Source organism: Wolffia australiana, chromosome 14 (genome assembly GCF_029677425.1).
Source record: "Wolffia australiana isolate 7733 chromosome 14, ASM2967742v1".
Classification (NCBI taxonomy): Eukaryota; Viridiplantae; Streptophyta; class Magnoliopsida; order Alismatales; family Araceae; genus Wolffia; species Wolffia australiana.
Window position 1 is genome coordinate 8007119 of NC_135848.1, and position 144179 is coordinate 8151297.

General features: G+C 40.6%; 7 protein-coding genes across 13 annotated transcripts; 4 read left to right on the forward strand and 3 right to left on the reverse strand.

Moving 5' to 3' along the window:
• Nucleotides 1-12161: 12161 nt before the first annotated feature.
• On the forward strand, nt 12162-17415 carry LOC144711852 (plastidal glycolate/glycerate translocator 1, chloroplastic). Its single transcript, XM_078585948.1, has 8 exons — nt 12162-12550; nt 12632-12947; nt 13710-13971; nt 14077-14192; nt 15177-15286; nt 15855-16032; nt 16188-16317; nt 17096-17415. The coding sequence occupies exons 1-8, from the start codon at nt 12269-12271 to the stop codon at nt 17244-17246; spliced, it is 1545 nt and encodes a 514-aa protein (XP_078442074.1). The 5' UTR covers nt 12162-12268; the 3' UTR covers nt 17247-17415.
• A 7661-nt stretch (nt 17416-25076) lies between these two features.
• On the forward strand, nt 25077-30429 carry LOC144711762 (uncharacterized). Its single transcript, XM_078585788.1, has 8 exons — nt 25077-25523; nt 25605-25700; nt 25786-25896; nt 25973-26282; nt 26909-26999; nt 27636-27972; nt 29477-29625; nt 29748-30429. The coding sequence occupies exons 1-8, from the start codon at nt 25197-25199 to the stop codon at nt 30256-30258; spliced, it is 1932 nt and encodes a 643-aa protein (XP_078441914.1). The 5' UTR covers nt 25077-25196; the 3' UTR covers nt 30259-30429.
• LOC144711763 (DDE family endonuclease) lies at nt 29703-50321 on the reverse strand. Of its 2 annotated transcripts, XM_078585789.1 has the most exons (16): nt 50084-50321; nt 49373-49508; nt 47964-48189; nt 47230-47301; nt 46168-46265; nt 40680-40815; nt 33837-33947; nt 33589-33684; nt 33328-33417; nt 32141-32251; nt 31925-31988; nt 31303-31412; nt 31148-31222; nt 31002-31054; nt 30793-30901; nt 29703-30232 (listed from the first exon to the last, which is right to left on the reverse strand). In XM_078585789.1, the coding sequence occupies exons 2-15, from the start codon at nt 49475-49477 to the stop codon at nt 30794-30796; spliced, it is 1455 nt and encodes a 484-aa protein (XP_078441915.1). In that variant the 5' UTR covers nt 49478-49508; nt 50084-50321; the 3' UTR covers nt 29703-30232; nt 30793. The 2 variants fall into 2 exon arrangements, with proteins under 2 accessions (XP_078441915.1, XP_078441917.1); XM_078585791.1 differs by lacking the exons at nt 33328-33417; nt 33589-33684; nt 33837-33947 and having other exon boundaries at nt 50084-50317.
• Nucleotides 50322-67032: 16711 nt separating this feature from the next.
• On the reverse strand, nt 67033-70107 carry LOC144711952 (transmembrane 9 superfamily member 2-like). The gene is made up of 7 exons (XM_078586113.1): nt 69855-70107; nt 69667-69707; nt 68597-69173; nt 68331-68468; nt 68090-68246; nt 67519-68003; nt 67033-67435 (listed from the first exon to the last, which is right to left on the reverse strand). The coding sequence occupies exons 1-7, from the start codon at nt 69989-69991 to the stop codon at nt 67216-67218; spliced, it is 1755 nt and encodes a 584-aa protein (XP_078442239.1). The 5' UTR covers nt 69992-70107; the 3' UTR covers nt 67033-67215.
• A 5401-nt stretch (nt 70108-75508) lies between these two features.
• On the forward strand, nt 75509-79420 carry LOC144712117 (uncharacterized). The gene is made up of 7 exons (XM_078586304.1): nt 75509-75701; nt 76645-76735; nt 77259-77374; nt 77555-77614; nt 77697-77762; nt 79004-79214; nt 79300-79420. Exons 1-6 carry the CDS (start codon nt 75645-75647, stop codon nt 79190-79192), a joined length of 579 nt encoding a protein of 192 aa, XP_078442430.1. The 5' UTR covers nt 75509-75644; the 3' UTR covers nt 79193-79214; nt 79300-79420.
• An 18164-nt stretch (nt 79421-97584) lies between these two features.
• On the forward strand, nt 97585-102544 carry LOC144712436 (protein TOPLESS-RELATED PROTEIN 2-like). Of its 6 annotated transcripts, none has more exons than XM_078586704.1 (20): nt 97585-97783; nt 97868-97992; nt 98074-98253; nt 98337-98450; nt 98530-98688; nt 98815-98992; nt 99087-99129; nt 99194-99276; nt 99386-99497; nt 99586-99695; nt 99787-99856; nt 99948-100021; nt 100142-100237; nt 100309-100404; nt 100488-100615; nt 100937-101171; nt 101240-101379; nt 101936-102091; nt 102174-102278; nt 102362-102544. In XM_078586704.1, the coding sequence occupies exons 2-17, from the start codon at nt 97901-97903 to the stop codon at nt 101366-101368; spliced, it is 1899 nt and encodes a 632-aa protein (XP_078442830.1). In that variant the 5' UTR covers nt 97585-97783; nt 97868-97900; the 3' UTR covers nt 101369-101379; nt 101936-102091; nt 102174-102278; nt 102362-102544. The 6 variants fall into 6 exon arrangements, with proteins under 6 accessions (XP_078442830.1, XP_078442831.1, XP_078442829.1 ...); XM_078586705.1 differs by having other exon boundaries at nt 97587-97783; nt 101240-101407; nt 102174-102290; XM_078586703.1 differs by having other exon boundaries at nt 97587-97783; nt 101240-101407.
• A 36215-nt stretch (nt 102545-138759) lies between these two features.
• On the reverse strand, nt 138760-142023 carry LOC144712186 (AT-hook motif nuclear-localized protein 10-like). Its single transcript, XM_078586386.1, has 6 exons — nt 141873-142023; nt 141400-141676; nt 141014-141066; nt 140797-140928; nt 139783-139947; nt 138760-139014 (listed from the first exon to the last, which is right to left on the reverse strand). Exons 2-6 carry the CDS (start codon nt 141662-141664, stop codon nt 138835-138837), a joined length of 795 nt encoding a protein of 264 aa, XP_078442512.1. The 5' UTR covers nt 141665-141676; nt 141873-142023; the 3' UTR covers nt 138760-138834.
• Nucleotides 142024-144179: the final 2156 nt, after the last annotated feature.

The window sequence follows — 144179 nt, forward strand, 5'->3', positions numbered from 1 at the left end:
CCCTCTTGTCTCATCGTCTCCCTCCTCCTAACCTAGGTTAGGACTTTACATGGTATCAGAGCAACTCTCTTGATCCTTCTTGCATCCCTGGCCTTGCTGCTACTGTCTGTTCTGCAGACTCACCAGCCAGCCAGCAGACCGCCACTTCTACCTTATCTTCTTCCTTCTTCTTGCACTTCTTGATCTTTCTTGCACCCTCAAACCATCTCGCCGGCCGCCGCCCGCGTTCGCAGGCCACCGCCCGCCACCCACAGGCACCGGCCGCAGCCCGCAGCGCCGCCGCCTGCAGGCCGCGCCGCGCCGCAGGCCGTCGCTGCGCCCGCAGGCCGCCGCCGCGCCGCAGGTCATCGCCGCCTCGCAGGCCGCCGCCGCGCGCTTAGGGCGCCGCCGCGCTGCGCAGGGCGCCGCCATCTCGCAGACAGTCACCTGCGCCTGCAGGCTGCCGCCGCTCCCAGCCGCGCTTGCGCTGCCTGCGCGCCGCGCAGGTGCCACCCGCACAAGCAGGCCACCGCTCGCGCCGCAGGCGCCGCCGCGCCTGTAGGTCACCGCCGCACCCGCAGGCCACCGCCCGCATCTGAGGCCACCGCCGTGCTCGCAGGCCGCCGCCGCAGCCCGCACTCACAGGCCGCCGCCCATGCTCGCAGGCCGCTGCCCGCCGCCCGGAGTGTCGCCCAGGACCGCGGTGACGTCCGAGCCCGCAGGTGCCGCTTGCAGCCCGTAGGTCGCCACCCGTGTTCGCAGGCCGTCGCCCGCGCCCGTAGGCCGCCGCCCGCAGCCCACAGGCGCAGCTCGTAGGCGCCGCCCACACCCGCAGGCCGCTGCCTGCAGCACGCAGGCACTGCCGCGCTCGCAAGAAGCCGTCCGCCATCTGTCGGTGTCGTCCGTCATGTCTACGGTCGACTCGGGGGCCTCTTCACATGGGACTCCCCCGGTGCAGCCTCCTGTCTTCACTGCGGCTGACTTCGGGTGAGATTTTCCCTCTCCGAAGATCGGTCTTCCTCTCCCGCCTGCTCCTGACTGCTGTCGGTTGAGCGCTCAGCAACTGATGGCTTGGATCAAGTTTGTGGAATCCACGTTGAAGGGTTGTCTTCTCCACAAGCACTTGATCTGCCCACCCCTGCCTGTGACTGATCCGCATTATGGTGCCTTCGATGCCGAGCAGCACTTCGTCCACTCCTGGCTGCTGAACCATACGCTCTCTCCCTCGGTCTATGACAAGTTTCTTCACTTGACTACTCCGAAGGAGATTTGGGATCATGCCCACAAGTACTGTGGTCACGATGCCGATCACTGGCGGATCTTCTCACTAGTGGAGCGCGTAGGTGCTCTACACCAAGGGACGCTGTCCATCATGGACTATAGCTTGGCCCACACTGCACTCTGGCGGGAGGTCGACTACTACATGCCTGTTGGTGATCCGAACGGCGTTGATCGTCGCCATACCCTTCGCCTGCGGTTCCTGTCCTTCCTTGATCGCCTCAACCCGGAGTATGCCGAAGTTCGTCGCAGGACTCTGCACACCAAGGGCGCTCTCCCGGAGTTTGATGCGGTGGTCAAGGAGTTGATCGAGATGGAGAGCAATCTTCGTCGCGATCGCCCTGAGGTGGTGCCCCTGGCCGACTCCACTACCTTGCTCTCCCGCTCAGGGGCTTCCTCTGGGTTGTTACTGCGCCCACCGGAGCCACCTAAGTCGCTTGCCTCGGACCCAGCCTCAGACCCGCGGGACAAGCTCGTATGTACCTACTGCGGCAAGCGCTGTCACACGGCGAAGAGGTGCAGGAAGAAGCAGTTCGATCTTCAGGCTGCCAAGGACGCCAAAGCCCATGTCGCGGCCGTTCCCGCCGCCGCCGTCACTCCTCTACCCGGCAGCTCGCCTGTCTCCATGGAGCAGTTACAGGCTGACCTCGCCCATTTATCTGCGGAGTTGACCGCCCTACAGACCCAGCCTATGGCCTCCTTCGGGACGTTCGGTGCGTCCTCTGCCTCTTCTTCTGATCAGTGGTACTGTGGACATACGGCTCTCACCGTTCCCCTCGTGTCAGATACCACTTGGGTGCTTGATACGGGGGCCACAGAACACATGACCCCGTTCAACCACCGCTTCGTATCCTACGAGCGGCATAGTGGGACTCGGGCTGTCCTCACTGCCGGTGGTAGACGTCTTCGAGTGGCTGGCATCGGGACTATCCATGTGGATGGTCTTGGTCTCATCCACAACGTCCTCCATGCTCCATCGCTCCGTGCCTTGCTTATGTCACCGCAACGTCTTGTTGATGCGGTTCAGTGCTCCTTCCACATCCAACCTGACGGGATCTTCTTGTCTAACAAGGTGCGGAAGACTACACCGATTAGGCGGGACCGGGGGTTGCTGTTGCTCGAGGATGGGAGCTGATCGTGCTTTATGGTGTAGCGCAGTCTACACACCGCTGCTGAGTCTCGCCGCGACCGTCTCCAACTTGCTCACCAGCGCCTCAGGCACCCACCGTTCTCTACTTTACAGCGTCTGTTTCCATCTTTATGTGTGGGCTTGGACCTTAAGACTATTGTTTGTGAGGCATGTCAGTTAGCCAAACATCGACGCTCGTCTTTTGCTCCATCAGCTTCCCATACGACGGTACCGTTGTATCGGATCCACAGTGATGTCTGGGGGTCGGCTCCGCACTCCAGCTTGAAGGGACACCGCTGGTTTCTAATCTTCGTCAACGAAGCAACACGCTACACGTGGACGTACTTGCTTCCAGCCAAATCAGCTGTAGCGGCCACTGTTCAGCAGTTTTGTGCGATGGTTCAGACCCAGTTTGGTTGTCCTACCCAGCGGTTCCACTCAGACAATGCTCGTGACTACATCAACCACGAGTTGACATCCTACTTTGCTACACGGGGTATTCTCCATGAGACGTCGTGCGTTGCCACTCCGGAGCAAAATGGCATGGCAGAACGTCGTATTGGCTATGTGACGTCCACTGCCCGCACCTTGCTGCTGAATTACTCGGTTCTGTGGGCATATTGGGGAGAAGCCGTCTTGACGGCTACCCATCTCGTCAACTGTCTGCTGTCCCAGACTCTTCAGTTCAGTAGTCCGATCGACCGGATGTCTGCTGCCTTCCCGGCCGTGACGCTACGTACTGGTCTTCTTCCCTGTGTCTTCGGGTGCACTGCGTACGTCCACGACACGGCACCCACCTTGACGAAGCTTGATGCCCGGGCCCTCAAGTGCATCTTCGTCGGCTACTCCTCTCTCCAAAAAGGGTACAAATGCTATCACCCCTCTACTCACCGATTCTTCGTTTCCGCTAACGTCACTTTTGCTGAATTTCAACCTTTCTTTGTCTCCCCCCCTCTTCTGGCCCTCCGCTAGGAGAGGCCTCGTCGTCTCCCTTTTTGGACTCCTTCCCTATTGTCGTGCCCACAGCACCCTCTTCCCTTCCTATGGACGTCACCCGAGTTTCTCCTCCACCTCCGCATGACTCCTCTCCTGTGGTGGCCTCCGACTCATCTCCGTCCACAGAGTCCCCACCTGTGGTGTCCTCTCCTTCGCCACATGTCGATTCCTCTCCTTTGCTTTCACCTTCGTCCGAGTCATCTGCCCCTGTTGTGACATCCTCTCCTACTTCCATCGCTTCTGCTCCCCCCTCTCCGTCAGCTCCCCCCGGCACTGACGATGACTCCATCGACTGGCCAATTGCCCTTCGTAAAGGGGTTCGCCAGTGTACTCGCAATCCTTTGTATCCCCTCTCTCACTACCTTTCTTATGATCGCCTGAGTCCTCTATATCGTCTATTTTTGACCCGCATTACTTCGGTCTCTGTTCCACGTCGCCTTTCTGATGCTCTTGCCTGTCCTCATTAGAAAGGGGCCATGGACGAAGAAATGCGTGCCTTGGTCAAGAATCACACTTGGGATGTGGTTCCTCTACCGCCGGGAAAGAAGGTCGTGGGGTGCAAGTGGGTTCATACCCCGAAGCACCGTGCGGATGGGTCTCTTGAACGTCGCAAGTCTCGGCTTGTTGCTCGAGGTTTTACGCAGTCCTATGGGATCGACTACTTTGAGACCTTCTCTCCCGTCGTGAAGATGGAATCTGTCCGTCTTCTCTTGGCTCTCGCTGCTCATCATGGTTGGCTGATTCGGCAGTTTGATGTCAAGAATGTTTTTCTCCATGGCGATCTTGAGGAAGAGGTTTACATGAGCCACCCTCCCAGGTACCCACTTGGCCCTCCGGGGACCGTCTGTTGATTGCGGAAGTCCTTGTATGGACTGAAGCAGTCGCCGCGGATGTGGTTTGGTCGCTTCTCCTCCGTCATGTGTGCTGAAGGCTATACCCAGAGCAACGGTGATGCTACCATCTTTTTTCGGCATGGCTCGTCTGGGATAGCTATCCTGGTGGTCTACGTCGACGATATTCTGATTACTGGATCAGATACGGCTGAAGCCTCCCGCCTCGGCTGTGCTCTTGCTCGGAAATTTGAGATGAAGGCACTCGGCCCCCTTCATTACTTTTTGGGCCTTGAGGTCGCCTACTCGTCTCGCGGCATCTTCGTCTCCCAGCAGAAGTACACTGTTGACCTGCTGACATTGACTGGTATGACCGACTGCTCTCCACTCCGGACGCCCATTGACCCCAACGTGAAGTTGGGTGAAGGGAGTGATTCTCCGCCGGTCAACCCCTATCAGTATCAGCAGCTGGTGGGGAAGCTTCTGTATTTGACTCACACTCGCCCCAACATCAGCTTCGCTGTCAACCTACTCAACCAGTTCATGCATGCTCCGCATGAAATTCATCGCTAGGCCGCCAATCGGGTTCTTGCATACCTAAAAGGCTGCCCCGGGAAGGGCCTCCTCTTCCCACGGAGCACGGACACCACTGTGAAGGTTTATACAGATGCTGATTTTGCCGGGTCCGTCGTCGACTATCGTTCCACCACCGGGTACTGTGCTTTTGTGTTCGGTGGTCTTGTCAGTTGGAAGAGCAGTAAGCAGGATAAGGTGTCCCGCTCCAGTGCCGAGGCGGAATTCCGGGCCCTTGCCGATGGGGCGTTGGAAGGCCAGTGGATCTACGGGATCCTGCGCGAATTTCGCGTCAAGTATTCCGGTCCGATTCACTTCTATTGCGACAACAAGTCAGCCATTGCCCTGGCCAGAAATCCTGGCCAGACCGGTCGGATCAAGCACATGGAGCGTGACCGCTACTTCTTCAAGGAGCGGATGGACGAGGGCATCTTCGATCTCAACTTTGTCTCTTCCTCCAACCAGGCAGCTGAAGTCCTCACCAAGGGCCTCTCTAACCCTCTTCTGGTACGTGCAGTCTCCAAGCTCGGCATGGACGATATCCATACCTCGCTTGCGGGGGGCTGTTAGTAAGTGAGATAGGCTAATGGGCCCTGTTCTATTAGCCCATTAGCCTTACTTGTATTCTCTCTCCTAGGGTACAAAGACCTATCTCGTGTAACATCTCTATATGAGATTTCTGTTCTTCTTCTCCCTCTGGTCTCATCGTCTCCCTCCTCCTAATCTAGGTTAGGACTTTATAGATACCGTTCCATTCCTCACCGCAAATCATTTACTTTCTTTGCAGTATTGGTCAATTTATTTTACCGTGCCTTGAGAGCTAGGATTCCTCTCTTATTGCCCCGTCTTAATACACCTAGCAAGTTGATAGGGATAATTTTCTTGTGGTACAACATTAATCGACTACGCGGAAGTTGGACGCCGACGGGTAGTGTGACTACTCCTCGTCTTACGCATCAGATTTGGTTCAAAGGGACGTTGGGAAGTCGATCGTGGCCAATCGAGCTTCGCCAACTTAGCTGATCGCCGTTCTTTGTTAGTTTACTCGTTGTACTTGTTCTCAAATTGCATCTTGTCAAATAGATAATTCGTCAATTCATCATCGTCATCTGTGGTGTAATACGCATTGATCAATCCCGGCTGATATCGTATTACATCAATCCACGTCTCATTTGAATGCATTTTATAAAAAAGAGACGCATCCAATTTCCCTCTCTTACAATTTTGTTCTAGTGCATTTAAGTTTTGGGCTAGTTGATAACACACATTTTAGTAGGTTAATAAGAATACATTTACAGATTTATTTGCAGTAAAGTGATTATATATGAGTGTTATTGAGCCTAAAATGATTAAATTTCTTTTTTTTCATTTTAATGGATTTTTATGACTTTATATTCTGAAATAAAATACTATTTTTCATTTTCTTTCATTTTGAGAGTATGGTTTTCTTGATTTTTTGACACCAGGTTCATGAAGATATGATTTTTCTAAGTTGAAATATACACTTATTTGTATTTTTTGGACTTGCCTTTCATTTGCTTTGAATTAATTAATGTTTTTCAGGGTTTATTGTTGGAAATGTCGCAGTTCATTAACTGAATCATCGAAAGATGATGAATCATCATTTTCTAGAACAATTTGGCCGCTAATCATCTCCAAATTTTACCATTACTGCATCGTCAATCATTAAGCGATAACAACCAATAACTGAATAACTATTTTTATTTTTTTAATCATTTCCAAATTCCTTGTGTTTTTTTCCAATAGGGACTCGTGGCAGAAGCGAAGTCATTGATAGAGAATGATGTGAGAGAATCAATGTCTATCATAGCATTTAATATTGAGCTAAAGGAAAAACCTTTGAGTGATGTGGTAGTGGTGGCTAGGACGAGTAGAGAAATATTTGGTTTAAATCAATATCTAGGAATCATCCAACTTCACAGCTTGATAATTGATCATCCAAAAGATCAATCAAGCTGAAATGTTGAGGGAAGAATTTTCTTTCTCCCTTGTATCCATCCAAATGTTTTTGAACCACCAATGTTTGTAAATATATCTTTGGAATCACTTCCTACTACAGAGGATGATTGAAATGGAGTGAGGTTATAGAAGATTCATCAAGGTTTCTTTGTGTCCTGAATGATTGGAGGAGGTCAACAAAAGTGGAGAGGCTTATCTGCATTAGGAAATCACCTTGATCCTAGTGGAACATAGGGATCTAAGGTCAGTCCATTATCTTTCATTGTGATGCAACACGCCTACAACCGGGATCGGTCGGCGCGTGTTGCAACACAGAGGCACGTCAAGTTAATTTAATGAACTGGTAATGATGAGAATGATGCACTTAATGAAAGTAAATATGAGAAACACTAGACCGCCGTTAACATGGGAGTTGGCTCTTCTGGTTCTTTGGGCATGCTAGTAAGGGCCAAGCTCCCCGAACTCCGGTGAGTGACTCGAGGCCTTCGGACGGGATTTCCCCCCATCAATGTTGAAGCCTTCAGGTTTCTATGTTCCTATCGGAGCAATTTTGTCCCCAAGGTGGCCTCTAACAATTACCCGTCCCGGCTAGCTAATACGGAATTGGGGAGGGGGAAGGCATGGGAAACGAAAGAAGCGATTCACACACAGTCGGCACAGGATAAAGATAAATAACACCAAAATAGGGGAATAAGTCACGGACTGACCTGGGGACTAGGTCCGTGAAGTCGCGGTGTGAGGCAAGTCCACGCCGATGGAGCAAGGTGGCGGCCGGCATTGACCAAACCGATCTGGGCAGTCACCGTCATCCCACAGCGTCAGCCGGCATGCCTTCCTAGAGAATCAGCGGCGAATGGCGCAGACCAGGCTGGTCAGACATTCACCAGCGTCCCATAGTGGGGATTGGTGTGTCATTCCGGCGAGCAGGGCGGCGAATGAGGTTGACAAGGCAGGTCCAGTCGATCAATGTTGTTCCCTGGCGAGGGTAGATGGGGGGGGGGAGAAGAGGGTAGATGGGTCGGTGCTGGTTTCTTGGCAGGCTGTTCAGCGGCAAGCGAGGCCCAGGTGCTGTTGCGCGGCCTAGTGCTGGTTCGCTTGGATGGTCCTCCATCACATTGGTTGTTCTCCATCACTTTCATTCCAATCTATGGCATCCATCCATCATCATCATCATCACCACACATCATGTACATCACCCTTATCACATCCCTTGCTCTATTCACTATAAAAATCATAGAATCCTAAATCATGTATTTCCTCTCCTTTCCCTCTTACTCATCCTAAACATCTATCATTTTCCCCTTGCATCTTCATTTATCTTACATCTGATGGAATTATATAATCATGGATAGCCAATGACGCATTCTGCATCAAACTCATTATTCATTAATATAATCCATTCATTATTGTGCATGTGTGATGATTATAATGAAATCCATGAATAAATAATCTGGCTTATTCAATTACGATGGGATCATAATATAAACATCATTAGTTTTTAAGAATGTCTTCTAAATATTCCAATTTTGATATCAAGAAGGACATCAAAGAATCTGGATTGAACAAAACTATTTAGTCTCACTCTATGATAAACATGGTCTGCCTTGTAGCCATTCATGTGGAGACACTAAGAACATATAGTGGGTACTCTTTAACATAAAGATTTCATTGAATTGATCCAAAAAAATTCTTGAATTGTTCCAAACTATTGATCAGGTTGTGATGTGGCCCGAGCCCGTTTCTTGAGACCCATTAGCAACATGTGGCCCAAGAAGAAAATCCTTCAAGAAACTGACAAAATATGCAGAAGAAAAGTACCTAGAGACCCTCTTACATTTTTTCTCAAACAGAATCCTCTAGCATATTTTTCTTCTGCCAAAACCAACCTAATATCTTTTTTACCTTTTTTCAGAGGCGCATATCTTTTGTTTTGTCGTATTTGGATCTTCTGACAGATTTTAGGGGCCCCAATATATTTAGAATAGCAGTGCTTAGGCCTTTCATGCTCATAATCTTCGGGTTTATCTTGTTATCAATGTTCTGAGTTTTCTATTTATTGGACGTGTTAGTATGGATGCCCTTGGACATTTTGCATATATGAGGCCCCTTGTACTCTTGAATGATCATTATTGTACTATGTTCATTTGTTTAAACTCATGTTTTTCCCTCTTAATGTTCTCTTTGTTAGAGAGTGTTTTATTGCTCTTGGACTCAAGCACAGCTCCTTTGTAGATCAAGACTAGAGAAGCTAGTTTTGTGGATTGAGGACTTAGCTGCTTCAAGTAGAGTAATGCTTGTGGATTCAACTCATGTTGTTCATATACTGAGGCTGCATCAGGTTGACTCACATTATATTTTTGTAGGTGGTCCTTAGACCTAAGGCACTAGACATCTTGTACCCACACGACTGTACTTTCACTATGACCTATGAGTTTCCTAATCATAAAATTTAAGTAGTCTTAGTTCAGAATCAAAAACAAGTTTACAAAGATGATTGAGTGGTCAAGATGGTTGTGTCTCTGCTCTCAGTATAAGAGGAGACAATTCAAGGAAGATGATGCAATGAAGTTCTTGGCCAACATAGTGGAATATCATTGAATAGTTCTCTGATGATTTCCAAACACATAAGTAATAACTCGAATGACTTATTAGGTTTCAACATGTTACCATACCCTATGTCCTCCTAGAGGTGTCAAGGGGATGAGGAACTCTATGTATATGGTAACTGATGACAAATAGGTTCCATGAGTGAATAAGACACACTTCTTTGTATCTTCTAGAGCACGAGGTGTAGCTTAGCACCATAAGGGCTAGAGACTAAACCTATCAATTCAACATTATTTAATTTGGAAGACCAAAAAAGGTTATTAGGTACTGGATTTGTTGACTAGACTAATGCATAGGCCCAGAGGGCTTCACACAAATCGTCTTTTGGACGTCAAAAGATACTCTTAATGTTTGGGGATTTTATGAAAATAAAAACTTAGTTAGGTGAAGGCCATGAACAAAATTTATCCAAATGAAAATTATTTAGGGATATTTACCTTATTCTGATGTAGCCCAAAATCCCATTTTGCGAGGCTAGTAATAATGGGTGGCCCGAGAAGGATCCTCTATTAAGATCTAAAGAAAAGTACTGAGAGCTCCACAAAAGCCTCTAACAAGATCCTCTGGCAGATTTTTCTCTAAGTTCCACTAACAGATTCTCTTTGGCACGGTCCACTGATAGATTCATCTCGAACAAAATCCACTCAGAGATTCATCTTCAGCCAAAATCTACAAAATATCTCTGCTCTAACTTGACAAAGCTGTAGATCTTCTATTTTGTCCCATCATAATCTTATTGAGCCACACAAAATATCTCCTGACAGCTTCTACATGCCCAAAAAATTGTACAATATCACTACTCAGGCCTGTCAAGCTACTTATCCTCTGTTTTAGCTTGTTAGAGTCATTTTTCTAAATGTTTCGAGTTGTTCTTTCATCAGTACTTTCATTATGGACGATCATGCACTTTTTGTGGCCCATATAAGGATTATATTGAAGTGCATTATTCTGTTGAAACTCTTATTTCTCCCCTCTAAGTATTCTCTTTGCTAGAGAGTGCTTTAGTGATTGTGGATTCAAGCACAACCCCTTGTGGAATCAAGGGTTGGAGAACCTAGTTCTATGGATTCAGGACTTAGTTGCTTCAAGTACAACAAGGCTTGTGGATTCAAGTCGTGTTCCTACATTGTTTGTGTACTAAGGATGAATCATATTCTCCCTTATCTCCTTTGCTCTTCTCAATTCTTGATGTGATTGGGATGGTGTAACGACGTTGACAGAATGTGAACAAAGTTCATCAAGGTGAAGGAGGAGATTCAATGTACTAGGGACCACGTGAATGCATCAGAGGCTTCACATTTTAGCAACTCAACACCTCTCACACGAGGACCCAAGAAGTCACAGATGTGATTCATGCCCAAGGGATTTGATCAATTGTTATTGATACTGATTTGATTATCTCAAAAGTCTTATGCAGCAAGAATTGATTTTTCTCATCAAGATCAAGGCCCTAGAACCCACCTACATGATCTCTCCCCAGGATGCTTGCCTAGCACCACCTCACCCTCACCCATGCAAATGAACAAGTCTGTGCTCACGCCAATATGTGATAAAATGCCTAAGAGTAAATATGAATTTCATACATAGAATACATTAAATGAACCCCAAAATTCCATAAAATTATAATAGTTTCTTTTGAAATTTGACCATTATGCACAATTTCACCCGTCGTTCACAATACTTTATATTATAACAAATGCAAAAATATTAAAGTCAAATAAAATTAGATAAATGCTCCACTTCAAGATAAATTCATCATTTATTATAAATTCTTAATAGCCGTTGGTTAGGACTAATAAAACATATCTTATATATTTAATCAATATTAAATAATTAAAATATACAAAACTTGTGATGCACAAATCATATGCCATATGTGACCAACCAGAATCTTTTATCAAGAAGCATGTTAATAAGAACAAATCTAGGAAGAAAGAAATCTGCTAGGGCTAAAGTTAGAGAAGGTGTCTACATAAATCTCTTGCCTCCATACAGACATTTAAAATTTAAACAAAGCAAAATAAGCTTAAGATATAAGCTAGACAATAATATAATACCAGCCAATATATTTCAAGTAATGGCTCTGTAGACTCAAAAAACATACTTCAGTCTACAGGTCTTATTATAAAATGTAGGTTAGACTCATAAAAGTTTGCTGACCATGTCTGAGAATATGACTATCGAGTAGTACTTGAGTGGTCTAACCTACATTCATAGAAAATTTTCTGACCATGTCTAAGAATTTGACTATTGAGTAGTCTAATCTACATTTATAAAAAAATTGCTGACCATGTCTAAGAATTTTGAAAATTGAGTAGTACTTGAGTGGTCTAACCTACATTCATTAAGCAATTTCTGACCATGTCTGAGAATTTGACAATTGAGTAGTACTTGAGTGGTCTAACCTACATTCATAAAAAAATTTGCTGACCATGTCTGAGAATTTGACTATTGAGTAATACTTAAGTTGCCTAACCGACCTACATTTATAAAAAATTTGCTGGCCATGTCTGAGAATTTGACTATTGAGTAATACTTAAGTTGCCTAACCGACCTACATTTATAAAAAATTTGCTGACCATGTCTGAGAATTTGACTATTGAATAATACTTAAGTTGTCTATCCTACATTTATCCAAACTTTGACTCATCTACATGACTGAAGTCCATTGGCTAAGATCCAAAAAACCCCCCCCCAAAAAAAACCAAGTTATTTCAGCGTACAGCTTTTTTTAAGGAAGATCATACCTCCACTCTACACCATACCTTCTGCCATCGCTCATCCTCCCTGACGTTGTTTTCCGCCACATGATCCGCCAGTACGCGAGTGGGGTCGTCCCAGGGGAAGAGCTCTTCTCCTCCTTCGCTCTCCCTAGCTCACTCCTCAGTCCATCGCCATGGCGTCTGCTTCGGCGGTGCTCACACTCCCTCCCCGCTCTCTCTTCCAAGAGGGTCGTCGCAGCCTCAGCCCGAAGAAACGCCGGGTAGCATCTCCATCGACGAGAACAGCCTTCCCCGTCGCGCTCTTCGCCGTTCCTCGGAGGAACGTAGAATTGATTTCTGGAGCTGGGTTTCTGCGTCCGGGTTCTGAGAATAAGAGGGTCGGTCGAGGAATTCAACCGGCGTATGCGGAGGCGAAGGGCAGTAGCGACGGACCCATCTCCGGCGCGCTCCAAAATGTGGGTAAATTTTTGAAATTTCGAAGTTTGGAGAGCATTTTGTGAGTGGGTTTGGATTGTTTTTTTGTCAATTGAGCGCAGGTGGTTGGTGTTCTTCATCTGGCGGTGTCCCTAGGACTGATTCTGGCGGCTGATAAATTCCTTAAGAAAGCTTTTGTGGCGGCTGCGATCAAATTTCCCAGCGCTCTTTTTGGGATGTTCTGCGTTTTCACTGTGTTGATTGCTTTGGACGTGGTGGTTCCGTCTGCTGCTAAGGCTTTGGAGGGCTTCTTCGAGCCCGCTACGCTGTTCATCCAGCGATGGCTTCCGTTGTTCTACGTGCCGTCGCTGGTTGTGCTACCTCTGGCAGTGAGGGACATACCCACCTCCGCAGGGCTCAAGATTTGCTCCATTTTTAGTAAGTGCCGCGTCTCCCATTAGACGAGAGAGAATTGTGGTCGTTTAACTTCATCTGTCTGCAATTTGATTTTGGATTTTACTTCTTTCTGAATGCTTTGAGAGAAGAACGAATTCTTTAATTTGTAAATGATCAGCATTGCGTTCTTCATCTTCATCTGAATTGACTTCATAACATGAATTTTCTGAAGCATATGCCCATGAACGAATTTGTGTGTTTGATAGGCATCTTGGTTTCAGGCAGAATGTAGTGAGCTGATCAATCAGTATATCGCGGGGTGCAAATTCTTCAGTCAAAATTTCCTCAATTTTGGTTTTCTTCTCATTGTTACTTAGTGACTGTCTACTTGAAAGAAATATCCCCGGTTAATTTATGATTACAACAGCTTTATTCAGGAAAATCCACAGAAATTATGCAGACGGTTCTGTGGCGATATGATCTCTCTCAGAATCAGTGTAAATTTTATTTAATCTGATTTCACCATTTCAAAATTTCAAATTTCATCGAAAAATTTCACCATTTAATGGCCATTCTTTCAAAGATTTCCTGAAAAATAGTTTATTTCATATAAATATTGACTAAATTTTCTGCCTGCCACATTTTATGCTGATTAATGGTCGAAATTTCGTGTAAACATGATGAATTTAATGAAAAACCTGTGAAAACATGATATACGCTGAAACTTAATTCTTGAACATTAATATTTGATGTCAAGAGATTTGCTGAGCCCTTTTTAAATATTCGTCCATTACTATTCTGCAGTCGGTGGCTGGCTGGCTTCCCTCTGCGTTGCAGCATACACAGCTTTGACAGTGAGAAATATTGTTAAGACAGAGATGACGGCAGCCGAGCCAATGGCCAAGCCCTCGCCATTTTCTACGAAGGAGTTATTGTTCTGGACAGCTGTCTTTGTCTCTTCATTTGGTCTTGCTTTGGTTTCTCCAGTAGCATTGGGAACCACCGCCTTGACAAACCTTCCTTTCCTTCTTGCTGCCACAGTATTGGGATATATTATCGGCACAGGGTGATTCTCTTTTTTACTTTTAATCCCAAAAAAAATAGTTTTAAACGTACACCATCCAAATAAGTATAACTGATTTTTTTTTCTTAAACCGGGATCTTCTTGCAGGTTGCCATCTGATGCCAAGAAGGTTTTCCATCCTATTATTTGCTGTGCACTTTCTGCGGATTTGGCAGCTGTTGCTTTTGGGTATTTCTCCCGGTCTGGATTGGATGCAGTTCTAGGTTTAAGGCCTTCTGTTCCAACCCCCTTTCTATCTTATTTTTTTAAAAATTAAATTAATAAAATCCCTATCAGGTGCAGTTTCTCCTCTTTTTCCCCTTGAAATTGAATGCACCGTGTTGAAGTTCGCCCTTGTCAAGCCGCTCTTCCTCCAGCCTCTCCTGTGTCTCCCTGTGTCTCCTTCTCGTGAAGCTAGGGTTTTCAAATGGATAAAAAGACTTATCGGCTTTCTCATAGTGGCTGGTTTAAATATCAGCTGGTGCAGTTAAATGGGATGGGCCCATCAACCTTAGGTTACTTACTCTCTCACGTGAGAGAATAACTTGGACCTCTTTGTCTTTCACATGGTTCCACTTATATCATGTCACCCACATACAAATTGAAAGGGCAGAAATGAAAATAAAAATAGAAACGTGGAGTAAATCAAATAGAATGGCTGGCTAAATGCTGTTTTTTCCCATCTCTCGCCTTGACTACTCCAGCTGCCATCTCCGCTGCACCCATTTGAGTCAGAAACATATTAGGGTAAAACTTCGTTTCTCAAGAATGAGTGGGAAACCTCAATTTTAAGAAGTACAGCGGGCCCTATCATATTAGGAGGACTTTGAGTCTCTTGAATTCATTACAATGAGGTCTTATAAACGCTCGTATTTGCTGGTTACCCAAAAGACAGAGAAGTGGGACGGGCTTTCACTTCAAAGTGTTCATATACTTCGGACAAAAGATCATTTTGCAGTGTTTTAAGTTGTTTTATTCTTTGTCATTACCCTAACCCCTTACTAAACATCGTGTTTAATTTTCAAGAAAACAGAACTCAAAAGTAATGTCTTGATGTTATGTTTTCTGATTAAAGAATATACTCACAACCAAGTTCTTTTTCAATATTTTATTTCTGGTTCCAACTCCATCTCGCTTATCATCTCTTGATATTTTGAATTTTCACTATTTTTATTTTCGTTTCTGACTGACTGAAGCGTTTTGTGCAGGTGATTATCTGACAAAGAATGCATCAAATCCCGGAGCTGGTGACATCCTCATGGGGTTCCTAGGCTCTGTCATCATCTCATTTGCCTTCTCCATGTTCAAGCAGCGAAAGGTTCTCACTTTTTTATATTAAAAAATAGAATGAACCCATATCATACTTCATTTTCATCTAGTATCGATATTTATGTATCACTTTACAAGCACATTATTATTCATCAATTCGTTCAATATTATCTAGTACAAAAATACTTAATCAGCGATTAAGCACTTTACTTCCCAAACTAATTTCTGAGGAACAATTTGGTTTCGTAAAAGGAAGATCTATTCATGAAAGTGTTAGCTTAGTTCAAGAGCTTACCCAATCCATCGGCTACAATAAACCACTGCAGTGGAGGAAGATGAACCACTGCAGGACAGATAAAAAGACAGCGAGGAAATAAGCGTCTAATTGATTTAGCTGAAAGTGTTAAGTTCTGCAGTGTTGCCTTTAAATCCCACAGAACACATGCAGTAGAAATATTGTTTCAGGAAGCATTCATTTTTGCATCTGTGGTTCCTGGACCCTATAAGGCTGCTACTCAAACATAGGAGATTAAGGGTAAAACTGGAAAAAAATGGAAATAGGAGAGAAAAAATGATATATACACAATAACAAATGCTATTGTTCTTTTCCTTTTCAGCTTGTCAAGAGGCACGCGGCCGAGATATTCTCATCGGTGGTTATCTCAACCATCTTCTCCCTCTACTCCACAGCCTTTGTGGGTCGCCTTATTGGGCTGGACCCCAACTTGACCATATCCATCCTTCCGAGGTGCATCACGGTTGCTCTGGCCCTCAGCATTGTCTCATTGTTTGAAGGTACTTGATTGTTCGAATTTTTTGACAAGAAAAAATAAACCCCCTAGTGCGAAAAGTCAAGAACTTCTCAACTTGATGAATATTTTGCATTAAAAATCGTTTTTCTGCTTTCTTGGGCTGCTGACTGAGTTGGTTTTTTTTCTTATGGGTTCAAGGAGCCAACGCTTCTATCACAGCGGCCGTGGTTGTGCTGACTGGTCTAGTGGGAGCAAACTTTGTGCAAGCAGTTCTTGATAAGCTTGGCTTCAAGGACCCAATAGCCAGAGGGATTGCAACTGCCTCGAGGTGAGCTCCTTACAAAATTTATTTACGATTTCGTCATCATAACCCGTGAAATTATTTTTTTAAAATATTCTTATGGCCCTTTGTAATTGAGCACATGTTGACATCGAAATTTCCTTTTTATAACCTTTTTGGGATGGATGTTTGCATTTTATCTAGTCAGCATTGAGTCGGGAAATTTCTAAATGTTTTTTCTTATGATGACTATTTAGTCAATTTAGTCCGCCTTGACTTCGGAAATTGCAATTTTTATAATTTTTTGTGATGGCTATTTGGAATTCTGTTGGCGTCAACCAGGCAATTTTTTTTTCATATATTTTTGTGATGGCTATCTGTAATTCCGTCGGCGTTGACTGCCTTGACTGCGTTGACTTGGAAACTTCCCGTTTTATATTTTTTGAGATGGCTGTTTTCAATTCCTTAGAGTTGGCAATTTCCGTTGTACACATATTTTGTGATCGCTATCTGCAACTCAGTGGCGTTTACTTGTACTTTTCCTTTTTAAAAAAAAGCTTTTTATGATGGCTCTTTGTAATTCAGTCAGCTTTGACTTGGGAATCGACTTTTGATATATCTTATTGAGATGGCTCTTTGAAATTCAGTTGGAGTTGACTTGCCAATTTCATTTTTAAAAATGAATTTTTTGATGGCTCTTAGTAATTCAGTCAGAGTTGACTTGGCAATTTCCTTTTTATACATTAATTTTTTATGGCTCTATGGATTTCACTTGGCGTTGACTTGGGAATTTCCGCTCTACTCTTGTTGTAATGGCGGTGTTCAGTGCTCACGGATTGGGTACAGCAGCGCTGTCCGCTAAGGAACCGGAGGCGCTTCCATTCTGTGCTATAGCCTACGCGCTGACTGGGATTTTCGGGTCGATCTTCTGTTCCATCCCAGTTGTGAGACAGAGTTTGATCGCCATTGCTGGTTAGAGAGAGAAATCTCCATCTCTCATCTGTTCTGTTTGGATTTCAGGACCTTCCTTGTACCCTTGGGCTGTTTAGAGAGAGAGAGAGAAGACATAGTGGGCTTCCTGTTGTGTCACAGAATATTCTCTCTGTTTGAGTTTATTAGGAATGAAATTCGAAAGTTTTTTTATCATGGATGATATTCAGATGCTGGATTTTCCCCAGTGCACCGGACAAACTAGTGTCATTTACTGAGATCATCAGCGGAAGTAGTTTGTAATGTCATTTACCGTTGGGGCTCATCAAACTGATTGATGTCAAAAACTGTTCCAATTAATTTTACTCCTTCAATAATTTTATCAATTCCCATTTTTAATGTGTTCAGGAATTTCCTCACATTTTGGAAAAAAATGAAGGTAAATCTGGGACCGAGATACTTTTGTGGTTTTCTCTTCATTCTGAATTTTACGTAGGTTACATTCATAAGTTCTGATAACCTTACCTTTGGGCATAGAATTTCAAGCATATCAATTTATAGAAAATTATCAAGGGTTTCAGTCTATAGGCTCTTTTTCCAAGATGGTCGGTGATAATAATCCGTCTCTATGCTTTAAGGTATGTCCTAAGCTATGGAACTAGTGGCAGGTGGTCTAAACTCACAATTTTTCTCATCATAATATAGATTTGTCATTCAAAAATGAGTTTTCTCTTCCTAGAAAATGAAAGAATCATTGAATCTCTGTGAAGAAAGACGCCGAGAGAATTGCTGAGTTTGAAGTGGCCCACTTCTTGCAGTGTCAAACTTGTATAGATGAGTCAGAACGGTGACAATACAACCTCAGTTGTATAACAGATAGTTTGAGTCTTCCACAAGTATTTCATCATGGTTACTGTCATCCATGTATGATAATAAATGGGTTAAATCTCCAAAAAAGAGATTTTACCCATCCGCTCAAAACTGTTTATTCATAAACAATCTTATTCATCTTTTGTGCTTGAGTTATTAAATGGCAAAATATATTATGCCTTTTCATAAATTTATGTCTACAAATAAATAATTACTATTTTGTGCAATGTTATTAAATTTGGTGAAGAGACCCGATAACTCCTCAAATCTGGTGTAAAAAATATCCCATAACCAAACTACATTGTTCAAGAATTAATGTAGATCAGTGCAATATTCAGTTCTAATTCATGTAAAATATTTTTTTTAAGTTAATAATCTAAAGAAGAGTTTCATAAAAACATCCGCTGAATAAATTTTGTGATTGTAGATGATCATTTCAAATGTATCCATGAATGGATCATGAGACAATCTCCTAATATTATGATACAAAAAGATCTGACTCTCAAAAGCAGAATGATGGTGTAAAATCACAATTAGAATCAATTACCAACCAGGACATTGGATTTTATATATTTTTTAGATATTGAAAGTCAGTAGGTTATACAGGGATTTTTTTATAGCTGGTCCTGTCGAATGGAAATTCTATCATGGGATTAATAGCATTCCATCTTATGAATTTCTCCATAAAATTAACTGGTCTAACTCAATATTTTCTTTATGCATAAATTAAATGTAAGAACAAAAAGACATACAAATTTGTACTTCTAAATTTCAAATGGAGTTATGGTTGACAAAAGTATGAGATTTTTATTAGATGAGAATCCATTACTTGATAACTTTTCTAAATCTATACTTCACTCCTAGTCTTAGGCTCTCATTTGTCTTTATAAAGACATGCCTTCCAGCATCTTAAAAAAAAAGTGATAACTCCCTTTTTTCTCAACCACAAGTCTTTTTTTGGAGGATCTATCATTTTATGGTAGAATAATTGTATAAAGAATCAATGAAGTATACATTCCTCGCCAATTCATCAAAACGTTATAAATCCTGATTGTATAACATATACAGAATGATTATATCGAGCTAGTTACCAACTACAGCCATGAACCCTTTCAACGAATATATACTGAGACGTTAAATGGATAAGGTATCAGACAACATGATTAATATTTAATAGAAATATTATAAATATTTTTTACCATTATAATATTTGAAAGGAAGTGCTCCACTTTTAAAGCTGACAAATAAATATTACAAAGAGTTATAAAGCCTCATCTAATCTACTTTCAAGACTCATTTTAATTATAAAAGATTGACGTGATAATAAAATTGTTTGTCATTTTAATTATAAACTGGGATGTTTTATTTATAGAAGTCTCCAATAGTTCCCCAATACAATTCCTTTCCAATTTCCTCATATATATTCATGTATGATAATAATTCATTCAATATCAGCCATGCATCCTCAAACTTTCATGGTGAGATTGGGAAGCGAATGCAACTCTGATCTCTCCAAAATATGTTCTTCTCCCTAATCATTTTTTCAATAAAATATAATTCAAATATTTCATCTAAAAATATTTTTATTATTAATTATGATGTAGGACTTACATGTGAATATCCTAGGGTAACATATATGTTACTTGATGCAGGGCAACTAATGCAGGATGACTATGGCGACGGTAAAGGGGACGACGGGTGGGGAGGAGTGTAGACGACTGATGCGATTGGGAAAAGAATGATGAGGTGCTATATGTGAGGGTTGGTTTTGGGAGGAGGTGGATAAAACAGACCGCAAATTCACACGGTCGATCTCGAAAGATTTAAATCCGATGAAATAATGGTGGTGCAGCCCCTTTCTTTGTCAAGGGTGGGAGTACTGTCTTCAACCACCACGATGATGCCAAGCACCAGAATCAATTCTATCGAATGCACGCTCACGGGAAAACTCAAGAAATACCTAATCCACTGGTCGTTGAAAATTCCAGAAAACCTAAAACAAATCTGACGGCGGTGGAAGAACTTCTTGCGGAACACTGGACGAAGAACACGGACACCAAAGAGTTTGAGGGGTACCTCTGCTCCAGGAGTGCGTGACGAGGCTGCGGGAAATTCTTGACGCATCATTGGTGGGACGATTGACATGCGCTTCGACAGGGTGTCGCGGATCCAACTACGCGATCAGTTGGTGGGGGGTCAAGGGGGGAGTCGCCCCCTTGCGGGGGCAGCACCCCAACACCAAAACGGTATGCACGATGACCTGTGGCGATGAGGGCGGTCGGCGTGGCAGCCTGCACGGTGTCGCTTGCGCAGGCGGCCGGCGTGGCGGCCTGCGCGGGCAGTGTCAGCGCAGGTGCCCGGCGTGGAGGCCTGCGCGGGTGCCCGGTGTGGAGGCCTGCGTGGGCAGTGCCTGCGCGGGCAGTGCCTGCACGAGCAGTGTCTGCACGGGCAGTGCCTGCACGGGCAGTGCCTGCGCGGGCGCTGGCGTGGCGGTCTGCGCGGGCAGCGCTGGCGTGGGTGGCCGGCTTGGCCGCCTGCGTGGGCGGCGCTTGGGCGGGCGGCCAGCTTGGCAACCTGCGGGGGCGGCGCTCGTGCGGCCGGCCGGTTTGGCTGCTTGCGCGGGGGGGGCCAGTGCTGGCACTTGGTGGCCTGAGCGCTGGGCAGCCCTAACGGGGCAGCCTGGTGCTTGGGCAGCCAGGCGTTGGGCGGCCTTGGCGGGGGAGGCCTGGCGTTGGGCGGCCCTAACGTGGGCGACTTGGCGCTAGGACGGCCGAGTGCTTGGGGCTGGGCCGAACAGGTAGAGAGAAAGAGAGAGAGAGAGAGAGGGCGGCAGTCGGCAGTGTATGGCTGCGACGACGGCGGCGATGACGGCGATCCGGAGAAGAGGGATGGATCCGAAGAGAAAAAACTCAATTCTTGAATATAACTTTGCCAAATGATTCTTGCAGCATTGGCCTATATATATAGGCCTTGGAGGAAAGAGAAAATGCGAGAGATAAAAAATAAAAGTAAAGATAGGCAACGTAATATCATGTCACATCAGAGGGCAGTTCTTGATCTGGCAATGACGACGTTTCATGATGCATGACGGGCCGTGCATAGGTGGAGACGTGCTTGATGGGGCGTGCGTAGATGGAGACGTGCTTGATGCCAGTGCATTGACTTGGTCGATTGCAGCGGTGGTACGTCCGTAGAAGTCGTGTTGACGTCGTCGCCATCATTACTCCTATTAATAAGATTCATAATCTGTTCTTTTGAGAGTTTGTTCACCTTCCATACAAAATATATGGGGTATATTATTTTCATTTAACATTATGATTGAAATTTAAACCAATTTTCTGCTATTCCTGTGTACAACTCCATAATGTTATGTGACGGATATTAGGTGGCTGTCAAGCCAATCACGCCACCATGTTTATTTATGTTCATTGAATAAAATATTGTGTTCATTATTACTCAAGTGTGATGTTTATAAAGAATTCCATAAATATGTGAAATGAAATGATGAGATCATAATTCCAGTTATCACTGATGGAAATATATGTGCCGACAAGCCAATCATACATTCCATATCTCGTTCCATGTCCATGAATAGAACATTTTCATAATAGTGCGTGTGTGACGCTTATATTTTTATAAGGTTAAATCATCATAGAAATATGAAAAATCGAGGAATACCTCAATGCATGGAAATATTTTGATAAAATGCCTCAAAGAGGCCGCAGTAACAAATTTAATGAGAACTTGAAGAAGTTTCTAACTGTTTATCATCCATATCATATGAAGTCTCTCTCTCTAATTCTCTATCGCCCTCTGTCTCTCCCTCTCTATCTTTTGTTTGTTCTCTGTCTCCCCCTAGCTTTCTCTCTCACGTCTTATCTCGCTCGTTTTGTGTCCCTCTGGCTCTCTTTTTTGCATGTTCTCGCTATCTCTCTCTCATTCTACGTCTCCCATTGGCTATCTCTCTCGCTTGTTCTCTCTCTCGTTCTCTGTCTCCCGCTAGCTCTCTCTCTCTCTCTCTTTCTCTATCTCTCGCTTGTTCTCTCTCTTGTTCTCTGTCTCCCTCTGGCTCTTTCTCTCTCTCATTCTCTCCCCTCTAGCCCCCTGTTTTGTTCTCTCTCTCCCTATGTTTCTCTCTCTCTGTGACTCTCGTTTTTTCTCTCCTTCTGGCTCTCTATCCTGTAAAAGATCTTGAAGTAGAAGAAGAAGAAGAATGGAGATAGAATAAAAGGAGAGACGATAACACCAAGAAAAATCACTGAAGATCATTGAAATTTTCCCACACAGTTTAAGAGCATGTTTGCTCATCTTTATAGGTGATAGAATAATACTTAAACAGCTAGTTTAAGGAAGTTATAACCTGACGGTTATAACATCCTATCTTGACTTAATCCTGATCATTAGATTTTTTACCGTTATAATTCCCTATCTTGATTTAATCCTGGCCACTAGATTTGTACAAACTATCTTTAATCCTAACCATCTATTTGTTATCTTATAATAAATCCTGACCATCTAATTCTCATAGTAAGTATAGTACGTGTTCAATTTTTTACTAGTATGCAGTTATTTAAAATCCTATTGGTCAATGGCGGATATGACATTTGTGTGGCTCTGAAGATAAACTCCTCTTTCGCTCTCTCTATCTCTAGCTCTCCCTCTCTCTCCTATCTCCCCTCTGGCTCTATCTCTCATTCTCTCTCCCCCTCTAGCTCTATCTCTCATTCTCTTTCTCCCTCTGGCTCTCTCTCTTTCTCTCTCCCTTCTTGCACTCTCCCTCGTTATCTCTCCCTCAATCTGGCTCTCTCTCTCTCTCTCTCTCATTTTCTCTCCTCCTCTGCCTTTGTCTCGCTATTTCACTCTCTCTCTCTCGTTATCACTCTCTCCCTCTCTTCTTCTAGTTTTCTCTCGTTCTCTATTGCTCTCTCTTTATGTCTTGTTCTCTCTCTAGCTCGCTCTGTCCAGCGTTCTCTCTCTTTCCCTTGCTCTCTCTATCTCGCATTATCTCTATCATTTCATTTATTTTAATTATTCATTGTGTTTAGTTGTTATGAATTCAAACAATTCGATCGATCCAATCCGAACTAGCCAGTTTGTATTGAATTATTTGATCGAAAAATTGGGCCGGTTCTAAAAATATGATCATAATCTGATGCAAATATCAAGTGTGAATCAAATATAGGGATCTGATGGAGGTTCAGATTTGAATACTCGATCCGATTTAACATTCTCACAATCAGTTTGAATCCCCGATCCCTATTTATTGTGTGCACAAAATATTCTACATATGTAAGTATCAATATAATTGTCTTTTCTGTGAGGATAGTGATAGTCAAGCAGCTTAAGAAAGTTGTATTAATTTGAATACCCGGTTAGGTTGACAAGTCTACTGGGAAAAAGAACCCTACTTTTAAATCACTCCAAGAAAATCAAATTCATATTATAGATTCATACCATTTGTGTACCATACAGGGTTTATATGTATATCTTTTCCCAAATCTTTGTCAAACCATACATTCTCCTTGATGAATTAATGGTAGCTCAGTGCCTTCAATTAAAAAATGATAGGCACATTTTTTGGCTGGGGAAAAAGATTTATTGACCATTATATATATTTACTTGTCAAATTGAGTCCATCTAGTGGGTTGGATATTATGAACTGATTTAAAAAAATATGTACTTGAATCCTTGAAAAAAGGTGTCAACTGCAGAAGAAGAGGATAAATGCCATTTGTGAGACAACTTATTGATATTTCTTATTTTATTTATTTTTAAAATACTTCCTCATCAACAAACAGTTTTCATTCTAATTATACAGCTCATGCCCATGAAACCATATCTAAAAGTAGAGTAATTCAAATGGATCAGAGTGGTTAGAGGACTTTTGATACAGTTTTGTGGCTCATGATTATGACAAAATTAGCAATAGCCATCATTCTCATCATCATCATTCAGTTTCCAAGAGTTATCATCATCATCCATAGTCAGTAGTTTCATCAAATTTCGAATAGCTGTTATCATCAATGTCTCTTGATCATCAACTAATTGTGGAATCCGTTATCTACATTAACACTGTCATCCCATTTCTTATAATAGTAATTGTCATCCATCCATGATATCCATCATGCTCTTCTTCATCATTGTTTGATTATGCCAAACACATATGACAATGATGACGATGAATCACTATCCTCCGTCAACCCTACTCCCAACGGATAAATTCCACTCTGGGCATTGTTCAATTGTATGTCTTTCCTTTCTGTTGTCATCGTGAACAAGTGGGGTTCGCATGTAATTGGGATACTTATGCTCGCTCCACGCCTACAAACTCTTACAAATACTAAATCTTCAAATACAAAAAAAACCGCACTAGGTGGGTTGTTCATACTAGGCACTAGTGTTGTTCGCCGATAAAAAAAATTGGCACTCTGGGCAGTAAACCTAAGGGAAGATATCACCCTATGCTTAATAGTACGCATTCGGGGTCGTTACGAAAAGAATTTAGAGGGAAGTAAGAAGAAAACCATATCTAAATAATCTAAGTCTTAGTTGAGAACAATCCAGAACTGCAAGATTTACTCCAGTCCATATCCCCCAGTGTACGTGGTAGTTTTGTTCTTTTTGTGCGAATTTGTGCGAATTTGTACGAATTTGTGCGAATTGTTCATTTTGTTCGGTTTCCCGAACAGAACAAAAACGAATTTGAACATCGCACAGACCCTTGTGCGGTTCATTTGTTCGCTTTGTGAGAATTTGTTCTAGTTTTGTGCAAATGTGCGAATCTATGCGAATGTGCGAATTTTGTTCATTTCTTTTAAAGAACATACGAAAGAACAAGGCCCAGTGGGGTTCTTTTGTGTGAATTTTTTGTTCATTTCAAACAAACAGAACAGAACAACCATTCAGATCAGTGGGGGACCCCACAGATCTAAATCAACTGGGCAACTTTCTAGTTATTTCTCCCATCCTGAATCTTTATCTAAGTGAACACTTCAACCCACCATTCCTCTCTTAAACCCTACAAAACCCTCCAACAGCCTGTGGCTACCTGATTCCCTCAATGTCGAATCCGCCAAGCTAGCTCCTTCCTCCCACAAGAAGAAGAAGAAGAAGAAGAAGAAGAAGCTATGGCGGCGGCGAGGGCAGTGGCTGCGACCGTAGCGGCAGTCGTAGCAGCGTCTCTGGCGAAGGAAGATGCGTACGCCGACGGCCCTTTTCGTTTCTCGCCATTTGGATCTTCCACGCCGCCTCCGGCGCCTTCTTCTTCATCGCCTTCTTCCTCTCCGTCCCCGCCCGAAGCCCACGCTCCAACTTCAACGGATGACGAGCCTGCGGAGCAAAAGAAGGTCAGGAACGATAACCCGAGGACAACGGCATCTGGGTTCGACCCAGAAGCTCTGGAAAGGGGCGCGAAGGCACTCAAAGAGATCAGCAGCTCTCCTCAGGCTAAGAAGGTTAGTTGGTAGTGTGGCTGGCGATGAAGTATCGAGAATTGATTTCAATGTATTGATTTATGGTTTTGGCGCGGTGGGCAGGCCTTTGAGATCATGAAGAAACAGGAAGAGACCCGGCAAGTCGAGCTTGCTTCTAAGAAGGCGGAGTTTCTTGCCCTTCAAGCGCAGCACGAAACTGTATTGAATTCTCTTGAAATTTCTGATCTTTGATCTTTCGATTGTCTCGGGTGGACTTATAATCGTTTAATGCGCATGTTTTCAGGAAAGGCAACGAGTGATCTATGATGAGCAAAAGAAGTTGACTCAACAGCAGGCGCAAGTAAAGGCTCAAATGGCTCGTTATGAAGATGAGCTGGCTAGAAAGAGAATGCAGGCAATCTCAAAACTTTGAAAAATTCACATGATGGTTACTTTCTTTTTTTTGAATGATTGTGGAATTCTTTGTGCAGGCCGAGCATGAAAGCCAAAGGACAAGGAACCAAGAACTAGTGAAAATGCAGGAAGAATCTTCTATTAGGTTGGAGCAAGCTCGGCGCGCCACGGAGGAGCAGATTCAGGCGCAAAGAAGGCAAACTGAGAAGGAGAAGGCAGATATAGAGAGAGAAACGATCAGAGTGCGAGCTATGGCGGAAGCAGAAGGAAGGGCTCACGAAGCAAAGCTTGCAGAAGATGTTAACAGAAGAATGCTTGTTGAACGGGCCAATGCAGAGAGAGATAAATGGGTTGCTGCGATTAACACAACTTTTGATCACATAGGAGGTGCAATTCGTTTCCTTCAACTTGTCAATCCTTATGTTATTTAGTTACATCCAAATTAAATGCGTATCTGAAACGTTAGATATCTCGATAATCTGTTTTTTGTGTTGCGTTGAACTTAAACCTATGGAAATGAATGGTAGTTTCTGGTTCAAAAGAGAAAGGGACATTAGTTATGTTTTTTTGGAAACTAAATTGTCAAAAGATGGCCGAGAAGATGACCTAGTCAATATGATTGCCTATTCTGGATATGTGGTGGTCTGAAATATGAAAATTACCATTCTCGGAAAAATAATACAGTTCGCTTCCTTCCACTTGCCTTGTCTTACATTATTTATCAGCATCCGACATGGGTGTGTGCATTTTGAAATACTTGAAACTTTGGATATCTCAATAGTGAGTATTTTGTTTTTTAACTGACCTTTTTTGAACGAAAATTAATGGTTTAAGGATGATGGATGCCATTTATGGGAGTTATTTTCTGTTTCAAGAGCTAGAGAGATCTTAGTTTTGTTTTCTTGGACACTTGTCAGTAAACAGATAGTCTGAAAATGATCTAGACTGTATGATATCCTGCTGTTGATATGTAATAATCTGAATATGAAAGTTTCCGTGGAAAAATAATGCAGGGGGTTTGCGTGCTATTCTGACCGATCAGAATAAGCTCATCGTTGCAGTTGGAGGTGTCACTGCCCTTGCCGCTGGAGTCTACACTACGAGGTAATATTCTTTAGTCCTCCCAAGTTATAACCATTTTTGTTTTCTAAAATCTGGAAAATTAACCAGACAGCTTTACGAATTTTTTAATCATATCTTTTGGGAAAATTTCTGTTGACGTTGTGTAAAATTTTAATTTACTCAGTATATGGGATTTTATTATGCCCAGAATACACCGAGTTGAGGTCGCGTTCAACACTAGGAATAAAAGTCTTTGCCGTCTTCCAAAAATGCTGTTTTTCCTCTTGAAAATTTAAGCCACAATCCAGATGTCCATTTCAGTTTTTTTAAGAGAAATTACTCTGTTTGGCTTGAGACTTTCTGTCTTCCATTGGGCCACCTGCAACAGAAAAAAGAAGTCGAATTCATTTATCATATTGGTGGACCTGATATGATGGATCCGATCTAATCGGATCTCACGAGGGCATTAGTTATGTACAGAAGTAACACAGTTTTTAGTAAAAAAAACTCAAAACAGATAACAAAATAAAAGACTAACAGGCTCCCGCTAACAGTTTGGGCATTATATATGGATTCTACGACAACAGCAATTGCTGCCATAAAAAAAACTTGCAGCCCTCTTGATTTTTCATCATCCATTTCTCTGTCTCTCCATTGAGAATTATGTCTTCTTTCCAGGGAGGGTGCTCGGGTTGTGTGGGGCTACGTAGACAGGATTTTGGGCCAGCCATCGCTGATCAGGGAGTCATCAAGGGGAAAGTACCCTTGGTCTGGTCTTTTCTCTCGTTCCTTCAGTTCTTTGTTCAAGAAAGATGGTGGCAGAATGGCTTCGGGGTCAAATGGGAGCGCATTCGGGGATGTAATTCTACACCCCAGTCTCCACAAGAGAATCCAGCAGCTTTCTAGTGCCACTGCCAACACCAAGGCCCATCAAGCGCCATTTAGGAACATGCTCTTCTACGGGCCTCCAGGTACGGGCAAGACCATGGCTGCCCGAGAGCTCGCCCGTAAATCTGTAAGTCTTACCTGAGCCTGTGCAATTTTTCGTCCCTTTGACCTTAAAAACAAAGACAATATTTTCTCAACTCTTTTTCCTCCGTTTTTTTGGTTTCATATTTTTTCCTTTTATCAGAACCAGAAAATTAACATTTTGCTGAGTTTATGTCCTGCCTTTGACCCATAAATACTGATATGATTTTGTTAACTTTTCTTCATAAGATTCCATTTTGTGTTTGATATTTTTTTGTTTCGATTGATTGATTAAAAAAATGAGATGTTATTGAGAGTAGTCTTGTGTTTGCCTTTTCAATTTAAAATCTCATCCCTTCGACCCTTGAAAAGAAAGATAAGATTGTATTAACTTTTCTTTCTGACTTTGTATTTTCAGTTTTATACTGCTTTCCTTTTATTTGCTGAAAAAAATATGAGATTTTACGAAGCTTATGTCGTTTCATTGCCGTTTCAGTTTAATTTTTCTTCCCATTGATTATTTAATGAAGATGATATTTTTATAAGTTAACATCTTTACCAAGTTTTATCCCTTTTAGAAAAGATAATGTTTGTTAAGCTCTCTTCTTGCCAGACTTTTCCCCTTTGACTCGTTTCCAAAGATGAGATTCAACAACTTAACTTCGTTGCCTTTGCCTTTTCAATTCAAACTTTCTTCCCTTTTACTCTTGAAAAAAGATGAGATTTTACTTATTTTTTTTCAAAAAAAAATGAGATTTTACTTGAGGTCTTATATTTGTCTTTTACAGTTTAATCATTCTTCCGTTCGACTCTTTTAGAGAAAGATGAGAATTCTGCAACTTTTCATCTCTCTTTTCTTTCATTTGGACAAACATGAGATTTGTTGAAAAAAGATGAAATACTCAATTTTCGTCATGAATTTTCCTCTTCAGTTTCAATAAATCTTCCCTGTGATCCATTAGAAAAATACGAGATTTCTTAACTTTGTCTTGCCTTCGTCATGTCAGTTGAACTTATCTTCCTTTTGCCGTTGGTAAAGATGAGATTCACAAACTTTAATTTCTTATCCTTGAACTTTGTTTCAGTTTTATAAAACTTCTCTTCAGTTAAAATAAGATTCATCTTAATCTAATCTCATTTGGCTCTTTCTTAAAGATGTGTTTTTTTGCAAACTTCAGGTAAGCATGTAGCTATATTCCACAATATACCATTTCTTCCCTTTGATAGATTTGAGCTTCCACTACCTTCACCAAAATGTTAACTTAATTTCCTTGCTGGGGATGAATGTTTATCATGTTCCACAAAACAATTCGATTGATTTTCCAGCAATTAATTTAATTGAACATAATAAAGCAATTGATCTTTTTTTTCCTCTAAAAAAACGATTCAATTAATCGTTTAGTAAAACATTTCATGCTGTAGGCCCAGTTAAAAGACGAGTTTTTTCAATCCCTATATAGAGCTCTTTTTCCTTCAACCCTGAGTAAATCTTCCCTTTGACTCGTGACGAAACAGGAGCGCTAATCAGTTTTGGAGTCATGGTTTTTCAGGGCCTTGACTACGCTTTAATGACCGGAGGCGACGTTGCTCCTCTTGGGCCTCAAGCGGTGACCAAAATACACCAGTTGTTCGATTGGGCCAAGAAATCTAGAAAAGGTCTTCTCCTCTTCATCGACGAAGCAGATGCATTCTTATGCGAGTAAGCAACGTTCTTCGCATTTATAATTTTAGGGTTTAGGGTTAAGGGTTTAGATTTTACTGGAGGCAGTCGAGATGTAGAGAAATATTTCAATTTCTATAAGAAATCTTGATCGGTCGCAGGAGGAACAAGACTTACATGAGCGAAGCGCAGAGGAGCGCCTTGAATGCTCTCCTCTTCCGAACCGGAGACCAGTCCAAAGACATTGTTCTTGCGCTGGCCACGAACCGGCCTGGCGACCTCGACTCGGCCGTGTCTGATCGGATCGACGAAGTCCTTGAGTTTCCGCTGCCTGGGGAAGACGAGCGGTTCAAGCTGCTCAAGCTCTACCTGGACAAATATATCGTAAGAGCGGGTGGTGAAAGGGTAGGCTGGAAGTCGTGGTTCTCCCGGCAGCAGCGGGGCATTGAAATGAAGAACATGAATGATGAAATTCTACGGGAGGCGGCGGCAAAGATGGAGGGGTTTTCGGGAAGGGAGATTGCGAAGCTGATGGCTGGAGTTCAAGCAGCAGTTTATGGAAGCAAAGAGTGTGTGCTTCACCCGGGCTTGTTCCTTGAAGTCGTTGATTATAAGGTTGCAGAGCACCAGCAGAGGAGGAAGCTTGCTGCGGGTGAACAGACAAAAGAATGATAGATGAAATAATAATTAGATACTCTAATCTCTCTGCTTCAATTTTTGTTTATTGTTATTGTGGTTAAACAGTTTTTGAATTAACCAGCATTTTACACCCTATTTTGTATCCCTGATAGTAGACATTGTCTTTCTGTTCTTTTTGTGCAAATTTGTGTGAATTCTTCGTTCTGTTCGGTTTTCTGAACAGAACAAAAACAAGGCCCGTGTGCAGTTCTTTTGTTCTACTTTTGTGCGAATGTGCGAATTTTGTTCGTTTTTGAAAAAAAAAGAACAGAACAAAGAACAAGGCCGTGTGGTTCTTTTGTGCGAATTTTTTGTTCGTTTAAAATGAACAGAACAGAACCAACCATGTCTGCCTGATGGTCCAATTTTCAGAAGGGTGTATGATTTGTGGTCTGCAGGGAAATATTTGTGAGAACTTGGTTGAGAAGATGAATTCTTATGTTGACTTAATAAACTAAAGCTGACAACATCTCTACAGCCGGAAATGAAAAAATAATCTAATGTAAAATTTTTCTGAAGAACAAATACCTCAGAAGCCCAGATCAAAACTGGGAAAGCAATTGTCAGTCTCAGAGGCTGGTGGACTCGCCGGAGCAGATGGCGCATCTTCTCCTTGTTCCTCCAATTTTGAGAACATCTGGACGAATACCACAAGACAATTAATTCAGTGCTTGGGAGCATTTGGAAGGAATTACTGGAATAAGTTGAAGTTTGAGTACTAAGATAATTAGCCAGACCTTGAGACTGTTATTCTCTTTTTCCGGGACCGGCAGTTCATCACCATTAAGACCTGATTAGATGCAAACCAGAGCAAGCTGAATTTTGAAACGATGAACAACACCAAAGAGATAAAACTGTGGAAAAAACATATACATATCACCACCTGATTCGCTTTGGCATCCACTCACAGGTTCCAAGGTTCCTTCTTTAGGAAGAGAGGTGCTAGCTTGAGCGTTTTCTGAAAGCATCGAGAGAAATTAATTAGGTTTCGTAATGTCTTGAGACAACTCTAGTTCGTTTGTGTAGATTCGAAATTACTGATATTCTGAGCCACGAGGGTTGTTTGTGGTCCGTCCATGACGAGGGTTTCCTGCTCTGGAGATTTCACTTCACGATCCTGAGTAGAGTTTTCACGAGTATCGTCCCTCCTGAAATTGATCAAGAGAGATATAGGTCCAAAAAGCTATCATTCATGCTCATAGTTTCAATGATATCCATGAAAGTTCGTTTAGGATCCGTTCAATGAAGTTCAGATATGTCAGAGTTATGTTCTTATGGGGTTCTTTACTCGTCAACGTCAGTGTCAACGTCATCGACCTTTGTTGATGTTGACGATGATGTCGTCTCGGTTACAGTCGGAGGTTGACATTCACGGGCTATCACAGGCGGCTGTCATCATGAACACTGTCATCCATGTCAGCCGTCAACTTCACAAATTCTAGTAAAAAAGCAACCCAGTCAACAATTACATCGTCTTCAATGTCAATTGCCTAGCTGACGATGGTGATGAAACTCAAAAGGAATTTCCTTGAACTAAGAATATTTGACGGCATAGATGCCTATTGACGTTGATGACATCACCGGAAAATTATCAGCTGACATCATCGTCCACATCCTATGTGCTTGCATGGAACATCCCCAAAGGAATCAAAGCACTTACTGAGACAAGGTACCCGGCAAAGTAGACGAACTCCCTCCTTGGTCCTCTTCCTCACACAGTGATTCTGTCATGTAGAGAGCATTAACTTATAGTGATCGGCCAGTTCTTAAAAATGCAAGGCCTGGACATGGAGTTTCGGATTCATCCCACTTATAATTGTATTTCTCGAGCTGGACTTTTCAAACATGCGAAGATTTTGGTATAGGAAACGCGTACCTTTGATCTGAGAATCACAATGAATCAACTCAATGGGCTGTGATGAGCACGTTAACTCCATTGCAACTGTCTCTTTTTGTGGTCTTTTAAGGACTGATAATATCTGAAATGCTGTACACTGAAAAGCAGATTAGTAAATCTTTATCTTCCTTATAAGGAGCCTAACATAAGACAGCTAGGTACTGAAAGATTTCAAATCGTAAGAGCAACTCAACAGACATGTAAACCTAAGACAGGTTCTTTATGTTGAAACCTAAGTTCCTTCCTGGAAGAGAGAAGTCTCATTTTAGTCCTCGCCAATGACAGGACCAAAGGGGTCAGCTCAGTTTACCTGGCCCAGTTAACCATAGAAACCCATTTATTCATTTGGGTCGGCGGGATCAGCAGGTCAGCTCAGGTTATGCTATTGGTTGGCCAGTAATTGATCTGTATCTAATAATTTATAATTAATTTTTTTTTTGGAAATAAGGATAAGGAAGATCACACAAAATTGGTGACCTTCCCAGTTTATAATTAAGAAATGATGCAATTAAAAATGGGTAAGCATTTGTATTTTGTGACCACTGGACCCGACCCCACCAAAGGTCAAGGGTGAGGTTCTGGTCTACTTGGATCGGAAGTTGCATAATCCTAGTCATGACATCCAACAGCCTAAAGATAATTGCAATATTTAACTGAAATCATTAGATTTTATTCAACTTAGAATGACCTCCCTCCACATGGCAAACGTGTTTCCCTTCAGCTTCTATGATTTTCTTTGGTGACAGAATAATCATGGACTAGATTCTATACAACTCTGCCAGAAAAAAAGGAGCTCGGCAAAGTATTTAAGACAACATGAATGAGAACTAAGGACAGGGAAACAAAAATATTACAAAGCACTTATGCTAATGTTGTTTCCCAAGGATAACGATGACATGGATCGTCCTCATCCGCTATTGACTCCCTTCGCCCTGAACAATTTCCAGGTGCAACCCCTAATTCTTCCTCTTGGGGCTTCACTTGATTCGGTTCACCTGACTCAGTTTGGTCTGAACTGCTCTAGGCCAATTCAGACCACCCCATGCCCTGGCGCTGCCTTCCTACTGCGCCCAATGGGTGCCTCCATTTCCCGCAGTGAAAAAATTGAGCATCGGGCCCATCATAAGTAATGCTCAAAGGACGGAATAAAGTGCATGTGAACTGACCATCACGAGGCTTGATGACAGGGACTTCTACTTTGATGAACATAGCAGCTCCTGAGCTTACAGTTTCTTGCATGTTCGAGGCTTTACTTTCTGAGCCATCAATAAGCTGAATTGTCAGTCATTAAATGTGGATTTGAGCTTTAACAGTCATTTTGCTATTTCTTCAAACAATAATTGAGAATAATGATAGAAAGAGAATAAATGCTGTCCAGTAAGCTCGAGAAATAACTAACGGAGGGAATCTAGTAGGTGTAGACTGACCATCATGATACTTGATGATAGGGGCTTCTGCTTTCATGGATCTGGAAGCTCCTAACCTTGCATTTTTTCGCCTGCTTTGGACTCTACTTTCTGAGCCTTCAATAATGCTTACAATTATAAGTCCCCTATTTGAGCTTTAATTATCATTTTGCTATTAATTCAAACAAGAATTCAGAGAAACCCTGGATAGAGAATAAAGTATGTTTACTATGCGCGAGAAATAACATGCAAGGGAGGGAATCTCGTACACATAGACTGATCATCTCGAGGCTTGATGAGAGGAATTTCTACTTTCGTGGGCATGGCAGCTCCTAAGCTTGTAGTTTCTCGCATGCTTGGGACTTTGTTTTCTGAACATTCTATAATGTCACATTGACAAAAAATATCGCTAACTTGAACATCTTTCATCATTTAACATTGACAAAGAAATATTGCTTTCTATGTATTGCAAAAAATATACAATACACGCGCATCGTATTTCTCATCAGGCAAGTTAAATATAAATAATCAAAACATCAACTGATTCCAAAATATCAACGCCAAAAACACTTCCATAATCAATGGTGTTTCCCGAAAGCCAACATGCCAACTTAGTTTTTATCAGAGAACTTCAATGGGGGGAAGTGATAAGTTCTTTTCAAGAAAGTATAAACAAAGGAGACTTATCTGCACTGGCAGGTCCACGTCAGCCCGAGGACACTGATAGGGTCAACAACCCTATAAATAAAGACCAGGACCAGCTCACGGGAGGAGTTCATCATTCTTTTCAAGAAATGTCTGGGTCCCGTCAAGGAGTGCGGGAAGGGCTGGAAAGCAGCAGAAGCCTGCATCCAGAAGGGGGTCGAGAGATCCTGGTTTGATATTTTCGTAACCTGTTCGACTTGTATGCTACATTGTCCTCATTTATGGAATTCTATCTCGATCTCACCTCAGAATTGATCCGATCTGATATTTGACTCTCACTGATACAAGGAGAGTTCTGTTCGATTTCCTTTTCTTTTGGATCCTATCAGAAAGTTGCAGATGAATATTTATAAGTATGTTGATCTTATAAGTATTTATAAGTATTTATAAATACAATAAAAAACTAAGGGAAAAGGGCCCTATTGAAAGAGAGCTAAGTAGAGAATATGTGCACCGGGAATATCTATCTATCACTGAAATTGACGAGCCAGCTGGGTTGCTTTGGCTATTCCTTTCTATTGAAAAGGAGTCAGCTGTATGCGCGAGTCACCTTCTATTCTTCGAGTCACCCTCTACTAAGCTCCACTGGATGAGGCTGCATTCTTGTACTTGTGATGGTTCCCAGGATCCAATAAACTCACTAAGGTCTACGTTGCCACGATATTGTTCTATGGAAGCAAGCGGGCCCTGTTTTATTTATACGAGGAAGGGGAGGGGGGAGGGATTGACTTATCTAACACATACTCTGTTATACCAGCATGGCCCCACAGATATCAAGCAGGGCCACAATAAGTATTGTCTTTCAAGAAAGCAATAACAAGGCAGCTGTGACTGAGGCTGGAGCGCGGTGCACTGCAACCAGAGGAGAGAAGGAGACGCCCTCCTCCATCTATTCCCTACCTATTCCCCATCCATCCCTCCACATTCTCGCTATTGTGGCTACTCACCATATTAGGCTCTTCAACCTGCAAGTAAGTGAAGCTCTTGAACCACTCTTCTCGCACATTGTGCGATTTGATCGCACTATCTTTGTGACGATTCTGGCAGCTTCAGAATCTCTTCCTACATCCTTCAAGCTCCTCAAACTGCCATCATAATTTTGATAATATGGCCATTAATACATGGACGGTGTTCTATTTTGCTACAGGGGCAAATGACTTACTGTAGTCGATTCTGAATGATTGGGTATAACCTTTTACCACTAACCTGGCTTTATAACGCTCAGTGACCCCTCCGAGTTATATTTGGAAGTACAATGGTACATTCTTGTAGCGTAATTGAAAGAAATTCAGGAACTGAAATGAGACACTTATAGTAGGGGATTTGCTCTACTCAATCTTTCAAGTGGAATGTCCCCTTCCTCTCTGCCTCCAGCCTTCGAGGTAGCCAAGAACCCGCTCGGATGTCTATGCCAAATGCAACTCCACCCTCCAGGCTCCCGTGCGCTTCAAGAAAGTCTGTTGTCAAAGATTCCCCTCTGTGCTACCTTCTATTTTATTTATAGCCTTCTTTATTTCCTTTCTAAACTGCCGGTCAATAACCGGTGATTATTCCACCAGGTCAGTGCCCTCTGGACCTGTGACCCTTTCCAATCTCTCTTTTTCTCCTCAACATTTCCCCATCTCATATACTCTTATCAAAATCGTATCATATACCTGCTTACACCCAGCAATTTTCCTACCTTTTGGTATTGTAACCACTTCACTGGTATTAATTATAATGCTCTAATGTTTCCATATAAAGATCCATTGCTTCCTTCAACTTCAAGTCTTTCTTTGGCTCTTCCACTGATCTCGGTGGGACAAGTTTATGAAAGAGGCTCAATCCTCATAAGGGTGATTCCGAAATGGGCCCATGTTAATTGGCTATTACGCACAGATAGAAGAGAGAAAAAGAAAGAAACCCATTAAAGAGTTTATCTAGTCGGGAAATAAATGCTTGATATGAAGGATTAAGCTTCCATTACGATCTCAGGGTCGAGACCATAATAGTCGGTCACTGTAACTCAATTGTTCAATACGAAATGATAATTCAAGTCTCCCAAAAGTGTTCACTGAGGGACGGGAAAGGAATGGAGAGAGAGAGATATTCCTGGGGTGGAGGAGAGAAGAAACGGGAAGGGATGAGGGAGATGACGAAGGATTGTCGGAGAGCGGTCGTTGCACGGCAGGGGGATGATGTCGGGCTTGCAAGCACAGAGAGGGAAGAATCAAGACCTGAAAGAGGTAGAGAGAGAGAGAGATAGGAAGACTCACAATGCATCAAACTTCCTCCCTTCCTTCCAGAAGGCATGGCTTAAGTAGGGACCGAAGTGGGCCAGGCCTGTATGTACGAGTAGGGCTGCTGGCAACCCTTAGGGGTATAAACCCTTTGGCGAATCATATCAGCTTCTCATAGCTAGTGACAAAAGATATTGGGTACCTGCCTCCCTGGGTGCAGGATCTCTTGCTTTTTCTCGAGGCTCTAAGTCAGTCCAAGCAATCATCTTGTATATATTCTCTTCTTGCCCATGATCACCCATACTTGACATCTCTGCAAGGACTCGTCAAGCTCAATACTTAGCCCATTCTCAATTTTCCTCATCATAGATTTGCAGCTCTCCGGGAAGGAGCGTAATACATATCCTTCTTCATTTGAACCCTTTATGGATCGGATAATATCCAAGAACGATACACTTAAAAGATCTGGGATCCGGCCTGCTGCCTGAGTTATGAATGTGTACGTACGCTGTACACCTAAAGACCTTGAGAGGAAAGCTGGAGTACATTTTCATTTCTGGAAAATGTTTAGACATCAGTTCCACGACACTTTGGAAAACCAGTCTCTTGGACCGAACCCAATTAAGTAGATACACTGAAGTTGTCGCCACTATGTCTCCAATTTCTCTCTGCTACCTCATTTTGTTGAGGGGTATTTAAACAAGATAGCTCACGTATGACTCCACAGTCCAGAAAAAATCAGTCGAATGTACAGATGAAATAATCCTTGGAGTTATCTTAGCAAAATTCTTTGATTGAGAGTCCATATTAATTCTTGATCATGATGAAAAAATTCTGGATTAATCTTTCACTTGTGCTTTATTTTAAATAAATGAACCCATGTCGTCCTTGTGGAGTCACCAATCCAGATCAAGAACCACTTTTTCCCAGTTATAGAGGGAGTCCTACTTGTCTTCCAAATATATCACTGTGGACGAGCTTCACTCACTGACCCCAGTTAACAATGTTCTTCTATGTTTCCCATACTGGCAAGTATCACAAATATTTTTGTAACGCCCAAGTGTTTAACAAAGACAGGAATAGTCTCCCCAAAATATCAAAGAACCGATGTCCTAAATGAAAATGGAGTAACTTGATAGACTAAAACTTGTCAGGGCTTCCCAACAACATAGCACTACCCAAGGATTATCTTCAATTTCGTGACTGGCTCAGTAGCATATGCACCACTTTAGTTACCAGACAGACTCAGCATTATGCAAAAATAAAAGGACAGACTGGGAGAGGCTTTTGAACCATTTTTTTTTGGGAGGGGGAATGTGGTACTTGCTATAGTATCAAGAAGGTATAGAATTCAAGAATTTCAAATATCCACAAGAACAGAGTAAATTCAACAATGCACGTAAACTGAAATGTCGAATTCGAGTTGATCTCGACGGCTCCTGCCTCGTGAGCTCCTTCATGATCGTGGCGGTCCCCCCACCTCGAGGTCAAACTCCTCCCCCCGGCTATCAGTAGAGCAGGCAATCCAGCTCCACCCTTCCCCTCTGAGAAAGAGGCTTCAAGATCAAGAAAAGAATGGTAACCTTTACCTGGGAGACTCCTCTTTTATTTATAGGTCTATGAGGAATGTTCCCGCCCAAGTCACTTGTCCTGGTCAACCGTCCGTTGACCAGATCTGGGCTTCCTTCTTTGGTAAGTCTTGTAGTAACGCGTATCAGAATGGCACAGGTTAGTGTGATTAATGGAAAGAGAAAAAAGAAGAGAGAAGAATTTGGGGCAAGAAGGAATAATTTTTATTGCTGAACTGGGCCCCCTTTTATAGAAGAAAAACTTCACTTGTTAGAAAGGGAATATTCCTAAGGAATATTCCCTGTTTCCAACGGTCATATATTTTGAATATATGACTGTTTGAAACAGAGAGGTCCAGCTGCTTTTAAAGCAGCTGGACTCTCCAACCGCTGGGTTTCAGCCGTTGGAGAGTTGGGCCTGACTGTGGTCAGGCCCAACATATATTAGGCCCTACTGGGCCTAATATATGGGCCCTACTGGGCCTACACTAATGGGCCCTTAATGGGCCCTTAGTGGGAAGTTAGGCGGCCCATGTTGGGCCTGAAGTAGTTATTTTTATTAATATCTCCTAGGGTTAGGCTATTACAGAGTACAAGGCCTCGGGCCCATTAGTTAGCTTAAACCCTACTAAGTATCCTCCATGACCTAACAGTTAGCCGCTTTAGTCCCGAGCATTTTAATCTCGCCCTTCGGAACTTCCTTGGTGAACATGATCCCAGATCCCCTTAAAGCAATCTTTAGCAGCAAGAAGTTTTTATACCCCTCTCATGCCATGCAGGCCCAGGGTAGAACAATAAGTTTTTTGGATTGAACCAGGGCTTCTTCTTTCTTCCAGACCTTGTAGCCTTCCTCCATTGAACCACAGTATAAAGATGATCTAAAAGATCCTTTCCTTTCACAATAATTTGAGCATATTGGCCCAGTGCAGAACATTGAAGCCATCATATAGCAACCAGTCTAGAATACCCAGGAAAACAGTCTGGGTTGTTTTGTCATACTCCTGGTGGGCCTCTTGGCTTCTCCCACTACCGTGAGCTGGGCCTTTCTTCGGTGTTGTCTATTGTGAGTTGCAGATGATCCAAATGTAAAGTCCCTCTCTTTCAAGGACCCTATGCCATCAGAGTCCAGACAACACAGAATGAATGATGCTCCTGAATGGAGCTGGCAGTTTTTATGATGGTATTTATGAAGTTTCTAGTTTGAAACATGCGCCTACTTAAGGCGTATGTCTTCTTCTTCTCCCCTGTGGTGAAATGGAGAAATAATGCATTCCATCCTGTGGTTGACGGCAGGGTGGCAGGTATCCTTCCCGCATCTGCCTATGTTCCTCTTTCAGTCCCTCTTTTCTTATTCATCAGTTATGTACTAGAACTATGCTGGCTCCCATTGTCACTGGCTAGTCTACATTTGTCAGAGAGATGGAAAAGGCAATTCAATGGGTCGCAATCAAGAATATACTTGACATTTGAGCAATTTGCAAGAGTTATTTTGCCTCTGGGTCAGAACTATTTTAAATGATATACAATGGAGAAAACTGTTAAACAATAGCCTGATGTCTTCTTCTTCTCCCCTTGATACTCCTCTCTAAGCTGACAGCAGAAACACACTGATGGCTGGGGTCTGAATAGAGTTGCATTATTGTAATAAATTGAAGGAAAAGATGAGATGGTGGACTGCAGAGAGAATTTCTGAGAATGTGGAGAAGAGACAGAAAAATTGGGGCAAAAATGAACTGATCTTTATTACTGAACAGATGCCCCTTTTATACAAATTTTCACAGAGAGAGAGAGAGAGGTTAATGCTTTTGTCCAACGGTCAAAAACTGACCGTTGGAAAAAGCTGCAGAAGATATTCCTTTTTCAAAAAAGGACTTCCAACAGCTATATTTATAGCTGTTGGAGGCTGGGCCTGATATAAATCAGGCCCAGCATATATTAGGTCCTTAATGGACCTAATATATTCCCTAAATGGGCCCTCACTATTGGGCCCTTAATGGGTCCTTAGTGGGCCGTTAATGGGCCCTTATTGGGCCTTTATTTAAATCCATTTTAGGTTAGTTTTTCCATGAGATCCCTAGGATTAGTCTATTACACGTACATGGCCTCAGGCCCATAAGTTAGTAAAATTAGCCCTAACTGGGCCGTGATGATCTAACAATTATATTTCTCCATGCTGGATTTTTTAAAAATAAGCCAAAATAATTGCATTCTATTCCTCCACGCTGCCGTAGACACAAGCCAATAACAAAGGCAGGTGAAACCCACTTACTAATGTAACTTATACCTCAAAAAAGTCACATGAGACACAGTCACCTAGACCACTTATAATTGGGGCCCAAATACAGCAGTTCAGTTTTTTTAAGAACATACAGTAGTTTTTAATTGGAGATAAAAATAAACAACATGGGCCACGTTTAACGTGCGGCCCATTTACAAGACTAAAAATAGAATCGAACTTAAATAACAAAAAAACAACATGATATTAGAAACTACTATAGATTGAATTTCATCTGATTATAACATTCATGTGGCAAAAACATGTCTACCTGATGTTAATGTATATCGACAAGAGATATAACCTAAATAAGTTTGGCAGATAATGAGTCGCCTAAAAGGGTACCTCCCATAACATTTTGCTGACCACAGATTTCCACAAGATAATTTGGCATCTCAAATGTGTCACCAACAGCCAAACATTTAGATAATTGATGGAACTTGCTACACAGCATTGAACCTGCTTCATTAAGCAACATCAGCTGAAATTGAAAATATCTCTGATTAATAAATGGAAAAGAATACAGAGTCAATAGAAACACTAAGAGGAAAAGGAAAAAAATTCTAGAAGTATTTTGAAAGAAAAGCTTCGCATACATTTTTAATTTCTAACTGATGCTAATGAATATCAACAATAAATTTACCCCAAACAAGTTTGATGGATGATGGGCCAATGACATAGAATTGTTAAGATAATGCCTAGGTAACAGTGAGGGATAGATAGCACGAAGTGCCCAAAAGCCATAGACATGGGTTGAAGGTACAACATGGAACACTATGATACAATCCTATACCCCCAAGGGTATCTTAGGACTTTTAGCCCATTAGGGGCATTCCAGTCATCTGGTGTTTAGGTTACACTGCTTCATTTAGAAGGGCAGTCAAGACTTAAGGAAAGATCACCCTCTTGGTTCACTATCTTGATCCTCCCTGTCTCAGTCCTGTCCCATTGACCGTCCAACAATCCCCTTTCCCCACGATTGTCTCACCAGATCTTCAGCCGGCTCCTCTCTAATTTGATCCCTACACCTGTCGTTCAGTTCTCGTCTAATCTCTGGCGATCCCCATCCCAACACTCATCAACCCTTCACCGCGTTTTCAGGCAGTTCGTCCCTGGTCGATTCCTGGCTCTTCCGTTCGACACATCTGATCAATCTCATTTCTACTCTTGTACCCCCGGAACAGCTACCTCGCCTGGCCCTCTCTTCTCCTCTCAATACAAACCTACATCAAGATTTCTAGCACACTAATAACGCACAACAGAGAGGGATGGGGAGCCTCTGTACATGGTCTTTTCTTACATGAAGAGTACAGCTTTGGCTAGGTTCTGCTTTAAGGAAGATCGGGTAGACTTTCAGAGTTGAGATGACTTCAAAGGGAAATTGTACCCCCCATTTGCCCTACAACCCAGAGAAGTGTTCCAGCAACCCTTCAAACCGCAACACACAGGGTTAGTGGATGGGGATGTGTCCAGCTTTAGAGAGCTGGTGGGTTGCCTTCCCAATGAATCAGATGAGATGGTGATGAATGCCTTGTGTTATGACATAGCACGTGATGCTCACGTGCCACGTACCTTTAGTCTAAAATAGCCATTAAAATGGCTGTTGTAACCTATATATATGCATGTTAAGTGAATGATGTCTTGATCGTTCTTGTTCTTCTCTTTTCTTCCAGCCTTCCTCTTGGCTCCTGTCTCCTCGTGCCCTAAGAAGCACCCTCTCTATCGCAGAAGCCCACAAGTGCGACCTTGCACCTTGTGCTCAGCTTTGGGAGCATCGTTACCGGTGAAAATCAGAAGTTGAGATCTGAAGACCATCGCTGATATCACTGACTGTGCCTTCAAGGCTGTGAAAATGCAGCTGAGACACATTCAGACACAAAATGGCTAAAATTCCCCCAACCTTATGGGAGCCATTTTGGATGAATTGACAGAAGACCCAAGAACGGGACCCAAGAATGGGAGCCAGCCACCAAAACAGCTAAGGCTCACCTTTGCTGAAACAGCAGCCTTCCGAGCACAGGGCTTGTCCTTTCAGTGCAACGACAAATTCATACACAGACATAAGTGTCAAAAGACATCGAATGTCTCAATTGTCATGAACATGGAAGACTCCACCAACATCTGTATCGGGATGACTCTGACCCATCTGAGGAGCACAAAGCAGCAGAGGAAGGCCAATTGGCACTGAGGCAGCTCACAGTACGTGCAACCATGAACATGATGTTGTGACCCTCTCTTCAGCTGAAGGGGACAATCAAAGGGCACCAGGTGACAGTGTTAGTTGTCTCCGGCACCTCAGACAACTTCATCAACATACAGTTTGTATTCGAGTCCAGCCCTTTTTGTGAAGAAGGATGTTTTTTGGCAGTTTTCTGCTGATTTCTAAGTTGTGAACAACATCATTCTGTTTAACTACTTCATTCCAGCGGTGGATGAATTACAGTGAAAACATCATGGTATGACAGTATTTTCTCAAAACTGGACCTGAAATCCGAGTATTGTTAAATCCACACAACAGATGAAGACATCAAAGAGAGCATTCAGAATCATTCATGGACACTATGAGTATGTTGTGATGCCTTTCCGCCCACCAAACGCCCCAGCCACCTTCCAGGTTCTGATAAACTCCATATGGCAACCATATCTGCACAAGATGGTCTTGGTTATCCTTGATGATATTGTGATCTAAAGTTGACCTGAGACAGAACATTGGGATGACTTAAATGTTTCACAGGTGCTCACATAGCCCACTAGCTTTGTATTCAACCGAAGTTTTATTTTTTTCTGCCACTGGATCGAGGCTTGGAAGGCAGAAGCTATTAAGTCTTGGCCACCATGCCAGTATATGTGTCATCTGTGAACCTTCAGGGGCTTGCAAGCAGTTTCTATCATTTTGAAGCACGCATCAAACGCTTGTCTGTTGACACAGTTTTCCTGGTTTAATGAAGTTCAGAGAAATTTGAGTCCCTGACAGTGCCCTATCAAGTGTGAGGGTACTCACTCTGCCCGACTTCACTCTGTCATTCATTATTGAGACAGATAGATTGGGTGGAGGCATCGGGGCCATCCTTCTCCTGCATGAGAGATTGATGGCCTTCTTTAACTATGCGCTTCAGCCAACTGTTTTGACCCACTCGGCTTATGAAAGGGAACTGTAGATCATTGTCCTCGCTATTGATAAATGATAACACTACTTGGTGTTTCTTACATTTGTACCCCAGAGTGACCAGCATGGCCTCAAAAAACTTCTAGAACAAGGGGAGATCCAGAGGGAGAATCATCACCAGGTTTCTAAACTAATGGACTATCATTTTCTGATACTGAACAAGGTGGGCAAGACGAATCAGTTGACAATTGCAAACTCTTGCCAACCCCTCCTAGAAGAAACAGAGATGGGAGCCATCTCATTGAGTCCCTAAGGTGAGATCCAGAAAAAGCACAGGGAGGTGGCGCACAACCCAGCATTGCAACAGTTGGTTCAGAAGATGAGTGCAAAACCAGGTCCATAACAAATCATCTCCAGTAAATAACACCCAGGTTCATAACCATCATTCCAGCGTCGTCTACTCCTATTCAATGTATTATGGAAAGAACTGTATAATGGGCCATGGATGGACACTGGTATTCGTTTAAAGACATACAAGCGGGTCAACAAGCAGTTCTAGTAGAAGGCATGAAAAGGGACATTAAGCCAGATGTCACAACATGTGCACAATGCCAAGAATTCAAGATGTCTGGCCCCGCCACCGGCTGTTCTACTGCAACTGCTGTCAGTACCCCAGCAGATATGTAAGACGTTCATAGGATCTTGCATAGGTCCCTTGAAGAAAACTCTGTTACACTGTGTTGTACTAACTATGGGCCTAAGGCCATGTAAATGTAATAGTCTAACCTTAGGGCAAATTAATTAAATTAATGGGCCTGTGCAAGGCCCATTAACTGCCCACTAAGGGTCCATTAAGGGGGCCCTTAGGGCCTCACATATTAGGCCCATTAAGGGCCTAATATGTCTGGGCCTGATTTACATCAGGCCCAGCATCCAACGGCCAGACTTCTGGCCGTTGGAAACTGCTGCCCCAACGGCTATATTTTTAAAAAATATAGCCGTTGGAAAAGAATATTCCTGTTAGGGAATATTCCTTTCCTACAGCAGTTTTTCTCCTTTCTCTCTTTGTTTGTTTCTTGAATAAAAAGGGGCCACGGTGAAGTAATAAGATGATCCTTTTGAAGTGCCCTAATTCTGTCTCTCTCTCTCTCTCTGCGCACTGTTTCTCTCTCTTATTTCTCTCTCCTCAGTGCTTCACAAACTCAAATTTCAAGAATTCGTTCAAATTTCTGCATGAGGAAAAGGAAAGAACGAGGCCATTTGAGAGGGAAATGAGGGAAGAACGAACTAGAATGCTGGAGCTCCACCAGGTCAGCCGCCTACCTCATCTGGACCTGAGGATCTCTGCAATCCAGCCAAGAGCTCCCACCAATTCAGGTCAAATAAATCCTAGAAATCTTGAATGTTTAGGATCATCTTTTCCACGTAACATCAGTTTGGGCACAGAGATGCCTTGTGCCTTACCCTCTTCTTCGCCTCCTCAACTGTCAGGGTTCATATTAGATGTTTCAAAGGATTTCACATAGGGACCACAATAGTCTGGAGTTCTAAATTGCTATGCTTTCTTTGGTGGTTGTCGACTGCCTAAGAAACTTAACCAATTTCATAAGATTATGACACTCCTCTCAGCCCGAAATGTCGCCAAATGCATTTACATGGGAAGTGGTGAAGCTTCATGGAATTCCTCACTCCGTTGTGTCCAACAGGGAGAGTATATTCATAAGAAACTTCTGTATGGAGTTTCAAACCCTACAGGGTATTGCGCTGAAGCAAAGTTACGTGCACCACCCTGAAACAGATTGCTAAGGTGGTGTACTGCAGACTCAAAACTTATCTTCAAACGTCAATCGTGAGCCAACCCTGGAAGTAGTAGACTTCTTGATTACAATAGGTGAAGTTTGATAAGCAACCATTGTGTACATAAATGTCTAAGAAGAGGAAAGTACCTAGTCACACACATGCAGAGTGACCCACACGTGGAAGCATTTGAATAAAGGCGGGAAGAAGATAAATAAGGAAGAGGAGCATCCGTCCGGGACTTACGATCAACTACTCGCAGAAGGTCCGTGGAGATCATCCGTTGCCGACCGCTGATCCGGCCATCCAGAACTCGCCGTCACTCAGAGATCCATCCGAGAACTCATCTTCTCCAGGCTAATCTTTCCCCTTCCTTTCTCATCTCAGTTCTGTTTCATCAAGATCGTTCTCGATAATTGTATCAAGACCCTTGGTATTTCCGGTTATTTGAGTTTCAACTCTTGGATTTCGTTTTACATTTGAAGAAGCGCAGGCAATCCTCTCGAGATCTGTTAGGACTAACAGAGTCCTAAGGTGGTGTACTGCAGACTCAAAACTTATCTTCAGACGTCAATCGTGAGCCAACCCTTGAAGTAGTAGACTTCTTGATTACAATAGGTGAAGTTGAGTTACAACATTTTTAACCACTCGATAAAAATGTCACCATCGGGGAGTCATTTAAGGGCGTTAATCCATTAGCTTATTGTGTTTGGGGGCTTCAAGTGTTTTCACAAATAACACTAATGCCTACATTTTAATTCATTTCAGGACATATGAACTTTGTCAGTTTGGTTCAAATGCAATCAACTGGGTTTCAGTTAACTAATACTCAGCCTAAGAACCAACGATAAGAATGTAATCTCCATCATGAATAATGAAAGTATATAATAACCAAGGCCAAAGTAAGAAATAGCAGAGGCTCAAATAGACCTGGGCAGTATGCAAGCCTGAAGCTACAAGTTTCAGGATCCCATCATGGTATCTCTTGGCTTTCTGGGTTATTTGAGATGTGTACATGACAATCCATTCTGCAGTGGAGATAAGTCAATTCCAAACAAAAGAGACTTGTCCCACAGAGACAACTTTATTTACTTGATGATAAGCAAGTAGAAACCATATCAAGTAAACTTCAAGGAATCTTTGGTAAAATTAAAATACAAAATTTATCACAAAATATTAGTAATCCGGGAATTAACACAAAAGCCTAATGATAAAACTCTAAAATGCATGGTCGCCAGGCCATGTTCATGCATATCTTATTTAAGTTATCAGTAGCAATGCTTGGATGTTGGCAATTATCCAATGGGACATCTGCCACTAAATGGAGAGCCTCATAGAAAACAAAAAAAAATCAAAAACCAATCTTGACAAACTGGGGAAGATGAGATCTCATGTCACGATAGGTACTGAATTACAAAAGTCACATAAAAAATACACAGGACTATTTCTGAGAAGACAATTAAAGGTCTAAGTTACCGAGATGTGAGCAATAAAAATACATATTGAAGGAACAGAAGAGTAGGCTAGACGAAAAAGGTCATACGTAGCAGTGACAATGGCATTGGTTGCTGGGAACGAGGTTAGAAAGAAAACTTAGAAAGTTATGTATGCAAAAGTGCAATCATTCATCGTAGTTCTCCAGAAGAGAAGAAATATGTCAGACATTAACAAATAAAAAAAATTATTGTACCACATATTCTGAGGCCACAGTAACTGGGTCTGGATTTGGAAACCATAGCATCAAACTTAATTGTTCCCATGTCCACCTCTCATTTTCAGCACATGGTAAAGATGGACCGAAGTTTAACATTAGACTATTTGTAGAAGTTTGTCTATAAATAGAAATCAAGAGCTAAGTGTCAGACTAAAATATCAACATAACTGTAATAAGGGGGCGACGAAGTCGAGCATTGGATAATCACTACAACTGTTCCAAAACATGATCATCTGAACGCAAATATGTCACTGAAACTCATCAGTGGGAAAACTGACCTCTGTCTTTATCATTGACAATATTAGAGCAAACAGTCGTCGATTTGCCACCGCCCTGAATGTTCTTCTGAACTGAATTCAGAAATTAGCTTCAAATGAGGATGAACTCATTGTTCAGAGGAATAAAACAACCGGTTAAAATCAGATAAATCCACGTAGCAAAATAAAAATCCCCATTTGTGGAAGATATGGCGTAGCCAATGTAAATCAGCAATGAGAGTTTAACAATACAAGATATGGTGTAGGCAAGAAATTGTGACTCTGGGGGTCGATTCGGCAAGTTGGGGAAGAGGAGGTAGGCACGAGAGAACCTGGAGCGGCTGATCACCAATCGATACGGAGAATTCTTCCCAGAAGATCTACAGGTGCTCACCCAGGCCTGTACCGTCCCTGGGGTTGATTGTATTCTTCCATTTCTCAATCTATCAATATATCTATAAGTACATTTATGGGGTATCGTGGTCTATATTTCAGTTGGCATGGACAGATGAGTTCCAGAGAAGGTGGACACCAACCAGATCCCAAAGGGATCGGGGATAAATGACTCATGAGTTAAAGAAACTATGTAGAGGATGATGAAGCAGATAGTAACAATCTTGACAAGCTCACTGTCAACAAATTCTATCTCATGTCAAATTTTCTACTCAGACTTCCTTCTATTTATTTAAACATTCCAAACAAGAAGTAAATCTGCATACAGATGTTGAATCATATGGAGCAATAAAGTGTTATACCATGGAAAGTACGGCCCACAGATTTCTGCACATTCTCCAGTTTTACTCTTGGCTTTCCTTGATTAACAGTGGAAAAGATATCCTGGGTAGCGTGGTGACTTTTATCAAAGTCACCAACATCAACAAGATGTGCTTCAAAGGTAAGAGTTGTGCCTGCGTCAATAATCTCATCTTTCTTCAACATCCTGCTCTCTAACAATTTCTGAGTGTCATCGTACAACAGAACCTGAATAGAAGGAAAATGTTAGAGGCTCCCTATGCAATCATTTGAAGAGAAGCCTTTCTGTGAAAAAAACTCATAAAAATACACTTCATCCAGTGGTTGAAATACTCTACAGAAGCCTCAGTGCAGTAGAAAGCATGAGATTTGTATGATAGGTCAAAGAGTTTAAAATACAAAAAAATGATGCCCAGGGGAAAATACGTTGAAATTTTCTAAGATAGGTGTGATAGAAAGTTAATATGCTTACAAGGTACAGAATGTGAAGGCGAACGAACAGAATCAGCAGAATTAATTAAAATTGTTAACGAAGGGCCAACCCATGATGCTCATGTGCACACACAATTTGAGGAAATATGGCCATGGTCATATTTCCCGTTGCTTTGTATCTTTCTGTTAAGGGACATGATTGTCCTTTGTGTTATCCATATATCTATATCAAGTAATCCTAAGAAATGTGATACGTTCTTTTCAAGAACGTACCAGAGACGCGCCACCAAGAGGCAATGTTGAGTCAAGTCGCACGTGCGACTTGACAATAAATAAAGCCGCCAAGTACGAGAAAGGCAGTTCTTGAATTAGTTGGCCGCGTGAGCTGAGGCTAGAGCGGGAGGTTGTCCGCGACCAGAAAAGGGAGCTGGATCCCAATCTTCATTATCCTTCTTCCACCTTCATATCTTCTCCTTGTTCTCTTGGATTCTTATCTTCCGTTCCATCTCTCTTTTGCGACAATTGGAATTTTATATCTTACGTTGGAAATTACTCTTCAAGAAAGTGGTTGTGATATTGTAATCAAGATACATTGATCGTATAAAAATGAGAGTCGCAGGAACGTTTTTATTCTTCAATCAAGAATTCCGACTGTGAGTATCATGAAGATCAATAAAGTTAGTTTTCTATGAGATTGAGTAAACCATAGATGCCTCATATGCGTCTTAAAAATTCCACAAAGATCAGAGGTTGGTCCAATTGGAACGATAAAACGAGGAAAACACATCGATAGAACGTAGAAGGGACATTGGTGACCAAAGATTCAGTGAAAAATACTTTTTCCAGAGAACCAACAAAAGTCTTGAAACAAAATTAGAGTTTTGAAAATAAAAATGTTAAATTCAACTAAAACGTACACTGGAATGACTTTCACAACATTGTCTTGTAATATTATGGCACAAGATGGTTGACAGATAACCTTATTGCTCGAACAATGGAATTCGAGGACGCCATCTTGATACACTTTTCTCTTTTGTCGCAGATGCTTGGTGTAAGTAACGATCCACCTTTTGCATTCAGCCATCGCCTAAAAAGCTGGTTCATCTACTTCATCGCTGAAACAGGAATACTTTAAACTTCTAATGAAGTTAAACCAATATGATCGGGCAAAACAACATCATATTTGGAATGTCGTGCATGATCCTATTCATCACGAAGAAGAAATATCCACAAAATACAAACAGGTCGTCAACCGACACTACGCTCGCATAAGCATAGAAAACATAAATGTTCGTGAGCGCGAAACGGCAACACCTTTCATCCGTTGAGTAGAGAATTCGTTCATGCATTCTAATGCTGTATGTAACTCTGGAAAGCAAAACTCTCACTGGAATGAATTTATTTCATTATTTCTGAATTGATCCAAAACGTAAGGTATCAAACTTTGGTAGAGGCAATAAGCGGCGGCATCTGACCAAAATAATAAAGGAACTTCTAAATTATTCAGCCAGGATGACAATTATGTGCAACATGAATTTTGTACGATCAACGGCGGCCAATCGACAGTGAAATTCGTTTAACATTAGAAATTAAACAACCAGTAACATAAACCAAACAAAGCTAACCGATCGCATCCAACAACCTACTAATAAAATGAAAGGATGAGAGAACAAGGATTGCTTCCACAAACCTCCACGATCACTCCGGGAAGCCTCCCCCGGGCGAAGAGCTAATCGCATCAAGTGAAGAAAAGGCGGGAAAACTCCATTTTTATATTTTCTTCCATTCGACTTTCTTGAAGAGAAGTATTTGGGAGACATATTTGAACAAATATAGTTCCTGGACGTGGACGATGGATGAGACGGGACGAAGATAGTCCCGTTCGACGTCCTGATATTTCAATTTCGTCCAAACCGTCCCGTCCAGGGATTCGTCCGTTGAAGAAAAAAATTGTCCTTGTCCAGACTTTGACAGTTTCGTGCGGTCGGGAGAAAAACCCCGTCCCATCCTTATCCCAGACAAAAAAAAATCACGTTTTCAATTTTTAATATACTTTTCTAGGTTTTTTAGGGAAATATGGAGGAGAGGGAAATATGGAGGGACATATGTACAATTACTTTTGGGCAATGTCAGTTTGCATGCGCAAAAAAGAAGGGACTTTAATGCAAAATGGTAAGGAATTGATTAAGCGAATTCGACAGATTTGCGTCCATTCCTTACCGTCCATCGTCTGAGACCTCTAGATGGGACAGTTTTTGTGTTTAAGCGAATTCGTCCGATGATAGGAAAACCATCCCATCCATTCATCCGGGGATAAATTTCCATCCCAGTTTTCATCCAATCTTGCCGACAGGACGATTTTTCGTTCTGGGACAAAAAAACCGTCCTGTCCATATCCCTGCACTATAATTATACTGTTTTAAAAATGGATACTTAAACACAAAAACCCAGTCAGGAAATATTTCCATGTAAAACTGATGAAGAATCAGACTGTTTAAAAATGGACAATCTTTTCTGGCTAGAAAGGTACAACGGATCTTTCATGTCCAATCAAATGGTATGTGCTTGGAGCCTCAATTGTCCAAAAAAATAACCAATAAATGATAGATCAAATGGTGAAAATGGATCAAATACAATATTTACTTTGTCTAAATGCATAGGAATGAATCATTAAAAAGGAAATGTTTGTAGAATCAAACAACCAAAATATTTTGATTTTCATAAAATAACATCGCTACCAAAACAGCAAAAAGCCTTAAATAAAATATATTTATTATTCATACATCCATTATTCATAATTTTTTTCCCAAATTGAAGGGTCCATCCTTGTTTTTATTATAGATTGAATATTCAGTAAGTTTGTCCTATTGTAATTGATGTTTTTGTTCAGACGCATGCCTTCCTTTTATTTTGTATATTTTCACACACACTTAAATTTAAAATAAAACATTAACTTACCATGTTTAATTTTCGGGATTTTTCAATAGAGAGAGAGGGAGAGAGGGGAGCGAGTGATAGAGAGAAGAGTAATAGAGAGAGAGAGGAGTAAGACTGCGAGAGACAGAAAGAAAGCTTTTGGGAAGAGAGAGAGAGAGAGAGAGAGAGAGAGAGAGAGGAACGAGAGAGGGAATGAATGGTATTGGGAGAAGAGAGTCATGGGGAGAAGAGAGAGAGTAGGTGAAGAAAGCTAGAAGAGAGAAAGAGAGGGAGTTTTAATTTTTTAATCTATATACAAATATAGAGAGAAGATATTGGGAGAAGAGCGAGAGAGAGAGAGGAGCCAGAGGAGTAAATGCTATTGGGAGAAGAGAGAGATAGAAACATATAGGGAGAAGAGAGATATAGGGAGAAAGCTATAAGGAGAATGAGAGGAAGTTTTTTTATTTCAACCTTTATACGAATAAACAAAATAAGTTTTATTTATTTCTCATTAACTTTCCTCAACAGGTTCTACAATTGCCTTATGCTTAATCAAGTTCTACCATCATTTAATTAAGTTCCAATTTTTATGTGTAACCATGATTTAATTTAAAAGGTGAAAATTACACATTTAATTGAACATCTTTTTTTGACGTGTTTCACTTTTGTATTTGCATTTGGTAGTCATTGTTGTGTTTCTAGAGAGAGGATTTGTCCATGTTTTTTTGGGTTCGATTAGTCATCCTCACTGGTAAAAAGATGATACACACATTGGAAATGAAAACAGAATCATAACAGATCTTGAAAACATAAAGAGGAAAACCAATGGTCCAATCGCAGAGTCCAATATGCAATCAAGTTCCAACATCATTTAATTAAGTTCCAATTTTTATGTGTAACCATGATTTAATTTAAAAGGTGAAAATCACACATTTAATTGAACATCTTTTTTTGACGTGCTTCACTTTTGTATTTGCATTTGGTAGTCATTGTTGTGTTTCTAGAGAGGGGATTTGTCCATGTTTTTTTGGGTTCGATTAGTCATCCTCACTGGTAAAAAGATGATACATACATTGGAAATGAAAACAGAATCATAACAGATCTTGAAAACATAAAGAGGAAAACCAATGGTCCAATCGCAGAGTCCAATATGCAATCAAGTTCCAACATCATCTAATTAAGTTCCAATTTTTATGTGTAACCATGATTTAATTTAAAAGGTGAAAATCACACATTTAATTGAACATCTTTTTTTGACGTGCTTCACTTTTGTATTTGCATTTGGTAGTCATTGTTGTGTTTCTAGAGAGAGGATTTGTCCATGTTTTTTTGGGTTCGATTAGTCATCCTCACTGGTAAAAAGATGATACACACATTGGAAATGAAAACAGAATCATAACAGATCTTGAAAACATAAAGAGGAAAACCAATGGTCCAATCGCAGAGTCCAATATGCAATCAAGTTCCAACATCATTTAATTAAGTTCCAATTTTTATGTGTAACCATGATTTAATTTAAAAGGTGAAAATCACACATTTAATTGAACATCTTTTTTTGACGTGCTTCACTTTTGTATTTGCATTTGGTAGTCATTGTTGTGTTTCTAGAGAGGGGATTTGTCCATGTTTTTTTGGGTTCGATTAGTCATCCTCACTGGTAAAAAGATGATACACACATTGGAAATGAAAACAGAATCATAACAGATCTTGAAAACATAAAGAGGAAAACCAATGGTCCAATCGCAGAGTCCAATATGCAATCAAGTTCCAACATCATTTAATTAAGTTCCAATTTTTATGTGTAACCATGATTTAATTTAAAAGGTGAAAATCACACATTTAATTGAACATCTTTTTTTGACGTGCTTCACTTTTGTATTTGCATTTGGTAGTCATTGTTGTGTTTCTAGAGAGGGGATTTGTCCATGTTTTTTTGGGTTCGATTAGTCATCCTCACTGGTAAAAAGATGATACACACATTGGAAATGAAAACAGAATCATAACAGATCTTGAAAACATAAAGAGGAAAACCAATGGTCCAATCGCAGAGTCCAATATGCAATCAAAGGATTCCTCCATTTATACTCCTTGAGCCTTTCAATTCTCCGACCTATACATGAATCCATTCAACCCTAATAATTTTAGTATCATTGTCTTCTACTCCATAAGAGCTTTATCCTTTTTTAACTTAATGTGATTTTTTCATAAAACAAGTACACCTTGACTATATCTTTAGACATCTAATGAAATTTTTGCATGTGACCCTCTTGGCCCATGTACTAATGTAGTTTATAACTCCAATAGCAAAACAACCCTTTATTGGCTAACCTCGTGAATTAACTACATCTAACATCAATAGTTACTAATCATGGATCATTTTAACTCAATTTTTTATGTATGTTTTCTGGCCCATGGGGTATGAAGACACACATATTTATTGAGATGTTACAATGGAGTTTATCACGTCTTTTGTAAAACTTTTCGGTCATTCATCTCTTTGTTAGTATAATCCATTTTACACGTGACTTAGGGTTCTTTTGGCTATCAATATCATAATTAATCAACCTGTCAGTTTTGATGCAATAGGTATCCTTTGAGATATATTTCTCTCATGTTTCTAAGATTTCCACTAGAGCTACATTACATCATCTAACTTGAGTTGACTCCTTTTATATTGAGGGAAATATATCCCATATTGAACACACCATCATCATTTTAGAATTCCTCAGGGATTCCTAATACATAACTGAAAACTCAACCATCCATCTATAAGATGTCTTTAGTTTCTCAAGTCCAGGAATGACTTGCATGTCTGCGGCATGAATTGTCCCAATTTACAACGTATAATACCACACCAGAATTCATATAGTTCAATTCAATGAACTATTTTACTAAAAAACACTAACTCTTTATCCATATAGTCTCCATACAAACAGTTACATATATTCCGTACTCATCTTGTTGTGGGACTCCATAGTGATATTCTATCTTGATAACTTGATATCATTCTCAAATATCTTATGAATGTGAATTTTTAGAATATACGTTTAAAGATAAGTGATTACTGAAGGATATCGCTGTATTTTACTAAACAATAATGTTGAATAAGACATGGAATGTGTGATTGTGATGTATCCTAGGAACCCATTTTATGAATACATATACACGTGATAGGCTAATGTGGAGAACCTTCTAGAAGCTGATAAGATATGTAGAAAATTACCGAGACACGCACGAAATCCTCTAACAGATTCCACTTCTCTTAGAATCTAGAAAATATATTTAGTACACCTTTTATAGCTATAAATTTTATGTTTTTATCTTATCATAATATTCACCAGTCACGCAATATCTTCTGACAGGTTTTATAGATTCCATAATCTATAGAATATCTCTTCTCATGTCTATGAGGTTTCTGCTATTTTGTTTTATCTTGTTAATGTCATTTTTTTCAATGTTTTAAGTTTTCTCAAGGATACTATCATTGTGGATGGTGTTTGACCTTTAGTGGCCTATTCAACCTTTCAAGATATTATTAAAGTATTCACTTTTATTGAGAAACCTAGTTCTCCGCTCTTAAGTGTTCTCCTTATAAAAGAGTTGTCCAATATGTGTGGACTCAGGCACAACCCCTACGTGGACTCAAAGGTTGAAGAGGATTGTTTTGTGGATTTAGGAATCAATTACTTCAAGTAAAGAAATGTTTGTGGACACAAATCATGCTTCTACACTATTTCTGAAATAAGGCTAAAACAGATTGGCTTTCAGGCCATATCAAACTGCATCACTTCTCATATCACGAGTAGAACGGCTAGTGAGAAATGAAAAGTAGAGAATAAATAATGTGGTATATCTTATGTATGAGACTGGCATATGAAGTTGTGAATTTGTTGAGACATTGACTTTTTATGTTTCACCTAAAATCACACTTTTCTCGTATAAAATTAAAAAAAAGTCACATATAGTAAAAGTCTAAAAAAGTAATTATAAAATAATATAATGTCTATTTTATCAAATTATTTTTATTAAGTTACGTGGAGTTGGATCATTATCAGTAACATTATCTTTGATATATATCAATAACATTTAGAAGAAAGTATGAACAAGGATGATATTACATTTTTAATTTTAATTTTTTGTGTAGGTGTCATGTTTGGATGTCTTCTTAATGAAATGAAGACATATGCAGTTTTATTTTATTTTTATAATAACTTTTTATTTTTGGATTGATTATAATATTATTTTCATAAATAGTAGGGCCTGGGCACAAAATAACCCTACATCTACATAATTGACTTCCAAAATTGATATTTAATGCTACTTAGATATGAAGGAAATGAAAATCCTCCTCAGATCTACATCCAATATATAATCTTCCTCATTACTTAGAATCATGAAATTTTGCATAAACAATCCAGTTAATGCATTAAGTTTTGAAGCATTATATTACTAAAAATGAAATATATTTGAACTTTAGACCCAAAGAATGACTAAAGAACTGAATTCATTAACCTTTTTGTGCATGACTACAATTATCTTTGCAAGAAAATTATAGAGATCCCAATAGCTATCTACCCAAGAGACTGTCATGCCCAATTGTCTGGAACTATTTTTCGCAGTCAAAGTATCCAACAATAGCAACACCTTAAGCACGTGATCTGATGATTACATCATTCTACCAATCTTGTCTACGTATAAATTATTTGTTGAAGAATTTGATGCCCTAGAGCCAAATGGGTCAAGGTTATTTGAAATGGTGTACCAATAAAATCTTTAAGCCCTCGCTATCCATGATGTTCCTATTGGGTTCTGGTACCTTGGTTCAATCATAGAAAATTAATTTCTATGCAATGGAAGAGATTATTGATCCCAACTCGATCATTAAAATGAATAATGAGGTTACACCATAAGATCATAAGGTACATCATATGTACCCTATGGGGAATTTGTTATACCTTTGACTTGCTCACTTTGAGATTGTTCTGAAGCTATTCACATGTCTGCCCTCTAGAAATATCCATACGATCAAGTTGCTATTGGATCTCTTCTTCTTCTTCAACTTTTCTTGAAAATCTTGCAGGTCTTCTCACCATGAAGGCTCTCTCCTTGGTTGAGTGGAGAAGGGATCAGAGTGGAGAAAAGGGGGCCCCCAATTCTGGTTGGCCTGGGTACCTAAAATGGGTGCCCATTCCCCTGTTTATATTTTACTTAAGTTTTTCTCAAAAACCCATCAAGTAAAATATCTTCACCAATGCCCTATGATCCTATGCGTGTGACCCTCTAGACCCATGTATCATTCTAGTTAATAACTTTAGTGGTCCAATAAAAATTATTGGCCAACTTAGTAATTAACTATATCAAACTATAGATTAATTAACTAAGGATCGATTTAACCCAATCGATAGGTTAAGTTTCCAACCCATGGGTCCAAGCTACACCTAGAGCTCTAGAAGATACCGAGTAGCATTTGAACTCTCTCATTGAACCTTTACCGTCATTGGTTATTATTTAGGTATAATCCCTCATCCACACGTGACTCTCAAACGACTTAGGGTTTGGTTGATAGTCAAACCGTAATCCGTCATTTGATTAATATTGATGCGTAACGAGGATCATAGGAGAATGCCTTCCCCAATATCCTCACTACCCTGGCTAGGGACTTGCTGCATTATTTTCTTTGAGTCAATCTCCTATTATACCGAGAGCAGATGATCCCCTCTGGACCACTCAATATGAGCTACATCCGAGAGTCAATCATCTCCGTGAACTTATTACTATATCTGAGCTATGACTTGTTAGAATCCCATGGTCAGAGACTCATAAGTTGTAGTCAAAATATAGTTGTCCATTGATGAGATGTCTTTGGTGGTTCAAGTCAATGGATCACTTATACAACCGTGACATGAATCAACATGTTTGACGTTTAGGTGTAATATCATTCAGGGATTCTTCATATGAATTCAGTGAACTCTTTCTCCAATGAACATCCAGTATCTGTCCTAAGTTTTGCCACACTAAAAGCCACAAGATCAAATGTTCTTATCGTATAAGTATGATATGCTATGCTATGCTATTCTATCTAGATAATTCAATGTCCATCGTGACTATGCATCGAATATGAATATTTAGAATATATGTTTAAAGATTAGCAATCATTTTATTATGATTTCATAATAATTCACTAAGTTATTACATGTATTCATGGGCTTCATTATAAAGATCACACTAAAATAATAATAAACATAGAGGTATGATTTGGCTTGACGGCTACATATAATATCCATCAATCTCCACCGGAAATATGTAGGACCAAACAATTGGGTGATCCACCCTTCATCTTCCAAATCTCTAAAGGTGAGATAGTTGTCAAGATCTAATCCATCATTTTTGACATAGACTTTGACTACAAGTTAATTAGACTCCCCAAAGAGTATTAAAAGAAAAACATGTCTGCCTCTTTAACATATTTACTTTTCAAGTAATAACATATAATAGTACTAGGCTCGATGGAAGGGTGATGAATCATCATCCATTCCAGCCAAGTCTGTCATCTATCATCATCTGGAGTGATGGGCTTACAACTGAATTGAACTATTTCAGGCATCCATCATAGATGGTGGATAACTAACGATGGAAATGGAAAGACAAATGGTGGAGGATGACTAACGATGATTTTGACGATTGAAATGTGCATAAATATTTTAAAAAAACAAAAAACTAGGACCATCATAGACATAGATAAGGAGCATGATCGTGTTGTTTAACGAAGATGATGGCAAGGAAGATAAGCATCATCTAAAGGGATGAGAACTTTTGCGGATGGAGAAAGATGACCATCGTGAACTGGGATGAGGACCATTGTGAATGTGGACAATGATCGGTGAAGATAACCATCCTATATGGGGACAACGTCCATCAATGATGGGAATGATAACAATCAATGATGGGGATGAAGACAAGCACAGACAGGGATTACCTTTGATGTTGAGGACGATGGTCGCTGACAATGGGGACAATGACTGTTGAAGACTGGGATAGATATGAATGACAACACTTGGTGATGGGGACAGCAACCATGAACGACAGGGAAAACAATTGTTGACAAAGATTACACGTTCAGGGATGAGGATCATCAATGTCAGGGACATTAACCATCAACAATAGGGATGACAACCATTGATGACAAAGAATGATGATTGTTGATGACAGGGGTAACAACTAGTGTGGATGGGGATGACAATTGTCAACGATGGAATTTCAGTACAAAGAGATGATGAAGATGATGGTAAGGATGAGAATACTACAGTTGGGGATAATTTAATGGCTTAATCATCATTTAAAATAATTTGATAGATGAAATTAGAGTTCCCATGAATAAATGAGAAGGCATTGTAGAAATGGGATTGTCAAGTATTATTTGTAGCCTTTAATAGGATGAAATCACAATGTGGAAATATTTATCTTTAGTCATACAAAATAAACATTCATTTTCATAGAATACTCAAGAAGGATATCAAAACATTCAGAGAGAGTATCTCTATGTACTCCTACACATTTGATAAGGATGGTGTGATCCCATGAACAGTTGTGTGGAGACACAAATGCGAGATAATAGTTTCTATTTTCAGAAAAAGTTCATTGAATTGATGTGTGGCTATTGAATACCAACAAACTGTCCCAATTTTATGAGGTACTTAGATATGAGACACTAATGACATATTGTGGATGAAAGGTTATGTTTACTAAGATATATTAGTCCCTAAGAAGATTAAAAAATGTGCAGCGATTAGTATGCAAAGATGATTGAGTGGTTAAGATAGGATTGTACTCCCTATGGTGTAAGAGGATATAGACTCAAAGAAAATGATGCAATGAAACCACACACTGACATAGTGAAAGTATCAGTAAATAGTTTTCTGATAATTTTCTAACGCGTCAATACTAGGAAAACCTATCATGATAAGAATTGACCATATCTTAATTCATCATTAGAGGATGATGTGGATGAAGGGTTACATATGCACAGTAACTGTCATTAAAGGGAATTCATGAAAGAGTTAATTGATCACCAATCACAAGCTAACTTTTCCCTTTAATGTGTTGGGACACATGGTGTTATTAGGAAAATGATACACTAAAATTACAAAAGATATTATTTGAAATTAGATACATGTGACAGAAAAACAAAATTCAAGAATTAAAATCACCATTAATGTTGTGTTGCATGATAAAGTACATAGTCACATGGCCTTGTTTTATTAGATAACAATAGAAAAATGTTTTGATGTGGCTGCATCACCACATCACACATTAAATGTTGATTTAAAATGTGTTGTTTTTAATGTCAATGTAGGGATACATGTTAAGCCATGCAAATCAGATTGAGGAAGACGTGTAACAAAATTCAGTCATGAGTAATTCAATACAGCATGAATAATATTTGACCATTCTGAGGATTCCATGGCGTGTTGGAAACCAGTCATGTGGATCGATGGAGGAGAGAGAAAAATCAAATAGTCAAAATCATAAAACTTCAAAATTTTAGATTTAATGATCTTGAAATAATTTCTGTTTAAATTTTTATGCACATCTTTTCTCCCTTTCTCTCTCTCCTATACCCTATCCCTTGGATCTATAAATAGAATCTCTCTATTCATGTAAAAATAATATTGAAATTTCTCCAAGATTAGTAGGCATAATGAAGTAAAGTTAGTTTCAGAACCATGGAAATTCTTTACATAAAATACCCATTGATGAAACACAAGGATTAAATGTAAGTTTATTGTGTTTATGTTGTTATCTTCCTTGCTGCGCCCATTGGTATTCATCCTCCATATCCATTTCACCCTTTGTCGTCAGTATTTCTCATCATTCAGGATGCCCCTCTTTTCCATATATAAACATGTATATGCCTTTGTTATTACATTTATCTATCCCTGTGTATCATCCTTCTCATCCATTCATATTTTTGCGCTTTTATCCCTCATCTCTCTACCATTAATACATTACAAATATTTTCACATATAATCTACCACCTTCTCATGTCGCTATCATAGGTCTCCAATATTCATTATCTTAATGATCCATTCTCGTCCTCTCAATTTAAAGTTATTATTTATTTAATTATTATTTGAGGATCCTTGCCTAATCACTATATAATTATATTTTTATGAATCAAGGTCTTACATTAATTATAATGATTTAACTCAATTATAAAAGTAAAATTAAACCTGTAAGATTGAGTTTATAAATGGGTCATGGGGGATGGTGGGGTTTGGTTGGGTGGGAATCTTGGTTAGTATGGGCAATGGGGGTCATCTAGGGGCGCGAGTGTATGTCTTTCGATTTTTACTTATCACGGTTTATTTACGATGTTGTTTTATTTAAGGTTGACCTAAATTTCCTTATGGTTGGAACAAGTGACAGTGAAAAACACTAAAGAGAGGGGTTGAATTAGTGTTTTAGAAATTACCTCTAATTTTTTTTAGGTAATTTTTTTACATTCCTGGGTTGACTGACACTCACTGCCCTTGTAGGGGACCAACCTAATTGGTTCTGTAAGCTTGGCAAAAATAGTCATCAAGAATCTAAGTTAGCCAAAACCAATATAGCATCTAAGTTACATATTCAATATGTACTATTTGCACACTCATGTCACAAAACCATCTAAAGATCCTAGAATTGGGATGTCTTCAACTCTTCCCTTTGAGTTTTCCCCATGAGTCACTTTAACAGTTCTTTTTATTATTTAGTTATTTAGCAGCTCTCTAAAGATTCTATGTCTCTAACCCTCATACGATACTCTCTGATAAGCCAAAAATAGGAGTGAATTTTGCAAGTTTATGATCCCTTGTCATTGTTGATTTTAGCTTATACAATAAAATTTATAAAACCCTAACTTAAGATGCATAGTGATATGTATAGGTATCGTCCAAGGGAAGCTAGTAAGGAATTCAATTAGTGATCTACTTGAATAATTGGACCCTGATTAGGGTTAATTCAATCTTCAATGAAGATCAAACCACCCTAATTAGATGAAGAATTTAGAAAGGGGGGTCGAAGAGAAGAAATGTGGAACTCTAGATTGACTTCTTTGATCCAATACAAAGGATCAAAGGGGTCAATTAGAAGGATTTATGAGGAAATTTTGTCTTAGTTTGTTTTGGGGGGATTTGGAAACAAAATTCAGTAACTATTATATCATAAAGACAATCTAATTTATCCTAGAAATTAAACCTTTTTTATAATTTTTTCTTAGTGTGCAAATGGAGTAGCTAGGTCAATTTGATGATCTCTCCTCTCACTCCTATTAAGGGCTTGTGCATGCCACTCAAGCCAAGTGATTTAGAAATGCAGACCAAGTTCAAGAGGAAAAATCACAAACTTCGCTAAAACATAATCCAAATTACACAAAAATTCAAATACAATGAAGTAAAGTACCAGATAGAATTGTTCCAGGATGAAGCTCCTCTCTGTCTTTCAGCTGCGAAAAAACCAACTCTAGAATGACCTCCTCCTCTCGAAATTTGGCTTTTATACTTAGGTTACATGGTAAAATTACCATTTTACCCCCATTTAATAATTAATTTTTATCTATTAATATAGGCTTGATCTGAATGATCCAACCATAATAGAAAGAGAAGGTTAAGATGAGAAAATCCATAAAAAATCACCTCAATCGCACTTCAGGATCAAAAATTATTAATAAATGAATTTTGACCAATCATAGCCATTGGATCAATATTCATTTATTTTATTATTATTTTTCTTTACACACAATGATGTGTCGATGGCGAATTGGTTGGAGAAATTTCGCTTCATTTTTTGGGTTGATTCCCTGAGCACCACGTACCCCCTGGCGGCAATAAAAATAAAGAAAGAAATAGATCAAAAAAACTTCAAAGTACACTTAAAACGCACTTACCTGTGCATTTTTCATAATGTCGGCCAATCAGCAAGAGCCACGTCACCGCCCGTGCGTGCACTTTTCATCCGACGGGCAGTGAACTTACCACTCCCATGAATATTCCTTGGGCGCCGTCGGATTCTCATCCGACGGCCAATATTCGACCACGTGGGTAACCCAAAAATCCCCTTTGGCATTTTGCAGTTAAGTCCTTTATAAAAGTATTATGCGCCATTTGATGCTTCCCAAAAGTATTTGCGTATACGCTCTTCCACATTCTCTCTCCTCCATTTTTTCCTGAAACCATTAAAAAAATCCTGAATAATTGCAACAAAACCCTGTACTTATTTGAATTGTATTTTTACACCTGCAGACACAAATGAGAGCTGTTTTTAAGGACATAATTGCAACAAAATGTTAAGAAAAATCCCTCCAAATTTAGAAATTGCCTTAAAACTCATATTCCTCTTATAAATATATCCTTTTCGTAGTTAAAAATTCATTTCTTCCTAGAATAAATTCCCAAAAATTCCAATAAAATTTCAGAAAATTCTAGAAAACTCAGTAATTCGTCCCCACATTAATTAAAATCAAAATTTAAATTTAAACCTGCCATTTTCATTTAAACAGAATTATTCTAAGCGTAAATAAATTCCAGACAATTCATAAATTTAACAGAAATTAGGAAAAATCAGAAATTACTTGGAAACATTAATTACATGTAAACATATGATAACAACCCTATTTTAAACTCTTTGAATGCATAAAATTGGTCTAACTACAGGAATTGAATACCAAATTTAGGGTGTTATCACTCTCCCATATTAGTCTTCTCAACCTTTTTACTTCAACCTGCACTCTCAGTGCAAAAATATCTTGCTACAGTACTCCTAATTTTCTCCTTCATATTTTAAATGTTTTCTATGATACAGTTTATTATGTTTTAGCAATGATTAAGTAATTTTTCTGAAAATTCTGATTCAGTAAAATAATTTCCAGGAATAAAATTTCGGTTTGTATAAAAAAGGAAAATTTGAACTGAATACTTAGAATGTTTTGAACTGATGTATGTTTCTAAATGTTATAACTGTGAAACAATTACAAGTCTTATCAAATTCATTATTGTTTAAATTTTCAGATTGTGAGAGATGTCATATCATCTACTTTTCAATGTCCAGTACTTTGAAACAAATTTTTTGTGTGTGAGAGAGAGAGTTAAAACTTTTAATGTCATTGAGATGGTAAATGAAGATGTGAATTTCTACTGTAGGACATTTTACCAAAAGAGAGTTACATCTTTTAATGTAGTGAGGATTGTAGATAAAAGTTTGCATTAAAATCCATAAGCATGTACTCTAATAGAACCAAGTGATTGTTGATTATGGTGGGAGCACACTGTGTCTGTGCAGTTAGTGGAGTGGAATGGGGTTAAGGAAACACAACTGCTGATCGCCATGGAAATAGTGCCAGATACATGTCGGCAAGTGACAAAGTATATATATATATATATATATATATATATATATATATATATATGGAGAGAGAGAGAGATGTGGATAAGTTCAGCTGAATATAACAGAATGTAGGGCACATTAGTGATCGATGGAGAGAATTGTGGCATGTAGAAATGTAAGGACCAATGTTATTCTCCAGGAACATAACCAAGGAAAAAATACGAAGAATAGAAAAGAGAGAATATCACAATAACCTTGCTCCCACATGCCCAATGAGCCAAATGGTGATTTTTTTTCAGACTCTTGATCAGACTCACCTCTACTTAAATCCTTCACTCTCAAAAATCAAGAATCAACCCAAATGAGATTTTTGAATGAGAAAATCACTTCGTTAAACTTAATGAAGAAAAAAATAAAAGGGTATTTTTTTCAGGGATGGTGATCTAATTATAGAGGCCTGGATAGAAAGGGGAGAAGGAGATGCCTTCAAAATTTCAGCCCTAAACTTTTTTTAGATCATTAGATTTTGCGTTCTAAACTTGGAGAAGTTTGAGTAGTTGACTAATTATCTTTCCTCCTTGATTCACATCATGGATCACCAGCATGAGACACAATCTCAAATTCATGAATTGTGGTGCCATAACATACCTTTTCAAAATGATTACATGTACTTCAATTTGATGTCAGAATATCATCTGAGATTTCCAATTAATTTTTGTAGCCCTGAAAACATGAAAAAATATGATCATTTACTGGTAATAAAGTGCAATGTGTAAGATTAGTATTATAATCAGTATATTACTTTTCTTATCACTTGAGATCACTTTTCACTAAATTTATATTGATTACATCTGTATTCACACAAAATAACCTATAAGGAATTGAAATTATCCGTAAAGTTTTGCATTCTCAGTAACAAGATCAAAGTCTCTAGTGACGTAATGTACTTTTGGGTTATCTAACTTTTTAATTAATTAGGTAATCGTTTCTTAAATAAAAAGTCATACAATTCACCCATATAATAAAAATTCCAGTCCAACTCATATGCTGCAGAGATAGTCCACTTTCCAGATAAATGTGCAAGTATTATTTGGACGCCCAAATATTTGAACCCATCCTGAGACCACCTTTATATTCCACAAAATACGTCATGGAATACTTATTTAAAGTATGAATGGAAAATCTTTAAAGGGAAATGCATATATTTTTTCACATCATAAATTTGGTTATGATAACTCTTGGACGCATCAATTGTTAGTGGATCTTAAGAAAGAAGTACATGTTGCTTTATTTGTATTTTGGGATAATCAAGAAAGGTTTGCATTGAGTTCGTGACTTTAATGAAAGAAATAAGCATGGATAAGTGGACTTTAGTATTTCCACTTGAAGGTCATCGTACTTATGGATCTGGCCAATGCCTGGCAAAACCAAATGAAGCGGTAACTAACAGATACCTTTATCAAGCCGTTAATTGAAATTAAAGATTTTCTCTTTCCTATATACTATACCATTAGTAATATTACAACACTGATACAAATGTATAAAAATATTTATTGACATAACATCAAGGTATTAATTTTCTCTTTCCTCTTTAACCCTTTGATGGCATCCCATCCAATCGTTTCATTCTTTATTAATATGGCACGCCATTATGACTATTTGTTGTTGAGCATATAAAACTGGTTGGGATACATCTATTTCTTCCAACTCATAGATTCCACAAAAAAATATAAACGATTAAGTTAAATTGAAGTCTTCTTTGAAGAGAGAGTACTCGCCCTAGGAACTCTCTCAAGACTCAACTCCATCAGGAAATATATGTATAAATAAGTTTATTGGGGTTAAAAACTGGAAATTTTCTAGAGTCCATATATGTATATTGTAGTCTTTCTAATTGAAAATTACGATAAGAAGAAAAAAAAGTCAAATTATGTCTGGAACCAGAATACTTTTGCAATACAAATGAAATAAACTCAAGTTGAAAAAATGAATCAGGACTGTTGAGCTTACAAACACTCACTTCAAACATCTCTTAACACATATAATAAATTCACGTAGAGTATGCATCAGCCAAGCATAATTTTTTTGTACTACATTTTACTTATTCACAATTCACAGTTGAAACTCTCTGCTTACCTAGGGTTACAGGAAATGTTCAAAGAGCAATACGCTTCCACCATTCCAAGGCAGCGTCAGTGCATTTTGTTATATGCTTTAAAAAGAAGGGTTATAAGGATGCGACTTTATCTGATCTAATAGTCCATTAATAAGGTAGAAGTGAACAAAAGCACTTTGAATAAGAAACTCATAAAAATCAAAATTTTTTCTCGATTGGATCTTAAGAGTGGGTACTACCAAGTCTGGATGATGGATGCATTCAAGATAACATGCGTGTCATTTTATGGTCGATGCAGTTTTATGGTAACGCTTTTTGAACTCACCAATGCTCATAAAATTTTATAAATTTTAACTAATTTATTTTTTAAGAGAATATTAATGAATTTTAGTGGCATAAATAGATGAATTTCTTGAGTATAACTGGAGCCTGGAAGATCATACGGGACATCTATGTACGGTATTGGATAAGTTGAGAGAGGACTAGTCTATCTCAACCAGATTAAGTAAAATTGTTCTTTAAAAGAACAAGAATCTATTGGAATCTATGAATATAAATTCATAGATAGCAGCCCTCATTAAATGAATTTCAATTCATCGAGTATCCTATCTATCTGTTTAAAACAGGGTTCTGCTTGTTTCGCAAAGATGATGATTCTAATTATCATCATCATCGTAAATTGTACAATTCACCAGATGATGATTTTGTAATTGCCTCATCATTTTCTCATCTTTTTTCCTGTACCAAAACCAGATAACGAATTCATCTGCTAACCTTCGTCTAAAGAAATTTTCAGTCTGTCTAAGCTATGCAATATTTTCAGACTCTCACTCTGTCTCAGTTTTCAATATTATCTCTTCTCGGGTACATATTATCAGATGAGATTGCCTCAAGAGCTATGATTTATGAATTGGAGGTTATGTGGGGTCTATGTTCTAATTTTCTTGGTGCTGTCTGAGTCCATTTGCAAAGTTCTGGAAGATGATAAAGGCATCTCCAGTGACTGCAGATTATTGCAGAATCCTTCTTTTTTGTAGCGAGTGAATTGATCAAAGTTCGGGACTAAATCTTTTTCCAATTTAGTATCAGTAAAATTCTAGGAGAAATAATTTTCGGAATCCGGATTTGTCAGTATTTCTAGCAAAAAACAACACATCATTCTAACCATCATAAATAAATAAAAGACATCATATTTTTGTACATATTACCTCTTATATTTCTCTGAAGTCCATTTGAATTAGAGATTATGTAACGCCTAAAATCTCCATCATCATAGAAGATCATAGTTGGGTTAGAGAGATGATCATTTCACTCGCTACAAAAAAGTAACAAACGGCGGGACTTTTCACCAGTCAAAGGGCTGTCATTCCCTTGCTGGGTTTTTCATGAAGCTGGAGTATTATCAGTAATGGCAGAAGTAGCTTGGCTTACTCGCACTTGATGGACCGGTAGATATGCTGGACAAAGAACAACGAGGAGCGGAAGCCAACCGTGCCCAGCATGAGGAAGAAACCATAGCTTACGCAGGTCATATACCCAAAGAAGAAGGACGTCTGCATGAACCCTGACATGTCTGACCTTGCATGATAGTAGTAGAAGCAATAGAATAGGATGAACACTCCAGTGGAACCTCCACATAGCACAGACCTGAAAAACATAAAAAAAGTAAAAAAAACATTCCCCTTCAACCAAGGTTATTTTTTTATTAGTGTTTGGAACTCCGTGCCTACCTCCACCACCAGTTGTGGTCCTCCACGACAAGCTGAAAGTAGGTCAAAGCCACAGTGATGAAGGCGGTGACGATGATCAAGATGATGAAAACTATGAAAAGTATGCTGTAAATGGTGTAGATTTTGTGCCCCCAAATGCTGGCAAAGATGTAATAGAGCTCGATGTAGATGGCAGAGAAAGGAAGGAACCCTGCTATCGCCATTTGAGGAATTGTGCTCCTGTACCATGGCAGAGGAGGAATCTCTCTGGGGAACTTGGCAGTGCGGCATGGAGCTTGGAACTCGACCCGGTTTGACTTGGCCGCAGTGCCACCTAGAACAAGAAGCGGCGCTGTCACCAGAGCCCATATAAGGAGGATGACAGCTATTGTGCCCACAGGCAGGGCTGCTGTTGCATTATACGCAATCGCCACAGTGTTCAGGAAGCAGAAGGTCAGGAACAGAGGGCCGCAAAATAGACACCCTGTTAGCACCAAGTTCCTCACCTGAAATATCGGGAAATTATCTTGTGCCAATGTTATTTATTATCTAAAATTCAATTTCTAGCGTCAAGATGGTATAAACTTTATACCCAATTGGTTCCTTCTAGCTGCAGGTACATTGAAGTTGTAGTATAGCCAGCGATTCCAGAAGTAAGAGCATAAATTATAACCAGGGCCGTGAATAAAGCTCCCCTGTTGTAAGGGTAGAACACCCCAACTAAAGAAAGGAGGAAGATGAAGAGTGTACTGATGTAACATACAAACAGCAGAAATTAGTAAAATAAACTTCATATAAAAATTGGGTGGAAAACATGGAGTAGATGATCTTACAGGGCAAATAGCTGAGTGCCTGATCCAAGAACAGCAGCGAACAAGGATTTGTGCTCGGGAAATCTGAAGACGTCCCCATGGATATACTTCCACCCGGTCTCCTCTTGATCCTCTGCTGTCTCCTCATCATGCGAGTATCTTCCATGGTAGATTTAATCAGAGAATATCTCAGAAAAATAACCAATAGCAAAAAATTTAAAAACCTTTAACAATTCAAAGCGACCAGTAAAAATTTAAGAATTTTAAAAAATTAACAATTCACTCACTTGATGAAATCATTCCTGAGAACTCGCATGAGAATAGTGGACAAAAACCCGGTGAGGAGCAGCACAGTCACACAGGAGTTGATGATGGAGAACCAGTGAATCTCCAAATGACGTGGCTGAGATGAAATTTTGGAGTATTTTTCCATCCTTTTCGAGAACGGGATCTCGGTAGGCTTCCATGAGGCAGAGTAACCAAAGCTCACATCCATCTCCTTGTCCTCAGTAATATCTACGGAAAATTTCGGATCCCTCTCAACGTTGATTGCTATTACCTGATCACCATTGTAGAGGATATCAAAGTGGATGTGGTTGAACAGCAAGAATTTCAAGTCTTTGCCTTCTGCCTTCTCCACCTTCCCCAGAAAGCTCCACAACGGCAGATCATCGTAGAACATTTGAAAGTAGTAATCATTGGCAACTGCATCCCTGAACTTGGCGACATCTTCCTTCAACAATTTTTTCGAACAAGCCACCTTTGACTGAACATCTTCCCGGAAGTTAAGCTTATAAGGAGCATCAACGAGGCGATCCCCGTTGAGGACTTCGCCGAGGGCTTCTCTCTTATCCGACACAATGCCTGATTAAGTACAGAGAAAAATAGTGAGGCCGAGAAGGAAATAGTGTAATTAGTAGAACTAGCACCCAATATCAGCTATCGATTTTATCACAGTGTTGAGCACTCAAATTATAACAAAAATTGCAGGTTCAAATCCCAAAAAATAACAAAGTGAGCGGGTCGGCAATGGATAGGCCATTGGCAGGTGTTGTGGGTAAAATTGAAAATCAACATTCTACCAAAAGTGTTAAAAATAGTAATTTCCTTGCCGTTAGCTAAAGCTTTTAGCACAGTGGCAAATATCCAAACAAGCTCCCAGTCCAGAGTTGCAGGTCCAAATCCCAAAAAACAACAAACTATGTGCATAGGACATGTATAGGCCAGCGGCAGGTGTTATGGGGCAGAGTTAAAAATCAATTATCTTGCCGAAATGTTAAAAATAGTGTCCTAGCTATTAGCTATATCTTTAGCACAGTGGTAAGAGCAATAATTTAAACAAGCTAGAAGTCCAGACCTGAGGAGCAGAAAGGCAGATCGTAGTACCGATACGTCTCGCTGCAAGATCGACCCGGAAATTGTGAGAATTGCGAAACCCTAGAAGAAGTAAATCGTCCAAGAAACAACGAAAAACCCTAGCAGACGAGAACATACGATTCCAGCAAGAAATTATCAACGGAGAAAGAAATTCTCAAAGCGGATGACCTCGGATTGTGGAATGGCCCAACTTTGTTGGCGTAGAGGGGGACGGAATCTCCCTTGACATAGGTGTGATCATCAGCATCAGCCCTAACCTTCGAGCCGAGGAGCAGGATGAACGCGAGAAGGATACCGGGCCACATAGCTTCGACCTTGATCTCTCCTCTGGAGTAGAGAGAGAAACAGAGAGTTAGAGATATAGAGAGAAAGAGAGGAAGCTAAGGTTCTTTCTTCTTCTTAAAACTGTGAAAGGCCTTGCATATTCTCAGGATGAGATAGATATATCTCTTGGTTCCTTGTAGTGTTACACACAAGTAGAGAGAGAAAGGGAGAGATGGAATCAGAAGGGGAGCAGAAAGACAGAGAGATCCAGATGTTGAAGATGTGGAAGAGACCTGGACGATGGATGAACTTCGTCTCGTCCGGAGGTCACAGGATGAATTTCCGTCCCGATTTTTATCCAACCTCACGGACGGGATGGTCTTTTAGTCCTGCGACGAAAAGACCGTCCCGTCCGCGTCCCTGCACTCTGTAGTTCTGGATTGTTTGGGACATGGATGATGGACGGGATGGGACGAAGATCGTCCCGTCCGACATCCGGAATCAGTGCAGGGATATGGACGGGATAGTTTTTTTCGTCTGAGACCTCCGGACGGGACTTTTTTCGTCCGAGTGGACGAAAACCTTCATGTCCAAAGGTCTCGTGATGAATTTCCATCCCGACTTTCATCCAACCTCGCGGAGGGGACGATTTTTTGTCTGGGATGAAAAAACCGTCCCGTCCACATGCTTGCACTATACTCTCACAATGAGATAGATATCTCTCTCTTGGTTCCTTGCAGTGTTTGTTACACAAAAGTAGAGAGAGAAAGGGAGAGATGGAATTAGGAAGGGAGCAGAAGAGAGAGAGAGAGATGCAAATTTGGAGTCTTGAAGATGTGGATGAGACGGTTATTTCATCAGCAGAGGAAACAATTGTTCCCTCTGGATGTTTGGACAAATGATGGAAGGAAGAATTGGCATCTGGTCTCAAGAGGAGACAATGTTTTTGTCCACGGATGAAATAACTGTGGTGTCCAGGACCTTAGACGATGGACGGGATGGTTTCTACATCCCGAGGGACTCGAGTAGGAGATTGCGAGCTCTAGCTGGCCGATGTGCTATGTCGCATGTCAAATGTGGAGTGGCGTTATGCTGACGCATGGTTGGCATTTTTCCTGGACGTTGGACAGGATGAGAATATCTTGGACGAGAAGGTTTTCAGAGAGGAGGGGACATGGACAAAGATATTTGGAATGGGACAAACTCTGGATGGGATGATTCTGAAAAACCTCCAAAAATTAGGATGTAGGACACCCGTCTTTCGTCCCTGTCTTGGTGATCTTGCACTATACTTGAAAATGCTTCATTCTCTCTCTCTAGAAAGACAACATGTTCACTCTCTATATTCTTACACTTGTGATTTAAACAGCGTCATCTCTAACACCATCTCACTAGATTCTATCACTAGATAGTGACACAAACATGTGTTAACTTCTCTGGTGAGAAAATGGAAGAGAGAGATACATGCAGATATTGAGATGGTAATAATGAATCCTTCTTACTTCTCTAGAGTTTATATAATGTAAGAGAGAGAAAGCTGATAACTTCTCTTTAGTTAGATAACTGAAGAGAGATACAAAAGAAAGAGGTAAAGAGAGATGCTGAGAGAGGGAAGTTGCCTCCTCTTAAGTGAGTTACCGTAAGAGAAAGATATAGGGACAGATAAAGAGCGAGGATGAGAGAAATATAGATATGGAGAGAGAGTGGGAATCAAAGCTTCAACTATCATACAAATTTTTTGAAGCATTGACAAGTATATATGTGTATCAATTGTATCTATTAAGAAATAATTTAGAAATATCAATTAAAAGGATTCAGTTACGCTAATGATAGGGTTAAGATAGTTATAAGTAGGGTTTGACATTTTAGACCGTGGACCGGTCGGACCGGACTGAATTGGGTCCAAAAAAAGACCGGACCGGAAGTGGACCAAACTTTAGGTAAGGTTTAGGTCCATGCCAAAAAACTGGACCGGACCGGACCCTATCCCACATACTACCCATTCCCCTCCCCATCTCCCTTTCCATGACCCGCCCCAAAGCTCATTGACGCTGCTTCCCATGCACAACGCCTCTGTCCCCCCCGCCTGTTCCTCCGCCACCCTCGGTACCAAACTGGACCGGGAGCGAACAAGACCGGACCGGAACCGGACTGAACTTCAGGTGCGGTTTAGGTCCATGCCATAAAACCAGACCGGACCGGGACCGTCAAACCCTAGTTATAAGTATGAGATTAAAATACCATGTAGCTTTAGAAGTGTGTGTGCAACCTCTCAACAAAGAACATGACCTTGCTCGTGAATGTTATGAAATTATCCAGGAATCTTGCAAAATGAGTCTTGAATTAGCCAATGCTTGTGAAGTTTGGAAAGTTCTAAAAGTTGAGTTCAAACTCACATATAAACTGGATGCTAATATATTGTAAGTTTGCCTAATTCAGTAATTCCTTTTGATTCTAGTAACTGCAAATAAACGTGTCTCAATCCTTTGCTTGTAAAACATGGGCCAAAAAACAAGGATCAAATTAAGATGAAGACTGAAGATGATTACTATTCTCCAATTTATATGATCATGACCCTTGAACTGTTGGGTTCTAGAGTCATTGACATGGATGAAGACGACGATTCCACGCAATGGATGATCATTAAAATGAAGTACCTTTGCATGGATTGTATCCTTGATTTCTTGGATCTCAGAGTGAGACTAGTCGAGCTGTTAAAGTGTGCAGCCTCCAGACTTATCCACACAATCCTCGGCATGTTGAATCTCCTTCTCGTTGATGAGCCCCGTTCTACCTCCATCGTCGTCGTTACACTATCCCGATCGCATTGGGCATGGAGAGGGGGTTTGGGGAGAAGGGAAAAGAAGGTGAAGGGCCCTAAAAAATTCTGGCCTGGGTGAATTTTTCTCAAGGCCTTCCCCTATTTATACTCAGAGGTATGTTTCATAAAAAACCCCAAAACTTACGTATATTTTTTTATGTCTAAAAGATCATTTGCGTGCGACCCTCTAGGCCCATGTATCAACCTAGTTAACGACTCCCGCGGCCCTATAACGTTTATTGGCCTTCCAAATTAATTACCTATATCGTCATGTAGATTAATTAATGTCGAATCGATTTAACTTGATCCATAGGTCTATTCTCAAACACTTGGCGTGCGAAGCTATACCTCGTGCGCTTGACGCGACTTGTCATCAGTTACCATTAGAAGATACAAAGCAGCATGTATCAACTCCCTTATAAAACATGTTTGTCATCAGTTACCATTTACGTATAATCCCTCATCCACTTGACGCGACTTGGACGACTTAGGGTATGGTCAACTGTCATACCCTACTTGGTCATTGGAGTTAGTACTGATGCATTCGAAAATCATCGGAGAACTCTTTTATGATGTTTCCCTTCCTTTGTTAAGGACTTCATTGCATGATCTTCCTTGAGCTGTCACCTTTTATACCGAGTATGGACAATCCCATCTTGACCACTTAATCATCTTCATAAACTTATTGATGCACTGAAACTAAGATCATTTAAAATTCCCCATTAATAGAGACTCATTGGCCATAGTTAAAGTACAACCAAACGTCTACAAGATGTCTTTGATGACTTAGTTCTAAGGATCACATACACAACCGTGACATGAATCAACATGATTGACAATTCGCTATAATATCATTCATGGATTCGTATGAATCAATTCAGTGAATTCATTCTACTAAAGAGCACCTATTATATATCCTTAGTCTCTCCACAGTAATGGATACGGGACCGGTCATACTCATTATATGAGTGAGGGTAGATAATGTTATTCTATCTGAATATTTCGACGTCCTTCTCGTGTATCCTTCGAATAGGAATGTTTAGAACACGTGTTTAAAGACTAGTGATCTCTGTATTAAGATCTCATCATAATTCACCAAGTACGATCATGTATTCATGGACTTTATTATGAGCATCACACGTTCACCATAATGAATATGTTCTATTAATGAACCTTGTATGAGATGTGGAATGTGTGATTGACTTGTCGGCTACATATATTTCCATCATGAACCTGGGTTATAAGGTCATTGGAATTTCTCCTTGGCATCCCAGCACTTAGAGAGGCTCAATGCTATCATCATATGGTGACAAAAAAATACCCTGCGAGAACATTTGGTTTTTCTCCCTTGAAGACGTGTTGGACAGAGGTTTATAAAATAGAGAGAGATAGTTCGAGGTGACTCATTTTCCTTCCAATACAGGGATATATAAGACCCATAAGAGAGTGAAAAGGAACACAACCGTTTTCTAACGAGGATAGAGTGAGAATGATAGAGAGAGGTTGGAGGCCATTGACATGGTTGCCAATATCCTGGTTTATTGCAAAGAGACATATGTCGAGTATAGAGCACGGAGGTGGATGGACGGTAATTTTGTCAGTGGACGGAAAAATGTCCCCTCCTGGAGTTTGGACCATCCACAAGACAAAGAATCATGCATCAATCCCCGAACGTAACGATTGTTTCTTGCATGGACCAAATAATTGTCCCCTCTGGGGCCTTAGACGACAGACGAGGCAGTTTCTGCATCATGTGGAGTCATGTATTTGCCTAAGAGCTCCAGCTGGAATTCTACCGCCTGTGCCATGTGTCAAATTCCGAGTGGACTAATGCCCGGCTTCGTCCCGGACGTGGGACATAACAAAAATGTCTTGGATGGGACGGTTTTGAAACGTGACGAGACGTGGATGAAAATATTAGAGATGGGTGAACTCAGGACGGAACGATTCTAACTGTTGGAAATGTCAAACCCCCCAGCCCTAAGTTTTAGGATTGCGGGGTTGACTTGGTACATCCTAGAAAATAGGATGACTTGGTACATCCTTGAAAGTAGGATGACCTAGCGCATCCTTGAAAATAGGATTGTGCCTTCTTTGCCTAGTTTTTAGGGGGTATTTAGGCCTTGTGTTGTGCCTATAAAAGGCCCCCCATTTCCCTTGTTGTCTTCACCCCAACATCCCTTGATGTATTATTCTTATCTCCCTTTGAGTTGAGTAGAGTTTATTGGAAGTTCATTTGAACTAGAAATCTCTTTATCCTTCCCTCTCTCACACTCTTGGAGTTGGTGCTCTCTTGACGTTGACGACGAGGGGACGTGACGAGGCTAACGACTACGCCTCGGTGTTTCTCCTCGAATCGTCTTGGGATCTTCCTCGACATCTTCTGCATTGGGTCACGTCCAAGTACGCTTTCGCGAGTGTGTGCGCCCAACACTAACGAAGTTCTAAAAATTGGGACGTAGGACGAGACGATCTCCTCCTAGACGAATGTACACAATATCAAGATCATGGAAGAGAGATAATACCTGGAAGAGAGTGGAAAAAGGCTACGACTGTATTTCCACGTCATAATGACGTGGAGTTTCTCTTTTCTCAAGGGCTGGTAAGGGCTGAAACGCTATTACAGCTGTTTCAAGGGGAAAACTACAATTTTCCGTCGTTGTCATGCGAGCCTAAACCGAATAATAATAATACCTGAAGGTCGAATATTTGTGTACTATTAAAAAAGTTGTAGGGTCAAAGGGCATGTTCGAAGAATTGCTGATTTGATCTGGAGTCTGAAATAATCTCCCATTCATCGGATCAAGGGCGAGGAAGAGGGATCGGAGAGGGGGATTGATTGATTGTTTCAAGTTTAAGCTGGGAGATCGAAGATGGGGCAGGCCTTCCGGAAATTGTTCGACGCCTTCTTCGGCAACAGCGAAATGAGGGTCATTCCTTGCCGCAAATTAATTTTTATAATTTTATTTGTTATTTGATTCTGTCATCTGCCATCTGATCTATTTATTCGAAGAAATCCTGGGTGGTTCCTGTTTTCTCTTTTCCAATGCGGATTTGGATTTTCTCGGCGCATGGTAGAGCTGAATCTCGCTCCGGTTTCTTTCATTTTTGTGCATCGATCGCCGTTATGCAAGGGATGACGATTGAATTTTTGTTGGACGTCGTTTTAATTCTTCTATTGCATTTTACAGGCGCTATTTTTCTGTCTTAAGATGTTTGCCAGTTGGATTTTCTCCTTCCGCTTATTTCTTACTCCGATAATGTGTGAATCTTCTAACATGCGTAGTAAGAGGTAAAAAAATTGAGAGGCTGATTTATTGTTAAACCCGAAATTTGATAAGCTAATGGTTCTATGCGTCAATGCCTACTTTATTTGCCTTTTTTTCTCATGTCAGTTGTGCTTGATAATTGTTTTGGAATTCATGAGCTGTTGTCAACCCTCGCGAGATTAATCTGTGGATGTTGAATTGGTTAAAAGTTACTATCCATGTTAAAATTACTATCCATGTTCTATATCATGTAAACTTCGCATTCTAGCCATTATAATGAAATCAGAAATGTTCAACAGATTGTCAGTGGTGCTCGATAACTGTTTTGTTATTCATGGGCTCATGTGAACCCTCACGAGATTAATCTATGGATATTAAATCGGCTAGCTGCTCTTAAAAAGTACGCTCCATGTTCAAAATCATGTAAACCTCGCGTTCTAATCATTTCGATGAAATAAAAAGGTTCCACATTTGCGGACCAGTTTTAAATATCCGTCTTGTGGACCAGTTTTTGAAATCCATTTTCCGGATCATTAACTTATAGTCGATTTTCAATGTTATTGGACGCCCTTTCGTTTAACTTTTAAATCTCTTGCTTGAACAGGTTGTAATGCTGGGATTAGATGCGGCTGGGAAGACGACAATCCTTTACAAGCTTCACATTGGCGAGGTCCTATCAACTGTTCCAACTATAGGTTGTCATTTACAACTATTGAAATATTCTTACATATTTTTTACTTTCTCTCAGTGTTTTTCCTTTTTTAAGATACTCGTAGCTATATTCTTTGTTACCGTCTGTGAAAAGTTTTTCTTAAAACATGTTTTGGAAAAGATCTGTTTTCGATTGATCATTAAAGAAGAAAATGATTCTATTTCTTTAGCTCAGTTGTTTCCATTCCTTCGTACTTTAATTTTAATACTCAACCGATGACTGTCCAATTCCATTCTTTACTAGGTAACAGATGCTGTTCACGCATCATCCGATTTGGAAAATAGGCTAGAAAGAGAATACCCAAACTTAATTAACTGCCTAGGTTTCTAGGTTAGGAACCCTAAAGCTATTAAAATACAGAACTATATTTATCGTCAAACGCGACTTTTGAAAGCCCTGTGTTCTTTGCAATTTCGATTGTTGGCCTAGTAAGATTCTCCCGTTACAGTTCTATTTATATTCTTAGTTTTTTTTCCAAGATCAGCTTCCTCCTTTGACCTACTCAGGTTTCAACGTGGAGAAGGTTCAGTATAAAAATGTTATGTTTACCGTCTGGGATGTTGGTGGGCAAGAGAAGCTGAGGCCTTTGTGGAGACATTACTTCAACAACACAGATGGCCTGGTAAATTCTGTGATGAATATCAAGTTGCTTCATTGGTCATCCTTTTGTATTTTAATCGAAGATTAAATTGTCTATCAATTTGCATCTCTCTTTTTTTAATCAAAGAGTTAGGTAACCTAGTTGCAGGTCTTCTGATTATCTTACTGTTTCACACTTCTATCTTTTTTATGCATTTCCCAGATCTATGTAGTTGATTCCTTGGACCGTGAGCGGATCGGCAAGGCAAAAGCTGAATTGCAGGTCTTGGGTTTTAGAAATTACCTCATGAGTGAAAAAATTCAGATGAGCATTATTACTATTGACAAATTTGCCATTCCTTCAGGCTATAATCAGAGACCCCTTTATGCTAAACAGCGTCATCCTGGTTTTCGCCAACAAACAAGACATGGTAAACTCAACCAAGAGATTATTTAGACCTTATTTTCCGCCCCATAATCTATAATGATATAATTTATTGGTCTTAGTTTTTATCCTGATCCAGTTCTACTCTGATATAATTTCGTTGAATTCCATCAAGAATTCAATCAAGAATTCTTAGTTTCCTCAAAAAAAAAATTCCATCAAGAATTTGAAAAATGATTTTATTGGAGTTAAACTAGTTTCTTGGTTGAATAGGTTACACTAAAAAACTATCCAAAATCATCTCATAACCGTTTTGCTCTTATCTTTTATGGCATTATTTCAAGATCTCTGTTCCAGACTTATATGACTACATCGTCACGGAATTATCATAATTCATGTTTTCCTTGATAAGATGTCTGTTTTTCTTAACCATTTTGCACTTATCTTTTATGGCCTTATCTCAAAATCTTTTATGGCCTCATTGAACTATCATAATCCAAGTTCTACAGGATAAGATGTTGGCTTTCCCAACCGTTTTGCTCTTATCTTCCATGGCCTTATTTCAAGATCTTTGTTCCAGACTTATATGGCTACATCGCCATAGAACTATCACAATCCAAGTTTTACTGTATAAGATGTTGGCTTTCCCAACCATTTTGCTCTAATCTTCCATGTCCTTATTTCAAGATCTTTTTCCAGACTTATACTACTACATCGTCATAGAACTTTCATAATCCAAGATGTTGGTTTCTGATCCATTGCTAGTAATTATTTTTTGATTCGTATCCCTATCAAGCTTTGTTCTTATCCCGTTTTCAAATTCCACCAAGAATCTGATGAACGACTTATCGGTGATGCAAATCAAACAAAAACCATCCAGTTCATCTCAATATCAATCTTCGCCCACACCCTGATCAGAATATATTTGTACAGCAACTAAGTGACTGTTATTACTATCCAAATTGTGATCATCATCATCATCCATGGGGGGCTTGGACCAATGACAATGACGAAACCGTAACTGATGTTTGGAAGATAAGGATGATACTGATGATACAGCTCAGGAGACAAATTTGTCATCAACATCATGATCGTCATCGTCATGTCATCCATGTTTTGCTTGGATGAATGACGACGACGAGTCCTCATCGAGCGATAGATGACGATGACCAGGCGGATGTAGATTTGACATTGTTCACTTGTCCGGTTGTCATTCATGGCTAAGATCGAGTGGGTTACTAGGAAATTGTACTTGTATTGAGCTCAATGATCTCGATTGTTCATCAGAGAGGAGCGATGACGCCGCAGGAGGTTTGCCAAGGGCTCGGCTTGTATGACCTTAAAGGACGAAGATGGCACATACAGGGGACCTGCGCCATCTCTGGCGAGGGCCTCTACGAGGGCCTCGACTGGCTCGCCAGCACCTTGAAAGAAAATCAGCTGCTTGGCGGCCACTCCGCCAGCTCCTCTTCCTGACCGCCATCCTTCCACTATCATGGTACATAATTAAAGAAAAGTTCAAGTTTTTTCACAATTTCACTGAAATTAAATCTAATAAATCTCTGTTTTTTTTGTCATTGCAGACATGGCGGCTCGTGACTTGGCAGGCATTTGGCTGATATCGGGTAAATTCTTGTAACTACTTTTGGTCTTATGATTCAGCACATTTCTTTCTTCAAAAAAAAAAAAAAAAGATTGAGCACATTTCTGAGTAGTATTCGTTTACGGGACGAGATGCGTCATCTGTCTCATCCTGATATATCACGTCGGCACTCGGCCATGCGCAGCTCAGACCGTGGAACAGGACAGGGCAACGCGTCCCCATGACGTCGGGGCGTGTCATTCCTATGGTTTCTAAAATGCTTCATAAAAATGAGTTTAATCCATTTATTAGTTCATGATGGATAAAAAAGTTTTATTCTAAATTGTGAAGTATATCTTTGCCAAATTAACAACCCATCCATCAGATACAGGCAAGCATTCATATCATGAATACTGATGGTTGTGCTATCTGGTGAGGAAATTCACTCCATGCACCGCTCAAAAGTGCCTGAGAGGGATGATAGATGAAAGAGATAGAGATGAGAAATGAGAGGGAGAGAGAGATGAGCAAGGTGAAAGAGAGACATTAAATGAGAAAGAGGGAGGTGTAAGAGAGAGTGAGAAACATAAGAGAGAAATGTGCATGGAGATGGACAAAAAAACTGACATAGAGAAAGATGAGAAAGATAAGAGAGAGATGAGTAGGGCGAGAGAGATAAATGAAAAAGAGAGATGAAAATTAAGAGGAAGACAGACAATTAATCTGACATTGAGAAAGATAAGAGAGAGACGAGTATGGTGAGAGAGATTAATGAGAAAGAGAGAAATGAAATTAAGAGAAAGACGGACAATAAATCTGACATAGAGAAAATGAGAAAGATAAGAGAGAGTCGAGTAGGGAGAGAGAGATGCACATTAAGAGAAAGACAAACAATAAATCTGAGATAGAGAACAATGAGAAAGATAATAGCGAGACGAGTAGGGGGAGAGAGATAAATGAGAAAGAGAGAGAGATAAACATTAAGAGAAAGATGAAGGATGGAGAGAAAAGAGAGACAGATGAGAGGGAGAGAGATAGATATGAACATGAAGAGGGAGAGAGATGAGAGCAGAGAGATGAGAGAGCTTGGCAATGAGAGAGATGCAAAATGCTGGTGATATATTGGTGTGAATGTTCTACTGGTTCTCTGTAAGCAGTATGAATTGCAGTTTAAAATTTCAACCTGCAACCGGTAGACACTATTGGACCATATGTGACTAGGCCATCCCTGTGAGACCCCCAATCTGTAGGCACTCCATGCAGCAATGTGCACCCAACCCTTCCTTTGTGGTGGGGCCCCAACGAGCGCATGTCGTAGCGGCGACCCACATGGAGGCTGGTGAGATGTCTCACTACCAGTTCACAAGGAGCGGCGGTTCTACGCGTGCTCTCGGCAGTAAGAGCAACCAACGTTGCAAAGCCAGCAAGCCTACACGTGTGCCTGGCTAGTGCTAATAGTAGAGACCACGCTCCAATTCCCCATAAGCATACTGATGCACTGCGCACTCCTTATCCACAGCATTCCATGAGAACACTGTGCTGGTCCTAGGCGATGACTTACACAAAGTTGATGTCGGTCTTGTCCAAAGCACATGCTAATCAAAGGTGGTGCCAGTGCAAAGAAGGGAGATCGCATGCTTCGTACCACAACCTCTGAATGCTACACATAGGGTGATAGATCTAGAAGGGCACATGAAGTGTAGTATCCTATGGTGAAGACGCGAAGGAGTGAGATGTATCATAGTAGGACTGACCATGGGCGTGCTTGCGCTACAGGTGGATAGCAGTATTGTTGCTACTTGAGGTGTGGAGTTGAAGGAGGCAACCCAATAAGACAAGGCATAGTGTGTTCTTGAAATTCTGATGTAAGGCTAAGTGCCAATGTATAGGTCGCATTGACATCTTATGCTACAAAATGTTGGCTAATTATCTTGGATAATGCTACAAAATGTTATTGTGTAGGGGGCGACCCCACTAATATTCTCAACCAACTTTTGATGTGATGGTGAAGGCTGCTTGACATTGAGATATTGTAAATATCAATGTGATGCTATATTACAAATTGGTGCTTGCAAGTTTAAATATATGAAAATTTAGTATGACATCAAGGCCTGATAAGCCGAAAATAGGGGTAAAAACTATGCAATTTTTAGCCCTTGTCGTTGTGGATTTTGGCTTATGCAATAAAATTTATAAGAACTCCACTTAAGACGTATAGTGATAAGTACGAGTGTCGTCCAAGGGAAGCTAGTAAGGAATTCGATTTGGTGATTGTATTGGTCGTTTCACTCTGATTAAACTGAATTTGATCTTTAATGAGGATCAAGTCACCCTAATTAGATGAGAATTTAGAAAGGGGGGTAAAAGAGTTGAGATGAATAGAAGAAATATGGAGCTCTAAATTGGCTTCTTTGATCCTAATAAAGGATCCAAGAGGTCAATTAGAGAGGTTAAAAGGGAATTTTTAATTTGAGTTTGGTTTGTTTTTGCAACTTTGATAATTCAGAACTGAAATGGGGGTAATTTAATCTCCTAAGAATTAAAACTAATTTTTTTTAGAGTTTTTCTTTGGAATGCAATTGAATGCTTAGTTGAATCCCTCAAATTCTCCTCTCAATCCTAATCAGGGCTTGTACATGCCGCTCAAGCCAAGCGATTTAGAATTTCAGATCAAAACCAAGAAGAAGAAACAAGAAATTGAACTAATCTCATTCAAAATGCACAAATCCAAATACAATCAAGGAAAAAGTACCAGATAACTTGATCCAGGGTGGGACTCCTCTCTGTCTTGCAGCTGTGATAGAGAACCATCAAGAATAAGCTCCCCCTCTCGAAATTTAGCTTTTATACTTAGGTTATATGTTAAAAATCACTATTTTACCCCCGTTTAGTACTTAATATTTATCTATCAATGTAAGCTGGATCTGAATGATCCAACCGTACAGATAGAAAGAGGGGATCAAGACGAACAAATCCATAAAAAAATCATCTCAATCGAACTTCAGGATCAAAAGTTATTAATAAATCAATTTTAAACCAATTTAATCCATTGGATTTAAAATTGATTTATTTATTAATTTCGTTTTTAAACACGCAATGACGTGTCGCTCTCTCATTGGCTTGCACATTTTGAATCCTCCTTTTTGCAGAAAAGTCCTTAAAAAGCCTAGAATTGCTTTTGGATGCCGCCCAAAACTAATTGCGTATATGCCCATGGCGCACTCTCTCTCCTCCGATTTCTCCTAAAAACATTAAAAATATATATTAAAAATTGCAATAAAACCCTATAAAATTTTAAATTGGATCTTTACGCTTGTAGTGCGCGACCGAGAGCTGTTTTCAGGGTCTTTTTGCAACGAAAGTTCGCAAAAAGGCCCTTGAAAGTTCAAAAATAATACAAATACTTTTTTTATTATAAATATACTTTTTTCCTTGAAATAAATACATTTCCTCTTCAAATAAATTTCAGAAAAATCCTAAAAATTCGCAAAAAAATTAAAAAATTCTAGAAAATTCACTGATTCATTCCCATGCTGATAAATGTCGAAATAAAATATTAAATATGCCATTTTCATTCAAAAATAATTATTTCGAGCTTCAATAAATCCTTTAAAATTCATAGAATTAACAGAAAATTAGGGAAAAATCAGAAATCACTTGAAAACACTATTTTCATGTAAATATATGATAAAAACCCCATTTTAAGCTCTTTAAATGCATAAAATTGTGCTAATAACATGAAATAAAGATAAAAATTAGGGTGTTATCAAGGCCCACAAAGTAAACACTGGTTATCACTTATTATTTTGGATGGGGATCGGGATTGACTTGAGAGGAGATCTACATAGCAAAGCCAAATAATTCTCTGTATGAGGGAGAAGGCGGAAGTATTCCACAAAAATATAATAAGTTGAGTTCCTGATCGTATGGAGCATAGACCTTTGTAAATTAATTCTCTAAATTTGAGATCTAAATAGACTAATAGGATGAGTGAGAGGCGACGTGTCAAGGAGAATTCACTATTATGTGAGGTGGTGATGAATCTCTACGAATAGGTGGCAGAGCACAAGAGGACCTTCAGCGAGATGTGTGGTAAAAACTCTAACCTGAGATGAGTGATGGAGCCAACCCCTTGTTGGTTATATCGAGGTAGAAAAATATCAAATTTAAAACAAATCTGAAACCAAGAACATGGAAAACCGAAAAACATCACCTTTGCATGGACTGAATATGTGATTTCTTGGTTCCTTGAGTGTGCAGCTTCAAGCCATTTAGATGCTCAGCCTCTAGACATATCCACACGATCTTCAGAGCGTTGGATCTCCTATTCTCTCACAAACTCTGCTGCTGGAAATCTGATTTCTTCTCCATAAAATCTACACTAGAAGTAGCACTCATGGGAAAGGAAGAGAAGAAGTGGGGGACACTCAAAACTGATTTGCATGGGTATCAAATGAGGTTTCCCCCTCAATTTTTAGAAGCCTGTCCTTGGGAAAAATTAATGGAAATCCACAAACGTTTAGTATAGCCCCTAACATCCAAAAATGTTGCGAGTATGACGCTCTAGGCCCCATGTATAAGTCTATTTAATGACTTCAATGGCATACTAATAATTATTGGGATGACATTATTCAATAACTATATCACAAATATATTAAGTAACCAAATATCAATTTAACCCAATTAATTGGTTAAGTTGCTAGCTAGGGGTTCTCTAGAATGCAATATGTGAACCCTCTCATGGATCCTTTATTGTCATAAGTCTCCGGGCACGTGTAATCCCTCATCCATGTAAGAATCTTGAAGAACTTAGGGTATGGTTAATCGTCAAATCCTAATTAATCATTTTGATTAACAATGACTAATGGTGAAATATCGTAAAATGCCTTCTCTGATATTTCCACTACCTTGGCCAGGGATTTAGCTACATCATCTTTCGTGAGTCGATCTCTTCTAATACCATGGGTGAATGATCGCATCTTGACCACACTATTATCTTTGTGGACTTGAAATTGCACCTGAGTTAGGACGATTTAGAATCCCTTGATTAGAGACTCGTGGGACAAGAGGCTTGTGCCATGATATGATGGACCATTCGAGGTCATCAAACATGTGGGACACGTCCTATCACTTAAAGATCTCCTTTGAGACTATCAATACATTTGTATTCCATGTGTCTCTGGCAAAAGCAAATTGTATCACTTTACTGTGGTTATAATTTTAATTTCCTAAATCAAATAAAAATTTTAAAATAGAAAAATCACTCAGGTTTGTATATTAGGAGTGAGGTGGTCTCCACATGGGCTGGCCTTTAGAAGTTGACATAATAAGTGAGTTAGGGTGATAGAGAATTTAGGATGATAATAAGGGTAGTTAAAGAGATTTGTTAAAGGTTGACACGGAAAAGTAAGAATAGCAGTAGTGAAAAGGTCGAGATAAGTGAGAAGAAAGAGGTAGCTATGGATTTGGCAAAATTAGAAAAGGGGGATGTACTATGGTCGAGTTATAGTTGGGGTGAATAATGACTATATAATAATAGTTAATAAGAAGCAAATAGCTAAAATTGGTGAAAGGGAGAGTTGAAATTAAAAAAAGAGTTGATAATACTTTTATGACATTCAAAATAGTAAGTAGGTAAGATAATGAAATGTATTTGTAGTTTTAATAAGATGTAATAAGCTAGAGATAGGTAGTGGACGGTTATATATATATATATATATATTAATAAGCTATAGAGGATGACAAGAGTTATTTATTTAATTAATGATAGATTATGTATAAGATAAGAGATATATATAGTAATGATGGGTTATTTAGTTAATTATAGATTCAAGAGATATATATAATAATTGCTTAAGGGAGATATATGATAAAATAGGATTTGATTAATTATAATAGAATTAAGTTGTTAGATAGAGATAATATTTAAAATAGTTTAATTGAGTAATCATAATTCCTTTTAATTTTATAAATATCATGGCCAGTTGGGCCATGATCCCCATTGTCACTTCTCGGTTCATCTTGGCGGGGAGCTGAAAGAAACATGCAGTTATAATCCTTTATAAAAAATTGGTAGAAAAACAATATCTATATAAATCCTGTTCTATCTCCTCCACGCGTGAGTGTGAGATATTTGTGTTAGGCCTCTATGTGGGCTCCTAGGTGGGATTGGTAGGGTTTGAACCGGGCGCCGATGCTTGCTGGCTCCGGGTAGGCTTGAACACCTGTTTGGTCGCTTGCGGCTAGCATGTGTGCCGTTGCACCTTATCAGCCCCTAGCCCCCGCACTTAAAAACCTTACGTATATACTTTCTTCCTTTATCTCTCTCTCTCCCTTAATTTATTTCTTCAACTTTCATTTTATCCCCACAAAATATAAACTGAAATACTAGAGAGAGCATTAAAATCATTAAATTTAATAATTTTTAACCACATTTTTACTAAGAAATAATTGGACTCGTGAAATATGTCACAATTCTATCAAAAATGTTGTTTTTACCAATGTCTCGGTTTAATGGATGAAATGAGAATCCATATAAAAATAAACTGAATAAACATAAAATGATCCCAAAAATGTCCCTAAAATATGTAATGTTTCATCCCTTATTTTTGGTTCATCAGAAAATATTTAAAAGTAGGGTGATGTAACTCGACAACACCGAGATAGGACAGTTCGTGTTATACCTCAAGGGGGAACATATGGTGTGTTAAAATGAATTCAAATAATGTGAATGTGTAGTAAAATTACGAGTAGTACGTGATCTCTGGTGATCTGGACGCAAGCACAATAAGCGACAAGAGGAGTCAAGGCATGAATGAGCTCCCAATGGCCAGGTGTTCGGCTCAAGGGTGACGAGTAGGAAACGTTCACCATCCATGAGCATCCACACCGTCACCTAGAGTGACACCAATCTAACATCACCAATGATAAATTCTATCACAAAAAATGATGGCTATTCCTAAACAATTATAAAACTACTCAAGGCAGCAGAGCAATTCGTAAACTGGCACTAGAAGATGTAACTAATGCTGTAAATTGGAGAGAGGAGAGAATGAAACCTGCCGATGCTGTAAATTGGGGTTGCACCGTGATGATGCAGTGAGTACGCGGCGTCGTTGTGCCGATGTGTTGATAGGAAGACAAGCAAGAAGATCGGCGACCGGCTGGTGGAACAGCGCAGGCGTGCTCGAGAGATCTGCGATCACATGAAATCACTGAAGGAGGACTTCCTGTAGCATCAAGGAATCCCCTTTGGCAGTAGCAGATAGTAACATTGTAGCTGAAAATCTACTTCCCCAACGAAAATCCTATGGGCAAGTTGTTGGGTTCTATAGGCCTAGATCTGGATGAACAAAACAAAAACGATGCGCAGCAGAAGTCTTTTTGCGAAGCGAACGACACCGACAAAAACATTAAACGAAGCACCTTTGCACGAATCTCATTTGTGATTTCTTCGATCCCGGAGCGAGACGAGTCGAGCTGCTCAAGTGTGCAGCCTCTAGACGTATCCACGCAGCCATCGGCACGTCAGATCTCCTCCTTCTCGTTGACGAGCCCCGTTCTTTCTCCGTCGGCGTTGTTATGTCGTCCTGATCACATCAGGGATGGAGAGGGGGTGTGGGGAGAGTGGAGAAGAAGGGAAAAGGCCCTTGAACAATTCTGGCCTGGGTGAATTTCGTTCAGGGCCTTCCCCTATTTATACTAAGTGGGTATTTTTCATAAAAACTCCCAAAACTTAAGTATATCTTCCAACGTCCAAAAGACCATTTGCGTGTGACCCTCTAGGCCCATGTATCTGGCGTAGCATTAGCGCGGGAAAGGTGTAGGAACACGACTTGAGTCCACAAGCCTTGCTCTACTTGAAGTAGCTAAGTCCTGAATCCATAGAACTAGCTTCTCCAACCCTTGAGTCCACAAGGGGTTGTACTTGAATCCACAAGCACACAAGCACTCTCTAACAAAGAGAACACTCATAGGGGAGAAACAACAGTTTCAACAAGACATAGGTTTCAATAATAATCAGTCAGGGGCACATGGGGGCCTTATATAGGCCACAAGGAGTGCATGGTCGTCCATAATGACTGTACCCATGACAAGACAAGTCAAAACATTGAGAAAAACAAATCTGACAAGCTAAAACAGAGGATAAGCAGCTTGTCAGGCCTGAGCAGAGATATCCTGCAGATTCTGGGCCTTCTAGAAGCTGTCAGGAGATATTTTGTGTGGCTCAAGAAGATCTGATGGGACAAAACAGAAGATTTCCAGATCTGACAAGTAAGAGCAGAGATTCTGGCAGAGGATTCAGTCAGAAGATCTTGTCAGAGATAATCTTGTCAGAAGATCTTGTCAGGGAAAATCCTGTCAGAATATCTTGTCAGAGAAAAACCTGTCAGACGATTTTGAGGGGCTCTAGGTATAATTCTGCAGTTTCTGTCAGTTCTAGAAGAATCTCCTGCATGGGCCACAGCTTGCTAATGGGCCTTAGAAAATGGTCTTCTGGGTTGCATCAGGCGCCCCTTCTTCAAAAGAACTCGTCCCCGAGTTATCTTCTGCAGCAAAGTACTCATATATGTCAGTTACATTGAATGTTTTGGAGATTGCCATTTCCTCTGGAAGGTCAATGACATATGCATTGTCATTAATTTTCTTCAGTATCTTGTAAGGCCCATACTTCTTTGGCTTCATCTTGTTGTAGGTGCCCGTGGGGAACCTCTCCTTGCGCAGGAAGACCATAACCATATCGCCTTCAACAAATATCTTCTTGCGTCGTTTCTTGTTTGCCGCCTCCTGGTATTTTGCATAACTGGCAGTAAGAGTGTCATGCACATTGCTATGGACGGACTTGATGTAGTCTGCCATGTTGGCCACCGCTAAGCCTTTGCCTTTCTGTAGCGGTAGTTGTAGGAGGTCCAGAGGAATCTTGGGAGGATAAATATACACGATTGAGAATGGGGATTGCTTAGTTGAGCGATTCACTATGGAGTTATAAGCAAACTCAGCTTGTGCAAGGGTGAGATCCCATTGCTTTGGCTTGTCTCCAGAAAGACACCGAATAAGGTTTCTCAGTGTTCTGTTGACAACTTCTGTTTGGCCATCTGTTTGAGGGTGACAGGTTGAGCTAAACTTCAATATGGTCTTGAACCGGCGCCATAGCGTCACCCAAAAGTGAGACAGAAACTTGGAGTCTCGATCTGAGGTGATCGTCTCTGGCACTCCGTGAAGGTGTACAGCGATTCACTATGGAGTTATAAGCAAACTCAGCTTGTGCAAGGGTGAGATCCCATTGCTTTGGCTTGTCTCCAGAAAGACACCGAATAAGGTTTCTCAGTGTTCTGTTGACAACTTCTGTTTGGCCATCTGTTTGAGGGTGACAGGTTGAGCTAAACTTCAATATGGTCTTGAACCGGCGCCATAGCGTCACCCAAAAGTGAGACAGAAACTTGGAGTCTCGATCTGAGGTGATCGTCTCTGCACTCCGTGAAGGTGTACAGCGACTCACTATGGCGGTATAAGCACACTAAGCTTGTGCAAGGGTGACGTCCCGTTACTTTGGCTTGTCTCCAGAAAGACACCGAATAAGGTTTCTCAGTGTTCTGTTGACAACTTCTGTTTGGCCATCTGTTTGAGGGTGACAGGTTGAGCTAAACTTCAATATGGTCTTGAACCGGCGCCATAGCGTCACCCAAAAGTGAGACAGAAACTTGGAGTCTCGATCTGAGGTGATCGTCTCTGGCACTCCGTGAAGGTGTACAGCGATTCACTATGGAGTTATAAGCAAACTCAGCTTGTGCAAGGGTGAGATCCCATTGCTTTGGCTTGTCTCCAGAAAGACACCGAATAAGGTTTCTCAGTGTTCTGTTGACAACTTCTGTTTGGCCATCTGTTTGAGGGTGACAGTTTGAGCTAAACTTCAATATGGTCTTGAACCGGCGCCATAGCGTCACCCAAAAGTGAGACAGAAACTTGGAGTCTCGATCTGAGGTGATCGTCTTTGGCACTCCGTGAAGGTGTACAATTTCTTTGAAGAACAGATTGGCCACTTGAATCGCATCATTTGTCTTCTTGCATGGTAGGAAGTGAGCCATCTTGGAGAACCTGTCAACCACAATAAAAACAGAGTCTACACCTCGTTGTGTGCGGGGTAATCCCAACACAAAGTCCATGGATATATCTGTCCAAGGATGTTCAGGAATTGGTACAGGAGTATACATGCCTGTGTTTTGAGCTTGTCCCTTGCTGCTTTGGCAAATGCTGCAACGCCGGACAAAGTTTTCAACATCCTTCTTCATTTGTGGCCAATAGTATCGCGCCTCAAGCAACTGGAGGGTCTTGTCACGTCCAAAGTGACCATCAAGACCACCAGAGTGCAGCTCCCTCAACAACTTCTCCCTCAATGATGTGCGGGGGATGTAGAGCTGATCTCCACGAAACAAATAGTCCTCCTGAAGGTGGAATCCCCTCTTTGTATTTCCCTCAATGCAAGCCTTCCAGATTACAGCAAAATATTCATCATCTGCATACAACTCCTTCAGGTGCTCAAAACCAAACACTTTAGTGCGAAGGCTTACCAAACAGGCAGTCTTGCGACTTAGTGCGTCTGCCACCTTATTTGAAACTCCAGACTTATGCTTGATGACAAAAGTAAAATGCTGGATAAAGGAAACCCAACGTACATGCATCCGGTTGATTGAGGTCTGGCTATTTAACGACTTCAAAGCTTGATGATCAGTGAATAGCACAAACTCACGTTGGATCAAGTAGTGCTCCCATGTCTGTAATGCTCGCACCACGGCATAAAATTCAAGCTCGTAGGTCGTCCACTTCTTTCTTGCATCAGATAGCTTTTCGCTGTAAAAAGCCACCGGAGGGCCTTCTTGGGATAGTACTGCTCCAACTCCCACAACTGAAGCATCACAATCAACTTGAAACAGCTTATCAAAATCAGGCAAAGCTAAAACAGAAGCAGAACATAGTTTGCCTTTAATTTCTCCAAAACTCTTCTCTGCTTCCTCACCCCATGAGAATTTCCCTTTCTTCATGCATTCAGTGATTGGAGCCATGATGGCGCTAAAATTCTGAATGAACCGTCGATAAAACGAGGCAAGTCCATGGAAACTTCGCACTTGATGGATGTTTGTGGGAGCCGGCCAATCCTGAATTGCTTTGATCTTCTCTTCATCAACTTGTATTCCATCTGCATTAACCACATATCCAAGAAAGACTACACCGCTAGTCATAAAACAACATTTCTTGGAATTTATGTATAGTTCATTCCTTTGCAGCACACTTAAAACTTCTCGTAGATGCAACATGTGTTCTCCCTCAGTTGTGCTATAGATCAATATATCATCAAAGTAAACAACCACAAATTTTCCAATAAAGGATTGTAGTACCTAAGTCATCATCCTCATAAATGTGCTGGGAGCATTAGAGAGGCCGAATGGCATAACAAGCCACTCATACAGACCTGCCTTTGTCTTAAATGCAGTCTTCCACTCATCCCCCTGGCGAATTCGAATCTGATGGTATCTACTCTTCAAGTCGATCTTCGAAAATACCTTGGATCCACATAACATATCCAGCATATCATCAAGTCGCGGAATTGGGAAGCGATATTTTACCGTGATCTTGTTGATTGCTCGACTGTCGACACACATCCTCCAGCTCCCATCTTTTTTTGGCACCAACAAAGCAGGAACAACACATGGGCTCATGCTTTCCCTTATGAGTCCATTCTGCAACAGCTCATCCACTTGATCCTGCAAAATCTGATTCTCCTTTGGGCTCATTCTGTAGTGGGGAAAATTTGGCAAACTTTCTCTTGGAACGAGGTCGATGTGGTGCTGGATATCCCTCATCGGTGGAAGAGCAGAGGGTGTCTTCTGAATATCTGGAAACTCAAGTAGGAGCTTCTGCACCTCTTCAGGGATTTCAAGAGAACCACATGGGTGAGGATCCATCTTCTGTACAACAAATAAAACATTAGGGTTTTCATCAATGCAAGAAAACAACTCCTTTCTGTCAATCAGCATCATCGCCTTTTTCTTCTTGGTAGGAGTAGGCTTGGTGGTCATGGGATTCAGCACAAATTTCTGACCATCTTTGAAGAAGGTAAAGCAATTCTTTCTTCCTCTGTGGGTTGCATCATGGTCAGATTGCCACGGCCGCCCAAGGATGATGTGGCAAACATTCATATCCACAACATCGCATTGCACTTCATCCACATATTTCTCACCAATGGAGAATTTTACCAGACAAGTCTCACTGACTTTGGCTCCAATATCATCATGAATCCACCCGATCTCATAAGGTTGGGAATGTGGGTATGTCTTCAAAGCTAGCTTTTTCACCATGTTTAGAGAAACAATATTTTCACTACTTCCTCCATCAATAATGATGTCGCATACCTTATCTCGGACGGTGCACCGAGTGTGAAAGATGTTCCGTCGTTGAGGGTGTTCTTCCTTCCTTGGGGTGAACATGAGCCTCCTCACAACAAGAGAGAGAGAGAGGTTCCCCGCAGTCGCCCTCCATGACGTTTTCTTCAAATTCCTCATTCTCATCTTCAAGCTCCTCTTCTTCATCATCATTTGCATCTGCATAATTGATCACCTTTCGAGTAGGGCAAACATTAGATTTGTGCCCTTCTTCATTGCACCGATAGCACTTCACCACAATATTTGGTGCATATGGGTTCTTCGTTGTTGAGCTCCTCCCAGGTGCTGCTGAGCCAATCGGTCTCGGGTAAAAGAATTCGACCGCCCATTGTGCCCTTGATTTTCTCCAGCGTGCCTGACACCATCTTGCAAGGGGGAAGGTCCACCTTGTGCGGTGCGAGATCTTGGCCTTCTTTGCATGAGCTGCTCAACTCTCTCCGCCGCCAACACCACATCAGTAAGCTTGTGAAACGGCTGGACAGAAAGCTTTTCTTCAATATCCCAACGCAAGCCATTCTTGTATCTCGCTATACAGTACTCCTCAAGCTCATTCAAAACTCTTCAGTATAGGCATGCACAGATCTATTTTGCTGTTGACAAACTTGATACTGTTTATATAAAACTTGTCCATAATCAGGTGGAAGAAATCGACCTTTCAACAGCTTCTTCATCTTCTCCCACTTTCGAACAGGCTCCTTTCCAGATCACGTTCGCGTAGTCTGCACCTGCTCCCACCAAGCGAATGCACAACCCTTGAACTTGTAAGAGACCACCTTTGCTTGTTTCTCTTTTGGGACCTTTGTGTAGTCAAAGAATCTTTCTACTTCAGCAAGCCAATCAAGGAACTCCTCTATTTCCAAGGTTCCATTGAAATGAGGTATCTCCATCTTCATGCGATATTCTTCTGCATGCTGGCTTCTGGCAGTTGTGGAAGAGGAAAAGTCCACATCTTCTGCAACTTTGTAACGCCTTGCATCCTCTCCACAAGATCTTGCATCAGATCCTTTTCTTGGATTTTGACTGTGAGGGGATTGCTCAAAAGCAGTAATACGTGACAAAATTTGTTTCAACGTATCATGCACATTGTTGAAGTGCTCTTGAACAAAATCTCTCAAATCATAAAGCTCTTGCCTTAAAATAGCTGTTACCTCAGCTAAAGCATCTTCCTCAGTCTGCGCTGTCTTGCCTCTTGACATCCTTTAAAGTTGATGCTGCAACGATAAACCTGGCTCTAATACCACTTGGCGCAGCTTTAGTGCGGGAAAGGTGTAGGAACACGACTTGAGTCCACAAGCCTTGCTCTACTTGAAGTAGCTAAGTCCTGAATCCATAGAACTAGCTTCTCCAACCCTTGAGTCCACAAGGGGTTGTACTTGAATCCACAAGCACACAAGCACTCTCTAACAAAGAGAACACTCATAGGGGAGAAACAACAGTTTCAACAAGACATAGGTTTCAATAATAATCAGTCAGGGGCACATGAGGGCCTTATATAGGCCACAAGGAGTGCATGGTCGTTCATAATGACTGTACCCATGACAAGACAAGTCAAAACATTGAGAAAAACAAATCTGACAAGCTAAAACAGAGGATAAGCAGCTTGTCAGGCCTGAGCAGAGATATCCTGCAGATTCTGGGCCTTCTAGAAGCTGTCAGGAGATATTTTGTGTGGCTCAAGAAGATCTGATGGGACAAAACAGAAGATTTCCAGATCTGACAAGTAAGAGCAGAGATTCTGGCAGAGGATTCAGTCAGAAGATCTTGTCAGAGATAATCTTGTCAGAGAAAAACCTGTCAGACGATTTTGAGGGGCTTTAGGTATAATTCTGCAGTTTCTGTCAGTTCTAGAAGAATCTCCTGCATGGGCCACAGCTTGCTAATGGGCCTTAGAAAATGGTCTTCTGAGCTGCATCAGTATCAGTCTAGTTAACGACTCTAGTGACCCAATAAACTTTATTGGCCTTCCAAATTAATTAACGTCGAATCGATTTAACCCAATCGATAGGTCGAGACTCCGACACGTGGGGTGCCAAGCTACACCTCGTGTCCTAGAAGATACAAAGGAGTGTGTATCGACTCACTCATGGAACCTGTTCGTCATCGATTACCGTGTATGTATAATCCCTCATCCACTTGACGCTCCTTGGACGACTTAGGGTATGGTCAACTGTCAAACCCTAATCGATCATCCGAGTTAGTACTGATGCATTCAGAAATCATCGGAGAACTCTTCTCCGATATTTCACTGCCTTGGCCAAGGACTTCATCGCATCGTCTTCCTTGAGCTGTCACCTCTTATACCGAGGGTGGACGATCCCATCTTGACCACTCAATCGCCTTCGTGTACTTCTTGATGCACCCGAACTAAGATCGTTTAGAATCCCATCATTAGAGCCTCGTTGGCCATAACCAAAGTACAACCGTCCGTCCACAAGACGTTTTTGGTGTCTCAGGTCTAAGGACCACTTACACAACCGTGACGTCAATCAACCTGATTGACAGTTCGGTATAATACCATTCAGGGATTCGTACAGATCAATTCAGTGAACTCTTTCCACTAAAGAGCACCCACTATCTATCCTTAGTGTCACCACACTAATGGCTACGGGACCGGCCATACTCATCATATGAGTGAGGCTAGATAGTGCTATTCTATCTGGATACTTCGATGTCCTTCTCGCGTATCCTTGAATAGGAATGTTTAGAACACATGCTTAAAGACTAGTGATCTCCGTATTACGATCTCATCATAATTCACTAAGTCCAATCATGTATTCTTGGACTTCATTATACGCATCACACATGCACTATAATGAATATGTTCTATTAATGAACATGAAACGAGATGTGGAATGTGTGATTGGATTGCCGGCCACATATATTTCCATCACAAGCAACAAATTCCCTCCCACAGAGAAGAATGAAAATCCTAATGCAGCATGAAGCAAAACGTAGCTATTCCTTCTTTTCTTTCTTCCCAAACAACTATAACTGACTCTTCTCAATTGCAGATCTGGATCTTCAGAAAACAACAAGCATGTCTGCCCTCCCACGTCCACCCTCACCCTCTTTATAGAGAGAGAGGGCAGTTATGGGATGTCCAAATGGAACCGTTGTAAGGGGCAAGCTTATTGGGCTTCCCCTTAAAAGGGTTCTTTAGGGGGAGAAGAAGCCCAACATGGATTTCCTCCGCCTAAAGATGGCAACTAATTTGACCAAGCAAATAAAACCATACGAGGGGGCCTGTACTCATGCAGGAGGGACCACCCTACAATTCGAAGATGACGAGAAAAGACAAAATACAACACAAAGATGGGTTCGTATGCGAGGATCGAGCCATCAAAAGGAAAGAACACAAATGATCACGACACGTACCAAGACGATGCGAATGCTTCTCAAACCTGATAGTGGAAATGTGGGTTCTTCACGTCGACTCGGGCTCCGCGAGGTGGCTGGTGGCAGGTCAAGCTGCGATCGACTCATGGTCCTCCATCATAGGGTTTCTATATGCATGTTGAGTGGGAATCCGTACTGTGTAAATAACATCTTCTCCTGATCCGTGTGTGGGCGAGCTTGACAACCGTGGGCATATGTGGGCACCTTTTGAGATTGGTGGGATTGATCCTCCTTGTGCTTGCTTAAAGTGCTCGCCGCTTACAGCTGGCTTGAGCACTCCGCACTTGCCCCTCGGGGCTGGCTTGAGTGCTTTACTGCTGGCACCCGACTACTCGTAACTAAAAACAACCCCTTCTATTTTATTTTTTCTGAATTTATGCATAGAAAAATGTGCAATACCCACACTTGTGCAAGAATTAATTCCATTAAAATTAATAATTTTGAAACATGCTCTACATGAGAATGTATGTCCCCCAAAAACTAGGTTAAAAAGGGTGGTAGTAACTAGGGTTTGATGGCCCCCATCCAGTCTGGGTTTCTAGCAAGGACCTGAATCTTATCTAAACTTTGGTCCAGTCCGATCATATTCGGTCCAGATCTGGTCCCGGTCCAGTCATGTTGACTAGTTAATATCAAAGTCAAAGAAAAAACTAAAAAAATGTCATGGAGAAGACACAGGAACAAAGAGAGAAGAGAGGGAAGAGAGAGACAGAGGAATAGAGAGAGAGAGAGAGAGAAAAGAGGCAAGAGCTAGAAAGAGGAACATAGAGACAAGAGAGGCAATAGAGATAGACAGAGGAACATAGAGAAAAGAGAGACAAGATATAGACAGCGGAACATAGAGAAAAGAGAGGCAAGAGAGAGAGATAGAGGAGCAGAGAGAGAAGAGAGGCAGGAGAGAGACAGAGAGAGAAGAGTGAAAGAACCCGAACCGTTGCTCCCCAAGATCAAGAAGAACAAGAGAAAGAAGTTGCAAAAAGAAAGAGGGGAAGAGAAAGATAGAGACAGTTAGGATCATTGTATTAATCCATCAAGATCTAGTTACATGTGAGTTAGCATTTATATTACTATATAATAGTATATTATGTAGGACTCAATCCTAGCCGTTGTAACTAATTGTAACGGCTAGATTAAGACAAACTTGAACCGTTTGATTTAAGCCTATCTATGTCAAATCCTAACCGCTAGATGTGATCCTATCTAGATTGAATCCGGACTCCTAGGTATAATCCTAAATTTAATCCTATCAGTCTATTCTCTTATTGAGAGAGGCAAGAGAGAAAGGCAGAGGAACAGAGAGAGAAGATAGGGGAGCTTGAAGATAGAGAGATAAGATACAAGCAGAGAGAAGACGGAGATACAGAGAAAGAAGAGAGATAGATTGGTTGACAGAGGCGAAGGGAGAGAAGCGAGACAAGCTCGAAGATAGAGAGAGAACGTACTGACCAGAGAAGATGGAGATATAAATAAAAAAGAAAGAGAGAGAGTCATACAGGAGCGGATAGATAAGAGAGACAAGCTCGAAGATAGAAAGAGAAGAGACAATACACATGACGGAGAGATGGAGGAAGAAGAGAGAGGGTGACAGAGAGAAAGGAGAGAGAGATATGACAGATATCATTATAATGATAGAGAAAAGAGAGATATTTGACAGACGTAGAGATAGAGAGAGGAGAGAGATATGTCAGACGTAGAGATAGAGAAAGGAGAGAGATATGACAGACGTAGATAGAGAGAAAGGAGAGAGATATGACATACATAGATAGAGAGAGGAGAGAGATATGACAGACGAAGAGATGGAGAGAAGAGAGAGATATGACCAACGTAGAGATAGAGAGAAGAGAGAGACATGACAGAATAAGAGATAGAGATAAGGGAGAGATATGACAGAAGAAGAGATAGAGAGAAGAGAGAGATATGACAGACGAAGAGATAGAGAGAAGAGAGAGATATGACAGAAGTAGAGATAGAGAGAAGAGTGAGATATGACAGACGTAGAGATAGATAGAAGAGAGAGATATGACAGATGAAGAGATAGAGAGAAGACAGCACTATGACAGAAGTAGAGATAGAGAGAAGAGTGAGATATGACAGACGTAGAGATAGATAGAAGAGAGAGATATGACAGACGAAGAGATAGATAGAAGAGAGAGATATGACAGACGTAGAGATAGACAGAAGAGAGAGATATGACAGAAGACGAGATTGAGATAAGAGAGAGCTATGACAGAAGTAGAGATAGAGAGAAGAGAGATATGACAGACGAAGAGATAGAGAGAAGAGAGAGATATGACACACGTAGAGATAGATAGAAGAGAGAGATATGATAGACGAAGAGATAGAGAGAAGAGAGAGAGAGATATGGCAGACTTAGAGGTAGAGAGAAGAAAGAGATATGACAGACGTAGAGATGGAGAGAGAGAAAGATAGACTAAGCGGCAGAGAGAGAAAGAGAGAGACTGAGTGTCAGATGGAAAGAAAGACGGAGGCAGAGAGAGAGAGAGAGAGGAAAGAGACAGAAGAGAGAGAAACAGACAAGAGAGGAATAATACTCGTACGTGACAGTCATTGAGTTCTCTGACAGCAGAATAGTATAAAAACCCAGCAACAACATCAAGAAATTTGAAGAACAACAACGACAACGACGACGAGGTGGGTTGGCTTTCGACGTTGTGATCATCTTCTTCTGTTCTCGTTGATGAATGTTTTGAGCTCGTTGTGATACTCAATCTGCAGATCTTCTTTACGTATCGCTTTCATCTTTGCAATATGGCATCGTTCATCATGCAAATGAGAAAGGAGCTCGTGATCTTGATTCTGGATCTTCTCGATGAGGCAAACTTCAAAGAAACCATTCGCAGGTCCGCCACTTTATCCATTCTAGTTGTTTCGGTTCTTATTGGCTCGTTATTTCTGCGCAATTTTGATGAACTACATTGTAGTTTGGAGCGGGAATCGGGATGTTACTTCAACATGAAGCATTTCGAGGAGCTATTTCTGGCTGGAGAATTCGATGCGGTGGAGAAATATCTTAGCGGATTCATAAAATTGGAAGAATGTCAAAGATCTGTGGATATTTTCTTTGAAATACGAAAACAAAAATACCTCGAAGCCCTCGACAAGTAGGTGCCGTCTCACCCGCTCTGGAGTTTTCCATATCCTTCTCAATGTAAGGATCTGGCCTTATGGGCAATCAACCTTACAGGAACGACCGAGGAAAAGCTGTCAAAATTCTTAAGGACGATCTCATGGTTTTTTCGCCTCACTACAAAACACTGATTGACGAGATGAAACATTTTATCACCCTCGATAATTTCAGGTGCGTGGCCCTCTCTCTAAATTATTTTGGGAATTTTCTTGGCTTTCGGCTGATAGTTAACAATTTCCCTCTGTTTAAGGGAATTTGAGAAGTTTTCCTACTTTGGTGATGCGAAAACTGCAAGAAGAACCTTGCTTTTTAAGCTTAAGGCGATTATTGAAGCCCATCCTTCGATCCGTGATAAGATGATATTTCCTTCATTCAAAGCAGGTCGATTGAGGACGTTGATCGATAAGAGGTTCATATCCGCTATCTTTCTTCAATTTGATCTCTATTTTCTCTGGACTATCTCTTTGCGGATGTTCCTGATCTTTTTTTTTTGCATTCTGTATACCCATCTTAATTATATTCTTAATTTTTCTAGTCTCAGATGGCAACATTATTGCTGCAAGTACCCCAGGCAAAAGCCGGACTTTAAATCCATGCTGACTGATCATGTATGTGCCACTTCTTCTGGTGCCCATGGACCACCTCGATTCGGCGTCCAACCCATAATGCCTTTTTCAGTAAAATGCGATTTGCCAATTCCCAGCGCGCATGGGGTAGGTAATTTTTTTTTTTTGTTCTATATTGACCGATACAATTGCTCATATATGTGACAGAAAATAATGAATCCTATGGACTGTATTTGTGCAGGCATTCCGGGTGTGGGGGGCTCCATCAAGAACTCTTCCACAAGGTTGTGATGTTTCATTGTTCTTTAAAATCTATGTTAAAATATATTTATCAATTTAAGATGGCAGCAGTGTCATTGATGAAAGATGAAAAAACTGCAGCCGTATACCTAGCTGACTCCAAGATGAAGCAGATATGTTCAAGCCAAGATGTAAAGGACTTCTATGCACTAAATTGGTTCTTCATTATGTGCTGTGACTTGGATTTATCCATACCTTAATTTATTCTTCTAAGTTGCCTATGCTGGTTTTGCTCATCAGACAAAAGCATATTCTCATGAAGATCTTCCCAAAACTGTGGTCCGAGCCCTTATTCAGGGCTCACAGGTCACGAGCTTGGATTTTCATCCACATCAGCACACACTCCTTCTAGGTAGCTCCATCGGATCAGAAAATGTCAACTTTCCAATGTCTTCCTAAATTGTCGGATACGATATTTGATTTCCTTCATCTCCTTGCAGTTGGAACAAATGTGGGCGAAATTTCAATATGGGAAGTGGGATCCGGTGTAAGGAAAGCCCATAGAGCATTTAAAGTTTGGGATGATTCATCATGTTCTTATGTCTTGCAGGTAATGTGTTTGATTTATCATATTTTTTCCTTGCAATTAACACAAAACAATCATAACCAAGTATATCAGTTCCTTACTATTTTTTATTTAGTCTACATCAATGGATGACTTCTCAATATCAGTTAATCGGTGCCTATGGAGTCCTGATGGATTAATGATTGGTAATCTCTCGTTCCAACAGTAGTGGAATGCGTTTGTTGATGAGAGAGAGCTAGGCGTTATTTTCTTACATTTTATTTAACTTGGTTGAAGGTGTCGCCTTCTCTAAGCATCTTGTGCATACTTACATGGTTTGGCTTACTGGAGATCTAAGACCACACCTCGAAGTGAGGCCGACTTGGTTTTTTTGTTTTCCCTCATTTTCCATTTTGCTTTAATTCTTTTTTGGAAGAAAAAAATCATTAGACATGATAAATATGCATCTCTAACTTGGGTTTTCAAAACAGATTGATGCTCATATTGGAAGCGTTAATGATCTGGCTTTTGCTCATCCCGAGGAGAGCTTACTAATAATTTCTTGTGGTGATGATACGACAATAAAGGTGACACATGCCTGTTCATCAGATGGTCTTAATCAGAATGTATTAGTCAGGTTGTATTTACTGGTCAACAGGTTTGGAATGCCACGCATGGACAGATGGAAATTATATTTGAAGGACATGAGGCTCCTGTTTACTCCATCTGTCCTAATTTGAAGGAGTCTATCCTGGTACAAGAGTGAATGACTAACAGCATCCACTTTCTCTTAAACTCTGGTTTCTCTTTGATTCTTTGAACAATGTTGAATTTCAGTTTCTAGTCTCCACATCACTTGATGGCAAAATCAAGTTGTGGAAATATGGCTGTTCTGCGTCCTTATTTGATTTTGAGGCACCAGGTCATGAGTGCACTGTGATGGCCTACAGTGCAGATGGAACCAGGTAAACAATCTGTTAAGATCCCCGACACCTTTCATGGATGTTTTAGTCGTCTGTTATTAATATTTCCCGTAAGATACTTGTGGCCTTCCACTAAGGAGGGGAGAAATATAGTAGTAGTTGAATTCAGCAGATTTGGTGGGGATTTAGGCGTTTATCTTGGTTTTTAACCACTGTTCTTCTATATCTCTATATCGCTTTCTACCTTCCAAATCATTCGTGATGGGACCTACCCAAGGTCTCTATAATAAGCTCATCTTCTTAACTTTAGTTTTTTTTTTCTGAAATCACATTTATAATGTTGATATCCTTTTCCGCTCGCAGACTGTTTTCTAGAGGTACCAATAAGGATGGTGATTCACATCTGGTTGAGTGGAATGAGGCAGACATCACAATCAGAAGATCATACTGGGGCCTTAGTAGAAAAGCTACATCCATGATTCAATTTGATACTATGAGGAACTGTGTTTTAGCTGCGGGAGATGATTTTAAGATAAAATTTTGGGACATGGATGACGAAAATATGCTGACAGAGACAGAGGCTGATGGAGGATTGTCTGTCAGTATTTCACAGTCCTTTGTGGTGTTTCTAATAGTTTATTGAAATGGTCTATCCTTTGATGACAGGCCTTTCCTCACTTGAAGTTCAACAAAGATGGATCATTGCTTGCAGTTTCCACAGTGGATATTAGATTCAAGATATTTGCGAACCCTCAAGGGCAGAAGTTAATAAGATCTTTTGAACGCAGAGTGTAGGAGAATTCCGGGTATTCCTCTTTATATGTCAACAGCAAGGTCTCCCCTTTCCTTGGTTTCCTTTTACTACTATCCAAAATAACAGACTGATAATCATGGATATATGAAATAGGATAGCTAAATTCCTGTTGTCATCTTACAGTTTTTATTTATGTTTTCCCATGAACTATGTGTCTTTTATGGGCTATATTTCTCTGGTGGCTTCTTATCAGACAGACAAAACCCGTCCTCTAGTAGAGACTCCAGGACAAGTAATAACTTTTTGGTCCTTTTAGTTTTGTTCCTCATCAATGATGACAATGAAAAAGACCCTAACGAATTGGCATCTCAAATCGTCATCGTCATTCGTCCAATCTCAAACATATATGACGATGACAATGAATTGATGAGATTTGGGATGACAATGATGGTGATGGAAGTTTTTCTGATATTGAAGACTCTTTGTTACCCTCGTCCTCTTCAATAGACCAATTAATGTTTAGTCAGACATCTTTATTTACCCCTGGCAGATATCTTGCTCCAGTATTTATTGCCTGAGTTCATCTTTTTTGTATTAATACCTTGCAGATTACAGGTGAAAATAATTTAAACTAAGTTGACACACCAAGATTATCAGATGCTGTGGAAAAGCTAAAAAACTTGACCCCAATGGTTGATTTTATACAGTTCAAAGCTATTGCTTTACCGTATTCAGCCCCGCCTGGAAACGTGCCTGAGAGTAAGGTCAGGGATTAACTTGTTTGATATTTAACTTGTTTTCATACAAACTTTCTTGTGAGATTCACCGGAGATTATACAAGTGCAGTCAATTGAAGAGGGACTCATTAAGCCTCACCAGCCCCACAAGCCCAGCCTGCCTCCAAGTCTTAATGCCGTCCACGCGCAAAGGTGGACAGACTACTGCACCTCTGTGAGTTCCTTGGTATCTCCTTCTCAATCCCTTCTTCTCTCAGCTATCCCCTGACCTCTCACCGTCTTCTTCCTCCCTTGCAGCCCACAATTAAACTGCAAGAGAACTTGGCTTCCCTCTACCTCGTCGTTGACTCTCAAAACAATATTTCTGTTTGATGTCTTTTTGAGTTTCTCATCGTAGTATGATATGATCGTGGTTCCTCCTCGGGGATATCTTGTCTTCTGGCCTTTAGCAGCAATTATGCATTTCCCTTTTCATGTTCCCTTTCAATAGCTCAGCCCTCAGTTTCATTTTGAGACAGATAATGACACTCCTATATAACAACTCTCGATCAGTCATTTTTAGCCTTTACCTCAACTGCTAGGCCGTAAAATTTAGAAATGTCATTCCACGGATAGAAACTTTTCTTTAAAGGTTGGTCTCTTTCTTTATTGGATAAATCTGAAATTTCCTGAATGCTAGGCATTCAAATTACAAAATATCTATGCATTAAGCTGTTCCTCCATGGTACATTAAATATTTTCCCCAGTTATGGCATTAATCTCTTGTTAAAGTTGTACCTCATCTTAAAGTATACTTGTTCAATAGCATCTTTTTTCATACGAAGATGCCTCTAGGACCTCATATAAAAGTATAAAAGCTTGGAACTAATTTGGTTCATGCAAAAGTTATTTGTTTGAGTAATCATATTGAGCCATTGATGGTTGGGAACTTGTGTGTGAGTTTTCCATCCAAGTCATCTGTTATACCTGAGTTGCGACTTCGCATAGGTGGAGTCCTTGTATCAAATGACACCACATGCATCAGCAATAAAGAAACAATCGTGTGTGTGGCAACGTCCAAGGTCAATGCATTTGTCTTATCTTTGTCAGGAGGGAAGGTCTCATGGATAAATATCTTGAAATTCAAGGTTTTCTCTCAGCTCATCTAAAATATGTCATTCAATCTTATGCTGCCAGTCAATGGTTGCACAACTCAGGATGGGTGGAGGTCAACGATGACTTTTTGTTGTTGAGTTTTGGGGTGGATGGAATGTTCTATACTTTGTGAGGGGTCCTAGCGGCATCTTCCATATGCAACGCACAGGGGAGCAGCCCTGAGAGGCATCATTTAATTGCTAGCATCCCGTCCCCTTTAATAGGAAAGAGAAAACCCCCTAGAGACGCTTTTCGTCAACAATTTATTAGACAAGCAGCCTATTGGGTTCTAGAAGCCATGATCTGGATGAAAAATTAAAAAAAAATAATATGCAGCAATGATCTGGACAAAATCTTGAAATGAATCACCTTGACTTGGATTGGATCCGTGATTCCTTTGATCCTCGAACGAGTCACATGGAGTTGTTTATGTGTGCAGCCACTGCAAATATTGCAGGTCAAATCTCTTCCTTTGTGATGATGAGCTTCGTTCAACCTTCGTTGTCATCATTACATCACATCGATTGCGTCGAGAATGGAGCGGAGCCATGGGAACAAGGGAGAAGAAGGGGAAGGCCCTTGAACAATTCTTGCCTAGGTGAATGTCATTCAGGGCCTTCCCCTATTTACATTATGTGGGTATTTTTTATTAAAATCCCTAAAATTTAAGTATATATTTCGACGTCCAAAAGACCATTTGCATGTGACCCTCTACACCCATGTATTAGTCTAGTTAATGACTCAAGTACCCCAATAACCTTTATTGTGTGTGGTATGATTGATTGACAGACGTGTCAAGGGCCATGACCCATTGGGGCAGAACACCCGGTCCGAGACCACGTTTGGAAGGCAGGGCCTCTAGGTGTGCGTGAGAGGCTGCGGGCCTCAAGGCTAAGTTTAATTTAAATAATGGCTTAAAATCCCAAAATTGGACTGATTAAGATGCCAAAGACATGTTTATATGGGATGGGTTATTTTTATTGTGACTTAATGATTCCCTAATCATGGTATTTAGATAAGCTTACCTTGTATGCAGAGACAAGTGCACAACAATGAATAAGGGGGTCAGCACGTGATTGTTCACCCTTGACATTTCATCAAAAAAAAAGATGCCAATCTTCATGCCTCTTGGTCTTTGATTAGATAATGATGTTTTCAATCTTCATGTTTTGTGGTTGTCCACAACACCTCTCATTTTTTGATTGCATTTCTAATGATTAAAAAATTACAAAAATTTGATCTACAGATATGTGTCTAACACATCTTTTACTTTTATTTTGAATCAAATTGACGTTTTTTTCTTTGCACCACGTGTCCCTATAAATAAAAAATATCATTAGCTCATGGATGGTTCATTATGGCATTCCATTTTTTGAGGACATTACGACACCTTTTCAAAATGATTTTCACAACTAATCCTTGGATAAAATTAATGATTGGTTGCCATATATGAATCTGATGCGACTAGTGGCAGAGCTTGATTTAATTTTACTTAATTATTAAAAAAATTATTGTCCAAAAAATTAACTTGCATGTAAGACCCATGATGGAGGATCTCCTTCATGTAAATGCCTCATACATGAGAAAATGTTCCCTCTTTGATATGTTTGATTACATCGTTGATATGCTCTTTGAGACCTTTGATGATGAATATCACATTGCTTAGAGTCAGAGTGTCTATTTGTCTAACATGATCAATAGAGACTCAAAATCATCCAAGAATGTGATAAAATTCTTGCACAAACTCCCATTCACACTTTGACATCTTTATCAACTTCTGTTTTGTGCTAAAACTCTTCCAGACTCCATGAGTGGCAGCATCTTTTTTCACAATAGCCGATACCATAACATATTTCTTGTTTCAATGTATCAAACGGGTAAGGAATCATTAGTAACTCAGTGCTCCAGACATTTTGAAAGAAATTAAAGTAGAATTATTTTGATTAAAATCAAAACCTCCCTCTTGCATGTTCAATATTTTTTTGCTGTTTCCTAGAAATCTTATCATTAACACAACCTTCATTTTGCTTTTCATGGAGTTGTATTTAGTTCCTCTAAGAAACATGATTATCCATTGTTAGTCAGTAATATGGATTGGCTTGGCTTACTTAGTATTGCTGGCCTAGGAGGGCAGTGCGCTTTAGGATATAGAAGAGCTTTTATCGCCTAATTCCCTAACCTAATGTGACTGAACCATAGGGAATGATAGCATGGGGGATATCCTAATCCTTTTGCGGCTGCAAGGCTGGCTTATCGTATGCAGTAGGAGAAAGGGAACTCCCCTGGTTCTGGAAGGCACCTGAGTCCAAATGCTTTGTTGAATGTGTGACTCAGACTGCACATAGTAGGTACATATGCGGGTAATACGTCAGTTGGCCCTAGAAATGGTGGATGTAGTGTGAGGCAAGATTTTATGAGTGCAACTGTTGCAACCTATTTTTTCACCATGCTTGTCAATGAGCTGTAAGAAATGAGTCTTCATTCATGTTGGGTTATGGAGGCCTTCACTAGATGCACTTAAGGATTCCATGCACCGGAAGATTTATTACAAAATTATAACAACATCAACAAAAACATGGAGTGAATCACCTGTGCATCGATTGCATCCGTGATTTCTTGGATCCTCGAGCGAGATGAGTTGAGATGCTCATGTGTACAACCTATAGACGTATCCACGCGTTCCATGGGACATCAAATCTCTTCTTTTGCCTTGACAAACTCTGTTCAACCTCCATCGCTGTCATTACACTGTTTTTTTGCATCGAGATTGGAGTGTAGGTGTGTGGAGAAGGGAGAAAAAAGGAAAGGTCCCTGAACATTCGGGCTGGGTACATTTTGTTCAGTGCCTTCTCCTATTTATACCAAATGGGCATTTTTCATAAAACCCCCCAAAAGTTAACTATATCTTTTAGTGTCCAAAAGATCATTTGCTTACTACCCTTTAGGCCCATGAGTCATTATAGTTAACGACTCTAGTGGCCCAATAAGCATTATCCCCTTCCAAATTAATTTACTATATCATTATGTTCATTAATTAATTTGGGGTTGATTTAACACAATCGATAGGCTGTGTCTCCAACCTGCAGGGTGCCAAGCTACACCATGTGCTCTAGGGCCACAAACGAGTCTATGTCGATTCATTCACAGAACATGTTCATCATCAGTTATTGTGTACGTGTATTCCTTCGTCCACTTGACATTCCCAGGATGACTTGAGACATAGTCAACTGTCAAACCCTATCGGTATTTCACTACTTTCACCTAGGACTTAATCACATCGTCTTTCTCGAATTGTCTCCTCTTATACCAAGGGTGAACGATCCCATCTTGACCACCCAGACTTCTCTGTGAAATTATTGATGCCCTTGAACTAAGACTATTTAGAATCCTCATAATTAGAGATTCGTAGGTCATAACAAAAATACAAATGTCCGTGTACAAGATGTCTTTGATATCTCAAGTCTAAGGACCACTTACACAATTGTGATGTGAATCAACTTGACTGATAGTTCGGTATAATACCATTCAAGGTTTGATGCGGATCAATTCAGTGAACTCCTTCTACTAAAGAGCACCCACTATCTATCATTAGTGTCTCAACACTAATGGCTATGGGACGAGTCATACTCATCATATGAGTGAGGCTAGATACTATTAGTATATCTGGATATTTCGATGTCATTTTCAAGTATCTATCGAATATGAATATTTAGAGCACATGCTTAAATACTAGTGATCTTGATAGTACAATCTCATCATAATTCACCAAATGCGATCATGTATTCAAGGACTCCATTGTACATATCACACGTACACTATAATGAATATGGTCTTTTAATGAACATGGAATAAGATATTGAATGTTTGATTGACTTGCCGACCATATATATTTCCATCATGGCCTTCCTCTAATACGTGATGTGGAGCACCACACTTTGTGAACTCCATATAAGGCACATGACAACAGTCCACAGCTGGCCCTATCATTCTTCCAGACACAAGAGGACGAGTTGAAGCATGTCGTCCAAGGACAATTGATGTAGGAGATAATTCATCAATCCACCAGCCCATATTCCAGCCCCACATTGCTAGTTCCCAAAAAGGATGGCACTTGGCCCTACTACATCGACTATCAGCCTTTGAATCAGACCATTATTTCAGAAAAAATCCCTAATGACAGGAGGAGCTTCAAAGGAGCTGCATGGTATGGCCATCTGCTCCTCTCTCCAATTTACAATCAAGATACCACCAAACACATATGGACATTAACAACATATGTAAGACTGAATTCCATGCACACCATAGACATTATAAATTCCTTTCTGTTTTGTGCTCACCAATGTGCCAAGCCACCTTCCAGGCACAAGTGAAAACCCCACTGTTCAGTCCTACATGTGTAGATCCGTATTACTATTCTTTGATCAACTTTTGATGCCTACAACGACCTTAATGCCCACAAGCAGCATCTTTGCAGTTTTTTAAGCCATTTTGAGCACCAACTCCATGGGAACACAAATAACACATAAAGTAATGGGATAATAAAATGAATCTTAAATTTTTTCTTGATTAAAATAATCATATGCAAGTGTTTTAAAGTCTTAATTGATTAAATCTATTTTCAAATGGATAATTTGAGTTTTATATGATGGATTGCTATTTTTAAAAAAAATTTGAAGAATTTGTTTATGAAGAACTTCTTTTCTGAGTCACTACACATTTCGATGATTTTTTTACATTATATTCTGGATTATATTAATTTTCTCATTAGGAACCTATATTTTAGTAAACTTTATAAATTATATTTAGATTAATAGAATTTCTTCCATATTTTGGGTCTTAAATTGTCGCCCTTCCACATGTTGCCATTTGATACAATCAAATAGAGCTGAATCATTATTTTTTTTCAATAATTACACAACAAATCATTTTAAAAAGGTGGCGCTATTGTAGTGCAAATTGCAATGCAATCATAGCATATTATAAGCTCATGAATTTCTTTTAATATGTAGCATGTCATCAATCAATAAAAATAATAATAAATTTTAGGTGTAAAAAATGACTAAAAATCATGATTGGCAGAAAGGTGGCACGCCTGCATGGCATCACGTGATTGAAAGAAAATGAAAAAGATGTGGGGTTGAATCTTTGTCTGTTAGATTTATAATGTCAAGAACCTTTCCCACTATGGGTCGATTCAAACAAGGAATCAATTTCTTACCAGTGGTAACCATGAAAATAATCTTTTCTAGGCTTAATGAGATCAAAATAAGATGCTTCATCGATAGTGTGAAACATGGATGAGCATTATGCCATTCCTACAAGTGATTCAACTCGAAGAAGAGCTATATGAGACCTTTTGAGATCAAATATAAAATATTTCCTTTCATTCCACATGAGCCACTTATTCCTCCGAAAGAAGAGAACAAAGTAATTTTCCTCCTTTTTCCCAACAGGTCGACGACATTATAATGATTGACATTCACTTTTTTAAATCATGTTACTGACACGTCAGCATGCCCTCAAATTTATAGTGTGGATTTGTGTAACAATCATTCTTCAAATTACTTCCTACATTTGTGGGAATTTTGGAAGAAATTGAGTTTCAGAGACCTATCAAGATTGTTCTTGGTGTTTTGGGTATTTGAGGAGAGGCAGCCGAGAAGAGGGGAGCTTACATGCACTCTCAAATCGTCAGGATCATGGCAGAACATTAGGATCTATGGTAAGTATCCTCACCTTACATTATTTCTTTTCATCATCAGTGTTAGCTTAAACCCATATTATCATCACCATCATGACATCTTTCCAGATTTGCCAAATGGGTCAAACATCCCTATTGATCTGAAAAACCTACCCTCTCTTGCAATGCTTGCTGCAGTAACTGAATCTACTAAATTGGTGATATCCCCTCTCAGTCAATTCTTGCATTTCTTGCTAGGGTTCAATTTATTGGATTGGTTGGATGCCCCTTTGAGTTGATTGGTATACTCCCCATGGAAGAACAACAACTTTGTATACTCCTCATGGAGCTCACATGTCTCAAATAGGTGATTAAACATGTGTTAGTTGGTTCTGATAATAAAATGCTGGAATAGGAGATGATGGAGCCATGTGTAAATGTTAAGGATGATGACATCAGCTTATGCTCATAAGAAAACTGAGTGTGGGCCATCAAGGATGAAATTTCCTTAAGTATGTGAGGTTGTGCTGCATCAACTCAGCTTCCACACCTACACCACAAGAATCATTTCCAACACAAATTATAACAGACTTTCAAGAAGGGTCAGATCATCATAATGGAGAGAACTGATGGAGTTCGCCCGCCCGAGATCGCCACCGTGTCTTCAAAGCCTTCGTCATCATCTTCATCGACTCCAGCCTGCTCGCGTCCCTCCGACCGGCACGCCAAGGTGCAAATGAAGGCACCTAGGTTCCAGAAACCCCGGGTGAAAATCTTGTCCATATCTTTCTCGTATTTTGATTTCGTCTTTCCTTTGATTTTTCATCTTCTTCATCATCTTATCGTTTCGTCTCCGCCATCACCTTCATCACGTTCATCTTCGTCATCGCTTTCTATGTGTCGTTTGAATCATTCTTTCTTTAATGTTGATCTAAAGAGAGTCCTTGTGTTAAAGGACTCTCCAAGTTGGACCCTTCTTAGTGGGCCAATGGACCATCTTGTAGGGGCCCATCATGGCCCTATATATGGCCATGATGGGCACCACACGTTCTCAGATCTGGAAGTTTTCTTTTACAGTTACCGTATTTTGCTTTCAGATCTCACCGTGAAAGAAAGGAGGGAGGAGGACAGAGAGAAGGTGAAGAAGGAGCCAGGGCAAGACATCAAAGGAGAATAATAAGGGCATGATCTCACCCCTAATCCGTCATCCAGTGACAACGACACCTCCCCATTGCCGTTGGGATCCAAGATCAGCGGTATTCGTCAGGCCAAATTTCCTGCTAATTGTCAAATGTTCGCGATCTCGTACCTAAATCACTCTCGGTGAGTTACGGACTGTGCTAAAAATGTGTCTGATGACCATAAAAATGCTCGTGATGGGTGATTGAAGCCGATGGGATTCTCACCACCTCATGAGTTCCGACCGTGCCCCGGCAAATAGGCTTCGACGGAATGACACTTGGTCAACCAAGGACACATTGATTCTCTTCCACTTTCTCAGTACGGTCGGGCATGCATGGTGGACTCTCGATGGCCATCTCAGGACCGGAGCCACTCTATTAATCCAATAGAGTTGATATCGTCTCTAGTGAGCTGATCGCGCTGCGGGAGGCACGCGATTGATCAGCGCAGTGCTGCGGCAAGCAGACGTTGTGGCATACGGTCAAAGCAGGAGACACTGGCCTTCCCCTTTCCGTTTACAACTCAGTTGGGTCCCACCGTGGGGCCCTCGACTGACGTCCTAAGACACCGAGTTCTGGGACTCACCGCTTCACTAGACGCTGAACCCACGGCAAGGTGCTAGAACCATCAGTGCCCTAGCTCCAGTTCCGATCTATATTCCCGACCAAGGGGAAGGTGGGTTATTGACAGTTGAGTGAGTTCACACCGCACTTGGTTTCCCAAACACCGTGAGCACCCCATGATGCGACAGACTGGTTTTCTGCCCGCCCACCAACTGCTCATGTGGTTATCCCTGAGCTCGGCCTCACAGACTGATCCTGCAACACCACACTGCCGGCAAGCCACAAGCTCGCCTCTACTGCCCGCACCAGTCCGTACCAATCCACGGACCGGTCATGCTGCCAGGCCTAGTTGACGCTTGAGCCGTGCTGTCACCGGCATCTCATTTGGCCCCTCCCCTCGTCCTCCAAGCTCGTTTGCCATTCACGCCTATGCCCTACCGCAAGTCGAGCCGCTGATCCTTAGCGGCTCCTCTCTACCTGCCACTCGCGTCGGTCACCGCAACGACGAGGAACTTGCACAACTAGCCCCACGCCGAGGAGGCACATCATTCCCCCTCCCGCCGCTCGTTATATTATTCCTTGCAGTATATTTTCGAATTGGCTCCACCGCGCCGGGGCTAGATAGGTGAGAGGGCAAGTGAGAGAAAAAAACGTAAGTGAATGTCTTACTGGTACAGGTCGAGCTCGTCCATTGCGTGTGAGCCCCTGCGGATTAACTCCGTTCAGTGCAATTGACGTCCTCGTCCCTCCGACGATGTTTGAGAGGCCACCGTTGCCGTCGCCTTGTGACCTCCTTTGGAGCTAGGACTTCGGCACTCTCCCTCAAGTCGGGGCCTGATAGTACGGCCACGTAGGCACATCATTTCATCGTAGTTACATACTCTGTAGGGTTCATCCATCGAACGACGATAGTGTCGATGTCTGACATCACAATCTCGGTACCCGAGCATTGACTCAGTACCAACCGGACAACGTCCTAGACGTAGTCTGACATCAAGAACCCTCCTTCAATTTCTAACGTTCCAATTGTGCCTCCTCAGATCATGAGAACATGCCTTTTTTTTAATAACAAGGCAATTGTTGAATAACTGCTCACAAATAGTCGATAGTAGCCCACTAAATTAAATGATGGGCATTGCCCATTATTTCATTGCTGGACCTTTTCCACATCTATGGCCACCCCTGTAAAAGATACCTAGTGGCCCAAGTACTCAAGTTAGAGAAGAAGCACTTCTTAAAGTTGGCGTGAGGTGAGTAGGCCTTAAGGAGTTATTGGGTTATCAGTCTATGATTTAGAGTTTGAAAAATACTTTTCCATCGTAGTGGAAGTGATAATCGATTTAGAATTGATCTAAGACGTAGAGTAATCAAATTAAACTATGGGAAACTTGTTGACTTGCTCCATAGGAGAGGGGTTTCAAGTAGTTCACGAGCTCGACTTGTAGAAATTTTCAAGCAATCAAAAGATTATTGGATCTTCTCTCCTTCTCCAACTCTTTCTTCAAGATATGGTTGATCTTCATATAGTTAATGGAGTGTGGTAGGAACAAGGGGGGGGGGAGGCGGCGCAGGTTTGGCTGGAATGGGCACCTAAAATGGGTGCCCCACATCTATACTTATAGAAGACATTTTCATAAAGGTCCTTATGAATAAAGTATATCCACCGATGTCATTAAATCTTATGTGTCTGATCCTCGAGGCCCATGTATCCATCTAGTTAATAGGTTTCATAAAAAATGTAATTGTTACCTATATCAGCATATGGATTAGTTAATCAATGATCATATAACTCAATCGATAGGTTATATTTTCAAGATGTTGGGTGCCAGCTACACCTCATGATTTAGAAGGTACTAAGTAATATTTGAAATTTCTCTTGAAACATTTACCATCATCAGCTTTTGTTCAAGTATTTTATCATTTATCTACACGAGACTCCCAAAAGACTTCGGACATGGTTAGTCATCAAAATCTAATATGGAATTTAGTTAGTACTAGTGAATGCCTTCTCCAATTATAGGAAACATTAGAGAATGCCTTCTCTGATTTTCCTACTGCCATAGCTAGGGATTTGATGCACCTTCTTCCTTGAGTCAGTCTTGTCTTATATCAAGGGTGAATAATCATTTCTTGACAACTCAATCACATTTGTGTGTCTCAGGTATGTTGAATCACATGGTTAGAGACTCCTACACCTTATTAAAAAATGGCCATCCAGATAAAATATTTCCTTGGTGTCTCAAACCAACATTCTACTTATACAACCATGACATTAGTAAACCTAGATGATGTTTTAATATAACACAGTAATAATACATTTTAATGATTTTTATTATATTAAATACTGCTATTATGTCCCGATAACTCAATGCACTCAAGTATTATCGAGTGTCCAACGAAAAGGAGTATTTAGATTAGATGCTTGAAGACTAGTGATCATTCTATTATGATCCCCTTAAATTAACTAATTGATTGCATGCATTTAGGGACTTCATTATAAACATCACACAATAATAATAATGAATACATATTTATTTGAATGAAATTAAATGGATCATGGAAGTTTAAATCTTGAGTTATGCCATGCTCTCAATCTTTGTGTGATTACAGATCAAGATATCATTAAAGCACATCATCATAAATTTTCAATGAAGGGGTTGGCAGATGAGATTAATCATGCACACAATAATGCCAGTACATTAGATAACCTAGACGACATTATGACATCTTATTGATATCGCAATCAATTATCTGAATCTGATGGTAGCCAGAATGGAGCTCTTGTTTGGCAGACTCATTAACCAAGAGAGTAGGAAAAATGTGTGAAATTATTTCTTGTTCACGGGTCAGCCAATCAATCTAGAACTACCAGCAATTGTCATTCTTGTAGAGAAATAGTTTAGGCATGAGTAGGGAATGCATGACTATAGAATAGTACCAATATTGAATTGCTCACGCTGAAGCTGTTCAGGTTCTTTTTGTAAGGTATTAGGGTTGCCTCCAAGGTGTACTAGACTCCGTCCACTTGGAAATGTAAAATTTAGTATAAAAAAAAGGTCTCAATGCACCTTTATCCATCCCGAAGTGTGCTTAGGTCGTGGGTGGTTAAGAAGGTGAGTATTATCATCTATCTTTGGAGGTCGACATGCACGTTTGGATCTTGTGCCTCTCCCTTGATTGTTGTGATGTTCCTATAGAAAATTCGGTATGAGGAGAAATGGTGGAAGAGAAGGTCACATTCTTAGGTGATGTGGCGTGATAAGCTCGGACTTTATGTGTTTTTTACTGGTTATTTAGCAGTTCAGACGTGTGAGGTTCAGAGCTTATGCAACAAATTTATAAACCTCACGGCGTAGGGCGAGTGAGGGTCGATCCACAGGGAGCAGCAGAAAACAGCAGGACGATTTTTTATCTTTCTGTGTTTTGATTCAAATCACAATTCAATTAATTAGTTCAGTCCTTTTACCTAGTTAATCTGTTCTCAGTTGGTTTCTTAAAGGGGTCTCTGTAAAAGATATTCGATTGAGGATATGTATATATTTTTTAGTCAAGATTTCCTAATCTGTTCTGTCAACAGAGACTTTTCTCTGTTGACTGATCTTTTGCCTTTGGGGCAAAAGATCGAGCACCTTGCGTGCAGAATTACCTGCGCGCAGGGTGCTCAGTTGTGCGTGGCTCTTAAGCCACGCCACCGCGCAGCGCCGCTCTGGCTGCACGCGAGCAAGCGGCCTGCTGCGCTTCCACGCGCGGGACGGCTTGCTCGCAGCGGCTAGCGCAGCGGTGTGTGCTCAGCCCTTCCTGTGCGTCCCGCGCAGGAGGTGTCTGCGCACGAATGCCGTGCGCGCCGGCTCCTCCGCGCGGATGCGTGTGTGTGCAAGGCTGCTGCCGCGCACGGGGGATCCCTGTGCGTGGCGGGTGCTACGCGCAGGGATGCTCCCCTAAGCGTGGTTCTGCCTTGCAGCTCGCTGCTTGCGCACCCTCTGCTGGATGAAACTGGAAATGCAGGTTGGTTGGGTGTCGCTCGATGACAAATTGATGAACGGTGAGGTGAGGGGTGAAACGTTAAGCGAAATCAAAATAACTATGAACTGCAAATCAAAGTAGCATCAAACAATCTCTGGTTGAGCTGCTGAAGAACCTGAAGGTTACTTCAACCAACTGAAATTGTCAAAAGGGGAGAAGAGAACAGATCTGAACCAGCTCAATCACTCCAACTTCGTGTCACGTCCCGTCGGCGAGTTGGCGATCTTCTTGAGCGGGTATCCTTCAGCCTGCTTCTCCTCCCAGCTCCACAAGCTCATCAGCTCCTGGAGGGTGCATAAATCCTCTTCTCCAAGTCCTAGTTTCCTTAGAGAAAATTCTGAACAACCTAAACTCCTCTCTCAAGAGAGTATTTATAGGTTTTCTCTTAAGTCATGCCCAGGGGCATTTTCGTAATTTTTTCCACTTCAAATTTTTGCCCACTTCTCTTGATCCTCCTCTCTTCCTTGATCTTCTTAACCTGTTTCTGAATGTTCACTAGCCATAAAATGTTAAATATATTCCACTTGAATGTTCGCGATTTATTTTCTTTCTTTGATAACTTTGTTAAAACATAAAACCTTTCTGACTTCGTACGACTTCATCTTCATTGACTTCGTAACATGAATCTTCACTTCGTAACATGAAGATGCATCTTCATTGACTTCGTAACATGAATCTTCATTGACTTCTTCGTAACATTCAGATGAATCTGAATAACCTTCGTAACATGAATCTTCATCTTCATCGCTCCGCTCACTCGCTCCTGCTCCCGCCACTCACGCCTTCGCTTCTGCTCCGCTCCGCTCACTCGCGTCTTCATCTTAATCTGAACGCTCGCCTTCATCCTCATATATGAACCGCTTCAGCGCCTTATTAAACGTTATAAAGTTAAAGTCAATAAAAATAAGGTTTTTTTTTAACATAAAACGTTATCTTTAGATAATTATCCGCTGGATAACGTTATGTTATATTTTCACATAAAACGAAGGCGCTACTGATTGATTTAGTACTGGTATAGTAGTACAACAGAATGTTACCCGGGGCCCCCTCCGGGGTTATTTGGCAAGCCCCTTATGTAAACATAATCTACTAAAGAAGCTAAGTTACACAAGTAGTGAGTTTTAGAGTGACCGGCAGGTTCTGATTTACCAGAAGCGTTGGCGACCTAAAGTATTGTTACGCAAGACGGCCTCGATTCAGTATTTCAATAGAACAAACAAGCCCACTAATAACTTAGATAGTGGCCCTTACACTTTGGTGTAGTTGACCCTACCTATTGACTCAAGGCTCGTCTGACTCAAGTTCGGAAACTTAGAACCCTTCCGTAGTGGGATGTAGGCTTCAGTGGTTTTGGTACTTTTTCACCACTAGTTATGATTTAGTAACCTACACCGGCAGGTCAGTAGTTTAAGCGAACACTAGAAAGAACTCAGCGGCGCCGCGCTATGTTGTTAGCTTTTTCAACTGAAGTCGCGTAGCGCCAATTGATAGCTGATAGAGCAGATAGAGCGCGGAGCCCCGAGTCTAAGCGAGCAAAGCCATTAGTTTCTACTGTCGTACTCACAGTACCAAAGGTTCTGATTTCTCAGAACAGAAACTTTCTTATAGTTAGGGTGGGTTACTTTTGAATCGACAGTAGTTACGAAAGGGGGAAATAGCTCAGTTGGTTAGAGTGCTGGTCTGTCACGCCAGAAGTCAATGAGGTGTAAGGTGAAAGTGTGAGGTGAACTATTCTTAAACACAAGGGGCCTGCTAAAGATTTAATCACTGCGGATTGGTTTAAAAAGCAATATGAAGATCCATCTATAACAAAGCAAATGTCCACTGAAGCCCATTTCCGAATAGATTGGAAAAAACTACAGATTGGAAAGAAGAATATGAACATAAGACTAGGACTACCAAAGAGTTCGAAAAGAGAGAATGTCTATGATGCAAATGAGGACTGGGTAGGCACACGCCCTATAAATGTCGTTGACCTAAGAACTCAAGATGCTAATACTATTCTTAAATATGAGCTATTTACTAAGAATAAGAAGAAGCCCTGATAAATCTACCCTTTAACTTAATCCGACAAATGAACAACCCCGCTCAAACTGAATCCGAAAGATCGACAAGGTGGGACTAGCCCCCTTTCATCACTCCGACTTACTTATCTTTGGTGGAGTTATAGGTGTATTTGATTTATAGGTGTATTTGATTTTTTTTATAGGTGTATGTGTTATGTGTTATGTGTTATGTCTTATGTATACTATTATATGTGTCTTTTTCAATACTGTATTATTATAATAGGTGTGAAGTGTGTGAAGTGTAAGGTGTGAAGTGTCTTTTTTTTCAATACTGTATTATTATAATAGGTGTGTTTGAGTTATAGGTGTGAGGTGTGAGGTGTGAGGTGTAAGGTGTAAGGTGTGAGGTGTGAAGTGTGAAGTGAAGTGAAGTGAAGTGAAGTGAAGTGTAAAGTGAAGTGAAGTGTGAAGGGAAGTGAAGTGAAGTGTGTGAAGTGAAGTGTGTAAAGTGAAGTTAAGTGAAGTGTGAAGTGAATTGTGTGAAGTAAAGTGAAGTGTGAAGTGTAAGGTGTGAGGTGTGAGGTGTAAGGTGTGAGGTGTGAGGTGTGAAGTGTGAAGTGTGAGGTGTAAGGTGTAAGGTGTGAGGTGTGAGGTGTGAGGTGTAAGGTGTGAAGTGTAAGGTGTAAGGTGTGAAGTGTGAAGTGAAGTGTGTGAAGTGTGTGAAGTGTAAGGTGTGAAGTGTAAGTTGTGAAGTGTGAAGTGTGAAGTGAAGTGTGAGGTGTAAGGTGTGAGGTGTAAGGTGTAAGGTGTAAGGTGTAAGGTGTGAGGTGTGAAGTGTGAGGTGAAGTGTGAGGTGTAAGGTGGAGGAGCGGGGGCGACTCCAGGAGCAGAAGCGACGCGCGAGGCGCGGAAGCGATGAATATGAGGATTCAAAAAATACACCTATAACTCTTGGCTCTCTTTAGGGGAAAAATCCTCATACCCCGACATGCCGAGGTAAAAAAAAAATATATTAAAAACAAAACCATGAACATATCATTTTTTACAATGAATCGCATCAACCTCCGAGCGATTGAAATAAGAGGAGGCTATCGCTTGCTTCGAGCGATTAAGAAATGCGGAGTTTTTAACTGTCAGAGTGAAAACATTAATAATATTTTTAGAACGGTGTGTTGTAAAGGATATTCATTCATTGGAAGAGGACTGAGAAAGGAGTTGATTGACTTGAAATTGCAGAGAAAGTGCATGACATTAAATCAAAATAGAAAGAATTTTATAAGGGCGTATTCGTCTATTCATAATTATGGTTACTGGGAACGATTAGTAAATTCTATTGGGACTTCAAGAGGGAAGATTAGCTATCCTGGTAAGATATATGCTTATATGCACTTCATAGAACCCTACCTTTTTCACTCTGACAGTTAAAAACTCCGCATTTCTTAATCGCTCGAAGCAAGCGATAGCCTCCTCTTATTTCAATCGCTCGGAGGTTGATGCGATTCATTGTAAAAAATGATATGTTCATGGTTTTGTTTTTAATATTTTTTTTTTTTACCTCGGCATGTCGGGGTATGAGGATTTTTCCCCTAAAGAGAGCCAAGAGTTATAGGTGTATTTGCGATCGAGTCGCTCTCCCTCATTCTACTCGTCCAGCCTTCTTCACGAACTTGTACAATCGATGCCACAGAGATAGCCAACTCTATTATCGAAGAAATAAGGAAACCGGCGACGATTTGGCACCAGATATCCGGAGGTGTGGAAAGAGCAGCTGTGAGAAGCGGAAAAACCATCAAAAAACGACGATTGTTCGTGAAGGTTTCCACAGAAAGATCCCTTGGTTCTGGCAAACGGATCACAATTACAGGTACCTGGGAGCATACCGATGGAATGAACGAAATACGAACAGTTAACATAATATGGTCATAGATCTTAGGTTGTAACTTGATCATGAGCGAATTTGTTGATGTTGCACCCACGAAGTATGGAAAGTGCCAAACATTGGGAACTACCCGGGGAGGAGTTAGGAACAGGAACAAAGAGAAGCGAGAACCACTTAAATGGAGGAATCGATTGTATTTCGTCCTTTGTTCCCCATAGCAACTGGGGATCGAAAAGCACCAAATTTGATGACTTATTAAGGGAAAGACGAAGTAAGAGCATGCTATAGAAGACGCGTTGCAACATATGTCGGGAGGCCTCGTTGATTGTGTACGAACAAAATACGAGTCCAAAGGCAGGGTAAGAAAGGGTTTAGCTAATGGAGAAATTGACTCTTCCGGAAACCAGTAACGCGTAAACCATGTTAAACCAAGACCGATCAATATCCGAGCGGAACGGATTGAACTTCTCCTAGAATAGTTTCGGTGCGAAATTCAATTCTATGAGTAATTAAAGGTTATAAAAGTGGATTCGGAACGTGGAATGTCAGTCAGAGGTTACGGTAATGTAACTCCTGTCACGAGCGAAAAGTCCTTCGTCCTACACTCGCTGACTTCACGTCGACCTATAAGTAGTAGTGAACTCCGCTTCCTTCACTGAGACAAAAGAGTGAAGTAAAGCGCGACGGAGCGTGAAGATGAAGATGAAGACGGCGTGAAGATGAAGACGAGCGTTCAGATTAAGATGAAGACGAAGCGGCGGGGGCGCCTTTAGGCGCTTAGTTAGGAGCGCGTTCTGACGGGAGCGATGAAGATGAAGATGAAGATTCATCAACGATTCATGTTCTGCAAGGCACTTAGGAGCATAAGGGCGCAGCGTGAATGCAAGAAACGTTCTGCAAGGTTATGTTATTTTGAACATAAGAAGTCACAGAATGAAGAACAATACCGAATGTTCAACATCTGAAAGAATGGCAATGAGAGGGGCGGGACTCATTTGCTTGTGACTGAAGGAAGTAGGGCTCCTATTGAACCGAACAGAACCTCACTTCAAGTGAACAGCGCAAGCCTACTGATTGATAGCTTATCTTATAGGCATAGCGGATGGTCCGTTAGTGGATCTTATATTATAGTCGCGAGCCGAGCGTACCACCTTTTATTTTAGTCGTGTTGTAGTCGGTCCTAAAAGGTCCTTCCACTTTAAGAATGTAAACCAGCAAAATTAGAATGAAGCTGCTTCTTCAACTTGACACGCGTAGAATGGGAAGGGCAGGGCTGACTCTCTGTCTGGCTTGGTCTCGCTCCCTTCCCGCACGCCTGGAAGATTTATAATGTCAAGAACCTTTCCGTGGGTCGATTTAAAAAAGGAGTCTATTTCTTACGGTAACCATGAAAGAATCTCTTCCGGGTAAGATTAAAAGAAGATGCTTCCTTGGCCGTGTGGAACATGGATGAGCATTATGTCATTCCTACAAGTGATCCGACTGGAAGAAGTGCTATATGAGGACTTCGAGATCAAATATTTCAGTTCCTTCGGAACCTCTCACTTCGCTCCTGCTCCTAAAGTCGCGCCTCAGAACCGCGCTTTTTTGAAGACACCCGATTGGCTCGACTTTCCCAAATGCCCACCACCGGCCCTTCTCCTTTCCGGGTCTTGATTTGTCGCGTCGTTTTAGTCGTAGTGGTCGACGGGGAAGAAAGAAATGAATGAATGTCCTTTTGGGAAAATGTAGAATAATACACCTACCGAGACGAAAGCCAAAGGAACTTATCGTAGGTGGACGTATTGAACCGAAATAAGATCTCAGATTGACATCTTGATACACCATTTTACCATAATAATAAATAGAGTCAATGGAACGTGGGAAGATGTGAGGTGTGAGGTGTAAGGTGTAAGGTGTGAGGTGTGAAGTGTGAAGTGAAGTGAAGTGAAGTGAAGTGTAAAGTGAAGTGAAGTGAAGTGTGAAGTGAAGTGAAGTGAAGTGTGTGAAGTGAAGTGAAGTGTGTAAAGTGAAGTTAAGTGAAGTGTGAAGTGAATTGTGTGAAGTAAAGTGAAGTGTGAAGTGTAAGGTGTGAGGTGTGAGGTGTAAGGTGTAAGGTGTGAGGTGTGAGGTGTGAAGTGTGAAGTGTGAGGTGTAAGGTGTAAGGTGTGAGGTGTGAGGTGTGAGGTGTAAGGTGTGAAGTGTAAGGTGTAAGGTGTGAAGTGTGAAGTGAAGTGTGTGAAGTGTGTGAAGTGTAAGGTGTGAAGTGTAAGTTGTGAAGTGTGAAGTGTGAAGTGAAGTGTGAGGTGTAAGGTGTGAGGTGTAAGGTGTAAGGTGTAAGGTGTAAGGTGTGAGGTGTGAAGTGTGAGGTGAAGTGTGAGGTGTAAGGTGGAGGAGCGGGGGCGACTCCAGGAGCAGAAGCGACGCGCGAGGCGCGGAAGCGATGAATATGAGGATTCAAAAAATACACCTATAACTCTTGGCTCTCTTTAGGGGAAAAATCCTCATACCCCGACATGCCGAGGTAAAAAAAAAAAATATTAAAAACAAAACCATGAACATATCATTTTTTACAATGAATCGCATCAACCTCCGAGCGATTGAAATAAGAGGAGGCTATCGCTTGCTTCGAGCGATTAAGAAATGCGGAGTTTTTAACTGTCAGAGTGAAAACATTAATAATATTTTTAGAACGGTGTGTTGTAAAGGATATTCATTCATTGGAAGAGGACTGAGAAAGGAGTTGATTGACTTGAAATTGCAGAGAAAGTGCATGACATTAAATCAAAATAGAAAGAATTTTATAAGGGCGTATTCTAATATAAGTAGTGATAATATCATCAATGAATTTTGGGATCAATTGTATAAGGATATAGTGGAAAAGTTACCAGATTTTGTAGAAAAAGAAATATTTAATACACAAGTTTATAGGAAATTGAATGAGTACAAGAATAAGGGAATAAATGATAAATGGAATGAGTCGGATTTAAGAAAATTACAAATGCAGATTGAAGATATAACTAGAAAATTCGATGAAAATACTATATTTACTGAAACTCCTAATTTAATCAAACGATTGATAGGAAAGAATCTTATTAGCGCTAAATACTATTTGAAAAAATACATTACTAAAGAACTTTATGATAGCACTATTGTTCAATTTGGTGAATATACGATAGAAGCTATTCTTATATATGCCTTAAGTGTGTCCTTTCACAGTATTCAAGAGAACTCGGTTGTGAGGGTATCTACATTTTTGGGACTAATAGATAGAATTGTTATGACACAGGCTAATATAATTAATAAGAATAAAATTAAAAATAGTCGAGTTGATAGTAGTAGCGAAGGTGATATCAGTCATAAAAAAGGTAAAGAATTTGAAATAGGTAGAAGATTGCTTGAGTTTATGATTGAAAGAAAATTGATATTTCTTGAATCCATTTCCGCAGATGATAATAAATCTGTAGTTAAAAAGAATGGACAGGCTTATATAGAAAAACATTTATTCGTTGTATGCAACTTTGATTTAAGTATTCTCCCGTTGAAACTCAATCTTCCAATGGTTTGCAAGCCCGTAGATTGGCAACATCCATCTGATGATGATGATTACATTGTATTTAAATTTCTTAATGAAGAAATAAAGAAGCCTTTTGTGTTATCAGACCTGAAAGGTGGTTATTTAAGCTGTCCTTCCTTAAATATACATTACAATCTTCTATCATCTCATAACCTAAATAATTTCAATATAGAATTAGATGATTCTAAGTATAAGGAAATGTGCTCCATATTGAATGGGCTTCAGAACCAAGGATTTAAGATAAATAAAAAGGTATTGGAGTTCATTAAGAAGAATCGTTCTACTTTAGAAAAAATAGGTATTCTTATGCCTAGAATACTAGCCCGCGTGAATCTTAAAGAAGTCTTCGATCTTTTGAGGATATCTTTTTATCAGAATAAGGATATAAAGGTAACTTATCGCCTTGATGCTCTTTTAAAAGAATTATCTATTAAGGTACAAAAAGCTAGGTATGAAGATTTTATAATCACGTTAGCTTCCGCATATGAGGATTTTGTCTTTTATCTGCCTGCATTTATGGACTTCCGTGGTAGAATTTACCGATCAGGTATCTTGCATTTTCATGAACGTGATCTATCTAGAGCTTTAATAGTCTTTGCCAACAATATTCAAGAAGTAGAAGGGTGCAAAGACTCGGTAAAGGACATAGTAACCTCTTCAGCTGCCTTTAAGTATAAGAAATTCTATCTTTATGATGATGCTCTTCAATGGTATAAGAAAATACAGAGTTTAATCTATGCTTCTGATGAGAGTTTAATAAGCTTCGCTAAGGATGCTAGCGATCCATTTCAGTTCATATCCAAAGTCCTATGTTACGATGTAGTTCAAGAATATAATAAAATACCAATAACGCAAGATGCCTCTGCTAGTGCCTATCAAATCATGAGTTACTTATTACTTAACGAAGAAATGGCTATGAGAACGAATCTTATTCCTCACCCTGATGGTAAAATACAAGACGTATATACCTACTTGCTCCAGGATTTAAAAGAATTTATTAATCATCGAATAAATGATAAGGTAAAGATGGATATCATTGAATATAAGTTAGATAGAAAGCTCATTAAGCTTATTTTTATGCCATTGATCTATGGAAAGACATTGATTAGTATAGAAAAAGATATTAGGAGTACATATGGACAATTACTAAGTAGAAAAGATACATATAACCTCGCTAAACTTAGCGATGAATTCTGGAATCATAAATATCCAGACATAGTAAATTTAATGAAATTGATCAACATCGTTAGTTGGTTTTGTTCTGCAAAGGATAGAGCTATTTTCTATAGTATACCTTTTTTCACTACAAAACAGGATTATATGGCTTTCAAAAAAGAATGTATAAATGTTTATGAACGGAGTACAAAAAAGAGACGAAAAGCTACTTTAAGTATACCAACCACGATACGGGATAAGCGAAAAACACTATCAGCAACATTCGCAAACTTCATTCATCAAAAGGATGCATACATAGCCATGAAAGTAGTACAATCATTATTGAATCAACAACTTGAAATCTACACAGTACACGATAATTTTATCACAACTCCACCTTATGTAAAAGTAATACCTGATATATATATCAAGGTCTTTATTAATATGGGTCATCCACTTAAAATAATTAATCATTTTATTAATCAAAATCTCATTCTTCCAGAAAAAGGAAACAAAATAAGTAATGAGTCTATCCCATTAACATCTGATTATCTTGAAGATTTCTTTAATACCATTTCACCAGCTAAAAATAAAAAGAAATGGAATATGGTAGTATCACACTTTATTAAGTGTTACAAGAACTATGTTGATTCTGTGTGCGGTAACCAAGTGATTGATTCTGATGAACATTATAATGCTGTGAAGTGGAATCAATTTAAGAAACTTATAGAAAACAGAAGTAACAATTACAGCGTGCATTACTAAAATAAAAGATAGAAGGAGATCCCTGTGGTCATGCCACCCCGGATGTAGTCTACTCTAATTAGTTTTTTAGTTGAAGATTTAGGCGAAGCGGGTTAACAAAAGTCACGATCGGTGGGTTGAAAAGCTAAATGCTGGTTCGAGTCCAGCTCGTGACAAGAACATGACTATAGAGAGGGATAAACTCATCATACTGCAGTCTGCTAGCCTTACAGCACTTCCTTAATCACTCTTGAACTAAAGAAATTCGCTTCAAAGAAGGTTTAGTTTAAAAGTATGATTGGATTTCAAGAGATAGTATCTCCCTCGACGGGAGTCACAAACTCCACCAAAAAGGAAATAAGAGTCAATATGTGTCTTTTTTTTCAATACTGTATTATTATAATAGGTGTGTTTGAGTTATAGGTGTGAGGTGTGAGGTGTGAGGTGTAAGGTGTAAGGTGTGAGGTGTGAAGTGTGAAGTGAAGTGTAAAGTGAAGTGAAGTGAAGTGTGAAGTGAAGTGAAGTGAAGTGTGTGAAGTGAAGTGAAGTGTGTAAAGTGAAGTTAAGTGAAGTGTGAAGTGAATTGTGTGAAGTAAAGTGAAGTGTGAAGTGTAAGGTGTGAGGTGTGAGGTGTAAGGTGTGAGGTGTGAGGTGTGAAGTGTGAAGTGTGAGGTGTAAGGTGTGAGGTGTGAGGTGTGAGGTGTAAGGTGTGAAGTGTAAGGTGTAAGGTGTGAAGTGTGAAGTGAAGTGTGTGAAGTGTGTGAAGTGTAAGGTGTGAAGTGTAAGTTGTGAAGTGTGAAGTGTGAAGTGAAGTGTGAGGTGTAAGGTGTGAGGTGTAAGGTGTAAGGTGTAAGGTGTAAGGTGTGAGGTGTGAAGTGTGAGGTGAAGTGTGAGGTGTAAGGTGTGAGGTGTGAGGTGAAGTGTGAGGTGTAAGGTGTATTTTGTTAAAATACACCTTACACCTCGCGAGGTGAAGTGAAGTGTATTTTGTGTAAGGTGAAGGTGTAAGGTGTATTTTGTGAGGTGTAAGGTGTGAGGTGTGAGGTGAAGTGTGAGGTGTAAGGTGTATTTTGTTAAAATACACCTTACACCTTACACCTTACACTTAGCATGAATTCACAAGATAATTGTAATGAATTTAAACTTAAGAACTTGATTATTTGATGACATATTTTAGAGTCATCATGGCGGCAGAGAGATCACAGTAAATGATCAGTGGCAAGAAATTTTAGATCACGAGTGGAGCGTAAGAGATGAAGTGAAGTAAATGAAGGTGTTTCGTGTATAATGAAGATGGAGATTTAGTAGAGGATATCATTAAAGGAAGAAAATAACGGTTCTACCAAAACACAGATAAGGTGATGTTGCTCAAAATTATCTAGTGAATAAAGAAGTGAAGTCGTTATCTAGCTTTTCTTTCCATCCGAGTGCATAAAGCCTCCAAGTAGAAGTCCCATACCCGCACTTTGTTTGACTGATCAAGATATTCTCTAACCAATCAGTTCGGTCTAGTGTCCATAGAAACTTGGTTACACAATGACTTTGCAATGCATGGCCTTAGGTGATGCACAGAAAGATCTCCCTTCAGTACAACACCATCATTCCCCTCATTGATTACTGGCTCGCTTAAGTACTATATCGCAATGTGAAAGTGTAGATTACTCCCAAGAAACAACACCAACTTCTACAAACAAAAGTTGATATCTTATTTTTCTTTATTTTTGACTTTTTCAATCTAAAAATTGGTAAATTCATATCAAACTATAAAAATATCAAAAAAAATATTCAATAATATTAAATAGTGGAATCTAATAAAAATAAGACAAATTATTTTTTTCATTTAAATATGCATCAAATTGGGTGCTTTCCTATTTATTGAAACTAATAGCTAGAAATTCATTCAAAATCTAGAATATATGAACACATTAATATTGATGAAAATATCTCTAGACACAAAACTCTACACTATACTTTTATGTCCCCGGCTCCCTATGGATAATGATAATAAATTAACGGATTTTATAATGTTCTATTATATGGATACACCTACAATTATAAGATATAATTTACATGCATATTGGCCCCAAATGCATATTAGCTCCAAATCAGGCCAAAACCTAGGGCTAAGCTAGGCCCTATATATTGTAAATTGGTAATCACATAGTTCCTGACAGAGCTCTAATTGTAGTCCAAGATACCCTAATTTCCTCTTCCAATTAATTTTTTATCATTTATGGAAAAAAGTTCTTCCTTTTGATCATCATAGATGAAGACCCGCACTATATGTGATGCTTCTTGAGCACGATGAGCTTGTTTAGGATAACATCACCCATTTCTTGAGCCTTGGATCGAGAAACTAACCCCACACATTGGCAAGGTAAAGTTCGTACTCTCAATGTTCCAGTCCAAATCCTTTTTTTTCCTGATGTAGATTGATCGGTGCTGTGTTCGTGGGCCGTAAGGGCATTAGCTAGGTTCTTTAGAGGGTTTGTTTTCTTTGTATCCCTCGGCCTCGTGGAGCACTCTGTTTCCATAAAAGTTTGACAGTAAGAATAATTGACCCATCACCTGCAATACCCTCTCTCATCTCATTGTATAGCTCCCTAACTGAAAGAGATGGTGGTGGCGACGATGTCAACACATTGACACCAGACACGTCACCGTCGTCATCTGAAGTCAGCGTCTCCACTAAGGACGTGCCGCCATTGTCAGAGGATCAAGTCAACACACCAGCATCAGGCACGTCTCCACCAACGCACGCTCCCTCACGCGTCTTGACACGTCACCAACGGCAGATCCACAACTGCCCACTGACGTGACACATCGCTTGTCTTTATTTCTTTTATTAACTGCATTTTCTCTTTCCTCCAAGGCCTATATATATAGGCCATTGTTTCAAGAAACAGTTAGGCAAGTTTATTTCAAGAATTGAGTTATCTTTCTCTTCTTGGAGTACTTGCCCCAACCCTAGCCTTCTGCTCGCTTTCTCCGATCTCCACCGTCGCTGCCGCCGTCGTTGTCTCGCATCGTCGGCCATCTCTGCTCCTCATCGTCGTCGCTGCTTGCCCAGGACAGCCCTCGGCTGCCCGTCCAGGACCACACTCAAGCCTACCCAGGACAGCCTAAGGCCGCCCAAGGTTGCCCCCAAGCCGCCCGCCCAGAGCAGTCATTGGCCACCCCAGGCCGCCCACCCAGGACCGCCCCAGGCCGCCACCCCGGGGCTGCCCAAGACCACCCCAGGCCGCCCGCCCAGAACCGCCCCAGGCCGCCCTCCCAGGACCGCCCTTGGCTGCCCCAGACCGCCCGCTCACGGCAGCCCTAGGCCACCCTAGGCCGCCCGCCCAGGGCCGTTCAAGGCCGCCCCGGGTCGCCCGCCCAAGGCCGCCCAATGCCACCCCAGGCCGCTCGCCCAAGGCCGCCCCACGCCGCCTGCCCAGGGATCGCCCCAGGCCGCCCGCCCAGAGCCACCCAAGGCCACCGGCGCACACCGCGTGCCCGCCACCCGCGCTTCCGAATGCCCTCGAAGCTTCTTACCGCGGCGCATACCGTTTAGGTTTCGGGGCGCTGCTCCGAACCCCGGAGGGGGGCGACTCCCCCCTTGACCCCGCCAATTGACCGCGTAGTTGGATCCGCAATATCCTATCAAAGCGCACATCAATCGTCCCACAAACGACGCCCCATGCTCAAGCACTCCGGCCACTGAAGTGCAGAACGTCTCTTCGCCAGGGCCGCTCAACGCGCGAAACGTCCAGATCTTCTCGTCCAATGGGCCATACAACGCCCGGATCGCCCAGTCTCATCACGACCAGAATTCCCCGCAGCCTCTTCACGCACTCCCGTGCCGAGGTACTCCTGAACTCTTTGGTGTCGATGTGTTCTTCGTCCAGTATTCCGCGAGAATCCTCCACCGCCGACAGATTTGATTTGATTTGGAATTCCCTAAAATTCTCTCAATCGTGAGATTTCCTCGTGAGGTGAATTCGTGTATTGGATTTGGTGCTTCGGCATCGTCGCGGTGGTTGAAGACAGTACTCCCGCCCTCGACGAGGAACGGGACTAATTTCATCGGTTTTAAATTCCGAATTCGATCGCATGGATTTCTGTGGTCTGTTTTATCCATCTTACCATACCCGTTAGTACCCCCCTTTCGTCGTTGTCCTATCCATCTCCTCAGTCACCCTTTTCCCTAGCTGTCCTACGTTAGATGGGCTTGCCACATCCTGCCATTTTGTGTACGGTCAATTGGCTGCAAGTGTATTACATAATGGTACATGCTCAACAATTCTTCCACTCTCTAGTCTTATAGATCTCTCTCCAAAATTGGATTCTGTGTGTAATCCCAACAGACTCAAACCCACACATAAGGGTACCATGGGACGATTAGTCATGTGAATGCATCCACTAATGTGCCTTGGGACGGTTAGTCATCCGTCCAATAGCATAATAAAGGTCATCTCCCAGTCTAGCTTCAAAGACCCTCTTGATTTGTGGAAAAATATTTATCATGCCTTGCTAAAACATTAGCGACATACTCCAATACCTAATTCACCTATGTACCAGCAAGACCTTTTGTGGCTGTCTTCTGTTCTTCCCATAATCCTAATGCCCATTTTGTCAATCATGTCGTGTTCATGGCTTGCAGGTGTAGCACCCCTAGTCCCCCTTGCTCCATTCGTACTCAAACTACCTCCCTTGAGGCCATAGTGGATGCCCCACCATAGGGCCTTTCCAAAAGAAATATCTCATCAAGGCTTCCAGACGCATTCAAATCCCATGGGGCAGCTTTAGAAACCAACATGTAAAATACTAAAATTCGAGAGAGCACCAGTTATAGCAATACAAGTTGGCCTGCTCTCAACAACACATCTCTACCATCCCCCAATCTCCTCTCCATCTTCTCGATCACTTATATCTGATGACATGCATTTTTAGTACCTTAAGCTGAACATATTGACATGTTTATTTTCATGAAATTAATTATATATGCATGTTATCAAGCATAAAATGATTAAATCTATTTAAAAATGGTATTTAATTTTTTTTGCACAATTATGTATTTTTGGAGATTTTTCTGACAAGTTCTTGAGGAGTATACTTTTCTATAGAATATGATTTTTATGGAACTTTTTGACATTAAAGTCATAAATATATAAATTTTCTAAGTCAAACTATATATTTATTAATATTTTTTTCCTTAAATTAATTAAATTCAAATACAAAAACTCATTTTAGTTTGCAATGCAACATGTCGCCGTTCCATGTGTCAACGGCGACAAATCATAACTGAAGATAATGACTGGCAACAACCTATCATTAACTAATTATTGATTAGCGTCAGCCAATCATTTCACTACATCGATTGTGGCATCGCAAAAAAGCAAGGACATAATCTAATTATGGATAATGAATTACTTTTTTCTCTTTTATTGCGCAGGGTGACATGGAAGAATCACAAAAAATTAATTTTTTGTAATAAATGCATTCTATGGACTGAGGCAACACAATTAAAAATTTTTTTTCCCTCTCTCTTTCATGGAACGGTCAACATTTTCAGCCACACTTATATGTTATGTGACACCTAACGCCATGTGTATCGAGGCAGCACAGTTAAAAAATTATTTTTTCCCTCTCTCTCTTTTCTTGGAATAGTCAATATTTGCATTTGTGCTTATGTGTCACGCAACACCTAGCGCCATATGTACACGGGGCATGCACGTGTACATGTGGTGCTCATGTGTCACCCTTATATTCTATAAAAAAGGGATTTTGCTGATGTGGCACGAGACGACATGCCGCCACGTCAGCTGCAAAGTATATAATTAATAAGATACTCTAATTATTCCTTTTTATGTATTTTCCCCCTACAAGCACTAGTGGCGACTCCAAAAAGCGTGAGCATAGAAGATGAGGATACGAGGAATCTAAATGATTTGACAGTTCAACCGAAAAATAAAAAAATGAAAAAGAGTCTGAGCTGATCACAAGGAGAGAGAAAAAAATCAAGGGCTAAGATTGCTCCAAATTAAACAGCAATATCTGACGATCCACATGTCCAATTGAGCAGAAATTTTCAGCATTGCTTCGTCTCTCCCCCCCCTTTTTTTTCATCCATACCGTCTGACCTATAAATAGAGTCGTGGATCATTGTGAAATTCATCGTGAAATTGCTTCCTACCCATGTGTGTTGATTAAAAGATAGTGAGATTTGAGATTCATCTAGTGTGCTATTAGTGTCTTGGGTGTATGGGAAAAAGGATTAGAGAAGAGGGGGAGCTTACCAACACTCGTAAATATATGTGATCATGGAGAACATAAGGATCTAAGGTAAGCATCTTCGCCTTACCTTTTCACTAGCATATCACCTACTTACGTACCATAATTTCGTCTCTCTTTCTACCATTACACTATTCATGCACTCGATCACTATCGTATGTCTCATTATCTACTTCACTATTGGGTTTTGTGCCTTGGGTCGTCCATGGAAAACATGATTCCATGGATGCAGAAGTCGGTTGATCGATCTTTAAAACAAACATTGAATATACGTTGTGGGGAATTTGTGCCACCCTTGACTTTCCCATTTTGAGAATGTTCTAAAGCCGTACATGTGTTTGACCTCTAGAAGTATCCACGCGATCACTTGGCGCTTGGATCTCCACATCTTCAACTCTTCTTAAAAATCTAGAAGATCTTCTCACTATGAAGACACCCTCCTTAGATGAGTGGAGAAGAGAGTGGAGAAAGCCAGGGGCTCTCAAATCTGGTTAGCCCTTTCCCTCTTTATATTTCATTTAAAGTTTTTCTCAAAAACCCAAAAAGTAAAATATATCCACCAATGCCCTTATGACCTTATGCGTGTAACCCTCTAAGGCCATATATCGCTCTAGTTAGTGACTTTAGTGTCCCAAAAATAATTATTGAACAACCTTATTAATTAACTATATCAACGTATAGATTAATTTAATAGGGATTGATTTAACCCAATCCATAGGTTAAGTTTCCAATCCGTGGGGTGCCAAGCTATACCCCATGCTCTAGAAGATACCAAGTATCTTCTATCGATTATCGTTTCAACTCTCGTATAGAACCTTTACTGTTATCGATTATCGTATATGTATAATCCTCCATACGTGTGAGACTCTCGAACGACTTAGGGTATAGTTTATCGTCAAACCCAAATCCATCAATCAATTAGTACTAATGCGTAATGGGGATCATTGGAGAACTCCTCCAAAATCCTTACTACCCTGGCCAATGATTTTCTGCATCGTCTTCCTTGAGTCAATCTCCCCTTATACCGAGGGTGGATGATCCCGCCTTGACCACTCAATCATCTCCATGAGTTTCTTACTACATTCGAGTTATGACTTGTATGATTCTCATGATTAAAGGCTCATAAATCATAGTCAAAATAAGTCATCCATTCACAAGACCTCCTTGGTGTCTTAAGTTAGTGGATCCCTTATACAATCGTAACATGAATCAACTTGAATGACATTTAGGTATAATATCATTCAGGGATTTACATGGATCAATTCGATGAACTCTTTCTCTAAAGAGCTCTCACTACATGTTCTTAGTGTTGCCACACTAATAGCAACAGGATCAGCTATATTTATCGTATAAGTAGGATTATTCGGTGTTACATTTTATACAGATAATTTGATGTTTGGCTTGACTATCCATCAAATAGGAATATTTAGAATACATGATTAAAGACTAATGATCAATGTATTATGATCTCATCATAATTTGCTATAACATTGCATGTATTCATGGTCTTCATTATAAACATCACAATGGAATAATAATGAACATAAATATTGTATTCATTGGCCACGTAATATAGATCACTCACTCATGTATTATTTTGCATAATTCTAAGTTTATTCCTCTTTTCTTTGCTAATTGTAAGTTTGAATTTTAGCTCTTTATTTTTTCTCAGAATCACTATCTGAGCTTTATCTATTCTCATATCGATTAAAACCATTATGAAAATTGAATCCTTAATCTTTGTTCCTTGTAGATTCGATCCATACTCTGATATCTATCCTCAACTTCAAATGGAAATGAGATTGATATAATATCCACAATCAGAAGAGTAGCGATATAATGATCCATAGAAAAGTGTATCGAGATTCTCCAATTCAATGTCATGAGGAAAGAACGGAAGAATCAGATATCGAAAGATAGAAAGGAATGGAGAGGACTCCATGCAATCCCCTCGCTCTAGATGGCAGGCCTGATCTTCCTTACCATCTTCTGCCACTCTCGGCAGCTAACTTCTTGAAAAATGAATGATGCCTCTTCTGGTCGTCGCTTCTGTTTATTTATACCTGAATCTCACATGCTCAGTCAAACGTTGAGTCAGCTCACACATGCCAACGTTTGTTGATATTTCTTGGAGAAGAAACATTGTGTATCAATATGCCCCCCATGCATTTGAAGCTTGTCCTCAACCTTAAAGTGAGGGAAGGTCTTGTATATATGTTCAACGTTCTCCCATGTTGCGTCAGACGTCGGAAGGGCATGCCATTTGATTCATACCTCTGGTCCTCGAGCTGTGTGTTGTACTTGCAGGATGTCTTCTTGCTAACCTACCATTCCCATTCGGATGTTAGAAAAGTTGGAAGTGATTGAGGGGTGTAACGTTGAGTGAGCTGGCAGTTCCAAACCATAGGCCATCACCCCAAATCTTTGCAAGATTTTGAATGGGCCGAAGTACTTAGGGCCCAATTTTTCAAAAGCTCTTTTGGCAAGTGATTTCATTCAATATGGACAAATTTTGAGGAACACCATGTCTCCTTCAGCAAATGTCTCTTCTCTTTTGTGTTTGTCGGCTTGACTCTTCATTTCGGACTGAGCTTTGGCTAGATGTGATTTCAGAATAGTAATCGCGACATCACTTTCTTGAAAAAGTCGATCGATTGAGTCGAAGGGGGATGACGGTGGACCATATCTAAGTAGATAAGGAGGTTCTCTTCCATACAGTGCTTTACATGGAGACATTTTGATTGGTGTGTGAAAGGATGAGTTATAATTGTATTCAGCCCAATGGAGCCATTGGGCCCACTTCTTTGGATTCTCCGATGAAAAGCATCTTAAGTAGCATTATAAGCCCCAGTTGGTAACCTCTATCTGACCATCTGTTTCAGGGTGGTATGAGGAACTAAATATCAATTGTGTACCATGTAATTTATGCAGTTCTTTCCAAAAGTGGCCTGTAAATAAACTGCCTCTGTCAGAGATGATCGAATTTGGTATCCCATGTAACTTTACAAGTTCTTTGACGAATAATTTTGCAATTTTGTTGGCTGAAAACAGGTGCTTAATTGCAAAGTAGTGTGAATATTTGATCAATCTATCCACAATGACCATGATTGAGTTAAATCCATTAAAATTAGGTACTCCCTCTATGAAATCCATTGTGATATCTTCCCATAACTGATTAGGTATATGTAATGGTTGTAACAACCTGACTAGAGAGAATGTAGCCACTTTATGTTGCTGACATACAGAGCATTGGTTGATATACCTCTTAATTTTTTCTTCATACCTCTCCAGTATATTTGTAGGGATATTCATTTATAAGTCCTCTGGTAACCCTCATGTCCTCACATTTTGGAATCATGTAATTCCTTTGGAACTAGAGGAATCAAGGAGGACTCAGTCGATAACACAATGCGGTTTTTGTAGCATAAAAGGCCTTGGTTGATAGAATAATTTGGGTGATCAGATTGAGTCATTGACACAGACGCCTTAGTTTTTGCCAACCTTGAGTCCACTAGAAATTCTGAATCGATAGTGTCTTTATCCATCCAATGAATAATTGTCATGAAATTACAGCTACTCCTCTATTTCCGACTTTGAACAGGATAAAGCATCTGCTACAATCTTCTTTCCTTTTTTGTATTGAATTTCAAACAGGAACCCCAGTAATTTAGATAACCACTTATGGTAATGTAGAGGAATATCTTTCTGATCTGCTGAATATCGCAAGCTGAACTGATCTGTGAAGATATAAAATTTCTGAAACATTAAATAATGCTTCCACCTTTGCACTGCCCAAACGACTGTCATTAACTCCCTCTCATAATCAGATTCGAATTTGAATTGTGATGACAGTACTTGGCTAAAATATGCAATATGAAGTGATTTCTGTAACAGCACAGCTCCCACAACTAATCCGGATGCATTTGTCTTGACTGAGAAGGGTAATGAAAAAGCCGGTAGTTTAAGTATTGGAGTACATGTTAAGGCTTTTTTCAGGATAATAAAAGCTGTCTGATTCCTCTGACCAATTAAACGAATTCTTTTTTAACAGTGTTGTAAGGGGTTGTGCCAATGCTGTGTACCCGGCTACAAATCATCTGTAGTACCCAAACAATCCTAGAAATCCTCTTAATTGCTTAATTGTAGTAGATGTCTTCCACTGTGTTATGGCTTCGATTTTGGTCGGATCTGTGGATACACTGGCTGCTGATATCACGTCCCAAAAATTGAATAATAGTATGTTCAAATTAAAATTTCTCTGGTTTGATGTGAAGATGATGGTCGGCCGGTATTTTAAAGACTGCGGATAAATGATGTTCATGTTGACCATAGTCTTCGCTGTATATCAATATATCTTCGACAAATACCAATACAGATCGTCTGAGATGAGCTTGAAATATGGTATTCATCAGTGAATGAAAGGTAGCCAGTGAATTTGACAATTTGAATGGCATTACATTAAATTCATAGTGGCCTTGATGTGTTTTGAAGGCAGTTTTGTGTATATCTGAAGGTGGCATCCTTGATAATACCCCAAACGGAGATCAAGTTTGTAAAAGACTGTCATTCCATTTAATTCTTCCAGCAGTTCATCGATGTTGTGAATTGGAAAACGATTTGGAACCGTATTTTGTTGAGTGCTCTAAAGTCAATACATAGCCTATGACTTCCATCTTTCTTTATTGCCAGAAGTGTTGGGCTTAAGCAGCAACAATTGGAAGGTTGTATGATTTGCATGTCGAGGAACTCTCGTGTCAGATGTTCCAAAATATTTCTGTGAGAATGGGAGTATCAATATGGTCTAATGTTGACTGGTTGGGACCCCGGCAATAGCTGAATCTATGGTCACACTTCCTATGGGGTGGTAGGGTTCTGGGTTGTTGGATGACCACAGAAAAAGAATCTTTAAGCCATTGAGTAAAAAACTCAGGAGTGAATGAATATACCCCTAATGACGAAATTAGATGCCTCATATTGAGCCAGTCAGTTTTTTCTATCGAATTTATCCATTCCATGTGCGTCTGATCAATTTCAAATTGAGAAAATAGATATTCAGCTCTGGGTCTGCTTGAATCATTATTATCTGATCTTGACACAATCTTCATCATCAAATCGTGATAGTTACAATGAAACCAGCCCAATGTTCTTAACCATGGCACACCCAGGATAACATTCACATTACCCAGCACAAATGGAATCAGATTATGCCCAAATGAAATTCCCTACATTTTTATGGGAACATTTGTGCAAATACCCGAGGTCTGCCTCCATCTCCCAAAATTATTGAGAATTTGTGACTAAGTCGAAATCTTAACTTTGTGTTAGCTGATGAAACCATACAGCTTCATGGATCTATGTGCTTTCGTAAGGTGTGCTGTGGCGTTCATGGATAGAGCTCCTTCTTGTATTAGTTAGTCGTCCAATTACATAAGGTCTTCTTCTGTCATTGGTAGAGTTTCTTCTTCATCTATTTCCTGAAGCATGTAAATATTCAGCTTTCTCTGGCATTTGTATCCTGGTGTATATGCCTCATTGCAGTTGTACCATAATCCATTTTCTCTTCTTTGCATAAATTCTTTGGGTGAGAGACGCATTAACCTCCTTTTCCCTGATTTCACACCTTGATTCACCATAGGTGGTGATGGTGTGGTCCTGACATATATTGTGCTATTCTTGTTTCAACCTCCTTGAGTATTGATTGAACTGGCCCCGGTAGAATAATTTGGAGTCGTTGTGTGATTGTTGAGCTGCTTGTCTTGAGGCTGATTATCCAGGACTTGTAATTTGCTTTCCGCCTCCATGGAGTAATCCATGATTTCTTGAATTCCATACAGTTTATACTTTTTGAGCTCCACTCATACATCTGGCTTTAAGCCTCGATATAGGTCGTCTCCTGAACATTTTCTGGAAGGTGCAAGAGGAAGGCAGCTAAGTCTCCAAATTCTGATCTATAATCAGAGACAGAACCGGTTTGTCGTAGATTCATCATTTGCTAGCATAATGATTTGGACGAGAGTTTGTAGAGTTGTTCAAAATGTTGTATGAAAACTAACCAGTGGTCAAAACCAAAGTTTTCTTCGGTGTAGATGAACCAGCCTTGTGCAGGGCCCTCCATATGCAAGGAAACTAAATGGAGCTTCTCGGCGTCAAAAATTCGATCAATGTTATGTATGTGTCCCATTGAAATAAGGCAAATCCCCTTTTCAAATTTTTTGTCTGGTTACTAGCCATGTGTCTTGTTCTATATGAATTCTGGTGTACCTCTTATTGGATTTTGTTGCATTCTTGGAATTGGCTGCCGGAACAGAGTTCTCCAGCTTTGAATTCATGGCTTGTAACTATTGAAGAATGCAAGAGAGGATCTCTGCGGTCTCTGGTTCTTCGCTTCGCTTCTGCTTTTCCTTTTCGGATGCTTCTTCTCTATCGAACTAACATGGAGCTGGATGTCGTTTCTTGAGGTTGCCTTTTGAATGGATGACGCTACTAGACGTGTCGTCGATTCTTGATTTGATGACGCTCCTGGATCTGGCGTCTTTCCTAGAACGGATTCTTGGCTGATGATGCTTCTTGTTGTGATGTTGTCTCTGTATCACAAGAATCACCAAGAAACTTGATTTTAGCTCTGATACCAGTGATATCAATCCTCAATGTTGAATGGAGACGAGATTGATATAAGATCCACAATCAAAAGAGTACTGATATAAAGTTCAATAGAAAAGTGTATCGAGATTCTCCAATTCAATGTCAGGAGGAAAGAACAGATGAATCAGAGATTGATAAGATCCTCGATCAAGGTCCGTATCTGAAGGTGGACGAGGGTGAGACGAGAAGGGGATTCCCGGGGTTGCGAGGTGAAACGGGAAGGGTCGGAGAGGAGGCCAAGCTGGGGAGATAGGGATCGGCCGGGAACGAGCCGCCTGGAGACGCGGTGAGGTAGAGACGATCAAGAGGACGGGGATCGTGGAGGGAGAACGCACGTAGACGTAGGAGAGACGAGAGGGGAAGGGAAACCACTGAACTTCATAACCAAATCCCAGTCTGCCCTCCCCCGAAGGAGGGCTGTGCTATTTAAAGGAACACAAAGGTAATTATGCTGAAAATGCCCTCGAGTGGCACGGGAACCCTATCAAAGATCAAAAGATAGAAGGAATGGAGATACTCCACGAAATCCCCTCTCTTGATGGCAGGCCCAATCCTGCTTACCAGCCTCTGCCACTCTCGGCAACTAACTTCCTAAAAATTTGAATGATGCCTCTTCTGGTCGCCGCTTCTGTTTATTTATACCTGACTCTCACATCCTCAGTCAACACTGAGTCAGCTCAGATGTGCAGACGTTTCTATAGTTGATATTTCTTGGAGAAAAAACGTTGTGTATCATACTCTACACAAGCAAAATATTCATAGAGACTGGTATATATTTTTTTGCATAATCTCAATTATCAACGAGTTAAAACCCTAAAATTGATATTATCAATGCCTAATATGTGCTAGAAATCCTCCTCCTTGTCAGGGGCAATCCCAAACAGGACATGGGTAATATCTCTATGGGCATCCCTAAAACCCCAAAGCATTGTACCATTTTCTTCTAGGATAGTACAGAGCCCACAAGAGCTGGTTTGGGATAGTTGACCTGCAACCCTAAGAAATTTGTAAATACACCTAATATCATTTAGAAATCTCAAGCTTCCTCCACCTAGCCTTCCATGAAGAATGTGGTGTGGTCTGCGTATTTATAATTAGTCATCTATCAATGAATATGTCGATCATGAAATTGGGAATGACTATGACGATGAAGAATTCAAAATTACCCACAATTCCTTGATGTTTATGTTCCCATTTGATAACCCTGAAACTTGTTTTGTCTTCCATGTTGGAAGACCTGCCCGTGGAAATTCAACTACAAGAGAAGAAATCCAGCTTCTTCGACCCTCTGACCAAAAGCCCACTCACTGGGGATACAAGAGTCCATTTCACCCTTAATATTGATAAAATCCAAATATCATTTCATCATTTCCTTGCTTTCAGAGGTTGACTAGGGATACACTGCCTGCACCAGTCATCTCTGCCAAAAACTAATTTGAGGACCCCATGGTCTTCACCTGACGACGATGCCATAGAAATTACCATGACGAGGACGCCATGGTAATCTGCAGATGCCGTACGCAAATTTGGCTCTAAGGGCCTCATGCCGTTTATTCTCATCATCCCTTTCCAGGACATGCATAGTTATCCTCTTTCATTTTTTCTTTCAAGTACCTAACCTTACATAAAGAACAATAAATTAATCGCCATACCAGGACACTGATCGGAGCACGCTCGCCAGTCCGAAGCAGAATGCAGCGGGTATGGGCAATAGTGCAGTTCACATGTTGGAGATGACGAGGCAAGGTGGGTATCTACTGCTTCAATGCCACGAGACAACAGGTATGAGCACAATTCCTCGCAGACTGATCGATTTCATTTTTTCCATCATTGGGGTCTAGAAGAAATAAGACGCATGTAGAAATAAGATTTAGCTAATAACTTAATTAAGAAAAGATATATGAAGAGTTAACTTAGGCAGGGGATTGGAGAATTATGGCTCGGGGATCGGCCAGCGTGGCGGGGAGGTGGCAGCACCGCTTTCTGAAAGCTCACTGGAGGTGCCCTGGGAAGGCGGGGTGGTTGGTATTACCGTCAAAGCCGGCGGAGGCTGAATCAGCTTAGGCTTCGGCTTTGGTTTCCTACCCTCTGGAATGAAGCTGGCCACTACGACCTGGTAAGAGATAAAGATAGAGAAGTGACTGATGAATAGATAGTCGGAATCTTTCATGCTTGCATCAGTGGCTAGGCGATGGCGGATGGAAAGAGAGATGAATGCATAGATAGATGAGCATACATACATTCTGTTGTTAGCTGACAAGTTGGTGGATCTATAAATGAATTGCCTTGTTTGGTATTATAAATATATGGGAATATGTACAGAGATGGATGGATGACTTGGTCGGCATTTGGACTGCAGATAAAAAGTTGACAGAAGTCTGGAGGGGATGACTCTTCGAAAGGCTGGCAGACAGATGAGCATAGATATATAAATAAGTAGATCAAGAAGAAAGGAAAATATATGGGCATATGCAGCAAGAAGGATAGATGAATGAATTGGTGAGCATATGAACATCCAATTATAGATAGAATAGTTGGTAGATGGTTGGTAACGTTGAGATTAGAAAGTGAAAATAGATAGGCATCAGCAGGGAGATGATGAATGGCGCAACAAGAATATACAAATATACATTCCGCAAATGCTTTAAATTTTGATAATTGGGATGACTGGTGCAATGAAAGTTTGTACAGATAAATGCATATACATCTGATGGGTGGTATCACAAGAGATAGGCATACAGATAAATGGAGATATATAAACAGAGAGAGAGAGAGAGAGACAGATAGATAGATAGTGAGAGCGAGAAAGATATACAGATGGATAGAGGGAGATGGATAGGTTGAGGGTGCAATAGATAAATAGATAGAGAGAGAGAGACACCTGCACAGGAGATGCAGCAATGAGAGTCTCAGCAACGGTACCGCCGAGGACTCGGCAGTCTGCGCCAGCGAGGGAGACAGTGAGGGCCCCAGTCCTTGACCAGCTGCCATCTTCCTTCTCAACCATTTGGAAAGAACCTGAAAGAGACAGGATCTCAAAGCGACCCTGCCCACAAAACAGCATCTGACTTGAGCAAAAATATGTGTACAGATACAAGGACGAATGGAATGACATAGAGCAAGAGAGATGAATATATATGGATGAGAACGAGGAAGAGAGAGATTGATGGATGGATGGATGCCTGGATGAGAAAGAGGAAGATGTAGAGAAGGAGAAGGCGATGGATGCATGGATAGATGAAGAGAGAGAGAGAGGATAGATATGTGAAGAGAAAGAGACAGCCAATAGTATATAGAGGGAGAAAGAATGGATTTTTTTGATAGAGAGATGAATATGGCTGATGATGGATGCCAGATGATGATGAATATAGAGAGAGGGAATCTTAAAGTTGCACCTCCACATCTGTATGGGTGGTGCCGATACAGATAGCCTTCTTATGGTCTTTCATCACATTTTCCCTTTGTATACCCCTAATTTGTCATCCCTCATGAACTGTTGCACATCTGGACCAGGTTTTGACGATCTTGATCGATCAATATTCTAGTTGGAATTACAAATTTCCTCACATTCATTGGGCGGAGTCTTATCAGAATGATCCATAAAAGGAGAGAGAAAGAGAGGGAGAGAGAGAGAAAATGGTTTGAACGATGAGTAGTCATAAAAGGATGGATGGTCTGACGGAGAGAGAGACAGAAAGAGATAAGTGGTTGGATAGGAAGGCAAAGAGAGATGAATGGATGGATATATGCATGGCGAGAGATGGATGATAGAAAGTTATGTAAAGGTGGGTGTTGGGAGCAAAATGGGTGGATGGATAGATATAGACACAAAGAGAAAGAGAGAGAGACAGTTGGACTGACATAGTGTTAGAGGAAGATAGAGAGAGAGAGAGACCTCGATAGCGACGGTGCCGCCAAGGGTGGAGGGTTGTCGGAGGGTGACGTTTGAGATGGCTCCAACGGCAGAGACGATGCAGATGCTTCTCGGGCCCTGCTGAGAGAAAGCCATAATTTTTGACGCCACATCCTGTTCAAAGGTATGTCACTCCTCAAGAATTGCTTCCCAGTGATCACTTGATGGAAGAAAACAAAAACAAAGAATGAGCTCCCACCTCCCCAGGATTTACAACAACGACATGCGGGGTAAAACCAATCCCAGATATTCCTGCAAAGCAGAAATCAAAATCACAGGAAAAGTGTTAGGATTTGGAAAGGGTTTGCGGATGGATGTCAAATTTTCATTCATCTAGTTCCTAACCATCATTCTTTGTTTTTGTTTCGGATAGAACTTGTTCGGGACAGAACCAGTATGTTACAAACTTTCCACAGAGATACCTGTCCCATACCAGTTTCAGGAGGGAGTTTCCAGCACACAGTGGCTGCAAGTCATCCAAGGAGAATGGTAGAGGAGGGCTTGACGGCAGCCACCCAGGCAGAATGGGAGAAGAGGGCATCCCCAAACCATATAATTGGAAGAGAGATTGAGTAAGAACTGTACCGAGGGCGTGGAGCTGCTGCTTCATGCCCGATCCAGGAGGGCGACCGCGGCGCTTAGGCTCGGAGGAGTGGCCAGAGGAGGCGGGGGACGAAAGAGCGAGAGGCATGGCGCTGTCGGGGCCGTACTTCCTCGGGCGGCCCCTCTTCTTCTTCGCAGGCTCGCTAATGCTGAATCCGCCAATCTGGATCGGCGCCAGCATCGGTGCAGGCTCCTCGTGAAGATCGGAGATGCTCATCCTCGGCTCTCCCCCCAAATCCTCGTCCATCTCGCTCAAACCCTAAATCAAACTCGGCAACAGTTCTAGAGTTTTGGGTCGAATCCTTGATCCGCGGAACCCTAGATGGAGCCTGGCAACGGTTCTAGGGTTTTGGGTCGAATCCTTGATCCGCGGAACCCTAGATTGAGCTCGGCAACAGTTCTAGGGTTCCCGATGAAATCGAGATCAATGGAAACAGAAGGATCAGGAATCAAACCTTGGTAGATCTTTGATGATCCTGCGCCGGATCGTCTTCGATGATCTTCTCTGCGAATTGCTCCACGGAAATGGGGATAAAGAGAGAAAGATAGATGATTAAGGTTTCCCTCCCGTCAAAGTTTGAATTCAAATACAGGCTGACACTGTTGGGTATTTATAGTGATGGCCTTCTGTGGGTGTTTACATTATTATAGGGAACGCCACGTCCGGGACGTGACGGAACGGATGACGAAACGTGACGGACGGTGACATGACGAAACTTTCATCTCGTCACTGTCCCGTTACGCATCCCAGCATATGCAAAAAAAAAACTGTCACGTTCCCCTCACCATCCCTCCATAGGATGTCCCGTCACGTCTCCGTCATCGTGAGGCGTCACCGTCACCGGTGACGTGAATAAAATCCTACTTGAACCAAGGGGTATATCTCCAATTATTTATAGGCGGGCAAAAAAAACAGGAACTTCTGTGCAAAATGCCAGGAAATTGAAATGGCCACGTCGCGCGGCGAAATCTCAGCCGTCGGAAAGATTAAAAATAATGATTTTTTATATATATATTTTGTCCGTTTTAACTTTTCAAAAATTCCGTCACGGCCATCATCCGTGACAGCCGTTTCATCAAGTCATGAATCCTGGGCACCCCATCACCGTCACATCCCTGTCACGACCACTTCGTCATCCGTCACCGTCACCATCACAGACCCCTAAAACCGTCACCATCACCGTCATGTCATCCGTCACACGACTATCACAGTGACGCGTGACGTGACGGATGATGCGTGTCGATCCCTGTTTATATAGATAGTGAAATCTTTAGAGAGAGTGAGAGATCGTCGTCTTCGTCATCCATGGTCATCGTCCCTGTCCTCCACAGTCTTTATAGCTTTCCATCACCATCGTGGTCTGCATTGACAATGGTTGTCATCCCAATTTATGGTGGTCATTGTCTGAGTCTGCGATAGTCATCCTGCCTGTAGATGATGGGTGTCCCCGTCAACGATGATCATCATCCCCATCCAGGTCGGCTGTCGTCTCTGTCCACAATGATCATCATCCTCACCCACTACAGTCTTCATCGGTGTCCGTGACTATCGGTCATCATCATAAGGCTTTATTTTATATCTAAATATATTATGTTTCTTTATAGACTATATGGAAACTTTGAATAATAAAAAAAAGAAATTTAGGATCCCCTTTAGGCATATTTTTTCATATGAAATTTATCGTCCCCTTTTGTATTTATCTTTCCATTAGTTTTGTTTATCAAAGATAAATAACTTCTTTATATAATCTTAGGTCTAAATGTACATGTTTGCTTTAATCCTTCAGAGTGCCTTAGGAGTATTGTAGTATAGAAGATTGAATCAAATCGATCAAAAGTGGATGACGCATCTGCCTGGATTACTGAATAAAAATCCCAATATTTCTGACATGCTATCAGATAGGACTCTTAGGAGATTGAATAGGATCTTTGTTTTGATGAAGCATAAACTCTCTAGAGAATGGCAGTTCAATTGGTGGATTTGAATTTTAATTATTTTAAAGTTTATTTAACTATCCATATAGCTGAGTAATGTACACTATGTAAAGGGGAAATAAGAAAATCAGTGAGATGTGTATTTTTATATTGGTTTTACTAATCCCAATTCTAGTATTATAAGAGTGCTCATTATGTCCATGCAATCATCATCCATCATCTTGATTAAATTAATCACATGTTTTTAGACGTTTAAGTTTAGAATTAGCCGACCATTTTTTTTATGAATAGTCCATAACAAATACAGGCAAGCCAATCATACATTCCATACCTTAACAAATGTACCTTAACGGCTTTTAATGAAGTCTATGAATACATGATCTGACGTAATGGTTTATGATAATATCATAATATGGAGATCACTAGTTTATAAGCATGTGTTCTAAGCAGTCCTACTCAAAGGATACTTGAGGAGGACATTCAAATATCCAGATTGAATACCAGTATCTTGTCTTACTCATATGATTAGTGTGGTCGATCCTTTATCTACTAATGTAGAGAAACTGAAGTAGATAGTGTGTTCTCTTTAGAAGAAAAACTTCACTCAATTGATACGTACGAAATCCCTGAATGACATTATACCAAAATGCCAATTATGTTGATTCACGTCACGGTTATGTAAGTTGTCATTTGACCTGATACAACACAAACATCTCATGGACATACAATTGTACTTTGACTCTGATCTACAAGTCTATATTCATGGAATTAAAAAATGTATTAGCTCAAGTGCAACAAGAAGATGATCAATGAAGTCCTTGGCCAAG

What these genes read in the sequence shown, in the direction of transcription:
- LOC144711852 (XM_078585948.1), top strand. Translation starts at nt 12,269, where the DNA reads ATGGCGTCTGCTTCGGCGGTGCTCACACTCCCTCCCCGCTCTCTCTTC. An exon ending in TCTCCGGCGCGCTCCAAAAT is followed by an intron (nt 12,551 to 12,631) that starts GTGGGTAAATTT and finishes AATTGAGCGCAG; the next exon opens with GTGGTTGGTGTTCTTCATCT. An exon ending in CCATGTTCAAGCAGCGAAAG is followed by an intron (nt 15,287 to 15,854) that starts GTTCTCACTTTT and finishes TTTCCTTTTCAG; the next exon opens with CTTGTCAAGAGGCACGCGGC.
- LOC144711762 (XM_078585788.1), top strand. Translation starts at nt 25,197, where the DNA reads ATGGCGGCGGCGAGGGCAGTGGCTGCGACCGTAGCGGCAGTCGTAGCA. An exon ending in GCTCTCCTCAGGCTAAGAAG is followed by an intron (nt 25,524 to 25,604) that starts GTTAGTTGGTAG and finishes CGCGGTGGGCAG; the next exon opens with GCCTTTGAGATCATGAAGAA. An exon ending in GCAGATGCATTCTTATGCGA is followed by an intron (nt 29,626 to 29,747) that starts GTAAGCAACGTT and finishes GATCGGTCGCAG; the next exon opens with GAGGAACAAGACTTACATGA.
- LOC144711763 (XM_078585789.1), bottom strand. Translation starts at nt 49,477, where the DNA reads ATGGCTGAATGCAAAAGGTGGATCGTTACTTACACCAAGCATCTGCGA. An exon ending in TGTCAATGATAAAGACAGAG is followed by an intron (nt 46,266 to 47,229) that starts GTCAGTTTTCCC and finishes TCTCCACTGCAG; the next exon opens with AATGGATTGTCATGTACACA. An exon ending in TATCATCAAGTATCATGATG is followed by an intron (nt 33,418 to 33,588) that starts GTCAGTCTACAC and finishes TTGATGGCTCAG; the next exon opens with AAAGTAAAGCCTCGAACATG.
- LOC144711952 (XM_078586113.1), bottom strand. Translation starts at nt 69,991, where the DNA reads ATGTGGCCCGGTATCCTTCTCGCGTTCATCCTGCTCCTCGGCTCGAAG. An exon ending in GGGCCATTCCACAATCCGAG is followed by an intron (nt 69,708 to 69,854) that starts GTCATCCGCTTT and finishes TCGATCTTGCAG; the next exon opens with CGAGACGTATCGGTACTACG. An exon ending in AGCTAGAAGGAACCAATTGG is followed by an intron (nt 68,004 to 68,089) that starts GTATAAAGTTTA and finishes CCGATATTTCAG; the next exon opens with GTGAGGAACTTGGTGCTAAC.
- LOC144712117 (XM_078586304.1), top strand. Translation starts at nt 75,645, where the DNA reads ATGGGGCAGGCCTTCCGGAAATTGTTCGACGCCTTCTTCGGCAACAGC. An exon ending in AGGCAAAAGCTGAATTGCAG is followed by an intron (nt 77,615 to 77,696) that starts GTCTTGGGTTTT and finishes CCATTCCTTCAG; the next exon opens with GCTATAATCAGAGACCCCTT. An exon ending in TCGCCAACAAACAAGACATG is followed by an intron (nt 77,763 to 79,003) that starts GTAAACTCAACC and finishes ATTGTTCATCAG; the next exon opens with AGAGGAGCGATGACGCCGCA.
- LOC144712436 (XM_078586704.1), top strand. Translation starts at nt 97,901, where the DNA reads ATGGCATCGTTCATCATGCAAATGAGAAAGGAGCTCGTGATCTTGATT. An exon ending in ATCACCCTCGATAATTTCAG is followed by an intron (nt 98,451 to 98,529) that starts GTGCGTGGCCCT and finishes CCTCTGTTTAAG; the next exon opens with GGAATTTGAGAAGTTTTCCT. An exon ending in CATGTTCTTATGTCTTGCAG is followed by an intron (nt 99,696 to 99,786) that starts GTAATGTGTTTG and finishes TTTTTTATTTAG; the next exon opens with TCTACATCAATGGATGACTT.
- LOC144712186 (XM_078586386.1), bottom strand. Translation starts at nt 141,664, where the DNA reads ATGGACGAGGATTTGGGGGGAGAGCCGAGGATGAGCATCTCCGATCTT. An exon ending in GCAGCAGCTCCACGCCCTCG is followed by an intron (nt 141,067 to 141,399) that starts GTACAGTTCTTA and finishes TCTGCTTTGCAG; the next exon opens with GAATATCTGGGATTGGTTTT. An exon ending in TTGTTGTAAATCCTGGGGAG is followed by an intron (nt 140,929 to 141,013) that starts GTGGGAGCTCAT and finishes ACCTTTGAACAG; the next exon opens with GATGTGGCGTCAAAAATTAT.